The sequence below is a fragment of the Gadus macrocephalus genome, chromosome 18 (genome assembly GCF_031168955.1).
Source record: "Gadus macrocephalus chromosome 18, ASM3116895v1".
NCBI classification, from domain to species: Eukaryota; Metazoa; Chordata; class Actinopteri; order Gadiformes; family Gadidae; genus Gadus; species Gadus macrocephalus.
The window spans coordinates 8,744,097-8,876,596 of NC_082399.1; the positions used below are offsets into that span (position 1 = coordinate 8,744,097).

General features: G+C 42.8%; 9 protein-coding genes, 3 long non-coding RNA genes and 2 other non-coding genes across 17 annotated transcripts; 8 read left to right on the forward strand and 6 right to left on the reverse strand.

Moving 5' to 3' along the window:
- The first annotated feature begins 70 nt into the window (after positions 1-70).
- LOC132446287 (monocarboxylate transporter 9-like) lies at positions 71-4,908 on the forward strand. Its single transcript, XM_060036502.1, has 5 exons — positions 71-471; positions 739-818; positions 1,437-1,662; positions 2,122-2,294; positions 2,611-4,908. The coding sequence occupies exons 1-5, from the start codon at positions 86-88 to the stop codon at positions 2,847-2,849; spliced, it is 1,104 nt and encodes a 367-aa protein (XP_059892485.1). The 5' UTR covers positions 71-85; the 3' UTR covers positions 2,850-4,908.
- A 6,283-nt stretch (positions 4,909-11,191) lies between these two features.
- Positions 11,192-16,528, reverse strand: bbs1 (Bardet-Biedl syndrome 1). Its single transcript, XM_060036551.1, has 6 exons — positions 15,753-16,528; positions 15,361-15,543; positions 14,840-14,971; positions 14,014-14,120; positions 13,197-13,317; positions 11,192-12,849 (listed from the first exon to the last, which is right to left on the reverse strand). The coding sequence occupies exons 1-6, from the start codon at positions 16,131-16,133 to the stop codon at positions 12,019-12,021; spliced, it is 1,755 nt and encodes a 584-aa protein (XP_059892534.1). The 5' UTR covers positions 16,134-16,528; the 3' UTR covers positions 11,192-12,018.
- A 2,961-nt stretch (positions 16,529-19,489) lies between these two features.
- Positions 19,490-20,993, reverse strand: LOC132446428 (uncharacterized). Its single transcript, XR_009522838.1, has 2 exons — positions 20,855-20,993; positions 19,490-19,999 (listed from the first exon to the last, which is right to left on the reverse strand). It is a non-coding gene; the product is annotated as an uncharacterized LOC132446428 (long non-coding RNA).
- On the forward strand, positions 19,891-21,076 carry LOC132446427 (uncharacterized). Its single transcript, XR_009522837.1, has 2 exons — positions 19,891-20,008; positions 20,863-21,076. It is a non-coding gene; the product is annotated as an uncharacterized LOC132446427 (long non-coding RNA).
- A 6,359-nt stretch (positions 21,077-27,435) lies between these two features.
- Positions 27,436-27,541, forward strand: LOC132447115 (U6 spliceosomal RNA). The gene has a single exon (XR_009523046.1). It is a non-coding gene; the product is annotated as a U6 spliceosomal RNA (small nuclear RNA).
- Positions 27,542-29,352: 1,811 nt separating this feature from the next.
- Positions 29,353-29,458, reverse strand: LOC132447116 (U6 spliceosomal RNA). Its single transcript, XR_009523047.1, has one exon. It is a non-coding gene; the product is annotated as a U6 spliceosomal RNA (small nuclear RNA).
- A 4,748-nt stretch (positions 29,459-34,206) lies between these two features.
- Positions 34,207-34,965, forward strand: LOC132446211 (large ribosomal subunit protein uL6-like). Its single transcript, XM_060036375.1, has one exon. The coding sequence runs from the start codon at positions 34,249-34,251 to the stop codon at positions 34,825-34,827; it is 579 nt and encodes a 192-aa protein (XP_059892358.1). The 5' UTR covers positions 34,207-34,248; the 3' UTR covers positions 34,828-34,965.
- Positions 34,966-38,280: 3,315 nt separating this feature from the next.
- LOC132446212 (large ribosomal subunit protein uL6-like) lies at positions 38,281-38,650 on the reverse strand. Its single transcript, XM_060036376.1, has one exon. The coding sequence runs from the start codon at positions 38,590-38,592 to the stop codon at positions 38,296-38,298; it is 297 nt and encodes a 98-aa protein (XP_059892359.1). The 5' UTR covers positions 38,593-38,650; the 3' UTR covers positions 38,281-38,295.
- A 4,032-nt stretch (positions 38,651-42,682) lies between these two features.
- On the forward strand, positions 42,683-58,481 carry fam13c (family with sequence similarity 13 member C). The gene is made up of 11 exons (XM_060036347.1): positions 42,683-43,745; positions 47,723-48,164; positions 49,410-49,548; positions 50,120-50,201; positions 51,696-51,777; positions 52,337-52,460; positions 52,906-52,989; positions 53,348-53,446; positions 53,723-53,922; positions 54,330-54,431; positions 55,106-58,481. Exons 1-11 carry the CDS (start codon positions 43,529-43,531, stop codon positions 55,218-55,220), a joined length of 1,686 nt encoding a protein of 561 aa, XP_059892330.1. The 5' UTR covers positions 42,683-43,528; the 3' UTR covers positions 55,221-58,481.
- Positions 58,482-59,833: 1,352 nt separating this feature from the next.
- LOC132446192 (phytanoyl-CoA hydroxylase-interacting protein-like) lies at positions 59,834-76,456 on the reverse strand. Its single transcript, XM_060036348.1, has 6 exons — positions 76,163-76,456; positions 67,086-67,282; positions 64,687-64,861; positions 63,214-63,331; positions 61,035-61,197; positions 59,834-60,507 (listed from the first exon to the last, which is right to left on the reverse strand). Exons 1-6 carry the CDS (start codon positions 76,266-76,268, stop codon positions 60,133-60,135), a joined length of 1,134 nt encoding a protein of 377 aa, XP_059892331.1. The 5' UTR covers positions 76,269-76,456; the 3' UTR covers positions 59,834-60,132.
- Positions 76,457-81,783: 5,327 nt separating this feature from the next.
- Positions 81,784-94,262, forward strand: LOC132446327 (transient receptor potential cation channel subfamily V member 1-like). 3 transcript variants are annotated; one of them, XM_060036565.1, is made up of 18 exons: positions 81,784-83,090; positions 83,452-83,905; positions 84,424-84,551; positions 84,984-85,136; positions 85,450-85,590; positions 86,810-87,102; positions 87,375-87,554; positions 87,847-87,999; positions 88,427-88,522; positions 88,800-88,870; positions 89,185-89,350; positions 90,078-90,144; positions 91,148-91,319; positions 91,610-91,754; positions 92,086-92,216; positions 92,758-92,867; positions 93,042-93,093; positions 93,591-94,262. In XM_060036565.1, the coding sequence occupies exons 2-18, from the start codon at positions 83,463-83,465 to the stop codon at positions 93,658-93,660; spliced, it is 2,571 nt and encodes an 856-aa protein (XP_059892548.1). In that variant the 5' UTR covers positions 81,784-83,090; positions 83,452-83,462; the 3' UTR covers positions 93,661-94,262. The 3 variants fall into 3 exon arrangements, 2 of the variants coding, with proteins under 2 accessions (XP_059892548.1, XP_059892549.1); XR_009522810.1 differs by having other exon boundaries at positions 81,785-83,090; positions 93,008-93,093; XM_060036566.1 differs by lacking the exon at positions 93,042-93,093 and having other exon boundaries at positions 81,787-83,090.
- Positions 94,263-115,622: 21,360 nt separating this feature from the next.
- Positions 115,623-125,878, forward strand: LOC132446326 (transient receptor potential cation channel subfamily V member 1-like). 2 transcript variants are annotated; one of them, XM_060036563.1, is made up of 17 exons: positions 115,623-115,917; positions 116,291-116,735; positions 117,284-117,411; positions 117,640-117,792; positions 117,973-118,113; positions 118,585-118,877; positions 120,015-120,194; positions 120,282-120,431; positions 120,749-120,838; positions 121,119-121,189; positions 121,484-121,664; positions 122,241-122,307; positions 122,767-122,929; positions 123,225-123,369; positions 124,222-124,352; positions 125,025-125,134; positions 125,648-125,878. In XM_060036563.1, exons 2-17 carry the CDS (start codon positions 116,302-116,304, stop codon positions 125,722-125,724), a joined length of 2,514 nt encoding a protein of 837 aa, XP_059892546.1. In that variant the 5' UTR covers positions 115,623-115,917; positions 116,291-116,301; the 3' UTR covers positions 125,725-125,878. The 2 variants fall into 2 exon arrangements, with proteins under 2 accessions (XP_059892546.1, XP_059892545.1); XM_060036562.1 differs by lacking the exon at positions 115,623-115,917 and having other exon boundaries at positions 115,939-116,735.
- Positions 122,931-124,358, reverse strand: LOC132446328 (uncharacterized). The gene is made up of 3 exons (XR_009522811.1): positions 124,219-124,358; positions 123,279-123,363; positions 122,931-123,166 (listed from the first exon to the last, which is right to left on the reverse strand). It is a non-coding gene; the product is annotated as an uncharacterized LOC132446328 (long non-coding RNA).
- A 712-nt stretch (positions 125,879-126,590) lies between the features above and the next one.
- On the forward strand, positions 126,591-130,930 carry LOC132446311 (chromobox protein homolog 2-like). Its single transcript, XM_060036548.1, has 5 exons — positions 126,591-126,745; positions 126,843-126,886; positions 127,640-127,705; positions 128,134-128,203; positions 128,497-130,930. Exons 1-5 carry the CDS (start codon positions 126,680-126,682, stop codon positions 130,189-130,191), a joined length of 1,941 nt encoding a protein of 646 aa, XP_059892531.1. The 5' UTR covers positions 126,591-126,679; the 3' UTR covers positions 130,192-130,930.
- The last annotated feature ends 1,570 nt before the right edge of the window (positions 130,931-132,500 follow it).

Genomic DNA, 132,500 nt, shown 5'->3' on the forward strand with positions numbered 1-132,500 from the left:
ATTCAATAAATCCATCTCCTTTTACCGATACTCAGACCAAAGTGGATTGGCTTATTTGGCTTGTCAATCAACGGTGTGTGCGCCAATGTCTCGTGGGCTAGGTTCCAGCATGGGCGGCTTCCTCTACGCCACGCTGCAGACCAAGCTGATCGAGCTGCTGGGCGTCAGCGGCTGCCTACTCATCGTGGGCGCCGTGTCCCTCAACATCATCGCCTGCGCCGGCCCCATGCGACCCCTGACCCCGCCCAAGTACTACCTCAAGCAGCGCGCGGCCCTCCTGGAGAGGGCCGAGGCCGCGAGGCTGTCGGAGAAGCCGGGCCCGGACGAGGCCCCGGCCAATCAGAAGCCTCTGCTGACCAAGGACGCCGTGATGCTCACCGTGGAGACGAAGGAGCCGTTCCAGAGGAGGAGGGCTCGCGACTTTGCGGACCTGGTCCGGCAGATAAAGAGCAGGCTGAGGGATTATTCAAGGTATGTGTGAGGCCGACTTCCAGTTCATGTGACACACGATCCCGCCACGCGTACAAAGCTCCTTCCCCTCAGCAACCACCAGGAGCACGTTTAACCCGGTGACCTCACAATGTGGCATGGGTCACTTTTTCAGTTCACCCTCTCTGTGTTCTATGAAATGAGTTATCGTTCCCGACATTGGTTTCCTCTGGCACTTCGCTCGCCCACACTCCTCACTCTCGCTTCATATCTCTCTATTTATGTCTCTCGAATTCTCTCTCTCTCTAGATGCATGTCCTCTACATCAGCGGTGTTCCAGAACCGAGTCTTCATGGCCCTGTGTATCTCCTTCTTCCTCTTCGCCCTTGGTAAGTCTTATTCTACATTTTCTATGTTTTCCAGCAATGACAAAACGTTTACCAATCAAATATATTTCACATATTTTTGTGCATAAATGTTTCTGTTTGGCTGTTGTCATTGGTGGTGAATTATATTGAGGTCACAGACACTCACAGGCGTTGTAGTGCGTAACCGAGAGCAAGGTGGCAGCTGGTCGTCTTCACACTTGCATGCTTAAGCTGCCACCCGATGAACCAGTAAACCACAACCACACCCCCACCCCCACACATGTGAACAGACACAGGGACAGGAACAAATCCTTGATCATGTGACCTTTTTCGTTACGTTCTGTATTTTGTAAGGTACCTTGACAGGCTGTGAAGGTAATTCAGCCTAAATACAAATAAGGAGGGGCCCATCCCGGTCCAAGAACAATACTGTGTCTATACACACTTCCTTAAACCTACCAGGTCATGGAACGGTTATCCAGATACTGCCCGGTGTGTCAATAGAAGCCACTAAATAACCGACAACAGAAAACAAACAAAAACAAATTCTAACCGCTTTCCTCCCCCCCACCCCCCACAGCTGCCAGGCGCTGTCAGTCATCGGTGGCCCGCTAAACTGCTCACCCCCCCACTCCATAGGTGCCTTCCCCACCCTGCTCTTCATGGAGGACGTAGCCCGGAGCCAGGGGCTCACAGAGGAGGGCACCGCCACCTTCCCGCTGGTGTCGCTGGTCGCCATCGCCAGCGGCTTTGGCAAGCTGGGCCTGGGAGCGATGGTGGACCTGCCCTTCGTCCACAGCATCCCCCTCTTCATCTTCACCATGGTGGGCAGCGGGCTGGGCCTGCTGCTCATACCGTTCACCAAGTAAGCACACAGACTGGTCTGGAAGCTTGGTTGTTTTTTGACGTTTGTTTGTTTCCTACTTACATATTGACCTTCTTTTCCTTTTTCCTTTAGTAACCTCAACTTGATAATAATCTGGGGGAAAAAATCTGCTTTTATTTTACATGAATGCTTATTGTTAGTAAATGTGGAATTGTTTTTAATGTGATTGATTTGTCGCTGCCATGCTAATGAACGGTAGGTGCTCCAAAGCCACCATCCACACGATTGTCCACTCGTAAACGATGACATCAATCTTTATACCTTCGGGATACTTCCTGTCCACACATTAGTGGCACAGCGTTGACATGCCAATAATGGCGACGCAACCCAGCATTTTCAGAGGAGCTCTGTTCTGAGAATACCTCGGGGGCATACATTCTCAGCATGCAAAGAATGCATGCTCAGAATGCTGAGTGACCTCTTGACCTCTGCGTGCAGGTTCTACCTGGGGCTGCAGATCCTGGCTGTGTGGATGGGCTTCCTGGGCGGCAACTGGTCGCTGACCCCGTACATCACCAACGAGATAGTGGGCAAGGAGAAGCTCTCTGAAGCCCACGGCGTCCTCATGTTCTTCGGAGGCCTGGGAATCACCCTGGGGCCTCCAGTCGTAGGTAGGCCATGGACCAATTAGCTCACTCATTTGTTGACAACAACGGCGGTCATTCCCCAGAGGGAAATAGATGGTATAGTTTGAATGGGTTCTTTTCCTAAAGCGCAGCTAGTTACCAGCTGGTTGCGGGTAATGATTGTTACGTGTTAGGATTTTATATGTTACTTTGTATGTATTATTGATGACAGTAAAACACAATAATGTTGTGTTATCAAGCTCCGTTAAATGATTTAATATTAACCCGGGATAATATTGACCTTAGCTATCTGTGTGATTTTGTCTCTCTGACGCTCATGCTTTCTCTCTCTCTTTTCTAGGTTGCTTCTACGACCTGACCCTCTCCTTTGACATTGCATTCTACTTCAGCGGGGGGTGCGTGCTCCTGGGTGGCATGATCCTGTTTACCTGTACCCTGCCATGCCTGGGTCGTACCACTTTTGAAACCCCCCTCCCAACCCTAGAAGCCGTGCAGACGGAACACATTGAGTGTGTTATTCCCGACGCAACTGATGGGTCGTGCACGCCGGCGACCCTCATGGTAACGTTCGCGGCCTGACAGATATATATCATTAAATAGTGTGCATTCTTGTTCAGTTTTGACAATTGAACCACAAACCATATCCCAAATTCCTGAATCAGCTGTTTAGTTTATCAGATATTCCTCATTCAGGATTCTGAGGGAGATAGAAATGTAAAAAAAGGGTTGAGAGGTGCCATTTGTGCAACCTCAACATTGAAGCTATTTCCTTGTTTTATAGTTTCTGGTTATGCGGTCGCCTAGAAACGACATACAAATAAACAACACCCCCCACATTTCAGACAGCTTACACCACCTTTTACTTACAGAGGTGTAGCTCTCCCAAAGAACCAGTTCTAGCAATAATTAGTCATATTTTTTTACGTGGAATTTGTATTTTACAATTGAATTGTTTTGTTCAAACATACTGCCGTCAAAAGTTACTAGTAATTATATATTATATATTATTATCATAACTTTATATCTATACATATATATATATATATATATATATAAATATCTTCGGCAAACCGTAACTGTACGGGGTTCACACACAGATATTACTGACGGACACATTAGTAAAGCAGTTGAAACCGAGAAATAAATCAAGCATTTATTTATAGGCTATTGTCTATGTCTAAAGTGAAGTCGAATATGTAGTTTGGTTCTATGGAGTCTGGTTACGATTTTTTGTTATGCAAAGTTTAGCCGTCCAAATAATTATTTCTTATTTCGTTCCTTATGACTTGTTTGTAACTGTTTATTATTGTCAATGATTTGATTTGTAATAATTTTTTATCCAAGTATATCCCTTTATAGTGGAAGGCTTTATATCTGTCCTATCATTTAGCTGCTATGCTGTTTTACCACTATGCTTTTTTATTTATATTCCTTTTCTTGATAGGGGTTTTTGATGTAAGATCCGCACTTAAGCCAGAGGCAACATTGATCCATATTCTTTTTCTTTTCTTTTTTTATAAATGTTACAAAAGTAAATAATAATAATTGAAAATACCTTTTTAAAATTAAATTGATTTAACTTTTTAAGTGCAAACCTGCCAAATTCGAACTGCCATACAACACTTTTACTTTAAAATCCTACACATAACACAAAATGCTTTTTTTGTGTATTCTCAAGTTAAGTTTTAGGGAGTAATGGTAATAGAGGGATATTCAACGTCAAGACTTTTATACTAGTCAATTTTTTGTAAGTGTGATTTTGTTTGAGACTGTACTGTGACAATTCTTCATTTTTTTCCACTGTGTGGGTTTACAAGGAAAACAATATGGCTGTCTTAAACAAATCTCTGTCTGTGTATTTGGAATTGAACCCAAGTTCCCGGCGTCATACACTACTGTTTTATAAAGCGCATTTCCTAAAGGTTGTATAGACCTTACTGGGGAACAAAATGAAAATCATTAACAATCGAAATAAAAATATAAAGGCTGGTCCTACAGTTAAAACGTTTTTTCATAAATTTTTCATTTATATATATATATATATATATATATATATATGTATGTATATGTGCATGTTTTTGTACCATATCTACCCCACCGTGGTAATTGTGACAGGGTTGGATATGAGGCATCATGTCTTGGAGTAGAAATTAGTCTTTATAGCTTCTGAAAAAGGTCTCTCAGACGTAGTTTGGAAGAAAGGAAAAAAGGGTGATTATGTACAATATATTCTGTTTAATTGTTCAACTCACAAATCTCCTCAGAGTGTTCAAAAAGTGGTCAAGACTGAACTTTATGATGGATTGAAATCAAACAACTCAACAGATGAGGAGAACCTCTTTGTCTGTGTGTGCCTGTGTTTTATTCTGCTCTGTTCTTTGGGGGTCCTAAAGTTCATTGAGTTGGTTGTGAGTTTGACAGTGTGTCAACGAGGGCACGTTTACCATCTCACACAGACAAAGAGCAATAGGGGCCACTAGTTATCTGTTGGTTGTTTGATAAAGGAATCCCAAGGTGTTACTTGAAATAAAAACTGAACTATACCTACTATGATGCTATGACACACATTGGCAATATATTTGTTTGTTTTTTGTTTAGGGGTTTCAGCATTCTTTTTTAAATAAAAAGTTGTACTACATTATGAAGTAAATCTCTCTTTCCCGGGGATAATGGACACTGTTTTTGTGTGTGATTAGTGATGATCATCTGGAGAAGCAGAACTGAACACCTTTTGAACGGATGTTAATCCCAACCTCCCCAAACAGACGTAAACAAAGAGTCAGTCGGTTTTAATTTGGGGTCCTTGGATGTTCCATGCGTACAGGAAGTGGGCTGATGTAATCCTCACCACACTCCTAAAATCTAGAGCCAATGGCACCGCAGAGTTGAGAGGGACCGGTGAGTTCATGTCGTCAGTTCTTTGAAGCACGTGTGTGGGATTCAGAGGGGGCTTTCATGTCGTTGTTTATGTATTTTTTATGACTGGTTTAAAGTTTCAGAATTTCCGTTTGAAGAATACTATATTTAGATAATATGGGTAACACACCCAGCTCAAGGGAAGCCCTTTTTATCCAGGCTTCATTGCTTGTATACTACAACTATGAAAAGATCACTTGAATAGGAGAATAGATTATTAATATTCCAACAGCATTACTGGACTAATAATATTGAACTTAATACTGAAACATGACATGGGTAAGTTATGAATGAAGTAAAACCAAAGTTGGGCTAAACTTTTTGTCTTTGGCAGTCTTGGGGCGCACTAGTCGCCATAGGCAAAGTTGCCCTGTACCGTACTCAAGTATGATTTCCCCCCCCCCAACTGGGCCTGATGCTGCCTTCAAAACAGCTCGGAGGTTCGGAAGCTTTTATGTGTCTTTACGCAAACCTTCCCCTCTTCCGAAATAAGAGTGTTCAGGAAACGCCCCTCAGAAGTTCGTAGGCTATGACATAAAACCGGAAAACAGATCGGTCTGGAGACTAGACTTCATAACAACTTCAAGTATGGATGCCCGCAGGGACCTCTTTGTGCTTCTTTGCTTAATCAGATGAATCAGTTATTAGAACTGCAGCCGTATATAAAAGGAGAGCACAAAGGCGCGGCAGCAGCAGTTCAGGCCCTCGTGGGGCGGGTCCAGGCCCTCGGGGGGGGGGGGGGGGGGGGGGGGTCCAGCGGGGTGCGGCGCTGCTGGGCCGTGGGGATGGACCCCGGTGGGGGCGCAGCCGGCTGGGGGGACTCCTGCGCTTTATGGCACAGCAGGTTGGACAGGGAGCGGAAGGCATGCCCACACCTGTCACACTTGTAAGGGGAATTCCCCCGTGTGCAGGTGAACGTGCGCCATCAGCCCAGCCTTCTGAGAGAAGGCTGGGCTGCAGTAGGAGCACGTGTACGGCTTCTCCCCCATGTGGAGCCGCTGGTGGGTCTTGAGGTGCGAGGCCCGGCCAAAGCTCTTCCCACACACCGGGCTCTTAAAGGGCCGATCCCCGCTGATGATCATTTTGTGAGCAACCAGGTGGGAGGACTGATGGAAGGACTTGCCACAGGTCCCACATCTGAACTTCCTCACCTTGCTGTGAGAAGCGAGGTGAACAGTCAAGTGGGTCAGGGAAATGAAGGTCTTGTCACAGTCAGGGCAGCTGTGAGGGTGGGCGGCGTCCCGGTGGTATAATATGTCCCCATTAAGCTGCCAGTTGAAACAGGAGTAACCTGTAGACCGCTGTCAACGACCCCATCCCTATTGACAACGAGATCCAAGAGGAACCACGAACAGCAGAGATCTGACACCCGGGACACAGAGAAGAACGACCACAGCCCCGTCTGGTGGAACGAGCTCCCTCCAATATCAGGACCGCAGAGTCGCTCACAAGCTTCCGCAAAAGACTCAATACTCACTTCTTGTTCAGAGTTCACGTAGACCAGGGGTCGGCAACCCGCAGCCCACAGGCCGCCCTTTGGCGCCGCCCTTATGGCGCTTTGGCCATAACCCGAAATTAACATTCATGGGATTAATTTTCCTATGATTGTTGTAGGCCTAAAGTCAACCATACATTTTCAATGTGTAAAATATATATTGCTTGTATAGGGCATGAACATTTTTATTTCAGCATGAAATGTGCATCGCAATACTATCCTGGTGCCTATTTTCTGAGCGGGTAGCTTGCTAAAATCTTCTAGCTATGGATCCAAAGAAGGGAAAACATATATAAGATGAAAACAACACCATACAGCCCTTATATTCAGAAGCTCTGCAATTTAATTTCAGAAACAAAAATCCCATGAAACTGGATGAGAAAGGTAGAGGGTGTTTGATTATCTCATTCATTATAGCAAGTTGTAACCCTGTGTTAATATAGATTTTTGCTCATGCATGCCCCAAGTGTTGCTGGGAATCAATGCAAAAGACTACTTAGCACTGAACTGGACAGTCATAATTCAATTGTATGAAATGTTTAACAGTGTTGTTATTTTCTATGATGCAATGATATTCATTTCATTTGCACAAACATGGACTGAAAAGAGCTAGGCCTACTCAATTTCAACTTTAAAACCTGAGTTGATTTTTCCTGCATTTCTCCCTAATTTATTGTTAGATGTAACATCCACTCAAAGGCTTGTTTTGTAGCCTATGTTTTATTGCAATTGCATGTATTCATTGCATAAATCCTATTGTTGTACATGCCTATACCGGCTATTTAATTGCTAAAGTAGCTAAATAGCCTATCACCACAAAAATGCAGCCCCATACAGCTATCCACACCCCATTTCTAACCAAAAATGGCCCTTACTGTACCGACAGCGTATATTGTTTTTCTTTCTTCTGACAAATGTACTCATTGTGAGTGTCTTTGGATAGCATTTAGCGTCTGCTAAATGCCCTAATGTGAATGTAGTGTTTTCTCTTCTCTTCCATTTACCCCCGATAAAAACACTAGACGAGTCTCTGAAGACAGACCAAGTTCCCTGGGCAGTGTGGAGATGGTTTGAAATGTGGCTGTTCCTATGGGCCTCATCATGGGGGATTAGGAGGACAAGGAGGACTAGAGGGACAAGGAGGACTAGGGGGACTTTAGGAGGACTAGGGGGACTAGGAGGACTAGAGGGACTAGGAGGACATGGGGGACTAGGAGGTAAGTAAGTACAATATATTTATAAGCACAACAGTTTTCACTGGCCAAAGTGCCGTACATTGTACAAAAAAGGCATATAAAAGAACACATACCACATACATAGACAGTACATTAAAACATAAAAATAACAACATACCACAAAAGGGGAGGAAAGGTCAGGGAGAAGAAGTAAGTTTTGAGCCTAGATTTAAAACTGGTGACGGAAGGAGCGTCTCTAATTGAAGGCGGCAGTTCGTTCTAAAGGCGGGGGCCACAGCAAAAGCCCTGTCACCCCTCTGTTTTAATCTAGTGCGTGGAACGTGCAGGAGACCCATGCTACATGATCTAAGGGACCTGGGAGCTGAGTGGTGATGGATGAGCTCTGTAATGTAGGGCGGGGCCAGGCCATTTAGGGCTTTAAAAACCATAAGTAGGGTTTTAAAATTAATTCTGTGCTGGATGGGCAACCAGGGGATGCTGCCCCCGGCAGGTGTGGGAGGGCGTCAGGGCAATAACGGACTACAAGGGAAGAACTCTCCCCTATGATGGCTCCACCCTAGTCCTGAGCACTCATGAGGTCAGACTCAGCCTACGCAACATCAACATCAGGAAGGCAGCAGGCCCAGATGGAGTCCAGGGATGGGTGCTCAAGGACTGTGCGGCTGAACTAGCTCCAGTTCTTACCACCATCTTTAACCTGTCTCTGGCCTCATCCTGGGTTCCACGATGTCTCAAAGCAGCAACAATATTCCCGGTTCCCAAGAAACCGAATGTTTGAGGTCTGAACAACTACAGGCCTGTAGTAGCACTCACTCCTACCATCGCAAAATGCTTTGAGAAACTGGTCATGAAACACATTCAAGCCTCCATACCGCCATCATTAAATCATAATCAGTTTGCTTACCGGAAGAACAGGTCTACAGAGGATGCCATTGCCATTGTGTTACACACTCTACTAGAACATCTTGAGCACAGGAACACATATGGGACACGCCTTTTTGTTGACTTTAGTTCAGCCTTCAACACTATCCTGCCAAACAAGCTACACAGCAAATTACTTTATGGTCGTATTTTGATTAACTTTAGCCTGGTTAACCTTGACCTATGCTTCTTAAAATTAAATACACCTAGTTTGGTGGGGATTGACTCAAGTTAACCCGGCATTTTGTTACAGGTTCTGGGTTTCTCAAAAATTAGGAAAGAAAATTCTCAACACGAGGAGATACAAATGGCTACAGGATTTCATGACTGTAGAAGAAGGGGTCAGAAAATATGTCCGTCCAAATTCTGCATTTTCTGTTAATTGTTATAGCTCCCCCTATGGCCCAATCTGGGTACAAATTGGAAAGGTTTCATTTTCAGTTAATTGTTTAACCACTCCCTATAACCCGATATGGATACAATTTGGCGGGGTTCATCTTGACCCATGTGCCTTTGACTACATCAAGTTTGATGAGGATTGGTTTAAGTTAACCTTGCCTTTTGGCATTAACTTAATTTTGGACGATTTTAAGCCTCTGGCAGCCATGTTGTTCTGTCAATCAACTTAATTTTACTTGAGCAGTTGCAACTTTGGTCCCGTGCCTGGTCATTGTCCTCCAGCTGGGACAGGTCTCTCACCTCGCAGGCCTGGGCGATCCTCTTCACAGCAACCAGGTTTCCCACTACCATGGACGCAGGACCGACCTCTGTGCCCTGCCCTGAGACCGGCCTCAGCAGTCAGCGTCACGTTATCCTCATCACACTCATCATCACTGTTCATTATTATCATCTGCAGGGTCAGCGTCACGGCCCTCATGACCGACCACCTACCGGCTTGTTTCTGCCGGGGCTTGGGCAGGTGGGTGACGCAGGTGTGGGGGCACATGAGCACGTTGCAGGGGTGCAGGAAGCCCTCCAGGAAGCGCTGCTTGGTCTCCGAGATCTGGATGCCCCCCAGCGGGGCCTTGGGTAGCGTGTTGGCGGGGACCAGCGCCAGACAGTGCACCCCCACCTGGTGGATGCTGTCAATGGCCTGCAGGGACATCACACAACTACGTCGCACAATCAGGACTAACAGGTTTTTGTATGCATGTATAGACATTTCCGTTCAAAAGTTTGGGCTCACCCAGACAATTTAATGTTTTCCATGAAAACTCACACTTTTTTTAACAGTTTTTAGCTGTGCTTGTGTAATTGCACAAGGGTTTTCTAATCATCAATTAGCCTTTTAACACGATGAGCTCAACAATGTACCAGTAGAATCAAAGGAGTGATGGTTGTGGAAATGGGCCTCTATGTCGATATTCCATAAAAAATCTGCCGTTTCCAGCAAGATAGTCATTTACCACCTTAACAATGTCTAGTTTTTATTTTTGATTAATTTAATGTTCTCTTCATTGAAAAAAACTAATGAAATTTCTAAATGACCCCAAACTTTTGAACGGTAGTTAATCATTTATCTATCGCATTTTAAATTATGTAAAATGTATGTTGTATACAGCATTTAAGACAATATATAGTGTAAAAATATACCATGTTGAATAGTGCATGAATATGACGTGCCATATGTCATCTTGAGACTGACATTTATGAAGCAGAGTTGTGTGGGGTGAAGCTGTGAACAGATTGTGTGTATTATAGATCAGTATGCTGCGATGAACATGATGTGTGTATTAATGTTTATCAAAGAGCATGTGTGTATTAAAGAGCATGTGTTTATTAAAGTGTATTGAGGACCATGTTGTGTGCATTAAAGAGCGTGTTGTGCGTATAAAGGACCATGTTGTGTTTATTAAAGCATTAAGGACCATGTTGTGTGTATTTAATTGTATTAAGGGCCATGTGTGTATTAAAGTGTATTGTGGACCATGCTGTGTGTACCAAAGTGTATTAAAGACCATGTTGTGCGTGGTATAGATAAAGACGGGCGGGGCCGTCTGGAGCACGTGGCTCATCCAATCTCATCCTCTCATTCTGTCGTCACTGGGGATTTGTCCTAATATATGTAGAGGTTCCACTGCTTGTTGACAGGCACCAGAAAGCAGATGGAAGAGCAGCTCTGCTATTGGCTAACCAGCTTACAGCTTGCGGTAGGGTTAGGAATCATGGTACTCGCATGACTAAAACACTTTATTTTGTATGTAATGAAAAACAATAGTTTATAATTCATCACCAAATAGCTCATGTTAAGCTTTACCAACCAGGCTACTCGCTGTGATTCTCGCCCATGTGTTATTGCCACGTGTTGAGATTGCCTAGTGTGAGGGCGTCCTTAGAAAAGGAGAAAGTTGCAAAAACAGGTCTGAATAGCATTTTCAAATAGACTCTCGGAATGTGTTTAAATAGATTTATTTTATTTAACTTTTCAATAGCAGTATTTATTCCCTGAGTTTTTGGTCGCAAAACAAACTATTATACTTTGGTTGTGCGCTTCTACACAACAAATGGAATGAATAATTTTCGTTAACCTAATATACCGTATATTGACACATAGAATAACAATACATCACCTATTTATGGATTTTTCAAAAATAGTAGATCCATCACATACAAATGTTGATTCTAAAACAAAAAACATAACTTCTTTCATATTGATAAAACCTTCCTATACTCAAAGTTATGATATTATTAAAATGTAATGAGATTACGATAATTATATTTTCTGCTTCTATATAGTAACTTCACATACGGTTTCACAGTGATTTTGGAAGAGTAGGGGTTCATCAGGGAGAATTACATTCAACCGTAAGCTCTCAATGGTGCAAATAAGGACCTTTCCAAAGTCTGGCTTGTCAATTTTTAGAATAGAGAAAAGCAACTGAATCAAATAAATAAGAAATAATGAATGTAGTGTATTCAACACAACTGAAATGTTATGTTTTGTCCAAATGTGTATAGTGTGAATCGTGTTTGACAATTATTAACAAAATGTATTGATTTGACACTTCAAAGCCATCATGAGGACATCAAATCAGTGGCGTCAAGTCACTGCAATTTGAGTATCAGACGGCCCTGATCCTTGGAGGTGCTGGAATACCTAATACCCATAAGCATCGGCCAGGTGGGCTGGCTGGCAGGTGTGTGTGTGCGTGTGTGTGTGTGCGTGTGTGTGTGCGCGTGTGTGTGTGCGCGTGAGTGTGTGCGCGTACGTGGTTCCGTCTCACTCCAGCGCCAGCCCCTCGCTGACGGGCATGTTGATGTGCGCGGTCAGCAGCGGCGCCGTCTTCCCGTCATGCAGGACAAACACCTTGATGACGTCCGAGATGCCCTTGTCGCTGGTGCACTCCACCAGCGTCTCGAAGGGGTACACCAGGCCCGGCACCAGCAGCGGGATCCGGAAGTAGGGCGTCCGCATGCTGTACAGCCCGCCGTCGTACAGGAAGCTCACCGTCAGGTTCAGGATGGGCCGGCTGGCGGCCGTGTTCTGCACGTTGAGCGTGAGCTTGAACGCCGGGCCCAGCCCCTGCACCACGGCGTTGAGCTTGAGCGGCGCCGCCGGGTTGGCCGACATGGGCGTCAGGCTGGCCTCCAGGGCCCTGACGTAGGCCTGGGCCGCCGCCAGACGCACGCGGCTCAGGTCCATCTGGAAGGCGCGGTGCATGGCGGTGCCGTGCTCGCGCTCCCGCAGCGTCTGGTCCACGTACAGCTTGGTCTTCTTGGGCACGTTGAGCCGCACGCTCTGGGCCGGCGGCGGGCCCGGGGCTGCGTCGCGCTCGTCGAACGCCGCCGTGCGCTTCAGGATCTTCACCGCCAGGCCGCCGCCCTTGGTGGTCATGACCAGCGCCCCGTCCTCGCGGCCGTAGCGGCCGAAGCGCAGGCCGGTGACCACGTCGGGGCTCTTGATGGTGCTGACCAGGTTCTTGTCCCGGTAAAGGTGCACCTCGCAGTTGGCCAGGCCCACCAGCACGGCCTGGAAGCCCCGGGTGGGGAGGTCCATGGTGGCCATGGTGGTGATGGGGGCCGGGAGCTGGGCCGTCCACAGCTTCTTACCCTGGAGAGAGGAGGAGGAGGAGGAGGAGGAGGAGGAGGAGGAGGAGGAGGAGGAGGAGGTGGAGACGTCTCTGGTTACAACCATCAGCCGCCGGGTGACACACGCTTACGCTGTCTCTCTGCGTGTGTCTGTGTGGTCTACATGCTCAGCTTGTGATTAGAGAAACCAAATGTTTGTCAAATGTTGACGTGACGCTTGGCTGGTCGCTCCACACTCCACAACAAACTCTGGATAACACTAACATGTTGATTAAACAGAGCTTTGCATTAATGCTAAAAATAAGTACAGAAGCCTTGCTAAGGTTTCCATGCAGTTTTTCTGTTCAGTGCCGTCCAAAGTGACGTTACCTTCTGTGTGAAGCCGTATAGTCGTTCTTCGGCACAGCCCACCACCACGTTCTTGCCGACCCTCACCAGCCCCACGGGGTGGGAGGACAGCTCGATGCAGTACTTGGGTTTGGATGACTCCCTGCAGAGGGGGGGGAACCTCATAATGGGCACAGGAGGTAGAGCTATCGTCTGGAATGCTGCTGGTGCGCTGCCCAGCTACTCTTAGCTACAGGTCAGGGGGGCTGCAGAGGAACTCGTTGATCCCATCCTTTGACTTTCTGGCAGAGAGCCCTGAGGGCAGACTTTGCTGCATTCTGTAGTTTGCATATTTTTATTGTGCGAACTAGCGACCTGCATAATACCCACGTGCACACAGTGCTTTTAAAATTGTAATAGTGATGCGAGTGGCCTCACTGGTAAGATAAGCGCTGTATAAATGCAGGTCATATACCATCAAAAGCCTTTGATGGTAGTTACAAAGCGCCTGTCAAACTGGATTTACGTACCCGATAAACGATAAAACAGCAATAATACTGTACTCAAGTTTTGTATGTACTGTACGTTATGAAGGTCATTATGAAAGAGCAAACATAATCACATACGGGATCATGTTCTGCTGAAGAACACTTAACAAGCAGCGTGGTAAAATATAAAAGTGAATACAGTACTGAACTCACAGCATAATGTCATCATCTTACCAATGACACAGGGTGAATCGGGCTACTAAACGTCTGCCTTCCAGTACCTATGTATTTATTTGTCTCTCTCCTCTGCCATGATAAATCTTTACATGCGCCTACACAGGGGTTCGTGAGTGATAAAGTGACGGGTTTACCTGCGGAGGATGTAGATGTTTCCATTGCGGCAGGCCACCGTGATGCGGAACTCCACGTCAAACTGGCCCGTCACGTCCATCATGGTGGGAGCGCTGGGCAGCGACAGCTGGAGAGCAACACACAAGCAAGAGAATACGACTACTTCTACAAAGGCTCTTTAGCAACCAATATGCGACTGAAAGGGGAATGGGAAAATATACCCAGACCCCAGACAGACCCAGACCCCAGACAGACCCAGACCCCAGACAGACCCAGACCCCAGACAGACCCAGACCCCAGACAGACCCAGACCCCAGACAGACCCAGACCCCAGACAGACCCAGACCCCAGACAGACCCAGACCCCAGACAGACCCAGACCCCAGACAGACCCAGACCCCAGACAGACCCAGACCCCAGACAGACCCAGACCTCAGATAGACCCAGACCCCAGACAGACCCAGACCCCAGACAGACCCAGACCCCAGACAGACCCAGACCCCAGACAGACCCAGACCCCAGACAGACCCAGACCTCAGATAGACCCAGACCCCAGACAGACCCAGACCCCAGACAGACCCAGACCCCAGACAGACCCAGACCCCAGACAGACCCAGACCCCCGATAGACCCAGACCCAGACCTCAGAGAGACCCAGACCCCAGACAGACCCAGACCTCAGATAGACCCAGACCCCAGACAGACCCAGACCCCAGAGAGACCCAGACCCCAGACAGACCCAGACCTCAGACAGACCCCCAACAGACCCAGGCCCCCAACAGACACAGACCCCCAACAGACACAGACCCTAGGCAGACCCATACCCCCCACAGACCCAGAGCGCCTACCTTAGAGAGGATGGTGAAGGCCTCGGGGTCCAGGATGTACACGTCGTTGCTCTCCGTTCCGATCACCAGACAGCTGACCCCGTCCTCGTCCGCCGAGCTCTTCTTCAGCGTCCCGATGCACGTGATCACAGTCTGCACACACACACACACACACACACACACACACACACACACACACACACACACACACACACACACACACACACACACACACACACACACAGAAACACACACACACACACACACACACACACACACACACACACAGAAACACACACAGGAGGTACTTTCAATTGTACTTCTTCCCATGGTTCCAGTTCCTGCAATGCATTGAAAGTTTAAACCCCCAATTTACTGACACCCAGAAAACAGTATGACTGGTTGCAGTCTTTTGGCTAAAATGTGAAGAGGATAAGTTACAATTAAGTCCATAAAAACAGCTTGTTGTATCTAAAGGGATCGGGCTTCGAACGCTGATCGGTTCACTCAATAGAGCGAATAGATAATGCTATTGTCATTACCTGTCTTCGTATGGGTTGCTGCTTGTGCAGGCTCACAAACTCCTCCATGTCCTGTGTCTCCAGACCCAGGTACCGCAGGGAGCGCACCGAGAGCGGGACGTCGGCCGTGTCGCGTATGCCCTCCAGCAGCTCCTTCAACGCCAGCGGATCGATCTGCCCCTCCCTCGCCTGCTGCCACACGTCCTGCAGGCGGCGGAGGTCGGAGGTGAAAGGAACGCGGTTTGTTGACATGCAATGAGAGACAGTTAAAGAGTAAAATGTTATTCAGGTCGTTTTCTCTGTAAAACAGCAATATAACGGGTTAAACCAGGGAACCAGACACAAGTACAAGAAATGATTGAACACAAACCAGATTAGAGGTTACTCAATAGGTGTAGTGTGTAGTCACGCACCTGTTCCAGAGCATTGATCTCAAGGCTTGGTAGTGTGAATTTGAAGTAGGGTCTGAGGTTCTTGTACACATAGATAAAAGGACCAGAGGCAACAGCAATAGCAGGGATACGAGGTTCGTGCAGGTCCATGAGAAATGACACCAAGCCAGTGGGCAGATCCAGTAGCGTGCTCTCATTCATCAGCGCTGTTCCGCGGTACACCTTCAGTTTCATGTTGGAGGAGCCCGTGCCCAGATCTCCAATAACAAGTCTGTTCTCTCCGTCCCCGTTTAGGTCCGCAAGGTCTATACATGATGAGAATGTGTAGAGATTCGCCACCGGATCGTAATGAGCGTCCAGCCACTTACTCGATTCGGCGTTCATCTCGGTCCCTGAAGACATTTTTGAGTCTGACCGTAATGTGTGTTTATCCTTTTATAAACTCGAAAACTTGTGTCTCAAAGAATGCCAATTAATAAATGTATTGTAACGTTATCTCTATATTGGAATTGTAGAGCTTCCGCGCCGTTGTCAAGGGAACCAGGGTTGTTGTGTCGTCGTCGTTGTTGTCAAGTGCTAGCGATCCGCCTAATTACATGATTGTTCAGTTATATTAGCCAATTACATTTTCTCGAATTTCTTTAGACATATTTCGTGGATGTTATATTTAAACAGATTCGGTATTTTAAAGCCCCAAGCAATGTGCTTTTAGCTGTAATCCTACTGTTTAATCCTGAAATCGGCTTTCCCTCCGCCTTTCTCCCAAGGTCGCATACTGATGACGTTGTACTCGTCGCTGTTTACACCACCATTGGCTCCAAGATAAATCGCTCATCTCAAGACATTTGCTACAGTTACAGTACGACGAAGCTGCTTGAATTCAAATTCAAAGTACATTTTATATATAAGGTTGATATTATTTACGCTGGGGCTTTCTTGCCGTCACTTGATTTGTGCTTGGTCAAGTTGCCAAAATGGCTAAAATAAGGAAATACGTTTCCTAAAATGGGGTTACAGGGAAATAAATGTGGTCGACCCCTGAATTAGAAATTAGTCGTATATTGGTGATAAGGCACCCTATAGAATGATGGGCCCCGAAATTGTGATTTTTCTTATTTTCATAAATGATGGGATGTATATCGAATTGACATAATTTAACATAAATTTGATTCACATTTAAAGCTTTCGCACTTGTATTTAATTATAATGCAAACAACGTATGTTTATGTGACTTTTGTTAGCCACATGGCCAGGCCAACAAATGTGCCCAGTGGGCTTTACAAACACACAAACCTAGCCAATCCCTTATAGTTCTGCACAATATAGATTGGTTCTCATCCTTTTTTGAGCAAACGCCCCCCTGACATTATCCTGATCCTCTGGCGCCCCCCCCAATAAAAAAGGAATACATTTACTAACAACCCCACTCACACTCGTGTTATACTGCTTAAAGGCGTCAATGCATCGTTTTTCATTGATTTTGCGGTGGTCACTAATTAATGAATGCCCTCTGAGTCATGACAGGCAAATGTCTCACCTCTGATTGGACAGCACTGTCCATCAATGTGATAAACCCAATTAAACTTCCAGAGCGACACAGGAGAGAGCGCACCGCAAAAACAGATCGCGGTGCCTATATATTTTGTACGTTTTTTCACTATTTTTTTTGAAAACCATGAAAGTTTCACATCCTAAAAAATTTAGAAAAAAAAGAACGTTCCCAGCACCCCCCGAGGTTGTGCGAACGCCCTCCAGGGGGCGGTACCGTCCTAGTTGAGAAACCAGGATAGAACATGTACTGGAACAGTAGAGAAAAGTATGTGGTGCCGTTTGTGAAAACTCTGTTACAATTTTTTAGCTGATACATTTACAACATTTAGCTCACTTTCCTCACATTTAGCGCATTTTCCTGACATCTGAGAGAAAAATTCATGTAAAACAACACGTTATATGTAATTGTCAACAATATGTTCAAATGTACAAAATCCATGTTAGAAATGATATATACATTTTATGTCTAAATGTAAATGTTATATCTAAATATAAAGCGTCTTAGAGTACCATATTAAGCGCTATATAAATTTCATTTATTATTATTATAAATGTTAAATATAAATGTTACATTTATATCTAAATGTTACATTTTAAATGTAAATGTTAAATCTATATCTAAATGTTAAATCTAAATCTAAATGATAAATCTAAATGTTAAATGTAAATGTTAAATCTATATCTAAATGTTAAATCTAAATCTAAATGTTAAATCTAAATCTAAATGTTAAATCTAAATCTAAATGTGACATATAAATCTAAATGTTAAATGTGAATCTAAATGTTAAATGTTAAATGTGTCGCCAAGTGTAAAGCTTTTTAGAAAATATTCAAATCCCCAGGTAAACCACGCCCACTGCAGACTGCAATAGCTTCAAATCGCGCGGCAAAGATCGCAGGCCAGGCATGGCCGGTTCTCTGGGAGTCCTAGACATCGAACGGGCGAGCAGCTGTACGGGCTGCACTCCAGGGTGTAGCTCCCCCGGTCCAGTCCACAACAGCAACGGTAAGTTAAGTTGTTTTAATTTGAGTTCTTTATGCATACTGGACGAGGGCGTAAGCCGCTGTTAGCTAACCCAGCCAGTTAGCTGTGTGACATATGCTAGCTGAAGTTTTGTTATCCACTCCACTGTAAGGACTTTCTGTAGCATAGTGGTTGCCAACTTACCAGTGACAAAACCACGTCACAAATACACGAGTGTATTACTCGGTGTGAAAATGTCCACACCGCGGCATACGTTGGGCCGAATTGAAAAAGGAAACCGCTTTAACGAAATACCGGTAATATTTCCACATTGATTGATATAATAACGGGATGGGAAGGGGGAATGGTTGTTTCAGGAGGGGGATGATTTTGATCATTTTAATTCCACAGGGGGGTGCCATGATCCCCCCCCCCCCTCATTCCCCCGCCTCAACTCGAGTGGTGTTGTATACAACAGTTAGTTCCGACCAATTTTGATCATTTTAATTCCACAGGGGGGTGCCATGATCCCCCCCTCATTCCCTCTCAACTCGAGTGGTGTTGTATACAACAGTTACTTCCGACCAAGTTATTTGATTGGACAAGAGGCTTTCCATGATGTGGTCGATAGGGTTTACATGTGGTCCATAGTGTTTAAATGTGGGCGATAGTGTTTAAATGTGGGCGATAGTGTTTAAATGTGGTCGATAGGGTTTACCTGTGGTCCATAGTGTTTAAATGTGGGTGATAGTGTTTACATGTGGTCGATAGGGTTTACATGTGGTCGATAGGGTTTACATGTGGTCCATAGTGTTTAAATATGGTCCATAGTGTTTAAATATGGTCGATAGTGTTTAAATGTGGTCGATAGTGTTTACATGTGGTCGATATTGTTTAAATGTGATTGATAGTGTTTTTTATATATGGTCGATAGTGTTTAAATGTTCTTTTCCCTCACTCTCCACCTCATCCCTAACTCTCCACCTCAAGCTGGTGTGTAGTGAGCGTTCTGGCACCGATTGGCTGTCGTGAATCACCCAAGTGGGTGCTACATATTGGTGGTGGTTAGTGAGGTCCCCCCTTCACTTTAGGCGTCTTTGAGTGTTATTAATTATTATTATTCTTCATGTTTAACCTCTGTTTTCCTTTTATTCCTAGTCTGTTTTACATAATTTTGAATGATGACTATATGCTCTGTAAGGTGACCTTGGGTGTATAAATGTATTATTATTATTATGAGTGCTGGCTCCGCTGTTTATGTTCTAGCTAGCTAGTGTGTGTTTGTGTTGCTTGGCAACAGTTCAGTCCCAGTCCAGTTGCGGATCTATTTGTGTTGGCGGAGCCAAATAAATCATTAAATAAACAAACAAATGTTAACTAATTAATGGTGCTTGTAGAACTGTGCTATATTTTCCTTTAATTTTCTTTAAGTTAAAAGGTGTTAATAAATGTTTAATGGTTTTGAGTGCATTATGCCGAATGTTTATTTTCCTATGGCCTGTATTTTATTTTCATTTGAGTATGTACGTTTTGGTTGTTTTCTTAATGTGACCTTTGAACCGGAGGGTTAAAAGGTCGGCAGCTCGGCAGCTGGGTGGGAAGGAGGTGTGAACCAGGAAGAGTACGGACGGCTAGTGCGAGCTCGTGAACCATTTATACCGGCTTAGATCTATACATGCGATAATACTCTGTCTAGGATATAGACTAGAGGTATACTGTTTAGGTTGTCGGATAGATAACCACCAGATCAGGCCTAAAAAATGTTTTTGTTTGGTTCCGGTTTCCGACCGACCCTGTCAATTTATGTGCGACCCAAATTATTTTATGAGCCATATATTTTTTTTTTATGCAAACTATAATCACGTTTCGAGTGAATTTTCTCGTTTTGAAATGAAAACAACATACCTATCATTCGCTGCCGCTGGAAAAAATAAAATAAAAAAATAAAATAAATTCCCTACCTACCCATGACCTCAACTGACAACCAACAGGAACCAAACTTTTTTTTTTTTTTAGGCCTCAGTGATCGTGTATGTATGTATATTGATGTTCTTCTCATCACGAAGATCACAGGCTGCCCACTGCCCTCCCTGGAAGAGCTTGCCAGCTCCCGCTGCCGAAACAGGACCAGATCCATTCTAAAAGACGCTGCGCACCCTGCTCACCACCTGTTCGATCTGCTTCCCTCTGGCAGGCGATACAGTTCAATGAAATCACACACCACCAGACTAACCAACAGCTTCTTCCCCTGGGCCATACGTACGCTAAACAAAAAATAACCCCTGTGCAATACATAGACAACCACATGAACGATCACCACTACCTTTGGACATTCCTCATTATGCTTACCTTCCTGGACCTGCTGCTATATAGATATATGTGGGCAGAAGGGGTTGTTGTCTGGGAGGGAGGGGAGGGTGTAGGACACTTAAATGTGCTTTAAGTGGAAGGCAGGGGGAGGGGTTATTGGGGTTATTGTTATTGTTATATATTTATTAATATTTCGTACTGTATTCTATTCATTCTTTTTATTTTATTTTTAAAAAGCACTGAACAAGGTCTGCACCTTAATTTCGTTGTGTAAATACACTGTATTTAACCCAATGACAAATAAAGATTCTATTCTATTCTGAGGTTTACAGGAGATGCTGAACCTGCATCCAGACGTGGACGCGGCGAAGCCTGAGTGCGGTTAAGTGGGATATGTGCCCAAATAAGGATCTTGCCGGTCGTTTGGATAAGACGCCAGCATGAGGATCTTGCCGGTCGTTTTGGATAAAACGCCAGCGTGGACCAGTCGACACGAGGACCGCGACTGTCCGCTCGCTTCCACACACACACACACGCACTCCTCCAAGTGAGGTGAAAGGTACATTTGTTGTTTGTTTGCTCCTGTGAGTGAAGCGGCCGTTCTGTTTTTGGCCTCCACGTACCCAAGCGACGACACAGGCCTGCAACGTGGGGATAAATAGTTTGTGCCGGCATAGGACTTTATATTGCACATATATTGTACATTATCTTTCCAAAATGCATTTGATTCCTTGTGTGAATTGGTTTACTTGTGGGTCGATGCACAGAATGATTCATGTTGATGTTTAACGTGTTAATACAATGAAACCTATCTTTCATAGTAAATTATGTGTGTTTTTATTGTAATTACCAGGCCAGTGATTCCTGTTTATTAGGGGTTTAGTTCTACAATACTCTACGAGACACTACAATACAACTAAACATAAAATCGGGTAGATTACCACATATAGGGTGTGGTCAGTTTAGGCCCCGTCCACACGAAGCCGAAACAGGCGAAACCGTTACGGTTTCGATCTATCCGGTTTCGCAGTATCTCCGTAAAGACGAAGCCAAGCGAAACCGGGTAGATCTGTAGAAACGCTGTAGTACACATTCCAGGCCCATAAGGGGCGCTGCTTCTGCTACAGAAATCCTTGTTGTTGTGAGTTCTGAGACTCCGCGGGCTTAACAGTCATTGGCTAGAGGGTCGAGGGGTGGGGCGATGACGTCATGGTTTACGGTTTCAGGCGGTTTCAGGCGTCCACACGAATCCAAAACGAAACCGGGTAGATTTGAGATTTCAGAAGTTTGCGGTTTCGGTCAGCGGATTCGCCGGCTTCGTGTGGACGGAAGGCCGAACCGTACAAGACCTTTGCGGTTTCGCCATGAAATCGGCTTCGTGTGGACGGGGCATGTGAACTTGGGAGCGTCCCAGTTAACGTTTGGGTTAATTAGAAGATCATGTCCATAGCCATGGCATAGGGGCGCTACATATATATAAGCAATATCACACTCGAGGTCGTGCTGTTGTAGTGCTGATATTAGTGATTTTACTGATATATTGGGCAGGCGGAGTCAGACGAGACGTTTAGAAGTTGAGCCTCTGCGTGCTGCAGCCCGGACTCGTAAAAACCGCCCAATCTGGCAGCGCCGCCTGCACGTCCTCCATGTTCTGACCTCAGCTAATCACTGAGACCAACTGAAACGAAGCCGATACGGAACGTAAACTGATTCTGAAAAAAGTATAAAGGTAATCGAAATTAGGTCTTCCGATAATTTAAGATACAAGTGTGTTATTTGTTAAATAGTTTGAACGAAGGTTAACGTTACGATGTCAGAGAAGGCGACGGCGTCCGCCCATTGACTCAGCCGACATTGTAAAAAAAAAAAAAAAAATGCCGAAAAAGCGTAATAGTTTAAAAAGTTTAAAGAGTTGAAAAACGCCGAGAGGTAGCCATCATGCGGTCAAATAGCTGGACGTTTTCATAGTTGAATAGTTTCTGTAGCTGAAAGCATAAGAAGTATGCTTAAAAAGAACGGTAGCCTAGATGTGTTTGCAGTAGCAAACACACTTATAAGTTGGACCAATACAATATGTTGAACATTGTTGCAGGCGACCAACGCAGTAACCCAGAACGAGGCAAGACGACAGAGGGGAAGATTTTCATCAGTAGCCTATTCGGTGAGTAGGCTACTACGGTTCACTTGTGTGTTCCTTGTATGCACTCAGTGGCGTCACTAGGCTGTTTTATTCGGGGCTAAAGCCCCGGATCTAATTTGATTAGCCCCGAATCTTTTTTGTTAAAATAAGAAAAAAAATCTACATAATATTTTTTTTTTTTGCTGCATGCAGAGCCTGTGCTATATCCACACGTCGCACATGCCCCCATTTGTTAGGACTCTTGCATAGCTTACTGCTAGGAATTTCTGTTCTACTGCTCAAGATTTTAAGTCATGAATTTATGAACTTGCATTGAAGAAAATATATCCGTTTTTTGTGGTCTGTAAATAGGCCAATCTATGAGGCTAAATAGTAGGGATGGGCAAAATGATTCTTTTCCGGGAACTAGTTCTTTCAGTTCAGTTCACTACAACGATTCGTTTATTTGATTCGGTCGTTTTGATTCGTTCGTGACGTCAGATTACATCTTAAAAAAAAAAAATAATAAAAAAAAAAAAAAATTTTGATTGGTCATGGTTAAGACCGCAGTCCGCCGTTTGGAGATGGCTGCTATTTAGTATATCGAACGTCCCACCAATATTTATACCACTTGCTTACTCTCTATATTTCATTCATGGTTTTACATTTTTAAATTTATTTTACTTTACATTTAATTCTTCATTGTTCAGGCATTACAGAACTTGCATGGTCATAAATAAAAAATACGAACTGCAGTTTAATTTCTTTGTTTGTTCTTAAATTGACGTAGAATGGAGCAAAGACTCCTGGGATTGGGAAATGCGTTTATCCAATAAACAGATGGAGGTCAAGTCTATTGTCGAATGGTATGACCCAAGATACGTCAGACAGAGAAAGCGCGCATATTCGACGGTACCGCCTTGTCATTGGTTTACCCAGGTGCCATTCCAACACCATTGCTACCTCTCATTGGCTGAATCTTTGAGCACGTTGTAGACTCAATCAATATAAGTCGCGGGGAGACGGAGCTCTGTTCGTTTGTATATTTTATTTTCGTGACCATATGTTTGGTTTATGTTAAAAAAAAATAATCAAAGAACCAGTTCTTCTTGTTTTGGGGAACCAGTTCTTGTCGTTCACGTTCGGGATTCGTTCGTTGTAACGAATCAGTCGCGACCGACACATCCCTACTAAATAGCATGCCAATATTGATGACTGATTGTGTCAAGTGTCTAAGGATGAATGCTAACATGATTTGTTTCCAAATTTTGCCTTAAGTTACAATTTAGCTAACTAGCTAGCTGCTGCCCTTTTCGATTCCAATGCCGACTGTCATTTCATTACCAATGTTAAGTGTCATAAATAGTTAACACTGGTGCTGAGTCATGATTCCTAAAAAAGAAATACCCAAAACATGTGATATGTTTTCAATTTGCAGAAGATTTTGAAAAATCCAGGATGCCTGAGAGCCTTACTGCATTATATTCCATAATAGTTGTTTCTTTAGGAACCTGAATGTTGTCTTTTCCTTCACAGAAAAAAAAATATTTCCACCATAAAATGATGCAGAAAAGGCACAGATAGATTAATAAAAATCCACCAGAATGCAGGAAATTAAGTGTTTGACGCTCAAACATTTCTGGGGGAGCACCCCCATACCCCCCACCTATAATTTGTCTCCCAAAATGTTGAAATGAAACCTAGCCTATATGACCCTGTACGCAGGTTGCATACAATAATCCATAGATATGTTGTTTTTACTTTTTGGATTAAAAAGAAGGCATGTCAGCAAACTCAATGTCAGCCCTTAGTATGATTATCATTTCATCATAGATTGGCCCTTTGTGAAAATGAGTTTGACACACCTGATATAGGTAATGTAAGGTCTGTCTCACTTGTAGTCATTTTACTCTGCAATAACTTGAATGGAACTTTAGATGTCTGGGGATAAGCAGCAGTCGGGTAGCTATTCAAAGCTATAATTACCTGCCTATTTTGTTTATTTAGGTAAAGCATTATGAAAAAAAATGCAAGCGCAATGAAGTATACAACAAAATTTGCCGCACGCGCACTGTCCTATTCCCTCTTGGGCTAAGCCTCGGATGTTTCAGAAACCTAGAAACGCCCCTTATGCACCCCCTTGATAAGCCAAGGGGTTATATAGATGTAAAATATATATCTCTTTTAAGTGGCGCATTAGAAAATGTCTTGAGTGTTATAAAAGAAACAGTTAATATTATGGTAGGCCTACTCTATATAATTTTTCTGGATGATGGGATTTCAGTTGTATGGGTTTTGTCCGATGATACAACTGAAATCTCAACATCCAAACTTTAGAGACATTCTTCAAATCCGCTTATTTCAGTAGCAGTCACATTAAATGGCATAGATTACTATGTTGACGATCATATAAGACAAATGACCAAGTTTAAAATGGATCGTAAAATAAAAGTAGGCCTATGCATCTTGTCTTCACGAGGTTCAGTTGATACGGGATCAGTCCATCGCTCAGAGCCGGAAGCGGGTTCGATGTTCGGTTTTCATTTAGCCCGCAATCGGATTGATCAACAGAATTTAACTTCATCACGGGTGTCTGTACGTATGTTGAGGACAGTATAGGACACCGTATCGACCAAACTTCACGGCTGCTATCTGTTTTAGGGACCGTCTACAAAGTACACCCCACAGACTGATGGCATACACGTTACCATGGAATTGTCTCAGGAAAGAAATCACCACAAATCAACAAATATACATGTTCCGATTCCCGTAGTAGTTGCCAATGGTGCGCTTATACTTTCTACATTTTGCTGATATGTTGACTAATAGTAAAACTGAATGCAATTAATAGCTTGAAATATTCACCAAAAATCATTACAAAGACATTTTGTCATTCTGATTGCTGTAGTATTCGCAAATTGTGGGCTTTTACTGCAGGTCATTATTTGCTGATATTTAGCATTATAGCGAATAAGGATGCAATTAAGTTTGTAATATTCACCAAAAATCTATCCAATTCGAGGAGAAAGATGGTCATAGCTAAGGCAAGACCTTCTATTGGATACTGTCATAGCAGTACCTTTGTTAATCTTTGAATGAGACTATTGTATCTGTGTGTAATATTGGAACTCATTGAGAAGACGCTTGGTCAGTGTTTATACAGAAATTCTAAAGTTGAATTTAATACCTTTTTTACGGAAGCTCATAGCATTCACAGGAGTAAAAATAGCTCTGTCTCTTAATGACGAGATAATTATCTCCATAATTACGAAATACTATCATTATTACGAGATAGTATGTCATTATTATCTCTTCGAATTGGATTTGCTGTTTAAGTCTTGATACAGCTCTAATTGCAGGTTTGTGGTGTAGGTTTCCAACGTTTTTAATGAACCTATCCCTAGTATTCTTCAGAATTCCATTTTAAAGAGGCCAGAAACACGCACAAAAAAAATCATTTCTATCATTATCTGTTCCAAAGATGAATTTATTTTTATATTTGCATTTTAATTCCCATCACTAATTGTTTTTGATTTATTTTATTTGAATATTTTTAACTATTTGTTTTGCCATCATGCAAGATATAAGCAAAATGTTACTTGCAGCAAGTAGCCGCCCACAGTTGGCAAGTAGCCTACTACAGCAACAGAATGAGAACAATTGTAGACGCTCCCTAAAACAGAACGTAGATAAAATCAGCCGGAACGTAGATACAAGTGCTGCTTTCGCACAGGTGTCGATAGCAAAAACTAAATGTCAGATTTTTGGTCAATACAGTGTCCTACACTGTACTCAACAAACTACACCCGTAACGAATTGCAATTGTGTTGATCAATCCGATTGCAAAACCGAATATCCGGCGAATATCAAACCTGCTGCTAACCAGCTCAGAGCCATAATAGGTCGCATGCTGACACCTAGCGGTAGCTTTTTGAATATCACTCTTAAAATGTAAAAACATTTCAATCAAAAAGCTAATGTTAGGGGTCAGCATGGGACCTCTCTTCTGGCCAATACTGCTCAGTAATCAAATTGATCCAATTATGTATTTTATGTTTTTATATATTTGATTTTTATCATGTGTAGAATTAGATCACAGTATTAGTCAATCTATAACTATGTGTTCTTGTTTGGCGACAGTGTTCTGACTTGTATTCAGGGCTAGACTCACTGTATCCCTAAACAGGTTGTGATCTATGGAGTTTGAATCGTTCCTTCTTAACCCTAGACCAGCGCCACCTCTTCCACCAACACCAGGTTGGAGCTGTGGGCTGCGCTGCCTGTTGAGAGGAACAGTCCTCCAGGGGACGGCAGCCGCGGCACCAGGAAGCAGCAAGCAGGAGGGGGAGGGGGGGTTGATCCCCAGACGGCCCCACACATTAGCGTTAAACCAACACTGTTCTCTTCTGGGTCTATAGCAGCCAGAGGGAGGGGGGAGGAATGCAGAGGGGGGGGGGCTGGCGAGGGGGTCATGTGACGCAGCCATAGGCTTGTCTTTTGTCTGCCTCTACCAATCCCACAGCCCAGAGTCCCGTCATGTCCTACCCAGAGTGCCTCGCGCGGTGGCTTTCCAGAATAGTCTCAACAACCATACCCATAACGTCCACTCTCCTCACACCACGTAGTGGAGCGGTGCGTGGGTCGGCTACGGCCGAGTAATGCAGCGTTAGTCTGTCTGGGTCTTTTGTTGCTCCACACCAACACAGACCCTTCGGTGTCTGAGCGGACGTATATCACTAACCCAGGATCAGGCAGTATTTGTGTTACTTCGGTATCACATATACTAAAATTGGAACGATACAGAGAAGATTAGCATGGCCCCTGCGCAAGGATGACACGCAAATTCGTGAAGCGTTCTATCTTTTAAGTTTTATTTCATATCGTAACTTATTATTTAATATTTAGTTTTGGGCGAAACAGCGACCCCTAGTGGCGGAGTGTGCCGCTACAGCGGTGAAACGCCGCCCCCTGGTGGCGGAGTAGACCGCTAAAGCGCTCCTCCGCTGTCCTGGACCACCGTTTACCAGGAGGATTTACGCCAGGAGGAGTTTAACTGCTCTTTCGGAATTACTCAAATGGCCCATTTTATCATTAACTTTATCCAGTCTGTAAAAACCAAAGATAAAACAATAAATGCAATGAATAAATGCAATCAGGATCAAAAGACTAAAAGATGAGATAAAAATGAGGTAAAAAGGTTATACTGAATTAAAGGCAAAAGAGTAGAGATGGGTCTTAAGATTATTATTGATTTCTTCCTTGCTCATTTCAAGGGAGTTTTTCTTGCCCTGGTGGGGGCTTGGGTAAAGGGGGGTAAACCATTCCAGGGGACTACCTCATGAAACTGATCGAAAGGATGCCAAGAGTGTGCAAATCTGTCATCAAAGCATAAGGTGGCTACTTTGAAGAATGTAAAATATAAAACATTCTGGTCTGTTGAGCATTTTCTTGTTTCCCACATAATTCCATGTGTTTCTTAGTTTGGATGACTTCAACATTAATCTGAAATGTTAAAAAAAAACAATTAAAAAAAAAACCATTGAATGAGAAGGTGTCCAAACTTTTGACTGGTACTGTATATCTTAAAAGTCACTTTAATGGAGTAACCTGTAATGCTTGTTTAATGCAGTGCTCGTTTAATGCTGTCGTGTCATTTGTTGTCATTGTAGATAGAGATATCTTTCGCCAAGATAAGGATTACGCCGTCGCAGCAGTCGTTCCTGCGGGCCTCCGATGCGGCGTCAGCCTTCACCGCCGCCATGGGGCCACGCGGGATCCAGGCTACCGCCAGGGCCAAGAAGCCGGGAGAGGTGGAGAAGGAGGCCCGAGCCCGCGTCGTCTCCGAGGGTCCTCCTTCTCCCCCATGCTGGTGCTGGGCTGCCACAGCATCCAGCTGGGCAAGTACCAGGGTCAGACCCTCAGATGGCCCCTGGAGAACGACGTGGGCTACGCCTGCCATGTGGTCGCCTGTCACCAGCGGGATTGGGAGACGAGTGCCTCGGACAACCCGCTGATGGCCAACAAGGACAGCCTCGCCCGGTATTCCTGCGCCCAACCCGCTTTTGCTGAGCATCTCTATTTCCGCCGGGAGCAGGAGGAGGCCCGGCCTCGTGCCACTCTGCCCGGGCGGGGGGGGGGCGAGGCGCTTGTTGGCTTCGGGCTGTTCAAGGAGGACACCCTGAAGGACCAGCGCCCTTCGGTTCCGCCGCCCCCCACAGAGGTGACGGACGAGGAGCTGGTCCGGATGCTCACTGACGTTGAAATGGGTAACTGGCACCACACCGGACGTGTCGCACTGTAACATTTGCCTTCGATATCTATTCTTTAAGTATTTTTTCATTTATTCATTGCATTGTGGCAACTTCTAGCCTACATTATCATTGTTATTACTGTTATGATTATCACACATTTTATTGTTTTATCTTTGGTTTTTACAGACTGGATAAAGTTAATGATAAAATGGGCCATTTGAGTAATTCCGAAAGAGCAGTTAAACTCCTCCTGGCGTAAATCCTCCTGGTAAACGGTGGTCCAGGACAGCGGAGGAGCGCTTTAGCGGTCTACTCCGCCACCAGGGGGCGGCGTTTCACCGCTGTAGCGGCACACTCCGCCACTAGGGGTCGCTGTTTCGCCCAAAACTAAATATTAAATAATAAGTTACGATATGAAATAAAACTTAAAAGATAGAACGCTTCACGAATTTGCGTGTCATCCTTGCGCAGGGGCCATGCTAATCTTCTCTGTATCGTTCCAATTTTAGTATATGTGATACCGAAGTAACACAAATACTGCCTGATCCTGGGTTAGTGATATACGTCCGCTCAGACACCGAAGGGTCTGTGTTGGTGTGGAGCAACAAAAGACCCAGACAGACTAACGCTGCATTACTCGGCCGTAGCCGACCCACGCACCGCTCCACTACGTGGTGTGAGGAGAGTGGACGTTATGGGTATGGTTGTTGAGACTATTCTGGAAAGCCACCGCGCGAGGCACTCTGGGTAGGACATGACGGGACTCTGGGCTGTGGGATTGGTAGAGGCAGACAAAAGACAAGCCTATGGCTGCGTCACATGACCCCCTCGCCAGCCCCCCCCCCCTCTGCATTCCTCCCCCCTCCCTCTGGCTGCTATAGACCCAGAAGAGAACAGTGTTGGTTTAACGCTAATGTGTGGGGCCGTCTGGGGATCAACCCCCCCTCCCCCTCCTGCTTGCTGCTTCCTGGTGCCGCGGCTGCCGTCCCCTGGAGGACTGTTCCTCTCAACAGGCAGCGCAGCCCACAGCTCCAACCTGGTGTTGGTGGAAGAGGTGGCGCTGGTCTAGGGTTAAGAAGGAACGATTCAAACTCCATAGATCACAACCTGTTTAGGGATACAGTGAGTCTAGCCCTGAATACAAGTCAGAACACTCGCCAAACAAGAACACATAGTTATAGATTGACTAATACTGTGATCTAATTCTACACATGATAAAAATCAAATGTATAAAAACATAAAATACATAATTGGATCAATTTGATTACTGAGCAGTATTGGCCAGAAGAGAGGTCCCATGCTGACCCCTAACATTAGCTTTTTGATTGAAATGTTTTTACATTTTAAGAGTGATATTCAAAAAGCTACCGCTAGGTGTCAGCATGCGACCTATTATGGCTCTGAGCTGGTTAGCAGCAGGTTTGATATTCGCCGGATATTCGGTTTTGCAATCGGATTGATCAACACAATTGCAATTCGTTACGGGTGTAGTTTGTTGAGTACAGTGTAGGACACTGTATTGACTAAAATATCTGACATTTAGTTTTTGCTATCGACACCTGTGCGAAAGCAGCACTTGTATCTACGTTCCGGCTGATTTTATCTACGTTCTGTTTTAGGGAGCGTCTACAATTGTTCTCATTCTGTTGCTGTAGTAGGCTACTTGCCAACGGTGGGCGGCTACTTGCTGCAGGTAACATTTTGCTTATATCTTGCATGATGGCAAAACAAATAGTTAAAAATATTCAAATAAAATAAATCAAAACAATTAGTGATGGGAATTAAAATGCAAATATAAAAATAAATTCATCTTTGGAACAGATAATGATAGAAATGATTTTTTTTGTGCGTGTTTCTGGCCTCTTTAAAATGGAATTCTGAAGAATACTAGGGATAGGTTCATTAAAAACGTTGGAAACCTACACCACAAACCTGCAATTAGAGCTGTATCAAGACTTAAACAGCAAATCCAATTCGAAGAGATAATAATGACATACTATCTCGTAATAATGATAGTATTTCGTAATTATGGAGATAATTAACTCGTCATTAAGAGACAGAGCTATTTTTACTCCTGTGAATGCTATGAGCTTCCGTAAAAAAGGTATTAAATTCAACTTTAGAATTTCTGTATAAACACTGACCAAGCGTCTTCTCAATGAGTTCCAATATTACACACAGATACAATAGTCTCATTCAAAGATTAACAAAGGTACTGCTATGACAGTATCCAATAGAAGGTCTTGCCTTAGCTATGACCATCTTTCTCCTCGAATTGGATAGATTTTTGGTGAATATTACAAACTTAATTGCATCCTTATTCGCTATAATGCTAAATATCAGCAAATAATGACCTGCAGTAAAAGCCCACAATTTGCGAATACTACAGCAATCAGAATGACAAAATGTCTTTGTAATGATTTTTGGTGAATATTTCAAGCTATTAATTGCATTCAGTTTTACTATTAGTCAACATATCAGCAAAATGTAGAAAGTATAAGCGCACCATTGGCAACTACTACGGGAATCGGAACATGTATATTTGTTGATTTGTGGTGATTTCTTTCCTGAGACAATTCCATGGTAACGTGTATGCCATCAGTCTGTGGGGTGTACTTTGTAGACGGTCCCTAAAACAGATAGCAGCCGTGAAGTTTGGTCGATACGGTGTCCTATACTGTCCTCAACATACGTACAGACACCCGTGATGAAGTTAAATTCTGTTGATCAATCCGATTGCGGGCTAAATGAAAACCGAACGTCGTTGTGCTCTACACTTGTGTTTCACTTGTTTCACTTGCTCCCCCGCCCTGGCAGAAAAACCACTCCTGTCTGATTGGTCTGTTTCATTTACTGGGCCAAAACCACGCATGGTTTGATTGGACTGTTTCATTTGCGTCCTGAGACGTGATTGGCTGCCGGCGGGGAGCGCAAGTTATCATAAGCTCCTCCAGCCGAAAAATGTCCACTACTTTGAAAGTTTTCAACCGTCACTAGTGTTCTACCAAACACCATTAAAATGCGATCAGACGACTCGGTTATATGCTATAGACCATAGAGTGTGTGTGGTTTAAAGGCTGGGGCGAATTTCGAATTATAAATAGTGTAAAACTTGTTGTTGAAAGTACGGAGTACACGCTTCCCATTGAAACGTATTGCGCGGCGGTTAGCATTCACAACGAGTGCTGTTAAATCCTGAAAAATGCATTAAAATGTGAGAGGACGGCTCGGTTATATGCTATAGACCCTAGTGTGTATGTGGTATAAATGCTGGGACGAATTTCGAATTATAAATATGTTAAACTTAATGTTGAAATTACGGAGAGTGGCGATTCCCATTGAAACTGGTGGCGCGGCGGTTAGCATTCACAACGAGTGCTCTTAAATCGTGAAAAATGCATTAAAATGTGAGAGGACGACTCGGTTATATGCTATAGATCCTAGTGTGTATGTGCTATAAATGCTGGGACGAATTTCGAATTATAAATATGTTAAACTTAATGTTGAAATTACGGAGAGTGGCGATTCCCATTGAAACTGGTGGCGCGGCGGTTAGCATTCACAACGAGTGCTCTTAAATGTTGAAAAATGCATTAAAATGTGAGAGGACGGCTCGGTTATATGCTATAGACCCTAGTGTGTATGTGGTATAAATGCTATTGCAATAACGGACACGGGTTGAATCAGACGAACGCTTGTTTATAAAGGCACCGGTCCCTCGACATGGGCGTTTCCACCCGTGTCCCGACCTGACCCTGTGCGTTCCGTTGCGTTCCGATCGTTCCGATTTCGGCCTCTGCTCAAAGCCTACGGTGCGTTCCAATTTCGACCCCGAACCGTCGGTTCGACCGGTTGGACCGGACGAATTCTCGGTCCGAGTTGCCCGCGGGGCCCGGGACCGGCCCGAGGAGCGGCGGCCGAAAGGGGGCGCCAAAGCGGTCCGTCCCGCGGCTGTGCCGCGGGCCGAACCCCGACAGTGAAGAACGGTTACCTTCCTCCTACACCACAAACCTGCAATTAGAGCTGTATCAAGGCTTAAACAGCAATTCGAAGAGATAATAATGACATACTCTCGTAATAATGAGATAGTATTTCGTAATTATGAGATAATTATCTCGTCATTATTAAATAGAGCTATTTTTACTCCTGTGAATGCTATGAGCTTCCATAAAAAGGTATTAAATTCAACTTTAGAATTTCTGTATAAACCCTGACCAAGCGTCTTCTCAATGAGTTCCAATATTACACACAGATACAATAGTCTCATTCAAAGATTAACAAAGGTACTGCTATGACAGTATCCAATAGAAGGTCTTGCCTTAGCTATGACCATCTTTCTCCTCGAATTGGATAGATTTTTGGTGAATATTACAAACTTAATTGCATCCTTATTCGCTATAATGCTAAATATCAGCAAATAATGACCTGCAGTAAAAGCCCACAATTTGCGACTACTACAGCAATCAGAATGACAAAATGTCTTTGTAATGATTTTTGGTGAATATTTCAAGCTATTAATTGCATTGTTTTACTATTATTCAACATATCAGCAAAATGTAGAAAGTATAAGCGCACCATTGGCAACTACTACGGGAATCGGAACATGTTGATTTGTGGTGATTTCTTTCCTGTGACAATTCCATGGTAATAATAATAATAATAATACATTTAATTTAGAGGCGCCTTTCAAAACACCCAAGGTCACCTAATGTGTATGCCATCAGTCTGTGGGGTGTACTTTGTAGACGGTCCCTAAAACAGATAGCAGCCGTGAAGTTTGGTTGATACGGTGTCCTATACTGTCAACATACGTACACAGACACCCGTGATGAAGTTCAATTCTGTTGATCAATCCGATTGCGGGCTAAATGAAAACCGAACATCGAACCCGCTTCTGGCTCTGAGCGATGGACTGATCCCGTATCAACTGAACCTTGTGAAGACAAGATGCATACTGTGGCGAGCAGCGCGGGAAGGACGAGACGGGAGCCCAGGTTTAAATGGCGGCGCAACTCTCGTGCCTCAGTACACCGCACGACCCCGAGAGCTGCCTTTATTCAAACACACACATAACAGAGAACACGGCACACCTGACCGACGGTCATACGACTCCGGGTAACGGTTGCCGACAACACTACACACAATAAACACACAAACAATAAAGACCCCAAACCCGTTAACCCCACTTAACCTAATAACATAAACAAGTTATCTAAAGACAATAAAACCCCTTTTCCCCAAACATTATGATTACCCTATTACCCAGACGATTACCCAGAGGGGGTAGGAGTCGCCACACACTTTCCTCCACCACCGGCGAGAATGAAGACCATTCTCAGTAACCAGACTGTCGACATTCCCGACAATGTCGAGATTAAGCTGAAGGGCCGGACGGTCATCGTCAAAGGACCCCGGGGCACACTCCGCAGGGAGTTCAACCACATCAACCTGGAGCTCAGCCTCCTAGGAAAGAAGAACAAGAAGCTTCGTGCGGATAAATGGTGGGGAAACGGAAAGGAGTTGGCCACGGTCCGCAACATCTGCAGTCACGTCCAGAACATGGTCAAGGGTGTCACAATGGGCTTCAGGTACAAGATGCGCTCTGTGTACGCCCATTTCCCCATCAACGTGGTCATCCAGGAGGGAGGCGTGTTGGTCGAGATCAGGAACTTCCTGGGAGAGAAGTACATCCGCCGTGTTCGCATGAGAGCTGGTGTGGGATGTGCTCTGTCGACGGCCCAGAAGGACGAGTTGGTGCTGGAGGGCAATGATGTGGAGCTTGTGTCCAACTCAGCGGCTCTGATTCAACAGGCCACCACAGTCAAACATAAGGATATCAGAAAGTTCTTGGATGGTATTTATGTTTCTGAGAAAGGAACAGTATTGGAACGTCAGGATTGAAGGCAGAAACAACTAGAGCTGCCTTGATCCAGCAGGCCACCACCGTCAAGAAGGAGGACATCAGGAAGTTTCTGGACGGAATCTACGTCAGCGAAAAGACAACGGTGGTCGCACAAGAGAATAATTAAATCTGTTCCTTGACAAATAAAACCCCTTTTCCCCAAACATTATGATTACCCTATTACCCAGACTCCCCGGGGGTAGGAGTCTCCACAATACTTTTATTTTACGATCCATTTTAAACTTGGTCATTTGTCTTATATGATCGTCAACATAGTAATCTATGCAATTTATGTGACTGCTACTGAAATAAGCTGATTTAAAGAATTTCTCTAAAGTTTGGATGTTGAGATTTCAGTTGTATCATCAGACTAAAGAGTAGGCCTACCATAATATTACCTGTTTCTTTTATAACACTCAAGACATTTTCTAATGCGCCACTTAAAAGAGATAGATATTTTATATCTATATACCCCCTTGGCTTATCAAGGGGGTGCATATAAGGAACACACAAGTGAACCGTAGTAACCTACTCACCGAATACTGATGAAAATCTTCCCCTCTGTCGTCTTGCCTCGTTCTGGGTTACTGCGTTGGTCGCCTGCAACAATGTTCAACATATTTTATCGGTCCAATAAGTGTGTTTGCTACTGCAAACACATCTAGGCTACCGTTCTTTTTAAGCATACTTATACTTTCAGCTACAGAAACTATTCAACTATGAAAACGTCCAGCTCTTTGACCGCATGATGGCTACCTCTCTGCGTATTTCAATTTTTTTTTTTTTTTACAATGTCGGCTGAGTCAATGGGCGGACGCCGTCGACTTCTCTGACATCGTAACGTTAACCTTCGTTCAAACTATTTAACAAATAACACACTTGTATCCTAAATAATCGGAAAACCTAATTTCGATTACCTTTATACTTTTTTCAGAATCACAGTTTACGTTCCGTATCGGCTTCGTTTCAGTTGGTCTCAGTGATTAGCTGAGGTCAGAACATGGAGGACGTGCAGGCGGCGCTGCCAGATTGGGCGGTTTTTACGAGTCCTGGCTGCAGCACGCAGAGGCTGAACTTCTAAACGTCTCGTCTGACTCCGCCTGCCCAATATATCAGTAAAATCACTAATATCAGCACTACAACAGCACGACCTCGAGTGCGATCTTTGCCGCGCGATTTGAAGCCACTGCAGTCTGCCATTGCAATATATCAGTAAAATCACTAATATCAGCACTACAACAGCACGACCTCGAGTGCGATCTTTGCCGCGCGATTTGAAGCCATTGCATTGGGCGTGGTTTCCTTGGGGATTTGAATATTTTCTAAATATTTAGCTTTACACTTGGCGACACATTTAGAGTTAACATTTAGATTTAATATTTAGATTTATAGATAGCATTTAGATTTATAGATGGCATTTAGATTTAGATTTAACATTTAGAGATAAATTTAACATTTATATTTATATTTAACATTTAGATTTAGATATAACATTTATATTTAGATACAAAATTTATATATAATTTCTAACATGGATTTTGTACATTTCAGCATATTGTTGACAATTGCATGTAACGTTTTGTTTTACCTGAATTTTCCTCTCAAATGTGAGGAAAATGCGCTAAATGTGAGGAAAGTGAGCTAAATGTATCAGCTAAAAGTTTTAGCTGATGGCACCCCATAGAAAGAAAGGGAATTCAATTAACATAACACACACAAGAACATACACACACCACACGCATATGCAACAAACATTAATAGACACCCACACAGCCACACACACACACACACACACACACACACACACACCTGGCAGAAGTCAGCATTTTTCTCTCAGTGAGGGTTAATACTCTCTTCTAGTCCCTCTCTTCAAATCCCCATCATTTACAGCAGACATATGTGAGTCACGGTAGAACTGGGTCAGGGGAGAAGTCAATAAAAAATCCATTAGGCTACATTGTATACATTCATGGCATCTTGCACCGCGCCTGCCGGGTTTTAGTTTTCAATCCAGAGTGACCGTCTGAAGCCATTTTAATCAAAAGTGGCAAATCCGAATTAGATCAGGGATTGGGAAACGTAAATCCTCGATACATTTATTGCGCATATGTTCTTTTAACAGTGATTATATTCAGCTGTGACGGCGCAGAATAGGATATTACCTTACATGCCAATAGATCCCTTTTATTACTTTTAACTTGTGTTTAGTCTCTTAGTGCCATTGTAACCTGACAATATCTCAAAAATATTCACGTACATTCCTTTGCAATTGCCCCTGCACATTTTGTTTGAGACATTGGTTTGTTCACAGCATTATTACTTATTCTGTAAACAAAGTATTGTTTTAAAGTATTGATTTGTGGTGATTTCTTTCCTGTGACAATTCCATGGTAATGTGTATGCCATCAGTCTGTGGGGTGTACTTTGTAGACGGTCCCTAAAACAGATAGCAGCCGTGAAGTTTGGTTGATACGGTGTCCTATACTGTCAACATACGTACACAGACACCCGTGATGAAGTTCAATTCTGTTGATCAATCCGATTGCGGGCTAAATGAAAACCGAACATCGAACCCGCTTCTGGCTCTGAGCGATGGACTGATCCCGTATCAACTGAACCTTGTGAAGACAAGATGCATACTGTGGCGAGCAGCGCGGGAAGGACGAGACGGGAGCCCAGGTTTAAATGGCGGCGCAACTCTCGTGCCTCAGTACACCGCACGACCCCGAGAGCTGCCTTTATTCAAACACACACATAACAGAGAACACGGCACACCTGACCGACGGTCATACGACTCCGGGTAACGGTTGCCGACAACACTACACACAATAAACACACAAACAATAAAGACCCCAAACCCGTTAACCCCACTTAACCTAATAACATAAACAAGTTATCTAAAGACAATAAAACCCCTTTTCCCCAAACATTATGATTACCCTATTACCCAGACGATTACCCAGAGGGGGTAGGAGTCGCCACACACTTTCCTCCACCACCGGCGAGAATGAAGACCATTCTCAGTAACCAGACTGTCGACATTCCCGACAATGTCGAGATTAAGCTGAAGGGCCGGACGGTCATCGTCAAAGGACCCCGGGGCAGCTACTTTGTAGCTGAAAGTATAAGTATGCTTAAAAAGAACGGTAGCCTAGATGTGTTTGCAGTAGCAAACACACTTATTGGACCGATAAAATATGTTGAACATTGTTGCAGGCGACCAACGCAGTAACCCAGAACGAGGCAAGACGACAGAGGGGAAGATTTTCATCAGTATTCGGTGAGTAGGTTACTACGGTTCACTTGTGTGTTCCTTATATGCACCCCCTTGATAAGCCAAGGGGGTATATAGATATAAAATATCTATCTCTTTTAAGTGGCGCATTAGAAAATGTCTTGAGTGTTATAAAAGAAACAGGTAATATTATGGTAGGCCTACTCTTTAGTCTGATGATACAACTGAAATCTCAACATCCAAACTTTCTGATATCCTTATTTTTGACTGTGGTGGCCTGTTGAATCAGAGCCGCTGAGTTGGACACAAGCTCCACATCATTGCCCTCCAGCACCAACTCGTCCTTCTGGGCCGTCGACAGAGCACATCCCACACCAGCTCTCATGCGAACACGGCGGATGTACTTCTCTCCCAGGAAGTTCCTGATCTCGACCAACGCGCCTCCCTCCTGGATGTCCACGTTGATGGGGAAATGGGCGTACACAGAGCGCATCTTGTACCTGAAGCCCATTGTGACACCCTTGACCATGTTCTGGACGTGACTGCAGATGTTGCGGACCGTGGCCAACTCCTTTCCGTTCAGAAAGTTCTTGGATGGTATTTATGTTTCTGAGAAAGGAACAGTATTGGAACGTCAGGATTGAAGGCAGAAACAACTAGAGCTGCCTTGATCCAGCAGGCCACCACCGTCAAGAAGAAGGACATCAGGAAGTTTCTGGACGGAATCTACGTCAGCGAAAAAGACAACGGTGGTCGCACAAGAGAATAATTAAATCTGTTCCTTGACAAATAAAACCCCTTTTCCCCACACATTATGATTACCCTATTACCCAGACTCCCCGGGGGTAGGAGTCGCCACAATACTTTTATTTTACGATCCATTTTAAACTTGGTCATTTGTCTTACATGATCGTCAACATAGTAATCTATGCAATTTATGTGACTGCTACTGAAATAAGCTGATTTAAAGAATTTCTCTAAAGTTTGGATGTTGAGATTTCAGTTGTATCATCAGACTAAAGAGTAGGCCTACCATAATATTACCTGTTTCTTTTATAACACTCAAGACATTTTCTAATGCGCCACTTAAAAGAGATAGATATTTTATATCTATATACCCCCTTGGCTTATCAAGGGGGTGCATATAAGGAACACACAAGTGAACCGTAGTAACCTACTCACCGAATACTGATAAATCTTCCCCTCTGTCGTCTTGCCTCGTTCTGGGTTACTGCGTTGGTCGCCTGCAACAATGTTCAACATATTTTATCGGTCCAATAAGTGTGTTTGCTACTGCAAACACATCTAGGCTACCGTTCTTTTTAAGCATACTTATACTTTCAGCTACAGAAACTATTCAACTATGAAAACGTCCAGCTCTTTGACCGCATGATGGCTACCTCTCTGCGTATTTCAACTCTTTCAACTTTTTAAACTATTAGGCTTTTTCGGCCTTTTTTTTTTTTTACAATGTCGGCTGAGTCAATGGAGGGACGCCGTCGACTTCTCTGACATCGTAACGTTAACCGTCGTTCAAACTATTTAACAAATAACACACTTGTATCCTAAATAATCGGAAAACCTAATTTCGATTACCTTTATACTTTTTTCAGAATCACAGTTTACGTTCCGTATCGGCTTCGTTTCAGTTGGTCTCAGTGATTAGCTGAGGTCAGAACATGGAGGACGTGCAGGCGGCGCTGCCAGATTGGGCGGTTTTTACGAGTCCTGGCTGCAGCACGCAGAGGCTCAACTTCTAAACGTCTCGTCTGACTCAGCCTGCCCAATATATCAGTAAAATCACTAATATCAGCACGACCTCGAGTGCGATCTTTGCCGCGCGATTTGAAGCCATTGCAGTGGGCGTGGTTTCCTTGGGGATTTGAATATTTTCTAAATATTTAGCTTTACACTTGGCGACACATTTAGAGTTAATATTTAGATTTATAGATAGCATTTAGATTTATAGATAGCATTTAGATTTAGATTTAACATTTAGAGATAAATTTAACATTTATATTTATATTTAACATTTAGATTTAGATATAACATTTATATTTAGATACAAAATGTATATATAATTTCTAACATGGATTTTGTACATTTCAGCATATTGTTGACAATTGCATGCAACGTTTTGTTTTACCTGAATTTTCCTCTCAAATGTGAGGAAAATGCGCTAAATGTGAGGAAAGTGAGCTAAATGTATCAGCTAAAAGTTTTAGCTGATGGCACCCCATAGAAAGAAAGGGAATTCAATTAACATAACACACACAAGAACATACACACACCACACGCATATGCAACAAACATTAATAGACACCCACACAGCCACAAACACACACACACACACACACACACACACACACACACCTGGCAGAAGTCAGCATTTTTCTCTCAGTGAGGGTTAATACTCTCTTCTAGTCCCTCTCTTCAAATCCCCATCATTTACAGCAGACATATGTGAGTCACGGTAGAACTGGGTCAGGGGAGAAGTCAATAAAAAATCCATTAGGCTACATTGTATACATTTATGGCATCTTGCACCGCGCCTGCCGGGTTTTAGTTTTCAATCCAGAGTGACCGTCTGAAGCCATTTTAATCAAAAGTGGCAAATCCGAATTAGATCAGGGATTGGGAAACGCAAATCCTCGATACATTTATTGCGTATATGTTCTTTTAACAGTGATTATATTCAGCTGTGACGGCGCAGAATAGGATACCTTACATGCCAATAGATCCCTTTTTATTACTTTTAACTTGTGTTTAGTCTCTTAGTGCCATTGTAACCTGACAATATCTCAAAAATATTCACGTACATTCCTTTGCAATTGCCCCTGCACATTTTGTTTGAGACATTGGTTTGTTCACAGCATTATTACTTATTCTGTAAACAAAGTATTGTTTTAAAGTATGTTATATTTCATCACATATATTGCATCCCTTCTGAATAATATCAGCAAACAATGCTATATTATGTGTAGACAGAGGAACGGTTCTTTCTCCTTTGCATCTGCATGCGGGCGTCTCTGCCTTGCTCTCTCCCTCATTCTGAAAGATAGGATAACATGATGGGGGGAAAGAAGGATGACGAGGATGAGGTTCTCTGTTCTAATTTAGTCGTCTCGTATCCAGTTCCCACTATCACCTCCACCGCAGGGCAGCGTGTATCACCACACACAAGCGTGTGTGTGAGTGTGTGTGTGTGTGTGTGTGTGTGTGTGTGCTTGCGTGTGCTTGCGTGCATGGACAGTAGCTCTGTTTTATCCTGTGGATTTGATTTAGTGCACGTGCATGCAAGTGTGTAGCTATGTATTGGCATGTGTGCTAGGCGGATATCTGTGTACTCCAGGATGTGCTTTAGTGTGTGTGTGAATGTGCAGTGTGGGTGTCTGTGGGTGAGTGTGTGTGCTCTCGTGTGTGTTCTGCGCGGCAGCAGCTTGCGTCGACCTGCGTCAGCCAGGAGGAGGAGGAGGAGGAGGAGGAGGAGGAGGAGGAGGGAGGCAGATCGCCCAGAGGAAAGCAGTGTGCTGGGCGATGACTCATCCCGACATATGTGGGATACGGGAGGATGTTTTCTCCATCACACAGCGACTCCACTCTGCACCACATCAATATTCATGTCCCTGATACGGCCAGTCTGCTGGGGTGTTCCCCCTGATACCCCTGTTAAATAGGTAATAGAACCCCATTTAACCACATGAATTAAGATCGTATAGCTCTTTGAAAAGAATAAATACAATTAAAAGGAACACAGGCATACACGCATGCATTAGAAGGGTGCCTCCTGGAACAGATGCTAATGAAAGATGATTGTCTTATGAAAGGAGGATGTCATGTCCATTGTAGGCTTTGAGCTCAGCAATATAAGTCCCATATCGCACCTCCATTGATCCATCGACACGGCCATGAAGAATGGCCCTTGAGCAGGGAATTCAATAACTCCCCTGATTATTTGCTTGTGTCACATGACATATGGGAATCGTCACACACACACACACACAGGCACAGGAAACACGCATAAACGATATAGAATGTGTAGGCGTCGGTCATATACCGTCTTCTGCTTTCGATCTCCTATCGACCCTGTGTGTGGGTGTGTGAGCGTGACTGTGTGTGTAGTGTAGTAAAGGGTGTGGGCTAGGGTTGCAGCTTCATTCATAAAAAAAAAAAGCGAGCTCAAATGGGGGGAGTAAGCGAGAGAGACGATGAGCGAAGGAGCCAGGGCGGGGCATTACTCATCTAACACGCACACACACATATACACACACGTCGAGAAGCACCCAGCTCCCACTGATGTTGGGTAACATTCACACCAAAATAAAATCAGAGAATCCCTCAATCTTTCCCACGCATCTTTTTATGGAATAGCTCTTCCGTATCTCAATTTATTCCTTCGTCATGTTAGTAATTTCATAATTTCCACATTCCTTCACACTCTAGAACGATTCAATCCTATTTTGCACTCACTCACTACCTATACATTACGCACATCCCATTACCTTACAGCCCCCCTCCTCACACACTGCAACTTTACCCACTCCCAGCCCTTCGCCTATCAGAGGAGTCAGACCTACGTAGATCCTCGGTGGACAGTGCGTGACGCCAAACTTGCCTCCGCCCCCTCCTCTCGCCTCTGCAAACCGGTGTATAAATAATCAAGGACCGAGGGGGGAGAGAGAGGGACACGATGGTAGAGATAGGTAGGGAGAGGCTGGATACAAAGAGAGAGAGGGTGGTAGGGAGAAGAGCGATGCAGCATTAGCATCATCAGTAGCCCCATACGCGCAGTCACACGAAGGCAACCAGAGAAGACGCAAGCATTCATTTGGCGAGCGTGCGTCAGGAAAACGGATATCTTTAATGTGCATTCCAGATTCCACCCGATGGTTTTCAGAATAGAATTGAAGACTGCAATTCGTTCATGAAGGACAGAGGGGATGCAATGCGCGATATTTAGATTTGTGTAATTGGAGCGAGAGGATCTGGCAACGGCGTCTTTGACGCAAATGCGATGGAGCTGCATTGGAACTGGTTGGTGGCTTGAGTGATTTATTGGAAGCGCGCTTGCTGGATTTTTACTGCGAATGAATTTCCATTTGGGGGATTATTCTTGGCTCGACTAAAAGGATTTTTTACTTCGCTTCGCGTAGGATTTAGTAATAATAAAAAATAAGTAGCCTAATGACCAGCGGAGACGAACCCGTCGTGATCAGCAAATGAAAAAAATCCACATGCTCGTTTTTTTCCCGCGTGTTCTGTCAAGCCAAGGCATAAGCATCGGAAGCTTCAACAATTGAAATATTAACCCACAAAAAAATCCGAGAGTGCTGCAGCCACTTTGCCTTACTGCCCTAGTTTCCGTGACAATGTGGGAACAAAACTGATTCCAAGACCGAGACCCCCACACCCCCTCCAGCAGTTCACTGGCTAGCTTATTGGCGTCGTGTGGACTCTCTAAAAGCATGTTCTGCTTTTGCCTACAAAGTTCCCTGTTGAAGCTCCAGGCGCTGGAGGTAGAAGGCGGCCCGTCGTTAGGGTCGTCTCCAGAGAATAGCCCCCCTCCCCTAGGAAGCAAAGAGCAGGGACGCTCTTCGTGTGCCATGGGCGTTCGCGGAGAGAAGGAAGGAAATACTCTGGCTCTGTGTCATAGCTGTCCTGCAGACGAAAACAGCCCTCCAGGTAGGCTACTACAGCGTGTCATGACACGGTGTCTTTTGATGTGTGGTGTTCCTCGCTGTAGGCCTAACGTACTTCTGTTTCTCCATCACATCGCTCCTTAGCCTCTGCTCGTCACGACTGCTCTGCTTTTGCCAGAAAACATCCAATCAGTTATTCAGTGCGTTTACGTTTCGGCTATTCGCTCATTCCTCCTTGCACTGCTACATCTATGACCACCCACACCACCGCCACCAACACCACGCAAACCACCAGCACCTCCTCCCCCTGGCTCTTATTCACGTCCCTAGTTTCATTGAATCATCTCTTTTTATAAATACAGATCCATGTGGATGTGGATTCTTTTTATTCAAGCCACTGGGTGTAGAAAGAAAATCTGTTGGTGTTAGCTCTTGTAACATTTGGGCTGTAGTGATGGTTTGATCTTATTGAACTTTGACCTTCCATTAGTTTATTTAGTCTTGAATCACATTTTGGTTAAAGCAATTACGTCATCCAGCCATTGACTTGTATATTGAATTGACTTGGTGTATGACTCACACCCACACAGACACACACAGACACACGCACACACACCTACGCACACAACCACATGCACACACACACACACACACACCTACACTTATACCCACATACACACACAACCCTACACACACAAACACACACCTTCACACAGACCTTTCCCCACACACACAAATACACACGTACACACACACCCACACAAACACAAAGAACACACACGTACACAAACACGCACACATATGCACACATCTAAACACACACACACACACACAAACACAAAAAGCAAACACACGCAGACACACACAGACACACACACAATAACGCAGACACACACGCATACATCTACACACACAAACGGCCCACATCTATACGCGTCTACACACACACACACAAACAGGCACACATCTACACACACGCACGCACGTGCACACACACAGACACACAGACCCACCTACAGACATGCACTGGAGATTTGAAATGCAGCCTATAGAGTAGACATTGGGCTTCATCCCAAAACATTTCAAACAGCCTAACCAGAGGTCACCTATCTTTTCCTATCCACTCATTCTATTTCAGCCCACAGTTGACATGTTGCCAGTTCATCCGTTCATTTCTATGTTATTTACAACATATATGCAGCCATCTGCATCACACATATCACCATGCTCCTCCTAAAGACCCCACAACGCTCCATAGCACTGGTTATCCTGTTGCCCTGGGTGACCGAAGTTGGGCAAACTGCCATTCATCCATGTGGTTTTGGTTCAGCTCCTTGCTCGGGCCAGACCATTCAATCCCCTCTGAGATCAGAGAGGACATCGTTTCACCGCGCCGAACACTGTTTGTTAGCTGCTTTTGAATTATTTAAATATGGTTTATGATGATTACTTGAGAGCAGTATCACTATTATAGGAGACAGTTCAATATGACGGGCGTTTGTGTTAATCCACTTAACCAGCCATATCGTCTTTATTGGTAGTTTGTCTCTTTCAATCCTTCAGTTCACTAACTTCCTGTGACCATTAATTGTATCCCTGTACCCATAGGGTTCTGCTGCTGGTCTTTCCTTCTCTCTCTCGCTCTCTCCCACTCCGCTTTCACTCACTCTTTCTCTTCTGTTAGCATGGTGTGCCACTTATTTCTTCAGCGTTTTAAAATCAACAGCTTCACCCAGACGAAACAGCTGTTTCTGCTTCTGCATGGCTCTCACTAGTGTGTCATCATTACTGAGTGTCATTATATCGTGGCTAGCTGCGTTACATAGCGCTTGTTAGCAAGGCCGCGTAGCACATAAAGGCACCGACACACTTGAGTATACGGTAGCCTACATTCTGAAGGTCTGCGTGCAATACGTACAATACCACAACCTCCTTTCTTTGATAAACTCTGGTTGGCAGCGTCTGTGGTTGACCTTAATACATAATATATCACCTATGCCATTTTTTTTTTATGGAACAAACAGAGATTTGCTTCATCTGAATTTTATAATAAGAAAGGGTTATCGAACGCATTTTAACTCCCTATTATTCACTTGACTACCCGGAAAAATAAAACCTCTGCTAGCTTTGTATGCTTATTCCTATACCCACTCTGCATGTAGCTTTGGTAGCTGCTCTAATGTTGATTATATGCTTTGATTGTACTTCTCTCCATCGCTTTGGATGAAAGCAAATTGACTAAATGCAAATGTGGTTTGTTTTAAAGTTAAGCAAAACCTTGAAGGAGAAAATTTGCAAATGCATTAAAAACCAAACGCTATATAAATATTTTCACATCTAGTTCAATCATTATCATTACACTCTGTAAATTAAGTGACGTTATCACACCCTCTTGGGTATGACTGAGAATTTAATTATAAAAGAATGTAAAGAATGCACGGAATGTGCAGTAAAAAAAAGTTGAATCACATCACAGCCGTACCTGGGGGACATACAAGTAGTCAAGTGTGCGGACACGATTTCGGGCACTTATTTATCGCAGCCGTGAAAGCAGAGACTAAATGTCATCATTATTTCAGGTTTCAGGAAGCATGGCGCGTGCGCCGCTCTGCCCCTCTCTCACGCAAGACACACCACCTGCCTGTGCCCACCGCAGTCTGCAGTCTGCTGAGCCATGCCTACTCTGCTATTTATAGAACACACACACACACACACACACACACACACACACACACACACACACACACACACACACACACACACACAGTAGACAGTCACAAAGACAGACACACACACAGACACACACACACACACACACAGACAGAGACACACACATACATAGAGAGACACACACGCACACACTCTGACTCGAAGGCTGGCACGTGAGGGCTGGCTGCTGATTGCACAGCACCGGCGCTAACAGTAGATCCTCTGAGGAGCCTTTCTGTACAAGGCTCAACACTGCTTCTTTATAGCCACTGCAAGGCTCACCGCTTGATGTCGGAGCCTTTCCAATGTGCCCAACAGCTCAGTCTCCCCTCTATACCTTCCTCCTGTCTTCCTTATTCTGTCACTGTGTTATGAACGTCATCTTGTAAAGCACCATGTGCCAAACAGTTCAGTGGTCTTTCGGTTTTCTATGTATATATATATATTTATTTTTTTATGATGATATATATTTATATTATATCTTATCTTACATGCAATATATTTGGCTCATATCTGATTATTTTTTTCAACGCTTTTCTAAGGTTGCTTTCTATGTACGGCTTTTCCATAATCATCATTATGAATACATGTGTAATTTATGTCTATATTTTCCCTTGGCATAAAGCGGCTATTGTTATGGGACCGTCAGCCATGCAGGTTAACTCTATATGTGACAGATTACACAGAATATTGTTTTCATAGCAAATTCCAAGTGAGGCTGAGAGCAGCTAATATCGGAGCAACTGCCAGATTTGCTGCTGCATGATCTTGTTTCCATAGAAAACAAGCAAATACATGCCACGGATGTCTGTAGGAGTTCTATGCCCATTTTTTTTTATAAAAAGTACTGCCTTAATCCACTCAATTAGACTGCCGTCCGTTAGACCTCACCAACCTGCTCCCTGTTTACTTTTGATTCGGTAACTCTGAAGGGCGTCTCAGGGGGTTCATCCCATGCTGACGGCAGTCTGCTCACATCAGTGGCTGCTGCTAATATGCGCCATTGGAATCGATGCTTCCTTCCAAAGCATCTTGCATTATTGTTAGTGCATACATGTCGTAGCATGGCGTGATGAGATGTGCTACATACCGGGGTAACAATAGGGTAGCCCGCGACATGGATGTCCTACTCCTGGCTCCCACCCGAGAGGTTCTCGGTTCGATCCCCTGTATCTGCAGCCTCCCTAGCCTAACCTCTATGACCTGTATCTGAATTATGCAGATGCTTACGACAGAAGCATCCTCTGAAGACTAATGGGGATTAACAGCAACACTGTCTCTGTGTGTTGTGCCGTGTCTCCTCCACCTCAGAGTCGCTGAGGGTCTACACCAGACCCCCACAGTCCACCAAGCACCAGCCCTTGGCGCCTCTGCATGCCCACCACCACCAGCAGCACCAGCAGCAGCAGCACCAGCCGGACCTCAACCACCACCACCACCACCCGTCCCTCCAGCCTCTGCACCCCCTCACCCCCCCGCCCAGCCCCCACCCCTCGCCCTACTCCCCCCAGCGTGGCGGCGGCGGCGTCCCCGGGGCGAGCGGCGACTTCGGGGGAGCGCTGGCGCTCTACGGAGGGGAGGACGGGCGGGAAGGGGGAGGAGGGGAGGTGGACGGAGGGGCGGGGGCCCTCCTCCACCTGATAGGTGGGGGCCACAGCCCACTGCCGTCGCCGCGCTGCTCTGGCCACAGCCTGAGGTTCAACTCGGACCCCGAGGCCGCGCCATCGCCGCCCTGCGCCCAGCAGTACATGCTGTGAGTGTCCGGCCGCCTGTCTGTCTGCCGGTCCAACCTGTCTTTCTTTCTGTCCGTCCTTGTATCTTGTCTGAATATCTGTCTACTGTCTAGCTATCTTTCGGTCTCTCCTTCACTCTCGCTGTCTCTCTTTCGATTCCCTCTGTCTGTTTGTCTGCCTGTCTGTCTCATTGCCTGACTTTCTGGTGGTTTGTCTGTCTGTCTGTCTGGTGTCTGTATGTAAATCTGTGCGGCTGTCTCTCGCTCTCTCTCTCTGTCTCTGTCTCTGTCTCTGTCTCTGTCTCTGTCTCTCTCTCTGTCTCTCTTTCTCTCTGTCTCTCTCTCTCTTTCTCTTTCTCTTTCTCTCTCTGTCTCTCTCTCTCTTTCTCTTTCTCTTTCTCTCTCTGTCTCTCTCTCTCTGTCTCTCTTTCTCTCTCTTTCTCTCTCTCTCACTTTCTCTCTGCTCTTTGTCTGTCTGTCCGTCTGTGTATTTCCGGTACTGCCAGAGGCCATGTCTGGTGGATAACAGGTTCATCACAATGAGTGTTCAGAACAGCCCCTCAGGTCATCGGATGACTTTCCGCTCCAACGCAGCAACCAAAGAAATTCAGTTTCATTGCGATTGCCCCCATGGCGTGATATTTCATGTTCTATTTTCATCTTTGGTACCTCTTGTCTTTGTGAATTTTAATTCACTGCGTTACAGCTCATTTGTTTCGACCAGTTATGACAGGATTTTACTTTGTACATCTGAGTGTGTGGTTGTGTCCGTCCCTGTGTTTGTGTGTCTCTGTGTCTGTCCGCCTTTTCTGTGTGTCTGTGTGTGTGTGTGTGTGTGTGTGTCTCTCGCTAATTTTTGCACACATGCCCTATAGTCCGGAGTCATCTGTGCATGAAATGCAGTGACACTAATTAAGGCTAACTGACTTCATGATAAAGAGTATGAATAGCTTTCATCTCTTCCATTGCAGCCATGTATATACTCAGATTCTTCTTAATAAAAGTCTGAATAGAAGAGTATAATAAAAAGTAGAATAAAAAAAACCAGACTTTTATTATGCTCCCTAACCCAATTCATATTAGTTTATATAAATTACATCTTATATTTCACTGATTGTATTTATACTTTTCTGGTATATATTTAACTCTAGCTGCAGCCCAAGCCTATCTTCATAACAGTGGTGAGATGAAGAGGAAGAGAAGAGAGGAAGAGCAGGAGTGGTAGAACTATGACGACCTCTGACCTCCGACCTCCTTTCTCTTCAGGGCAAGAGGTCGCGAGCGGACCGAGGGACCAGCGGTGGTGTCTCCTTCCTCCGTTCCTCTCCTCACTCGACACATCGGCACCCTGAAGAAGAAAGTCCGCCGTTTCGAGGAACGCTTCGAACAGGAAATGAACTACAAGGTGTGCAGTCTTTGAACACAGAGCTGTGGAGTCAACAGGTTCATGCTTGAGGGAATCCCCAACAAACGCTGTGTTTATTTCTGAATACATGTATTTTAAACGTTGTTTTAGCACCCTCTACTGGGAATATGATGGTAGTGCTAGAAGACTGCGTTCAGAATGGAAATACATATAAATAATATATGTATACTGTACAAATAACAATGATAGTATTGGATGACACAAATGATCAGGGTAATTACAAACATAATTAGTAATTGAGAAATATATTGTGTATTCAGTTATTATACAGCAAGAAGCACACTACTACCACACAGATGCATAGGGTTCCTTTAAGAAAAGGGTGAGTTGCCTGGTGATAGTACTTTCAAGTGTGCTATTTCAAATGTGTCAAATACTGTTTTATATGTGGAGAGTTCGCTGTCCTTGTTTATTTTATAAATAAATTCAATATGTTTCAGTATTGTATTTAAATCTTAATATAAATAGTAGCAGAGTAGTCTTGAGTTCAGTCTCCCGCTTTGTTTTTCTGTTTCATTCATTTGCTTATGCTGTTGTTTTTATGTTTCAGCCGTCTTACAACGACAAGAACGCCAACCCTGAGATGGTAAAGGTGATGTTGGACCTGGCCAAGTCACGCAAACAGCTCAAAGGTTAGAATGAGTCATTACTCATCAACACAGTCAAAGTCACTAGTCACGTTTCCTGCTAAAGGTGAAGCGAATCTTTAGAAAGTTCGCAAAAAAGAAATTCGAATTAGGTGCGTTTCCATCAATTAGTTGGAGCGGAAAACTACACACATTCCAGGGCTTGTTGTATCCTTTTGATAACATGCTCTCTCTTAGGTCCTGATATACAGCGGAATTGCGTTGTTGTTTTCCATCTAAAATAGCTGTAATGTTTTTTTCTTCGATGTGAGCAAGGAAAAGTTTTACCTCTTCAGCGGTCCACATACATATCTATTATTCTCATTGGCCATCTGTTCCATGGATGTATTTAAAGGATACATTGTAGCTACATATTTATAATTCCAAATTCGTCCCAGCCTTTATACCACAGATACTATATGGTCTATGGCATATAACCGCGTTTTCTGATTACAGTTGAATTCATTTTTCACAATTTACCAGCTCTCGTTTTTAAGGCTGAACAGACAATTTGACTGGAACTTCTTAGTAGGAGTCTATATATCACGGATTAATTGACACTGTATAATTAAAGGATATACAAACATAGACATCCTATATCATATGTATGTATATATATATATATATATATATATATATATATAGATATAGATATAGATATAGATATAGATATAGATATATATAGATAGATATAGGATGTCTATGTATATGCTTAAAAAAATATATATATTGGTGCTACAAGTTGATGTCGGCAGGGTTGCTATGGCCGGTGTGGGTGTCGGATTGACTCGGCTGCCAGATCGACTCGGGGTCCTAGATGCGGAATAATGACGCACTTCCTGTAAACGCTGTCTTTTAAATGCGTATGCGCGTTTCATTCATTCTCATGTTATTCCCAAGTATTCAAGAACTCCTTTTGTTTTCTAATCTATTGTCGTTATGCGGAAATCGAAAAGACGTTGTCAGTCCTGTGTGTTCAATGTTCGCTACGTCACAGCTGTTTCGAAAGGTGTGTTTCCATCTCGCATTTTGCGCATTTACTCTCTTTCGCATGAGTCAAAAACCACCTCAAGCGAGCAGGTATACTTTTCTGCGAATTAGAGGATTTTTATGCAAATTTTGGTGTTTCAATTACAGTTTACTGATTCAATGCTTCAAAATTCGCATAAAAGCAGGGGGATGGAAACATAGCTATTAAAAACAAGCATTAAAAACTGTATTTTATGAAAAATAATTTTTAAAAAGGATATTATGGCATTTTTTACTCTAATTTAATAACAAAGTAATGACCATGAATTATTGTGGTTTGGTAGAATTCTTGTTAAATTGCTATGTGAAGCATTTATTATCCATATTTGAGATATTTATATGAAAGCAGAGTATGATATGATTATTTGACTTGCTTGACTGCTGTATTTATTTGAATCAATTGTAATAATGCAACATGAATAACACAATGTTATCTTCCATCTGTCCTCTTGGGGTGCTATATCTTCCTAGAGATGAAGCTGAGACACTCTGTGTTTGATTCAAACGACCTGGGCCCGGAGGGAACAACTGGGGACTCCAATCAGCTGTCCAGGTACCCCTCGTGTTATTAAAGGGCTTGCAAATCGCACCTCGTAATGACCACCTCCAATTTGGAAGCTTAAAAGCTTTGGAAGGATACTTAATTTGACTTATGTTGTTGTGTTTGAAACTGCCAATGCGTTTCTTAGGTGAAACCAATTTTAATTAGCCTGGGTTATGTTATGTATGGTAAAATAGGTTAGGTTGTGTTTAGGTTGATCTAGGATTTTAAAGTACTCCAACTCTCTTGAGGCCTCTAAAAATGAGGGTGTATCACGAACATGAAATCTCATGATGCATTTTGCTGTCCAACAATTGCTTCTTACATAGATGATTCAAATCTTCTACTATTTATCATGTTCTATTTTAATAGATAATTTAAAAAATATATTTATTTAAATGTTTTACCTGCTCTAAGTGCAGCAGACAATTTATCATTAAACTGTAGTTTTATCCGTTTCGTAATTTTAACTTTGATCAATACACCACTGGCAAACTTTAATTGAATGTGACTCCCGAATTTAACGTTAAACTTTATTCATTGTTGATTCACTTTCGATCTTGTGTTGCAGGGGCGGTTCTAGCCAGCAGGGGGAGCCAGAGCAACACGAACCCACATTAGAGGAAACGGTTGAGTCACTATTCGGGAGGCTACGAGAAAAGAGACAAACATTAGGCTTGCCTGACAATATGAAGGTAAAGAACCAAACAAAATATGCATGTGTGTTTTTTGTGTGTGACACAGCTTGAGTTTGTATGTAGTCTGTAGTAAACGCTTGCGTACATTTCTATGTGTGTGTTTGTGTGTGTGTGTGTCTTTGTGTCTCTGTGTATGTTCTGTGCGAGTGCTGTGTGTCTTTTGTGTGCCTCTATCTGTGTGTATGTGTGCTTGTGCGTGTGTGATTGTCTATGTGCTTGTGTGTGCGTTATATTTGTTTCTGTCTACATGTTCCATGTGCGTGCTGTGTGTGTGTGTCCCATGTGTATGCCCCGAGTACCATGTGTGCTCCAAATGCGTGCTATGTGTGTGTCCCATGTGTATGCTTTCAGTACTGTATGTGCTCCTACTGCGTGGTGTGTGTGTATACCTGCTCATAGTGTCCCTGTCTCCGGGCTGACCCTGTGTGTGCTGGGTCCCTAGGAGATGACTCAGGGCCAGATGGTGCTGGAGAAGATCACGCTGCAGAAATGTCTGCTGTACTTCGAGAGTCTCCACGGACGGCCGGTGAGGGAGACCTGCAGTCCTCGCATCACAATAACATTGAGTCATTTAGTCAGACAATCAAAACAACAACACAGATGCATTCAAACCCAAAACTGAAGACAAATGTCTGCGTATCTAATTTCTTTACTTAATATTATCATTTTGTTACGTTTATGTCATTTCTTCCCATCCTTTTTACTTTCGCTGTTTCCCTCTTCGCTTTCTTCTCAAATGGATATCGTTTTTTCCTGCTATATACCTCATATATTGACATCCTTTCTCTGTTCTCTCTCTCTCTCTCTCTCTCTCTCTCTCTCTCTCTCTCTCTCTCTCTCTCTCTCTCTCTCTCTCTCTCTCTCTCTCTCTTCCTCCCCTCCAGGGTTCTAAGCAGGGGAGGAACCTGGTGAAGCCTCTCTATGACAGGTACCAGATGATCAAGCGTCTCCTGTGTGCCAGCCCCACCACCATCACAACCATAGTAAGAGGCTCATTGGACCCTTATAGCTCTTATGGGACTTGGAAATTATTATTATGTGTAATAAATGTTTTCTAAGTGTCGTCTGCGAGTTCTGTCACTTCATGCAACTAAATGTCACTTCCTTTCAACCATGTAACATCCTTTGTGACAATAAAAACAATGGGTCAATGGGTCTGTCAATGGGTAAAAACATTGGATTGAGAATCCTATACATGTGAATGTAAATGCATTTTAACTATAAAACGAATAATGTGTCATCTTTTCCGTCATGGTAAGGAGGAAGAAGAGGGCTCAGATGAAGATTACACCAACCACCATCAACCGGCCCCGCCCCCTTGCAGAGTGACGTGGCAAGCAGCCAATGAGGAGGACAGTGACCGGGACAGTGACCCGGCCTTAGTGTCTCCCATAGTGGAGGTGAAGGACGTCCGCGAGAAGTCTCCCATCACGGTCATAAATCTCCATGAAGCGTCCAGGTACACATCATGTCACCATGGAGACACCTTACTGGAAAAAGCCAAAAGCCAAAATCTATTGGTTTTCCCTAACGAGGAAACCAATCAGAATTGATCTACCATCTATAACAGCTCTTACCATGACACAGACACATACATAATATGCATGTAGTAACACGTTAGCAGAGATATCCTTGGGTTTACATACATTTGTCTTATTGTACTGAAACAAGTGAAACAATGTTTTGTTTCGCATGAATAATATTGGAATATAACCTGAAAAATAAATGACAAAACCCACTATGATAATTTATTATCGATACATTGAAAGGACCCACATAAAATTTGGATTTACTGGATAGTAGATTGTATCTACATCGGATTACTTCATTTCAGGAGTTTTTCTAAAACAATTTCTGACCGCGCAGGTCGGAGCTGGTGCTGAGCTTGCGTGAGACGCGGGTGGAGAAGAAGAGGATCCGTAAAGGCCTGAGGGAGTTTGAGGACGAGTTCTACAGACAGACCGGAAGGTGAGTGACCGCTTAATGCTGGACTGCTCCCAGAAGCACTGACCTCAAAGCAGAGTGCTCTGAAGCATGATTTGTCAGATTAGTTTGCCATACCATGGTTCTTAGCTTAAAGCCCATATCTTACTGAGACCAAACCACGGTTTGTAGTGCGTTTTCTTGTTTTGAAAAATTCATATATTTCGAGCCATCTGATTGGTTAAAAAAAAATTAACCCATTTTATTGGTTAGAAAAAAAAAAGTTAGTTCAAGCGATCTGATTGGTCAAAAAAAGTATTAATTTATAATATAAAAATATATATTTATTTCAAGCAATAAAATCATATTTTTTTTTTTAGGTTATTAAAGAAATTGCTTAAGTTGCAGAAAGTCTTGTAGAAAGATAAACATTAATTTAGCGCTATCGTTACAGTTAACTTATTCATAAAAACAAGTACCAAGCACAATTACTAGGTTAACCCGTTCCCTGTTTTCAACAAAGATAGCTAGGATAAGGTACTACACAATGCTTAGTCCTATGTTGTGTGCTCTCTGAGATCAACATCTTCTGTTCATCCCTTTTTAATGCAAACAACATTGATATGTTGTTTGCGACATCGACAACGGATCTACTATTCCTTTGTGGCTGAGAACCGTTGGTTCTGAGCGACCTGTGTCTGTGTGTTTATTGCTCACAGAACGTGCCAGAAGGAGGACCGCACGCCCATGTCGGAGGAGTACCAGGAGTACAAACAGCTCAAGGCTAAGCTCCGCCTCCTGGAGATCCTCATCAGCAAACAGGAAGTGAACTAGCCAGCGACAGCAACGCTACTCCCTGGTCTTCTTTTGTAATTAAAGTACCGTGTATATACAAATAGTTCATTTTTGTGCCACTAAAGTGTGCACCCTGAAAAGTGTGAACGGCATAAATGTACACTAAGTCGACTCAATAAGTGTACACTAAATAGACTCAAGTGTACTCACTTGCTGTGAATACGCAGGAAGCGTAAACGTAAAGCGACTTTATCCTCATGTCCTGTCCTCCAAGTCTTCTCCCAAGTGTACTCACTGAGATGCATACCTGCATACGTGTGAGGGGCTAAGTCAACAATTTTAATGATAGAAGTGATTTAAGGTGTATATTGATTCTCTTTAGGTGGACTCAGCAACAATGATACCTATCAACTGATCAACTCAAAAATGCCTTTGACCTTTCAACAGATTCTATTTCAGACACCAAAACCTTGGCCTAGACTTTTCTATCTATTGTGATGACCTTGAGTGTCTATGTGTGCACATGCTCAACTTCAACGTTCGATTTGTATACTCGTTATTTTCTAACATGACATTTGTTCCCGCTCCTATATACAGTATGTAGTTCATGGGCAAGTAGGGATCCATCGCTATGATTAATTTGAGCAAATCAAACCTTTTTCTGTGGTGTAAATAACATTGTGATTTATAACCCCCCTAAAAAAATGAATCCAGAGGGTGGGATTAGGTGAGGGGTGCGTTCAACACTGACACTAGAATGCACTTTAATACCGAGGAGCAGGCATGAGAAGAACAAAGGGCCGCAGAGGGCTGCTCAACACATAGAAGCACTTTGTCGAGTGGAAACTTAATGTGTGATAAGTGTCGACCATTTATTGTTGTTGCTGTTGAACCTGTTGGCGCTGGTTATAGTGGGGTTCAAAGAGCAAACAAGTTTCAGTTGGACTAGTTTATTCAGAAAATTTGATCATATTGCATCAATATCACCTATTTTTTTATCAACCGTCATCTAAACTACGCGGTAGATTCGCCCCCTTGATCGATTGATTGAAGGCGTTCAGTAGAAGTGTGCCTACAGAATCGGAATGATCCTGAATGAAATGGATCTGTATTCACATCACTTTGGAGAAAAGCTTCTGCTCAATGACAAGATAGAAAAGAGTTTATCCTTGTTTCACTTTAGAATGGCTCAGATTATGTTTAAATGGAAATTAGTCAACGGATATCTTGCTAGAATGATGGGCAAAGGTGCAATGACATGTTGATAACTTATATATGAATCTTCAAATGATTCACTTTATTGTGGAAACTACTCTTTGTGATAGTTCCAGACAAAAAAAGGAAAAATAACCGTTCCTTATGCCATACGTGGCACATTAAAGGAGATGATATTATATTTTGCCAAAGCCTAAGAGTATTATGCATTATAATCCATATTTTTCCTTTGGATTCATATGCAATATGTGTATTCATACATACTCCTCTATACATGTTAATCTGTTTACATTTGCACACAATGTATGCAAACCATACAAATAGCAGCTAATAAATGTCTACTGTTAAATATAATTGATATAATTTAAAACTGTTAAGTAAACAGATCACATGTGACAATGCGGAAGTTTGTAAAAGTGTTTTGTTTTAACTTTTATCTTCAGGACCTAATTGACACATAGGTGTCACAAACGAGGAAGAACCTGGTCTCAAACAGGCCCTTAGTTAGTGAGGCGTTTAGTGAGGAGCCTTCCTTTATCTCCAATGTATTGCAGGGTTGGTAAAAATCTTGTGTTGCATGTGATTCTTCAGGATGGTACAGTTCCCTGAAAAGTCCAACTGTTTCAACACATTGGACTGCTGTTTGTTTTATTTTATTTTTTTGTATTGTATTGTATTCTTTTATATCCATAAATGAATGTGAATGATTTATGATCACAAATCCATCCCATTTTTCTTTCTGCATGTGTGTTTTTCAGTGAAATCAGTGAAGCGTCATCACTGTGTATTATTATTATTATTAAGTATATATATATATAGAATCACAATTACTGCATACTTGTCTGTGAGCATAAAGCTGGTCGCAGGGAACCATGTTTAAAAACCCAACGTTTAAAAAAATAAAAGCATTTTAAGGAGTGTATAAGTGAAATGTGTAAATGTACCTTTGATAACTCTTGACTTCTGGTGTGAGGTATCAGTTAAGGACTAACCATACACATTATACAAGACAGAGGTCTCAATAACCCTTAAGATCCCATCCAAAATAGACCACAACCTGACCTGAAGGGAGATAGGGGATCCCTGGCAATGGCTAGACGGCTCTAGCTTGACCCATCATGTAGGAGGTGGACACACTGTGCTATATATGTCAACACATATTAGTTTGGTTGGTTTAGGTCACTGTGAGGGCCCTTTATACATGTGTAGAATCTACATTCCCTGGACCACTCGGAGTGGGGCTTCTTATTGGCTGGCTCAGAGACCAAAATGGCAAAAAAAACAATTCAAAATGTTCATTACACCTCTATTTATGAAGAGTATTGGGGTCATTTGTAGAAAACAAGTCTTTACATTAATGACGGTCCATACTTACTTTTTTCAGTGTAAATGCAGTATATCTCAGAGGGTCTGAGGGAGAACTGAAAGTATGATTACACTGTGTGTAATTGAACATATCTGGGATTGTACAAACTACTAACAGACTTAAAAATTCCAGCAAGATTGTGTTGTAGTTTCGTAGTGGTTGGTTGTTAACTTTTTCTGTGCATGTCTGTATGTGTTGGTGTTGGTATGTTATGTTTATTTAAATAGAAAATCCGCTCTCGTAAATGACAAATGGTTGATATGACAACAAAAAATGACTTCCAGTTCATTGTGCAACAACTTTTTTTATGACTTGAAATTAAATATTTTGCAAAAAAAACCCTTTTATTTTACCTGTTTATTTTGTTAGATAAGCACACCATATTTGATATGTTCAAAAATAATTAACACTGCACAAAGCAGACAAACAGAAAAACTGAAAAATATGCTGCACTAATGCCACAACCCTACTGCAGTTATTCCAGATTGTACCGCATTCAAGTTTTAACCAAGAAAGATTCTCAATAAAACTTGGTTCTGAAGGCCTATTCCGGGTTCCGAAGATGAAGTGCTCATGTAGGTGTAAGAATTTCTATGTGTAACCATGTTAGCGAAGAAGACACTTTATACTGAGGAAGGTCAGCAGTCACTCATCTCATATCTGCCTGCAGCCATTGGTCAAAAACTCAATAAAACGACAGGACCCATGGTCATTTTAATTGTAGATTCAAATTAGATTCAAATCATTGAGGCAACCGATAAATGATGGTTCGGTGTTAAGCATGTGACAAATTCTTTACGTTGTTAAGGGACTGAGCATCAGAAAAATATGACATCTGATATAGGCTACACGGTGCCATGCCGTAATTCCGACGCCTCATTGTTCCGACGTCTCAATGGTCCGAAATATTTCCCATTAGATCGACAGGCCACTATGCCGACGGTTCAATGTTCCGAAAACGGAACCCATTGGTCCGTTTGTCCGACTTTTCAAAAAGGAGGCGCATTAGGCCGACGGTTCAATATGCCGAATAGGCCAAGGCACAATTCCACATGTGTGATTATGAAACCAAAAATAAAAGACGATAGGCTAAGTTCCAGCAGTGCACTTCACCAAGCCAGACGGTTGCTGTGGGCTAGGCTTGAACGGTCACAAGAGGTGAGTTTATGAAGCGCACGTTAAACAAGGACTAATACTTTTCCCGTAAAGAAGTCAAACGGTGAGTGAAAAACAAATACATTTTTTATTTTTAGTAGCTGTGTGTTGTTTACTGTGTTTACAGTGGGCTTTTATCCTAAATAATTTCGCTGGTATTGATTTAGTCAAACTTATATCTCATACCGTGTGCCTACTTAGTCAAGTGTGTGTGTGTGTGTGTGTGTGTGTGTGTGTGTGTGTGTGTGTGTGTGTGCGTGTGTGCGTGTGCGTGTGCGTGTGCGTGTGCCCGTGTTGAGAATTAGACCTACGCTCTCTGTCCATGGGGCTGAAACACCCTGTCGAAATGAATCCGTTGTCACTTTGCGCTCCAATATTCATCGTGAACGTCATATGTAGGCCTATGTTGTATTTGTGAGAGAGAGAGCGAGAGAGAGCGAGCGAGGTATAAAACTCTTTATGTAGGCCTATTCGGCATATTGAACCGTCGGCCTAATGCGCCTCCTTTTTGAAAAGTCGGACAAACGGATCTTCGGACCAATGGGTTCCGTTTTCGGAACATTGAACCGTCGGCATAGTGGCATGTCGATCTAATGGGAAATATTTCAGACCATTGAGACGTCGGAACAATGAGGCGTCGGAATTACGGGCAGGCCCCGGCTACACACACTGGCTAACTAGAGAAAAGCTATTTCTACACAGTGCCAAAATTGTGATAACACTTAAATCAACACATCATGCACCTTTGAAAAGGACTTACTGACTTATCTTCCTAAAATCCTAATTTTGCTTTGCTAGTAAGAAGCAGTCATCGTTCAGTCACAGTGCAGTAAAGAGTAACATGGTCGCTGCAAGATAATCCAGAAAGTCACTATGGTATGCTACATTTGGCATCAAAATGGGTAAAATACACAAATGAATGTGCAAGGACATTTATTTAGATCTCAATTTTTACATACAGCAGTTGAATATCTGGACTGCAAATTGACCCACTGAAAATAAAGTTTATGGTTAGCAAATTAAGTTAAAACACTGGTGAACATGATAACTTTTGGGAGGGTTCAGTTAGATTGCTTGCTAAGCAATATTAGCAAAGGAGTTTTTGGTTAGCTTTCGAGATAACCGATGTTAGCTTGGGATTGTTTGAGTTAGCTTGATATAGCTGACCGATGTTACCTTGGGAGTGTTCGGGTTAGCTTGATAAGCTCATCAAAATTAGCGTCCAACGCTAATATTACAGATCTTGCAGCTGGGATCCTTCTTAGCGTTGACAGTGGACGAGCTACGAAGTTGGTGGCCGCTTATTGCCGCTACCGTTCCGAGCGACAAGTCCACTGGTTCCGTGTAGACCAACTCCAGAGTGACGTCTTGTGCATGTTGGAAACTCAGAGTGCCGTCTTCCCCTTCCACACAGGTCAGGAACCTGTTGTTGGATCTGTCCAGAGCAGGCAACCGTCCTTTACAGAACAAGTCTCCTTTGGAGCCCTCAGGGGCCAAGACCAGGATGACGTAGTGATATGCCGTGTACATGCAGTAGAAATCCCCAAAGTAGAGGTTGGTGTTTTGGTTGAACAGCACCTCTGCCTGCACCTGTAGCGGACATTCTGCGGTTAATAACTTTACGTTGCCGTTTCCTGCCACCTATTGTCTTGCGCAGTTACAGTGATGCAACAGATATTTTCGACAACTAAGAAAAGGGATGGATGGATGGATGGATGGATGGATGGATGGATGGATGGATGGATGGATGGATGGATGGATGGATGGATGGATGGATGGATGGATGTGGATGATGACTTCAGTTACATTTCTCTATAAATCAGTCTTGAGATTATCCCACATCAGAGATATTGATCGTAAACTATTGGAAGTACTCCGTGCTAATTCTGCATGAGTGTGTGTGCGCGCGTGCGTGCGTGCGTGCGTGCGTGCGTGCGTGCGTGCGTGCGTGCGTGCGTGCGTGCGTGCGTGCGTGCGTGCGTGCGTGCGTGCGTGCGTGCGTGCGTGCGTGCGTGCGTGCGTGCGTGCGTGCGTGCGTGCGTGTGTGTGTGTGTGTGTGCGTGCGTGCGTGCGTGCGTGCGTGCGTGTGTGTGTGTGTGTGTCCATGTGTGGGATACCTGGAAGCGGTAGGGTCCGTAGGGGGAGTCCTGGGGGGGCTTGCCCGTGTTGAACTCGGTGTTGCAGCTGAAGAAGACGCCCTCCAGCTTGCCGCTGATGGGCGAGCCGTGGCTGCCGCTGTTGTCCTTGACGGCCGGCAGCATGCGGTGACACTGGGAGTCCCTGGAACGATAGGAGGGGCTGTCACAACAACCCCGGGTTACTGCACAGAGGGCATGCCGGCGGACAGAGAGACAGGCATGCACACAGGTAGACAGACAGAGAGACAGGCATGCACACAGGTAGAGACATGGAGACAGACAGAGACAGGCAGACATGGAGACATGCATGGAACAGAAAGGCAGATAGAGACATGCAGACAGATATTGGCAGGGAGACAGACAAGGGCCTGCAGCCAGGTGTGCAGTCATGCTGATACAGACACGCAGACAGACACACATGGACAGGCATGACTGAAAGGCTTTTCATCATTGAAACAGACAGACATGCAGACAGACGGGTATGCAGACAGACATGCATGCAGAGAAGACATGAAGGCAGAAATCAAACTGACAGATCATCAGATGGATATTACATGGTTAAAGAGAAGTACAGATAGGAGGGAAGGCAGGAAGTGAGTGACAGACAGACAGACAGACAGACAGACAGACAGACAGACAGACAGACAGACAGACAGACAGACAGACAGACAGACAGACAGACAGACAGACAGACAGACAGACAGATAGATGGAAGCACTTTTTAATTTATTTATGCTGATGGTTCAGAGCTACTATTAAATGATAAAACATTAACAGAAACACTTACAGAATACAGAATGAAGCTGACACTATAGGTTAATTGCAGCTTTTGCTTTTTGACTTGTTGAAAATATATTACTCCCTTGGTGATACTGAAAAGCACTTTAAACAATTTCCACTGCTAAAAGCTAATGAGCTTCCAGCCAATTAATCCATTCCATAGAAATGATGGATAGCTTGGTTAAACTTTCCTGTGTTTCTGGGAAACTAGCCGAACACCAGCCTAGGAACCAGACAAATCCACAAGCGCACATAAGCCTCTGGCCTATGTGTCTGGCCCTCTCCCGTTCTGATAGGTTTCCAGCTGTCCTGGCCCGGGTCGGGCCAGTAACCACCGTTCATCTAATAGGGGGTCTAATACGATGTCTGAACCGAGGAGTGCCTTATGGGAGCGTTAACAACTAAGATGGCTGACACTGTTGTGACAAACTCGTTCTGTTGCTGTGAATCGTTGTAGGTCTATCCAATTTGATCCAGAGGCAATGAACTGAGATCGAAAATAAACTGGGCGGTTCCAGACTGATACAATTTGAGTACCTGAGCACTTTGGAGCAAATTAGTTCAGCCTCTCTTAAATGCCCTGATGGATAAAAATTGAAAGCCTATCATCAAATAAATAAACTGCATGGTTGACCAATTAACCAATCAAACAACGGTGATTTGGATGAATCAAAAAAAACAAAGACGTTATCGACCAGTTTACCAATGAATTGAACCCAAGATCAAACAAGGAGCAGGCACACTATCAACATTTGTCTGAGCTTAGTTGCCGACCACTTGGGATTCTTCTAATTTTTTTTCTGTGTAATGTAATGTTGGGTAGAGTCCTGTTCACACTAAGGTATTTATGTACCTTAGTTTGAACAGGACCCTGTCTGTAGGTGAAAGCGTGGTCCAAGTCGGAATTTAGCCAACATTTGCATTACACATTATTTCCCCAATCAAATATTTGGAAAAAAGGGAAATGGGTTAATGGAGCCAAAGTCAACGTGTTGAACAAGGAAAGTAAGACGTAGAAAGAATTCAATCATCCACAAAGAGCAGTAATAATAGAAGTAACCCAAGGTCATCATTAAGTCTCTCCAGACTTTGAACAATGTGTGAGCCTTGCCTGTACACTGCTCATAAATTCTGTAAGTGTCCTTGCACAAGTGGTTTGTAATCTCAGAGACAGTGGGCCTCATGCATCATTGTCCACAGCAAGGTACTCGGACTCCTGATTTAATACCAGAAATAACTCATCAATAATACATGGATCATGTTGCCGCCAAAAAACTGCACGCACGAACGCACACACGCACACACGCACACACACGTACACACACACACACACGCGCACCTATACTGTAAATTACATCGACACACCTACATCTTTTACCTAGCCTGGTTGAAGTATTCCTCCTCCTGGTTTCTGTAGAGGACTGTTAAGGGGAGCATCCTACCAGCGATGACCTCTGCCTTCTGCAGCAGCTGATTCAGATGCACCGAGGAGTAGTCTGGTGAGAGAGAGAGAGAGAGAGAGAGAGAGAGAGAGAGAGAGAGAGAGAGAGAGAGAGAGAGAGAGAGAGAGAGAGAGAGAATAATTTGTTAAAAATGAGGAAGACAAGAGTCAGAGAAATCAACTGAAGGAAGAAAGAAGTAATAAAAGAAACATCTGGGAGACAACGTTCATAAGAAACTAGCACTTTTACTTTGTGTTTGGTATTTTCTTCAGCTTGAGGTTGGACGTCACATCTAACTTGACCTTCCTGCTTCCTGTTGCTCGTTAGAAGCTGAGTGGTGGCTGGCAGGCACTGTCTGACGTTCCAATTTACTCTCCATCACAAACACTACCTCAGTCTGACACCCGATGCCGTCTCTGTCTCTTTCAGTGTCTCGTCAATCTATAAGTCTGTCACTCTCTCTCTCTCTCTGTCAAAACAATATTATTTGAGTTCTTGTTCGAACAAATAAGATGCAAAATTCTCGCTCCTTGTTCTACTTGGTCTTCACCCTCTTTCACCTTTTCCAATCTGACATTATCTCCTAGGTGCACTCTATCACTCAGTCTCACCCTCGACTCATGACTCATCTCTCCATCAGGGCCAGTCTCGTGACGGAGAGAGTCCCAGGTGGACACAGCCATCAAGCACCATCCGTCTCCCCAAAATGGCTGCCCGAAAAACCGCTCATCATTCTGAGCTTATCTTTTCCCCTTCACACCCTGGTCTGTTGCCTGCATAATGCAGCAAATCCCAAACTGAACTCGGAAAACCAGGGAGGAGATACCCTCCCACACGGCATCCTATCTGCATATGTTTCAGCAGTTGATTGTCTTTCTTCCATTTGCTTTCTGTGAATGTCTGTATACTGTCTCCATTGTCTGTACTCTTTGAGTTGTCTGTATCATTTGTATTGTCTTTATGCTTTGTATTTTCTGTAGTGTCTGTATCTTCTATATTGTCTGTATAGTCAGTAATGTTTGTACCCTTTCTTATTGTCTGTATCGACTGTATCGTCTGTACTCTTGTATCATCAGTACTGTTTGAATTTTCTGTACCGTCTGTACTGTCTGGACCATCTATAATGACTGTAACGTCTGTGATGTCTGTACTGTCTGGACCATCTATAATGACTGTACCGTCTGTAACGTCTGTGATGTCTGTACTGTCTGGACCATCTATAATGACTGTACCGTCTGTAACGTCTGTGATGTCTGTACTGTCTGTACTGTCTGTACTGTGTTGTAAGCGTGTGAGGCTGCCAACCAGGTGGCCCTCGTCGTGAGAGGAGTCTGGCCTCAACCACTCCAACCTGTGTGGATGGGGGTCCCCCATCACCCAGACCCTGACCCCGTTCATGTGGTCCCCACCTGCCGTGCAGAACTCGATGACCTGGCTCCACTCGGACACGGCGTAGTCCCCGTCCGCCTGCTTGGTGGCTGTCTGCACAGCCACCGTGTAGTCGGTGCGCGGGCTCAGGAACCAATGGCCTCGCACCGTCATGGGCAGGGGGACGGCCCTCGCCACCAGCTTGGTGGGGACGTCCTTGAGGCATAAGAAGCACACACGCACATCACACTTCACATTTGGTGGCAGTGGTGGGATATTCCTCTAGCCGAGTGGAGGGGACCCACATTTCGAAAAACATTGTTCGAGGAGCTTCGTGGTGGACCGCAGTGAAGAAGAGCAGGTAGACGAAGAGTCCTGCTAGGAGAGGAGATCACTGGGGAAGTTGAACTGCTGTCCTGTGGGGTTGCCCAAAGCCTGAAGGAGGAATAGCTCGGGAACTCCTTGTTGCTGACGTGAGCCATGTGGGGAGCTATTGCCAAACCTTGGCAGAACAGCAGTGGCGGAGGACATACTGCGAAGAGTGCAGTGTTTGGCCAAGAAGGAGGGATCGTTGAATGAAGATTGGCGGTCACCAGAGACTTTTTGAACAGTTTATTTAGCACAAATGAGTGTCTTGCACAATATTTTACCTTTTTATCTAATGCGCTTGTAACTGTGTTTACAAGCTTAAAAGAGGGGGAAGGTAATGTGAAGATGTGAATGGCATCTTCACTGTTTTTAAACATGTTTTAAAAGATTCACGTGCTCCTGTCTGGCTAGTTAGCCGTGATAGTCCGCAGCTGTGGCTCATAGGCTAATTGAGCCACACCCATTCTGGTGCTCTTTAAGAGGGCCAGAGTTTTAGACTGGAGGGGCTGGAGTTGTGCAAGTGACTCGACAGTTGTGCTGTGTTTTAGGTAAAGAGATGCTTTTTAACAATAACAATGTGCGTGAAGAAAGCTATTTTTCACACATAGACACATGGAAACACACACAAGGGAATACTCACTCATACACACACGGAACAAAACCACACACGCATGCACACACACACACGGACACAACCATTAATTACTTGATTAGAAGTCACTTTCCTGCTCCCACTCATACAACTCTCAAATCATGACTTCAATTATCTTCATTTCCATTGTAATTCCAAAAGTTTGGACATAGACACTTTAGGGTGCAAGTAGCACTGTCTACGCACACGCACACATACACAGGGTGTTGTGATGAGATGGACCTACTGTAGATTTGGAAGTCTTGGCAGAAATTATACATAATAGACCAAATATACACCCTAATCAATTTCAGAAGCATTCAAGAATTGACAGTGGATTCAGATGTCCTTAAGGAGTAGGTAAGCGTTTAGGGCATCTTGGATGCATACAGGTTAGGCTGCAGACATTGGGGATCAGAACCTTACAAAAATGTTTGTTTGTTGAATTTAGCCTTAAAAAGACTAGAAAATGAGAAGCAAAGAGTAGGCTAGGACTACTGCTGGGACTGTTTGTTTGGTCCACAGCAGTGATTAAGTCGGCTGATTGCTTTTAGGGCAGACAAATTGTTTCATAAAGGGAAGCGGGGAGAGTGCTGAATTTATTAAATCATTGAGTCATCAAATCCCTGCTGTGGTAAAAACATCAGCATTAAAGCGAGAAATAAAAGTGTTATGAAAGAGCTTCTGAATTATAAAGAGAGATTACTGTTGGTTGTGTTTTGCCTTTAGTCTGGCTTTTGTCGTTAAAGTTAGCACTAGTACAAAAGTAATAAAAGGTTTTAGGAATTGTGTATTCCTGTAGTTGTAGTAAAAGTAGTAGTAGTAATAGTAGTTCATGATTATGGTCATGGGTAAGATTTAAGAGCTGTGCCCTCTTGTGCACTTTTCTGCTCCCTCTCATACAACTCTCAAATCATACCTATAGTAGCCTTAAAGGCACCCAGTGCAACTTTCGAGGCTTAAAAATAAACATTCAATTTCTAGTCTTTTTTACACGTAGTAAGTTTCAATAACTCCATACCATTACATACCGACATTCAAGCAGCAAAGATGAGACGTCGTTGTGTGGTGAGAACTGATAGAAAATCGATAACAACAATGTCGCCATTTTCTTTATTTTTTGTAACCTACAATAAATAAAGCAGGCTTCCAGTCAATGGAAAAATGGCTTCTCCCCGCCGGCGATTGTTGTTGTTTACGATTTTCTATCAGTTCTCACCACACAACGACGTCTCATCTTTGCTCCTTGAATGTCGATATGTAATGGTATGGAGTTATTGAAACTTTCTACGTGTAAAAAAGACTAGAAATTGAATGTTTATTTTTCATTGAATGTTTACATAAAGTTGCACTGGGTGCCTTTAACTTAGGCCTACTCAAAGTGTAATTAGTGGGAGCGAACATAAAACAATGTAGTCGTCACAATGTGTCTGGGTCTACCTTGTGTTTGAACTTGTTCTCCTTCTTGTTCTCCTTCTTGTTCAGGTCTATGAAGTAGTGCGTGATCCTCTCCTTCCCGCGTGCGTCTGAGTCCCAGCTGATCTTGAAGGAGTCGCAGGTGATGTTGCTGATGCTGATCTGGTGGGGGACCGGCAGGTCGTCCAGTTCCCCGACCCCGCTGTCTGCCGCCTGGGTTCCTGGGAGAGGGAGCAGGGGTAAGGGTCATTCATTGATACCATGCCATGTCCTTGGTATTATCTTCTTTGTTAATCTGTTGAAGGCCATTACGATGCATTAAGCTCATGGGTTTGCATTCACTTTTAATGTAATACATTGTTAAAAATGTTTTTAACTTAAGGAACAATATAAATATTTGCACACCTTCTTTCCCTGAAAGACAGAATGAAGGATTTAGTTCTCCATTTTTTTTTGTCATTAACCCACAAGTTCTTGTTGCCACATTTTGACCCACTATGATTAGAAAAAAGATGAAATGTTTTAGACATTTGCTTCACTTTGTTTAGGACCATTTAACCACATAGGCAGCATTTCTTTTTTTTAAATGTATACAGAAAAGAGATGGCTATGGTTTATGTGGTGCCCTCAATGTGTGAACATTTTGTTTTCATCATTACATATTTTCGCATTAAGTCTTTTAGGACATTGCCAATATCACACACACGCCAGTAAAACACACACATGCCAGTAAAGCACAATAAAATAGGCTTTCCTTTCCTTTAGTATTTGGGTCACAAAATGTGCAACTGGATGGAAGGATTGCCCGCAAACTGTTTGTGTGTGTGTGTGATTGTGTGTGTGTGTTCAGGAGTTAAAGGGTTCCTCTATCTAACTGTTTATAATTTTAAAACATCTTAAAGCAATGAATGTTTAATCTATAGTAAAACAATGTGGGTCAATGAATCATCTGTAGGGCCATATAATGTCCTGAAGTAATCCTCCTTCCCTGAAAAAAGTTAAATTTTAGTGGATATTTCTTTCAAACCACTCTCTACTTTATGATTGGTCTTTCAGAGAGATTGTACAACGATTTCTACTCTTTTGGGGTGGAAATGGCTTCAACCCCGACATCTTGGAATTGCCTTTACGCAGAAAGTACTGATGCTAGTTATCTGGATCATTTTATAGGCCTAGAGCATGAAAAGCTTGGCTCAGGAGAACCATTAACTATGTCACTTATGTGACAAATAAAATTGGCCACATTTTCTTGGGAGCAATTTTACGGCAGCACTTCAGAGGTTTAAAAGTCTCACCATTCTGTAACTTTCTCGAATTACCTACTCATGTGTGCAAGGGCAGGGAATAAGGATTCATACTAAAGGACCCCTTTAAAATGATTAGATAGGTATAAGCAGTTGAGTAGTCAGACTTATTGACTCACTGAAGCAAGGAGGGCTCTTACAAGCAGTATCTGACCTTACAATGCAACACTGGTCGCTTAAATATGTGAAAAGGTTTTGGAGGAACCAAGAATGTCAATACAATCCATGGAACTCACATTGAAACCACAGCGCACAGCGACTATACAGACTGGAGTGATGCGTGTTACTTACATTGTTCACAATGCATGATATCATTAGCTCTGCAAATAACATTCTCATATACTCCGTAATCACTCTGATGGGATATTTGTTCTTTTGCATGAGCCCCATTGTGGCGGTTAGAAAGTAGCGGTTGGCCCGACCCAAACCTATTTGCATAGAAAACTGCTGGAGAACCACAGGCTAGCCAGTGTCGGGCTTACTATTAGCATAGGACTGAGTGGTGTGTTCACAACACGCACTATAGAAGCCTCTAATTGGTTCATCACAGGAAACAGAAGACAACAAAAAATTTGCTCTGAGCTATTATTGGAGCTCCAGCTTTGGTTAGTGGTTATGTGTATTTTCTCTGTGGCATCTGTGTGTGTTTGTGTGTGTGTGTGTGTGTGTGTGTGTGTGTGTGTGTGTGTGTGTGTGTGTGTGTGTGTGTGTGTGTGTGTGTGTGTGTGTGTGTGTGTGTGTGTGTGTGTGTACGGGTGTGTGTGTGTGTGTACGGGTGTGGTTTGTGAAAAAAAAACACCTCAATCTCTTGTTCTATATGGTAAGCATGTGCTTTGCTTATGTTTTTTATGTACTCAAATGGTTCTTGCACTTTTTGGGTTATATCATCGTTGTTCAATTCGCTTACTCTAAGTCACTTCCGACAAAAAAAACACTGCTAAATAAAAGGATGGTAATGTGAATCTTGTGTGTGTGTGTGGTTGTGTCTAACCATGTCACAGATAATACACACTTTATCTCCTGTCAGGTGGATTCTATTCATTTGACAGAGACACAATGCCCTCGCTGTGACTTAACCAGGCTACCATAATCTATCGCTTACACAAGTCACATGTCTACTGGAGTGTTAGCCTTTACCTCAGTGAGATAGGTTACGAGGAAATGTGTCTCTGTCTGGGTTTATCCTGGCCTTTCCAACACACTCAGATTATTGAATATATCCTGGGGAAAGTAGTTTTTGTTTGACATATAATCTGTTCAAAATAATAGAAAAGAGAATACATTAAAGTCACAACACAAACACAAGTAGAGTATAGGACAATAGAAATAAAGAAAATATAGACTTACAAGAAGTATGCAAATAAAGAATGTGCAGATCTATACAAAAAACCCTCCATATGCATACACATAAAATAGAAAGAACTATCAGGGGGGTCAGGTTAATGCTGAGTCAAGTGCTCTTTAGCATAGGATCATTTGTTCCTCTGTATTCTACGACATCTTAACGCCCCTGTTTACTTATTGATCTAAGGAAGAAGGTGAGGCAGCAGGGAGGGCCATAAACCTGCTGTTAAGTGGCCATAAGGAACGATATCAGCTGAATGTTGCTACTATACTCTGCATTATAAGGTCCAAAGTCTGTGCTGTTAAATGTTGTGATCGAGCACAAATGTAGTTCTGGAAAACGCCTTTGTCACTGCCTCAGGACACAACTCTTATGCCAAATGTGACAGTGGTAACAATAATTTTTTTATGTTAGCTTTGTATTTCTTGTATTCATATTTTATATTGTTTTTTGATTATATCTGTTGTTAGTTTGAGACGAATACAAAATGGTTTGATTTTACTCCATAACAACCATAACATCCTGACCAAGAAAAAATTATTTATTCATAGCTCTGATTTTCTATAAACCTGAAATACAACCATGCTACAAAGTCATTATCAAACAAACTACATTCTGAAAAGAGGACACTAACTATGCAGTCGTCTAATCTTTAAATTCAGCAAAGAGGATGACAGAAAAACAGTCTGCTGCACCAAACAACACAACATACAGGATAAACTCACATGCCCGGTAGGTAATCTGATGGCGGAATACGGTAGCGTGTATCATAATCTCATTGAAACCCTGTCACCAGAATATAATCTGTAGATTAATGTTTTACCATTTTTTCCTGATTGATAGTTTATCCTTTGATACTTGATAGTATAAACATTATACTTGAACTCATATCCAACCGTCGATCCATCTATGTGTGTCTATTTATATGTCTATATATATTCATCCATCCATGAAATTATTTATCATTCACCTTTCTATTCATCTCTCCATATTCCATCCATCAATCCGTCTATTTATCTATCCATTCATCCATCCATCAATGCGTCCTTTTATCTATCCGTATGTCTTTCCATCAATCCATCTATCTATTCATCCCTCCATCCATCTATCTATCTATTTATCTATCCATCCCTCCATCCATCTATCTATTTATACATCCATCACTCTGTCTATTTATCTATTCATCCCTCCATCCATCCATTCATCCCTCCATCCATCTATCAATCTATCCATTCATCCTCCATCCATCTATCTGTTTATCCATCTGTCAGTCCATCTACACGTCCCTCCATCCATCCATCTATCTATTTATCCCTCCGTCCAGGAGGAAGGAGCAGAGTGCAGATGATGTAAGAGGATCACAACCTGCTAAAGATTAACTCTAAAAGTGTTCTGTGTTTACAGTTGAGAGGTCCGTATCCGCCTCCTTAATCCCTATGCACAATAGTATATTTATTCTAGATACCATTACCGATATAGAATATACTATATCAATATATATATACACTAGTATATTTATGCTAGCATACACTAGTATCATTTACTTTATATACCAGTATTATTAACTTTAAATACTAGTATATTCAATGAATGCATATTGTTGTATATGATTAAAATGCCAGTGAAAGTGAAATTTGCCAGTATGTCCGTTTGTGTGTGTGTGTGTGTGTGTGTGTGTGTGTGTGTGTGTGTGTGTGTGTGTGTGTGTGTGTGTGTGTGTGTGTGTGTGTGTGTGTGTGTGTGTGTGTGTGTGTTCACTGTATAGTGTATCAATTTAGTTAAGTCAAGTCTGTGTGTATAAGCCTTAATCAGTTACAGTCTCACAGGATTTCACAGGCCACGTTAAACTGCTACAGACTACAACAAACCACACAATTGGATTGATGCTGATTTTATGTGTTAAAAATTGTATCTTCCAATTCCCCGCTCTCTCAAGTCATTGATCATTTCCACCCTCCCTCACTCTCTCTTTACTCATCCCCATTTCTCCCCCTCTGAATATTGCGCTATCTATCTCTTTATGTCTCTCTCTCTCTCTCTCTCTCTCTCTCTCTCTCTCTCTCTCTCTCTCTCTCTCTCTCTCTCTCTCTCTCTCTCTCTCTCTCTCTCTCTCTCTCTATGTATACATCTTTCTCTCTCTCTCTATGTATACATCTTTCTCTCTCTCTCACACACACACACACACACACACACACACACACACACACACACACACACACACACACACACACTCACACAGCGGGGTCCACCACGCAGGCCCTGCCCCCCATTATGCATGCTGTACACCCAGCAGCCCATCAGAGGGGGGCCTTCTGGGCCAGAGGACAGAGTGCGTCTTCACTACACACACAGGGGCCACTCACACAAGGGCCGTACAAGGGGCCCATTGAGACGACAGAGAGGGGAGACAAAGAGGGGGATGGAGATAGAAGGAGGAAATAGAGGACAAGGGGGAGAGGGCAGGGGTGAAGAGAGGAGCAGAAGAGAGGGATGGATAGTCAGACAGACGGATAAAGAGAGAGAGAGCGAAAGAGAGAAAGACTTAGAAATACACACACAAACAAACACACACACACACACTCACCATATCCACACATCCCAAATGTTGCTTTTATTGTTGCTTTTTATTTCTTGAAAAACACATTTATTGTATTATTAATTATTTAGATAACACTTTGACAGGTTTGTGAACCACAGAAAATAAAGATTAATGGCCAAGGCCATGCAATCACCAGAAGCAGCGTGTTGTGACATTATAAAACGAAAGAAGTACCTTTCCGAAACCACTTTGTGTCGCCGGCGTTATTTTAAGCACTAGGATTAGCATCTATTGATTGAAAGTAATTTGGGAGCCATCTTTTTGCTATTGCGCTGTATTTTCGTGATATTATAGGGCAGGTATGAGGGCTGCATTTCTGCGTTTATTTTCCGAGTCAAGAATATGCTAACGAGTTGCTGAGTTCACTTTATGCTAATCGTCTGTTGGTGATTGGAGGTCTAACGACCTGCAGTTTTGGCCCTCAATTAATCTGCAGATGGAAATACGCCCACACACACACACACACACACACACACACACACACACACACACACACACACACACACACACACACACACACACACACACACACACACACACACACACACACACACAAACTACTCACAGATGGAATTAAATTAAGATTGTATTTTATGCCAATTTTGATCATTTAATGTTTGGTTTTAACGCTTTTATTACACAGACTCTCAAATTCCTTACAAATAACTGGTCAGGCCTTTCTTTTTCACGAGATCGGACTCCAGGCGATGATACATCACCTGGATTGCCCTCAAACACAGGATGAAATTGGGTTTTTGGTAATATGCTAATTTGGCATACACACAGTTCCACACACACACACACAAAAAACAAAAATGCATACACGACTAGGAGGCAGTACTCAGAGTCAAGAATGTGCACCCGCAGTGCAGGGCCAAGGCCAAAAGGACACTTGCACGTACGTACACAGGCACACACACACACATGCACAAATACACACACATAAGCACACAAATACACAAGCAATCCGTCAATGAATACGCTTCTGCTTGAAGCATGACATTAAACTTTAATGAGTCTGGACCGGAGGGGCCAGAAATAGTCTCATTTTCACAGCCCAACACAACGTGATGAAGCATTCAAGAAAGCAAGTGTGTGAGAGAGAGAGAGAGAGAGAGAGAGAGAGAGAGAGAGAGAGAGAGAGAGACAGAGAGAGAGAGAGAGAGAGAGAGAGAGAGAGAGAGAGAGAGAGAGAGAGAGAGAGAGAGAGAGAGAGAGAGAGACAGACAGACAGACAGACAGACAGACAGACAGACAGACAGACAGACAGACAGACAGACAGGGAGGGAGGGAGGGAGGGAGGGAGGGAGGGAGGGAGGGAGGGACGGACGGACGGACGGACGGACGTGGGGTGTCTGTGTGATGTTGTTTCAGCTGCACTTTTATCTCCAAGAGAGTTAAAGCTAACATTAAATAGTCTTCGTTGCCCCATGTTGTCCTTCATGCTTATCATATTCCGTTTTAAATATATATATTGTTTTCAAAGCACATTCGGTCTACTGGATCTTGTTTCAGACTAATGTCTGTCCTGGGATGGCTGTGTAGCTGGCCGGACTTTACATAACCTTTCCCATTCAAATGCTCAAGACACCTCTCTCATAATCACACAGACACACACACACACACACACACACACACAACCTTGCCAGTGAAAATAACTTAAATACTTATATGTTAGTAGTAATACTCACAGAGCAAATTATGAGGCAATGGCATTCAGACTATGACCTTCATTTCAACTTTTTGGATACATATCAAATATCAGGTCACAAACAAAGGGACATGATAAACAAGGCAGAATTCTCCTCCATCTGCTGCACCATGACGTAACCACATTTATTTCCGTGTTTTTTTTCCATTGCATGGGTAAAATGCAACAAAAACCAACAACTAAGCACTCCGCTTTTCCGCCTTCTTACCCCCTTTCCTTGTTCCCTTCATCATTTCACTTCCACTCATTAACAATGACTATATCCTCTTTTTCCTATTAGCTCAGACATTTAACAAGCAGAGTCCCGAAAAGCCAATGTGGTCAACCAGCTGATCCCCTAAACAAAGGACCTCCACCCCCCAGGGGAGCGCTCCATCCCTGGGCTCCCCCCTGGGGTCCCTTCCATCACCGGGCCTCATCATTGTGGATCTGTTTGTGGTGGAAAACAGGCAGCAGCCCGAGCCCTAAACAGAGTCAAACAGCCTTGGGACGACTACATTAAGCGTACCCCTTCTGTGTGTGTGTGTGTGTTGTGTGTGTGTGTGTGTGTGTGTGTGTGTGTGTGTGTGTGTGTGTGGTGTGCGTGCGTGTGCGTGCTGTGTGCGTGCGTGTGTGTGCTATAGCGTAGCCTCCACAACCAGCTTCTCAGCATCATCCCCTTAAGGCTGTGGTGACCAGGCAGTAAGAAACACCCGTAAATACACCAGAGGCCATCCATAGCAGAGATGAGAGAGAGAGAGAGAGAGAAGAGAGAGAGAGAGAGAGAGAGAGAGAGAGAGAGAGAAGAGAGAGAGAGAGAGAGAGAGAGAGAGAGAGAGAGAGAGAGACGAGAGAGAGAGAGAGAAATCGAAAGCAACCTACCAACCTTGATGTGGTGTGTCACTTCTTGGGTCCCCCCCCCCCCCCCCGAAGCTAAACAACCATCCACAGGATGGAGGCCCAGGTCAGGGCAGCACTGAGACACTAAAGCCTGAAGACAGAGCTCTGTATCTGGGTTAACTTTAATTAACCTCCACCGGCCTGGAGAGGATGGTCGAGGGGGGGACTGCTGCCTCTCCAGCCCCAAGGCTTGTGCCTCGTCCCTGGGGTGTCTTTCAAAGTTCTTCCACCGTCGTCGACTTTTCATATCATGAATGAATATTACATAGCTGTATTTATTGTGCACTGTATCTGAAGTTGAGTCGGTAATTACTTTTATTTTGCAGACAATAATCACATCTGGGTGTGCTACATGATTCCTGATTTAAAGGAAGTTATGATTGGTTATCACTTCTGATTCCTTGCATAGAGGGGGGTCTACACATTTTGTGTCTGTATCAAATACAACGAATTAATGAAACAAACAACAATGATGTTCCAACAATATGTCATCAATGATTGCATCGAAGATCCAGAATAGGCTCCCTGAAAATAAAATCAGCTCAGTTGTGTCAGTATTAATGGGGATTCAAGTTGATAACAAGTTTCAAAACACCATAGGATAGCAAACGACATAAAACAAAGTTGCCACCACAGAGAACATGGACACAGAACAAAAGCGCTTCATGACTAGGCAAAATCCCGCTAGCCTGCTTTCACTTTCTCTCTTCTCAACCCCCTGTTTCTTTCTTTTTTTCTTTCATTCTTGCTCCACTATACTGGTCACTATCCTGGCTACAATATAAACGAGACAGACACCCTGTGATGGGAATTGGATGCAGAGAGAGAGACAGACAGACAGACAGACAGACAGACAGACAGACAGACAGACAGACAGACAGACAGACAGACAGACAGACAGACAGATATATATATATATATATATATATATATATATATATATAGGCCTATTCATATCGCCAACATGTTTTTATTATAGGGGCTGGTTGAGACAAGAGAAACACAAGGACATCACTTCTGAAAAAGGCTATGACATGACTTCCATTGTTTAATTGAGTCAGCATTTAAATAGTCTTAAAACAGCCCCATTGTTCACTCAACAGGAAAACATACAGCAGACTTACAAGCATTCATTAATATGGTCCCAGGAATAAATGAATATCACGTCCATGATGTTGCCTTGCCAAACCGATATAGCGCCCTGCACATGCACGCGCAGACACAAACACGCACGCACAGACCAACGCACTCGCAGCCACTTGCCTTCTCTGTCGCACAGATGTAGGTTTTCCAAGGGTTTCAGGTCCACGCACGGACTCGTGGGACTTCTGAGATTGTGTTCCACGTGTGGCACATCCATTTTCTCCATAAACTGTTAAAACCCTCTGTCTAATGTTCGGTTCCGACCCCCTGTGCTTCCTTCTGTAGCAAAATGGTTTTCGATAAAAATCGTCCGACGCTGTTGTCCCTTCTACGGCGAAACAGCGGTCTGGTGCTGCGCTCACTACTCCCTCTAGCTCTGCCCAACCTCACGCCACTCATCTCTCTCTCTCTCTCTCTCTCTCTCTCTCTCTCTCTCTCTCTCTCTCTCTCTCTCTCTCTCTCTCTCTCTCTCTCTCTCTCTCTCTCTCTCTCTCTCTCTCTCTCTCTCTCCAACGTGAAAGCCATGCAGGACTAGGATCATGCATCTGTGACCGTGTGTGTGTGTGTGTGTGTGTGTGTGTGTGTGTGTGTGTGTGTGTGTGTGTGTATATGTTGGGGGGGGGGGAGAGAGGGGGGTGTTTGCATGTATTTCACATGGAGGGCAAACAAAAATAATGGAAATAATAATCAACAATAATAATGTTACGCTACAACTTAATTAAAATTGCGACTGTTAAATAAAGTAATAGAGTAGCAGAAGCAACAAGTGTCAATTATTCTTCCTCTGGTGATGAAAGGAGAGTGGGACAGACAGAGAGCAGGAGAGAGAGAGAGAGAGAGAGAGAGAGAGAGAGAGAGAGAGAGAGAGAGAGAGAGAGAGAGAGAGAGAGAGAGAGAGAGAGAGAGAGAGAGAGAGAGAGAGAGAGAGAGAGAGAGAGGATGAGAGCAGGAGGAAGGAAGGATTAGGACGGGAGTGAAAAGTGAATTAAATGAATGCTTATATAAGGAGATTATCTGGAGAGGAGAAAAACAGCATGTCCAGCGAAGCATGCACATGCACACGCACCCACACACTTATACACACATGCGCATGCACACACGCACACACCCACACGCACACGCACACACACACACACACACACACACACACACACACACACATACACACACACACACACACACACACACACACACACACACACACACACACACACACACACACACACACACACACCTCCAGTAATCCCTTCAAACATTTTAATTAGATGACCTATTGGAAACGACTCCCTGATGCACACACACAGACACACACACTAACACCTATACACACACACACTAATATGTGTAATTGGAGTGGAGCGATGCAGGTATAGTATATTAAACTCCCGGTCACTACAAACCCAGTTAGCTCTCTGAGAGACTCTTTCTGTATCGGTGCAATAGCACTGCAACTTGCAGGAGATGTGAGCTGTTGGTAGGATAACTCACAGCGGGAGCTATTCATCTGTGAGCTGTCACAGTTGGAGACTGCTATGTGTGTGTTTGTATGTCATTTGGTAATCTTACATAACAAATGTTCATTTAGCACAGTGATTCTGATGTAGTTCCGTTGCTGAACTAAGAACCGACCAGACAGTCAACGAGACTACACACGATTCTAGGAGCCGCAACCCGACTAAGCCTAAGAAACACTTGTAACCGGTCGACAAGACAGTGTGCATGATTTTATGAGCGGCCAATTCATAAGCCTCGGGAACACGGATTGTGGAGCCTAACATGCATCAATATTTTTTTATTTGTCCCATTTTACAATGCTTTGCCTCTACTGGAAACAACCTGCACCATGATCTAGAGATTCGATTTTGGAGTGGAAGTGTTGCTAGGCGACAAATTAAATACAGTGAAAATCACGTTTTGTTCCCAGTGGTTAAACTTTGAATTCCCTAGGGTTAAATCGGACAGACCATATTCCTGAACCTTTTCAAGTAGGCTACTTAAGATTTCATACGGACTGAATTCTTTTTTTTTTTATGAAATTGTTGAGATATAATGAAGATCTTTTTGTGATTAGAGGACCTTGAGTTTATTTAAACTGTTGGAAATGTGTAAATATAATGAATGTTCCATTTTGATCACAGTTAAAGGACAGAAACCAAAGAGAACCTGATTGGAAAAGTATTGATTGCTTGACTCACTGATTTGCTTACTGACTCTGCGACGCTTGTGATCCAGGGTGAACAGTACTTCAGAAGCAAGGACCACGACAATGATGATGTCATCAGACTCAAATAGCTGAGTAAATAAGTATTATTTGAACCAAGCATTACAAGTGAGTGTGTGTGTGTGTGTGTGTGTGTGTGTGTGTGTGTGTGTGTGTGTGTGTGTGTCCGTGTGTCCGTGTGTCCATCTGTCCATGTCTGCGTTGTTCGGCTTTCTAACCTTGTGATTGTGTATGTGCATGTAAATGCACACTGTAGGCCTACCCTTGGAGCGTGAAGTATTTTATTGTGCGTCTTTGGTAAGGCCATGAGATCAGGGTATATATCCTTCTAGGTTTATGTGTTTGCAATATTGAACCAGTTCTTATATTTAATGATTACAGCATTCATATATGAGGCAAAAACAGATAAGTTCATTGTAAAGAAAAAAGATGACAGAGAAAGTACATCCGGCAAGGCTCGATAGGTGAGTTTATGCGTGAGTTCAAACATGTGAATGAAACCCAGGGGAGCCAGAACCAGACCACAAAGACAGTTTGAATGGTTGACTGGTGATGTTAGAAGCCTAGAAAAGTGAGGGACCTGTGTGTGTGTGTGTGTGTGTGTGTGTGTGTGTGTGTGTGTGTGTGTGTGTGTGTGTGTGTGTGTGTGTGTGTGTGTGTGTGTGTGTGTGTGTGTGCGTGTGTGTGAATTTGTGACAGTGGTTTACAGAGCTGAGCAGCCTCACTGCGTCTTCATAATGACGTGAGAGCCTAACACATAAAGACCAAGGAAAAGAGGCTCAGAAGGGACTGAATCCAGTCACCCGTCTACCCATTAGGCCTGATCAGTCTTCCTATTCATAAAACACACCACAATGACACTACTTCTTGCCAAACTGCTCTATTTATTAAAGAACAATTGTACACAATCTTGAAATCTAGAAAGAAGATACTTTGGACCCATGAACGCCACTAACGTAGTTAGACTGTTTGATGATCTGGCGATGAATGGTTGAGAAGCCAGAGTAGATAAACAGGAAGTGTTGATTATGTTGTTGATCCTCAGGTGTGTCTGGTTGAGTCGGAGAAAGGAGGACTCTGGAGAAGCTGGAGTCCGCTGGCTCGGCCCATAACATGAAACAAAGACAGACAAAATCCATACAGAGTGATCCTATAGCTCCTGCTAGGATCCACGGCAGACGCTGTAACAAAAAGTCTAAATGGAGTAAACAATGTAAACATGCACACCAAAAAAATATGTTGAAAAAATGTAAAATGCTTTCAAACATATTTAGCGAACAGTTAAACAAATAGCTTAAGTGATTATACAATTAAGGTAAAATATAGAATAGCTGAGCTTCTCCAATAAGGTTTGAAATGATTGAATCAATAAATGTTAGTCAAGTGTGTGTGTGTGTGTGTGTGTGTGTGTGTGTGTGTGTGTGTGTGTGTGTGTGTGTGTGTGTGTGTGTGTGTGTGTGTGTGTGTGTGTGTGTGTGTGTGTGTGGGTGTTACAGTAACCAGCAAAAGTATTACTGATGTTATTCTTTCACATCTAGTTAATCGAGATAAGCTCACAAAAATATCACGCTTGTACTGTTGGACTCCTTGGAATCTCAGTTTTCGTATGACATATCATTTGTGGAGATAGCATGTCTTGAAAAACATATTTTTCAAGAACTTGGGAATTAAAGTTCTGCCGGAAGAGGCATATTGGCGATCTGGGGCCGTATTCACAAAGGATCTTAGGGCTAAAAGTAGGTCCTAACTGGCGAATTTAGGAGTAACTCCTAAAAATAATGGGCGTGTCACTCTTAAATTTAGGACTCCTAACTTTTTTCACTAAGAGCAATTCACAAAGTATTTTAGGACTAAAAGTAGCACCTAAGTCTAGGAGAGCTTAAAAGTCCTCAAGAGGACTCCTAACTCAGTAAGACCTATTCACAAAGAATCGTAAAATGCCTGCGAGATGAAATGTTAGGGTATTCAATTTATTGTGGAGTTAATGCGCGATGCAATAACATCCCCGACTAACAGGAATAATCCGATTAGTCCCGAAATAAAATGTTTGGCCACACTACGTTATTTAGCAACAGGGGAAATGCAACTTTGCAATGCCGACGATTTAAAATTATAGCAACCATCAGTCAGCCGGCCGTGCCATAAACTTTCCTTTGGACATTCAACAATTACACAGGATCAAAGCCAACTTCATGGCAATTGCAGGTATGCCCGGTGTGGTCGGTGCTATTGACGGGACGCACATAAAAATAATTGCGCCATCAAAAGACGAGGACGTGTTCGTCAATAGGAAGAAAGTGCATTCCATCAACACGCAGGTTGTTTTTGATGCAAATTTTAACATAGCCTACTGGATGTTGTTGCACAGTGGCCTGGATCTTCAGCTACCCATGATTCGCGCATTTTAATGGTGAGCGGTCTGAGGCAGCTTTTTGAGATGTACCAGTTGGGTGGTACTTGCTGGGTGACAGTAACTATCCATGCAAGACGTGGCTCTAGACACCCTACCTCAATCCACAACCGGGAGCACAGTTAAAGTGTAACATGTAAGTGATTACGCAGATTACGCTTAGTCCTATGCGTAAAACACATCGTATTGGCTCTTTGACGCCTTTTATTTGTTGAATCCATATTTATTATTGTTTACTGATTTCTTCCATGTATGCTAGAGCACACAAACATACACGAAATGTTGTGGAGAGAGGAATTGGGCAGATGAAACGTCGGTTTCATGTCCTCCACGGCGAAATACGCCTCACCCCAGAGAGGGCAAGCACAGTAATCACTGTATGTGCCATTCTACACAACCTCTGCAAGCGGAGGAACATTCCACAGCCAGACGATGGTGATGGTGATGATGATGATGATGATGATGGCGATCAACATGACAAGGAATTTGGCCGTGTGGTACCGAGTGGACAGGCATTTAGGGATCACTTTGAAAACACATTTTAGGTAAACACCTTGGCACAAATCAGTCAACACTTAGGTAGTTCATAATATTTATTTTCTTTTAAATTTTACGTATTTTTATTGTTTGCTTTCTCTCTCTCTTGAACGTGCAGGCTACAACGTCATTATCGTGGTCTGCACAAAATTGTCATCATGCGTGTATTCTGCTAACTGCACTATAACTACTTAATAGGAATTCATTTCTAGCCTAGGCTATTTCCTTGTTTTTCGGTGATTCAGTGGGCTCGTCTGAACAACCAATCACCGAACTGACCGCTTCTAAACTCGTGCACGAGAATTGAAGTAATCCATAGCAACGGCGCGTCACTCTTAGTTCACTCTTTGTGATTTATCCTTAGTAAGAGTAGGTCTCAGCGGCTTTGTGAATAACTTTTAAGAAAAAACTCCTACGTAAAATGTTTTAGCGCGAGTTAGGAGCACTCCTAGCGGTAAGATAAAATCCTTTGTGAATACGGCCCCTGATTGGCTAAAAAATATATATTTTTAAGAGCGATCTTATTCCAACAGAACAAATAGGCCTACAATACCACTTCACCAGAAGCCAAGTCCTTAAAATAACACCATGAACACGACGCACAACACAACATCATAACGGCATGTGTGCCTTGTCGTAGTATGGTCCTGACATTTTTAGAGAATAAGAAAGAATAAAGAAAGAAAGCCTAAGAATAACAATAGTTGATAGCTACTTGCACCAGTCACCTAATAACTTCAGCACAGCAGGGAAGTGCAGAGACCTTCAGTACAGCATTTATTTTAGCATTGAGCTACTGCTCTCTAGTGGACAAACGGCTGCATCTGAACGTGTAATGGAACCACTTGATGAATATAAAGGGTTGATCGGAGTGACGTTGTTGTTGCCAAATTTCGAAGGCCTTATGAATTAGGAAAATGATAACTAACAAGCTATTCAAGTCAGTACAAAAAACATCTAGAAAAGGTGCAAACATGGCCGCTTTAAGAATCACACAAACACACACATATAGTTGCGTGGACACGCATGTTTGAATCAGAAATTGTTGGCTGATTACATACTAACAAACGTCACTTTTTGCAAAAGCAAAATGATGAAACAGCACTCTATAGTAACAGTACACACACACACACACACACACACACACACACACACACACACACACACACACACACACACACACACACACACACACACACACACACACACACACACACTCTCACACTTACATAACACTAAACTAAATCATCAAACACACTATGGCCAAGCACTCAATAAGGAAATAAATAAATAAGTGAGGATTTTCCAAGACATTGGGTGTGTGTCTGTGTTTGTTCTTGTGTGTGTTTCCGGGTGCGGTTAGATGTGGAGCCCCAGTATCTTAGTGTGCTGTCCATTAGAGCGCCTTAATGGTCTGTGCATTACCCTAATGACTTGACGAGTTAGACTCCCACCAGCACCACACACACACTTGGCACACACAAACAGACACATACACACAGACACAAACACACACTGGGCGCAGGGACTCACACAGACACATGCATACACACTGGCCACACACACACACACACACACACATTGGACAAACAACACACACACTGGCAGAACAAACACTCACAAACACACACATGCCATGCTGGCTTTCCTCTTCCTCCTATTCCTCTCCTTCTTACCGGCAGCATAAGATACTCTTTAATGGACCAACGATTGATGAGCGCACTCCTTAACGCACACCGTCACAACGCAAATAAATAAATAAACTAACAGAGGATGATAGGGCACAATGCTGTTCACACGGTCACACCAGAGGAAGAATGAATGAGTGGATGGATATGTAGCCCAGCGTTGAAGTTCTGAGAAGATAAAAACAAAAAAAGGTAAGAACATTTAATATGCTATCATACATTATGAGTAATGTTCTGTTACTGTACTGCATATCTATGCTTTTTTTGTCGTTCTCAAAACTCCAAATATCTTCTGATCATGCTCTCTTTGATTATTAATAAAGCATTATTGTTATTAACGTTATAATTATTAGCAGTATTCATTCATTTATAAGATTCATCCCATATATTTACAAAAGGCTAACTTGTTCCTTATGTTTGTCTGCTGTATCCTGGATACAGGCGGTATCACAACGACCTTTTAGACTTCATCAATCCAGTGGGAACGACCACAAAAGACGATGTGTGGCATGTGAGACAACATCTTCTTGTCTTCTGTGTGGTTTCCCCCCAGTATTACACAAAATGAACCAATCAGGTACCAGAGACAACCTTCTGGGGTCTGAGGAGGGTGCTCCTCCGGAGGTCCGTCTCCCAGACTCAGACCCAGGGGGGGCTGCCCCCCCGGAGAGGGCCGCTGCGGGCTCCAGGTGGGGGTTCGTGGGGCCCGCTGCGGAGGAGGAGATCACGGGGGACCCGTGTAGCTCTCCGGAGAGCTGCAGTGAGGAAGACGGTCTCCCGGTCCCAGGGGAGAAGGAGAAGTTCCCGCAGCTGATGGAGGTGGACGACCGGCCGCCCGAGGAGAGGGCACGGCTGAGGGAGCAGTGGCAGAAGCAGAGGACGTCCTCGATCTTGTCTGTCCTGACCATGGGCTGCCTGCGGACCGAGAAGCCCCCCATGGACTCTAACAACCAGGAGGAGCTGGCGCCCGACAGCCCCGTGTGCCGCTTCAAGCTGGAGCCAATCCCGTAAGTACCACAGAACCAAATGCACTCGCTCAGTTGTTAACGAGGATTAGACACAGGTTACATACATGTAGACGGATAATAGCAGAAATACAGAAGGTTGATTAATTGATTGATTGGATGGTGAATTGAATAATGGATGGGTCGATTGATTTTAGAAGAAGAATTAATTAATTACTTACCGTAATTGATACCGCTTGGCTGATCGATTATAGATGGAATCATCTATTGATTAATTGTGTCATTGTCTGAGAGGGTTGATTGAAAACTTGATTGATACATTGAGTGGTTGATAATTTTTACATGGATTCATTCTGATTTTATTTGAAACAGAATATTCATTCCTAGAAGGGGAAGTAGAAGCCACAATAAACAATTGATGACCTATTTGTCAACAAACATGACGGAGAAACAGTCAAAAACATTTCAAGGCAGAAACAAGAACACAATGCACAAGCCTACACAACCACAACAATCCGATAATAATCGTTTGATGGATAATTGGTTTGTATTTTCCATAGTGCCAAGGACGAAGAAAGGTTTGACGCCGACAAACTGTTTGAAATTGTAGCGAGCGGGGATGTTGAGAGGCTGCATGGACTGAAGGACTACTTGCATAAGACCATGAAACCACTCTCTCACTCACTGTGTAAGTAGACCAAAGATAACCCTTTTTTGATCAACATTTCGTTCACTAGATTGAAAACTCCAGTGGATGGTGTTTCAATGTTTGATTCTATACATTGATTCGTTTATTTAGGTTATGTAATATAAAAATAAATAAACAGTCAAACGGTTTCAAGATTCAATGTTCATTATTCAAGGTAAATTAATTGGTAATTCTAGTTGCCAGGCTTGATTTTATTATCTTATCTAACAAGTAATGGAGGAAATGTTCCCTAAATTATCAGTTTGGTAAGTAACTATTCATTCCAAGGGCCTGATATGGCACACCATGATAGCAGACAATTTATGATTACATTTTTTATGACCCTGGCAAACAAACTGTAATGGATGTGACATCTCAGTTATAATGTGTAGAAAGTTTAAGTACCGTGAAATACTTCCCTTGAATCCTCAGATCAGTCCCATGGGAAGACAGCCCTGATGAAGGCTCTGCTGAACGTGAGCAGCGGTGAGAATGAGATAGTGGACTGCCTGTTGAACATTGCAGAGGACATGGGAGACATCAAGAAGCTGATAAATTTGTCCTACACAAGCTCCTACTATAAAGGTAGTCATAACTCTAAAATCTGTTTGCCTTTGAGCCCTGAATTAGTTAATGCGAATAAAGTGGTCAGTAAGTGAAGCGATTCAAATCAAATAAAAAATTTCCATCTGGGATAAATAAATGACCTCTTCTCCAAATGTATTAAGCAAATGCACAATTGAACAATTATTAATGAAGCAGGTCAGTGATTCAGTGATTAAAATGTTTATTATAATAATTATAATAAATGTGCTGAAAAGTCCAAAAAAAATATGTCCTTATACTGTACAGTTGTACTTCAAAAACGGTTTGAACTCCATTAAAACCTCACCCGTAGGTCAAACGGCTCTCCACATTGCCATCGAGAGAAGGAACACGTATTATGTGAAGAAGCTGGTGGAGAAGGGAGCAGACCTCTACGCCAAAGCCTGCGGGAAACTGTTCCAGCCTGACAGCTCTGAGCCCAGCTTCTACTTTGGTAAGAGCATGATTCGATTGTCATTACTACTTTTGTGAATTCTCACGCTTTTGCTTTAGAGTCAACGAAACCAACTGAAAATATACAAAGCGGTTTGAAATTAAACTGTTGATTGCCAAAAAAAGTATGATATCGGTTTAGTTATATTGGAAGATCAAAGTGTTTTGATTTTTTAAATGTTTGAACAAAGTTCAACGGTTAAAAATATAAGTTGCGAAGTCGGAAGTAGTTGAAGTGTCAGAGAATTGGCGGATGGCTTCGATGTCCTACCATGATTCCCATTATACAATTTACGGTTTTAAACTTGGTAAAACCGTGTGAAAAAAGCATGCGATTCCAAGCTAATCTGAACATTCTAAAAGTAATGTAGTAATGGAGACTCCTGGTGAAAAATTTTGGAAGGAGTAGTGCCCAAAGTTTGTAGAGAATAAGAAAGAAAGAAAGAATAAAGCCTAACAATAGTTGAGCGCCACTTGCAGCATTCACCTAAAGATGTTAACTATTGTTATTATTGTTGTGTAATGCTAAAGGGAGATCTCTGCATGACCAAAGTGAGGGAAGTAATTGGGCTTTTGTTGTGTATTTATTGTGGATAAAAAGCGCAACACAATGAGAGGCAGGACATTTCACAAACCCTTGTTTGTTCATGAAGCCGACTAGCAGATGCTTTTACCCGAGAGGCTGAGAAGCATATAATCAATATTGGAGTGACAATGCAGAAAGATCAAGTTTCTAATTGGGACAGAGTGCCAAATAACTAAAATGAATTCATCATTTTGTATGGGAAGTAACATATCATGATATGTAGTCCCTAAAGCCCCCAGAATGATGAGAATGATGATGACCAATCTTCAATACGTTAAGCCTTAGTTCATTTTTAGTCCTTTGTTACTCTTAAAGGTTTTTCAGTAGATTCCACTTCTGTTTGGGTCTCACAAAGTGTTTTTGCAAAGTGCATTTTATGTCGTTTTTAGCTACAATTTTAAAAGTGGTCCAAAGTGGTCCAAAGTGGTGAAGTGAAGCAAACCACAATGGGGGCTGCTGCTCCCACCTAACACACTTTTCCAGGTAGTTTTAATCAGGTCTCTATTAGCTTTTTAAATCTACTGGATCTCCAGTTATCCTACTTAAACGGGGGTCTCCTCAGCCTTTTAAAGACACAAGAAGAGGCTGCATCAAAACAACAACAGCACGTTGCCAGCGACTGCCTCCCCTATAGGGGAGCTGCCTCTGTCCCTGGCTGCCTGCACCAACCAGCCTGAGCTGGTGGACTTCCTTCTGGGCGCGTCGGCCAGTGTCGTGGAGCAGGACTCCCATGGCAACACGGTGCTGCACGCCCTGGTGATGGTGGCGGATGACGACAGCCATCACAACACCAGGTTCATCAAAGCCATGTATGACCACATCCTGCTCGCCACCGCCAAGGTCAACACGGACTGGAGGTTGGAGTCCATACAGAACAAGGAGGGGCTGACCCCCCTGAAGCTGGCCGCCAAGACGGGCAAGGTGGAGGTAAAGCTTGCTAGCTTACCTTGCTCTCTTTTGATGCAGGGGGGGGGGGATTGTGACAAGGTGACACAGGATCAGCAACGCCTTGACAGCTGAATGACACTGAAAGTGTTCCTTGTTTAGGAACAAATAAGAGGGATCCCTCGTTTGCGATGGTTAAAACATGTGCCGGCGAACGTGGCAGAGATAGAACAACGGCAAAAAATCAAAGAGGGAGCGTCGTCTGCTCTGGTTCCCTTGCACACCCTCACAACCTCCCTCTCTGTCCAACACAGCTGTTCAAGCACCTCCTCCAAAGGGAGTTCAAGAACAAGGACACAAAGCACCTGTCCCGCAAGTTCACCGAGTGGGCGTATGGACCCATCAGCTGCTCCCTGTACGATCTGGAGGCCCTGGACACCTACGATGACGACAGGTCCATCCTGGAACTGGTGGTCTATGGCAGCGACAACCCTGTGAGTTGAAAGGTCTCTCTTGATGAGCTGCTTGACAATATGACTACTTCTACTACTGCTAGATCAAATGTCTAGGTGGACATTTATCAAAGGGCTTCACAGGTCCACAGGTGCAGATCCTAGAGATTATTTCTTCAAAAGGTCCATATTGTTGGATCATGTTAACGATTGGTGCAGTTGAGCAGGTGGATGAATAAAATGTGTGTGCGCATGTGTTTGCGCGTGCATGGGTTTCTGTTCTGTGCATGTATGTCTGTGTGTGTGTGCCTGCGTCCGTGTGTGTGTTCTGCAGAGGCGTCTGGACCTGCTGCAGGTGGAGCCTCTGTGTGGCCTGCTGAACGAGAAGTGGAACCAATTCGCAGGCCGTCTCTTCCTGCTGCACTTCCTGGTCTACCTGCTCTACCTCGGGGCCTTCACCACCATCGCCTACAACAAGAAAGACATGGTGAGGATCGGAACTATGTTCCTAGGGTCCTTATAATCTGGCAGCCATATTAGTCTCAGAAATTGGAGTCCATTGGTGAATTGTTTGTAGTTCCATGGTGGCTAAATCGAGTGCTGTGTAAAGGTCATATCACCTTCAATCTTTTTTCAGATAACGATGGGTTGCTTTACAATAATACAAAAATACATTATTTATTCACAGCGTTAAATAACTATTCTGAATAACAATCCTATTTGTTGCTGTTATGATTGTGAATATATTATCAATTTCAATATATTTTTAAAAATTGCATTAAAAGTAAAAAGTTTGCATATAAATGGAAACACATTTACAAGATTAAAGAAGAGGAACAGGAAAATTGAAAGGGAATGATTCATGAATAGTTGAATACCTGTTAAAGCCTTTGTGGATACTCTCTGGCCTACAGCATCCATTCCAATCAGTGAAGACCGCCAGAGGATACATGCACATTGTCTTTCGTCTGATTACAGTCATAGCATCAATTTACTTCTTCCTCCGAGGGGTAAGTAAAGGAATGATTTGATTCTGATTTCGAACGAATATTCAGGCGAAGGGTTAGGAAAGTCAATTGTAGTGGCTAGTTTGACTCCCAGACAAAAGGAACTGGGGCCGATGTCTGCATGATACCTGTAGGCACCAATACGCTGCATCAACTCTACCTGCTCCATAGTGAACTGTATATGAATTATCTTTGGATGAGTGCATCTGCTAAGCATCTGTTTCTTTTAAGCTTAAAAATCTTATAAAATGTGAACAGGTTTTTGGTTTTCTATTCATAGATCGTGGACTTGATGAGAAAGCGCCCAAAACTAAGCACATTCATGGTAGATGGCTACTATGATGTCTTGTTGTAAGTTCATTCCTATTTGGTTTATTTGTTGACATGGCAATATAACGGTAATACAGTTAAATTATTGCAATGGTACAAAACTTTTCAAAGGACAAAACTCTAGCACTTTAGATGAACACTCAACACTCTTTGGGGACATTTAAACAAATGCTAAAATTATGAATTAATAACGAATTTATGAAGATTCCTAATGACAATAATGTACATGCATGCATGCGTGCGTGCGTGCTTGCGTGCGTGCGTGTGTATGCATGGGTGCATGTGTGTTTGTGTGTCTACATGCGTGCGTGTGTGTTCCTGTGTTTTGGCTCCAGCTCCACTCAGGGCTTGCTGTTCGTGGTGTCTGCGGCTCTGTACCTGTTCAGCCGCTCAGAGTATCTGGGCTTCATGATCCTCAGCATGGTGTTGGGCTGGGTCAACCTCCTCTACTTCACCAGGGGCCTAGAACGCATAGGCGTCTACAGCGTGATGATACAGAAGGTACTCCCTGGATAGGAGGATGACGAACATATATACGGGTGTATGTGCCATGATGCAAACACAGCCAATACCTGCCACTACTGCTACGAGAGGGGAAGCAGTTAGGCTGGTTTAGGCTCTCATAGTTCACAATACATCCCTGTGTACATGTGTTTGGGTGTTTGGGTAAATGGCACCCACATGTTCTGGTTTCTGGTATATGGTTCACAAAACATCACTGTGTACATGTGGGTGTTTGGGTGAAAGGCAAAAAGACATTGCTTGATTGTTAACAATGTTTATAATTGAGCCCCAGCTAAAAGGCATAGAGTATCTTTATGATGTACACATGATAAAAATCCCTTTTGGAATGATTATCTTTAGAACAAAATAAAACATTGCATCATATTGTAGTGTGTGTCAGATTTGGTCCCCGAGAGCTATGACTCCAACCACTGAATCATATCACAAGATTAGTTGAACGTTGGGGCATTAGTGATTCCGGGCACTTAACAATCCACTGTGAATAAATCAGGCACACAAGGAGAAGGCAAGCTTTTACTAAGAGTGTCTGCCGAACAGAGCACCACAGCTGAGTGTGTTATTAAAAACGTTAGGCAGCACATAAAAGCAAAAAATCATCTTAAATGAAAAAGGTTTCAAAGGAGAAAGCCTGGTGCAGGTCTCATTGGTTGCCATGGTTTCTGTCATGTCACACCTCATACCTTCTCTCTGTCTTCTCCACGAGGTCCTCACTGGTGACATCATCCCCTTCTTCCTCATCTACGTCGTCTTCCTCTCTGGCTTCTCCGCAGGTGCCCCTGGCTGGTTGTAACCGCCACAAAGGAAATACAATTAAGACACATAATATATCCATATGATTGTCGATGCACTGATTTACAGTATATGATTATGGTTATTTTAGTACTGCTGCTGGTATGCAAATGTTCGCCCCGGATTCTCTGCATTACCTTCAGTCTACCATTCACATATACATTTCATCTCATTTTCAGTTTCCCTTACTTCTCCAAGTATATCAAAACAAACATGGCAAAAATGTGAATCTAAATATATATATATATGGATCAATGCTGATAGTATCAGAGTGAGGAATTGGCTGCTTAATATGACAATCATCTTCTGGAAACATCTTTAATAATTCAACGTACAGGGATGCCAACTTGCATATAGTGCAGCTACGACAGTCTCTACATCAGGCCTATTCAACTAGCGGCCCGTGGGCCAAATGCGGCCCCTCTTAATTTTTTTCTGGCCCGCAAGAGGTTCCATGCAAAAAATAAATAAAATAAAGGAGAAACATAGTTGAATGCAAATCAGGTTTCTGTGTGTAGCCGGTGATACTAGCCAGTATCAGTATCACAACATTGTTTAATTCTAAATACGTGTCCAAAATATGTGAGAACAAAATATTTTATAATGATACGATTAAAAGTGAAGAAGGAAGGAATGCGTCTGACAAGTTTATTCCATGTAGTAGTACTATATATATTAAGTTAACACTACTTTAAGTACGATTTATTTGTAGCGATTCATTCACGTAGTTTTACTCTGTGTGGCCCATGAACCCACAGTGGTTTTCCTTTTCGGCCCACTTGATAAGGACGTTGAATAGCCCTGCTCTACATCAACAATGGAAAATCCAACCAGGTAGCCGATACAAACACAGAACATCTCACATTCATGAAACTAATCCCAACAAGCTAAAACCCACCAAAACACACAGGTGAGTTCAGAGCCTGTGCAGCAGCTGCCCTGATGTGATGGATGCTCCCCTCCTCTGCCCCTGTCCCTCCCCAGCCATAGTCACCATGCTCACAGACCAGTCCCAGTGGACGGGGGAGGAGTCGGAGCCTCCGTCCTGCACTGTGGAGGCGGACTGCAAGGGGCCGGACTTCAGGGACATCACCTACACCGCCCTGGAGCTCTTCAAGCTCACCATCGGGATGGGAGACCTTAGCTTCAGCAAGGGGTATTCATGTGTGCATGATTCAATACAACATGGAGTATCATGGTTTAAAGTCTTATGTTTAGTCAAGTTGATATGGATATATAATAATAATAGGAACTAGAAAATGCATTTCATGCAGGAAAAGCGGGAGGTGCTATAGTGCAAAGTGTGGTTGAACATGTTTTAATAAAACCACATAGTGCCTGAGTGGCTCCACTGCCGCTGGATCCAACTTTGGGAGAAGCAACAGCCTATAGAGAACCCCCACACAGTAACTCTTATAACCAGCCTGTTTCCAATTACTGCTCCAGCTATAAGTACGAGGAGTTGCTGTACCTGTTGCTGATTGGCTACATTGTGCTCACCTACGTCCTGCTCTTCAACATGCTCATCGCCCTGATGAGTCACACGGTGGAGGAGACCGCCAAGGAGAGCACCCGCATCTGGAAGCTACAGGTATGGGGGGAGAGACAGTGAGGGGGGAGCATCCCCCCACATACACACAGAGTCCAAAATGAACACATTCCACCAGCCAATGGCGGACAGATTTGTCCACCAAACCTGCAAACTTACTGGCTCTCAGACGCCCGAGTGCGAGTCATCCATGTAATCCTTATATACGTGTGTTCATGTTTGTTTGTGTGTGTGCACACACGTGCAAGATTGTGTGTCTGTCTGTTTGTGTGTGTGTGCATGTGTTCCGTGCATGCTTTCCCTATGTGTCTATATGTGTGTGTGTGTGTGCTGTCCTGTGTGTGTGTGTGTGTGTGTGTGTGTGGGAGACCAGAGAGCCATCACCACGCTGGACCTGGAGTGGGGCCTCCCTCGGTGTGTGAGGAGCAGGCTACGGTCCGGGGTGGAGAAGGACCTCTCTGGGGGCGGAATGGCCAACGAACAGGGCAAGCGCTGGTGCTTCAGGTGAGGTCCTGTGTCCCACACACACATCCCTGGAAGGACGGATCCCCCTTCTGTGTTCCTTCTCCGGGTTTCTTTCTTGATAATTAGGGTAGTTTCTGCCAACTTCTTAATTACGGTTACAGGCTAAGCTATAGGTGTGCATTGAAATGTTATTGGATTTGATATTCCCAACAATACTTTGAGTGGCTCCAGTGAACCACTGGATACAATACTGAACGTTTTTTGTACTATTCATGATTTGCTTTTGTTGGTTCATTATCGAAAAAGTTCGTGAGCCATTTCCATAGATACAGTAGATGCCTCCATCTGATGGCTTTTTACAGTGTGAAATTTTGCGATGATAATATATTTTGTAATAATGTGTGTAATATCTTTCCATAACCCTTCCCCACAACAAAGCAGCTTCTGCTTAGAATTTATGATTAGGATCATGGTATGACTTTAACTCAAAATAGTTTAGGAACCAGTGACCCCTGATTTGGACATACATTACCAATAGATTAGAGACCTAGTGATTATTTTTCCATTATGGTGTCTAAAGAGTGGAGGAGGTGGACTGGAGCGAATGGAGGGTCAATCTGGGGAACATTAGGGAGGAGCCCATGTCTACACCGAAAACACCAACAGCACCACCAGCTCCCATGGACAAAAGTAAGAGGACTGGGTAACATTTGCAAATTTTTATAAGCAATGTAACAACATGTAACCCTGTTTAGTTGTTATGTTATAACTGCAGAAGCAGTGAGAAGGCGACCCCCACCCCCCCCTTCTCACTGTCTCTCACTTACCAGGAAACTGATTGTTGGAATTGTACTTCCGCCACAGTAGGGAGCAGTATTTCATTCCATCTAGCCTTGGCCAGGAAATGTTCCCCCATGTAAGTGGTATGGGCTAACTGGCCTTGATTGCTTATTTAAGGGGTGTCTCATTTTGTGGTGGGAGGAGGGGTTGAGGGTAGGTGCTGGCTTGATGTGAGGCCAGTACTGGAAACGCTACGCTATGCTTAAATTATGCTATGCTATGCTAAATTACGCTATGCTATGCTAAGTTGCTAAAAGCTCTTTTTGAAACATTCATTTATATCTTGTACTCTGGATTCATTTTATTTAATTTATTTTGTGTAATTAATGAGGTTCCATAACATTATTACATATTAAGTACAGTTACAGTGCTTATTACAATGAACTTTCTTGCCTAAACTGTTAAACCGATACAGGACCCTGTAAGGTAAAGTGTAACCAATGCAAGGAGTGTATTTACTGTATAGATGGTGTACATTGCAGTTTGAACTAAAAACCTTTCAGTTCGGAGTCCAACCTCCTAACCACTACAATATTAAATAATAATCCTCTGACTCTATTTGACCCTACCTAGGCAGAAGAATCAAAAATGTCCTGTGGCTGTTCCGTCAGAGATCATCAAAAGAACAACAGCTGGAGAATGAAGCATAACATGAATGCCTGGTCGCTGGGGTTGTCATTCACTATACATTTAAATCATAATCAAAAAATCTTTTACTGCTCGGTCTATTATGAAAGTTGAATCATTGAAGTAAGACTTTTCTGGGATTTCAAATCATAGTAAAGAGAACAATGAAATTATATCTGCTTTATATGCTCAAAATGCAATGTTACCTTCTGTTAACCACAGTGGCTGTTAAATGGCATTCAAAAGCCACTTTGCAAAGAACTGTATAACTGATGTAACCTGAATGTCCCCACAAATCTCTGTGTGCTGGATGTTTGATCGGCAGTTTTTCCTCAAAAGATCTGGGTCACAGCACTAGATGTATCCTCCCCTTTCTTGCTCAAATCCCAGCAGACTGAAGAGACAGCTGGACAACTTCTCCCAGGCTTCACAGAATTTATTTCGCTGAGCTGTTAAAAAAACACATTAATTTGACTGGTGGGGATCTGTAACTATACAGCTCCTGCACAGCCTATCAGCAGCAGCCAAAGGGCAATGTACTTTTTACATTGTGCTCGAGTAGTTTTGTTTTTGTTTCAGAATTAAAAGTTAATTCATTCTATCATAGATGATAAACAACCTGTTTGGACAAATGTATTTTCTGCTTCTCCGTGTTACATAAGCTAACAAACTTAACAAGCTAAATTCACTCAGCCAAACAGAAAAAAAGGCCGCCAATTTACTGACATAACGTGTCGCGTATTAAAGATTTACCACTCTTTCAATTTTGAATGAAGTTAACTCCAAAATGTAATATTAGAAAAATATAGAATTATAATATACTATATATTAGAATATTATTATATTAGGGAGCAGCAAAATAGAGCTCATAAGTCCGCCCCTTCCGGTAGACCCCCATGGGACCTCTGAGATCATAAAATATGAATGGGTTTCAATGGAGAGGAAGTAATTATTTTCTGGTCCCAGTCTTTATATACACCGGATTACACATATTTTGTTTGTTGATTTAATTGATAATTTTTCACGGCCTCCAACCAGTCCGAGTTGACCTTGGCGGTGGCTGGATGTGGTCATATATGGCCGTGATGAACCTGGTGTTGTCCTGGCTGTCGTCATCCGCCACCATCACCAGGGCATGCACTGTGTGATAACACACACGCACACATACACACACAGACACACACACAGACACACACACACACACACACACACACACACACACACACACACACACACACACACACACACACACACACACACACACACACACACACACACAGGAAAACTACACTGGGACCATCCAAGCAGACCATTAAAATACATTGAAGGACACTTGCGGCATGTTATTGCAATAATTTGGGGGGAGTTCAGTTGAACCAAGTAATTTAATTTGACATAATGTAAGATACCCAAATCCGTTGTAGGATGCCCTCTTGTCTACTTTCAAGACTCCAGAAAGTAAGAGTTTGCTTGGATGGTCCCAGTGTAGTTTGAAAAATGCACCCCCTGCCGGCGACTTTCATTAGTTAATGCTGCAATTTTGTCCCCCCCACGGAAGCTCTGCTTCATACGGATACGAATCACTTTTGCTATACTTGTACCATATAGACTGTTGCAAAAATATCCGCAAGAAAAACAACAGCTGAGACTTGTAGCAGGAGATTCGAGCAGTTCGATGGACTTAATTGTGCTCGCTCATTAAAATGCTCATTGATTGAACATAGCGACAGGGACGCGGGAAGTCAGTCCGAGTGGGGGGTGCTGAGAGAGAGTCTATATAATGACGTCATAATAAATGCTGCGCAACATCCATTTTACAGAGACGAGATGACGGGTGACGTCACATTCAGGGCTCCGCTCTGATAAACACTCTACTGGTGTGTAAAAAGAGTTCTGCCAACTAGCCACTGTTATTCACAAACGTTAGCAAGTAAACAATGTGGAAATTATGCCTAACCCACTGGAGACCGCTGCTCAATTTCTGTGGAAAACGCAAGATCTTTAATTTTAAACGTAATGCTATCATGTCATATATAATCCCAGACATTTTTAAATTACATAGCTCAGTGGGAGGTGGAGAGAGCTGTGAGCTAACCTCCAATAGACCGGGGTTCAAGTCAGGTTGATGTCCTCTGATGGAAGACTCTTATCTCTATTTCATGCGAATTATAGAGTCAAGTATAACCTTTGTGATGACATTTTCAGGTGTCTTGATGGTGCTTTGTTAAGATCGGAGGTTAAACACTCTAAACAGCGAAGGTTCGGATCCCCGGAAAAACGTCGACAGGGGTACCACAGTCGCTATTTATTGGTCAACATGAAAAAAACATGAGGGGTAAATGTCGCTTTTTTATCGGCCGTCATGAAATAAACAAAAGGGGTAACAATGTTGATATTTATCAAATAAAACATAGGGGGTAACACTGTTATTTTTCTTTGGTTGTCATGAAAAAAAACACAAGGGGTAACACTGTCGTTTTTTATTGGTCGTCATGAAAAAAAACACAAAGGTTGAAAAAACCCATAACTGTTGTTTTTTATTGGTCGTCACGAAAAAAAACATAAGGGGTAACACTGTTGTTTTTTATTGGTCGTCATGAAAAAAACATGTTGTTTTTTTTGGTCGTCATGAAAAAAAACATAAGGGGTAGCACTGTTGTTTTTCTTTGGTCGTCATGAAAAAAAACATAAGGGGTAACACTCGTTTTTTATTGGTCGTCATGAAAAAAAACATAAGGGGTAACACTGTCGTTTTTTATTGGTCGTCATGAAAAAAAACATAAAGGGTAACACTGGCGTTTTTTACTGGTCGTCATGAAAAAAAACATGTTGTTTTTTATTGGTCGTCATGAAAAAAAACATAAGGGGTAACACTGTTGTTTTTCTTTGGTCGTCATGAAAAAAAACATAAGGGGTAACACTGTCGTTTTTTATTGGTGGTCATGAAAAAAAACATAAGGGGTAACACTGTCGTTTTTTATTGGTCGTCATGAAAAAAAACATAAGGGGTAACACTGTTGTTTTTCTTTGGTCGTCATGAAAAATAACATAAGGGGTAACACTGTCGTTTTTTATTGGTCGTCAAGAAAAATAACATGAGGGGTAACACTGTCGTTTTTTATTGGTCGTCATGAAAAAAAACATAAGGGGTAACACTGTTTTTCTTTGGTCGTCATGAAAAAAAACATAAGGGGTAACACTGTTGTTTTTTATTGGTCGTCATGAAAAAAAACACAAGGGGTAACACTGTCGTTTTTTATTGGTCGTCATGAAAAAAAACATAAGGGGTAACACTGTTGTTTTTCTTTGGTCGTCATGAAAAAAAACATAAGGGGTAACACTGTTGTTTTTCTTTGGTCGTCATGAAAAAAAACATAAGGGGTAACACTGTCGTTTTTTATTGGTCGTCAAGAAAAATAACATAAGGGGTAACACTGTCGTTTTTTATTGGTCGTCATGAAAAAAAACATAAGGGGTAACACTGTTGTTTTTCTTTGGTCGTCATGAAAAAAAACACAAGGGGTAACACTGTCGTTTTTTATTGGTCGTCATGAAAAAAAACATAAGGGGTAACACTGTTGTTTTTCTTTGGTCGTCATGAAAAGAAACATAAGGGGTAACACTGTTGTTTTTCTTTGGTCGTCATGAAAAAAAACATAAGGGGTAACACTGTTGTTTTTCTTTGGTCGTCATGAAAAAAAACATAAAGGGTAACACTGTCGGTTTTTATTGGTCGTCATGAAAAAAAACATAAGGGGTAACACTGTCGTTTTTTATTGGTCGTCAAGAAAAATAACATAAGGGGTAACACTGTCGTTTTTTATTGGTCGTCATGAAAAAAAACATAAGGGGTAACACTGTTGTTTTTCTTTGGTCGTCATGAAAAAAAACACAAGGGGTAACACTGTCGTTTTTTATTGGTCGTCATGAAAAAAAACATAAGGGGTAACACTGTTGTTTTTCTTTGGTCGTCATGAAAAGAAACATAAGGGGTAACACTGTTGTTTTTCTTTGGTCGTCATGAAAAAAAACATAAGGGGTAACACTGTTGTTTTTCTTTGGTCGTCATGAAAAAAACATAAGGGGTAACACTGTCGTTTTGAAATAAACGTAAGGGAAAACGCTGTAAATATTTATGTTAATTTGAAATGAGAAGAAAGGGTCGGCTTAGCACAGGAGGTAGAGCAGTTTTCTTGTAAGTGGTAGGTTGTGTGTTCAATCCCCAGGGGTAGCACTGCCATTGTGAAATAAACATAAGGGGTAACACTGTCGTTTTTTTCTGGCCGTTTTGAAAAAATCATGAGGGGTAACACTGTCGTTTTTTTCTGTCCGCTTCGAAAAAAACATAAGGGGTAACACTGTCGTTTTTTTCTGTCCGTTTCGAAAAAAACATAAGGGGTAACACTGTCGTTTTTTTCTGGCCGTTTTGAAAAAAACATAAGGGGTAACACTGTCGTTTTTTTCTGGCCGTTTTGAAAAAAACATAAGGGGTAACACTATCGTTTTTTTCTGTCCGTTTCGAAAAAAACATAAGGGGTAACACTGTCGTTTTTTATTGGTCGTCATGAAAAAAAACATGAGGGGTAACACTGTTGTTTTTTATGGGTCGTCAAGAAAAATAACATAAGGGGTAACACTGTCGTTTTTTATTGGTCGTCATGAAAAAAAACATAAGGGGTAACACTGTCGTTTTTTATTGGTCGTCAATTAAAATAACATAAGGGGTAACACTCGTTTTTTATTGGTCGTCATGAAAAAAAACATAAGGGGTAACACTGTTGTTTTTCTTTGGTCGTCATGAAAAAAAACATAAGGGGTAACACTGTCGTTTTTTATTGGTGGTCATGAAAAAAAACATAAGGGGTAACACTGTCGTTTTTTATTGGTCGTCAAGAAAAATAACATAAGGGGTAACACTGTTTTTCTTTGGTCGTCATGAAAAAAAACATAAGGGGTAACACTGTTGTTTTTTATTGGTCGTCATGAAAAAAAACACAAGGGGTAACACTGTCGTTTTTTATTGGTCGTCATGAAAAAAAACATAAGGGGTAACACTGTTGTTTTTCTTTGGTCGTCATGAAAAGAAACATAAGGGGTAACACTGTTGTTTTTCTTTGGTCGTCATGAAAAAAAACATAAGGGGTAACACTGTTGTTTTTCTTTGGTCGTCATGAAAAAAAACATAAGGGGTAACACTGTCGTTTTTTATTGGTCGTCATGAAAAAAAACATAAGGGGTAACACTGTCGTTTTTTATTGGTCGTCAAGAAAAATAACATAAGGGGTAACACTGTCGTTTTTTATTGGTCGTCATGAAAAAAAACATAAGGGGTAACACTGTTGTTTTTCTTTGGTCGTCATGAAAAAAAACACAAGAGGTAACACTGTTGTTTTTTATTGGTCGTCATGAAAAAAAACATAAGGGGTAACACTGTTGTTTTTCTTTGGTCGTCATGAAAAGAAACATAAGGGGTAACACTGTTGTTTTTCTTTGGTCGTCATGAAAAAAAACATAAGGGGTAACACTGTTGTTTTTTTCTTTGGTCGTCATGAAAAAAAACATAAGGGGTAACACTGTTGTTTTTCTTTGGTCGTCATGAAAAAAAACATAAGGGTTAACACTGTCGTTTTTTATTGGTCGTCATGAAAAATAACATAAGGGGTAACACTGTAGTTTTTTATTGGTCGTCATGAAAAAAACCATAAGGGGTAACACTGTTGTTTTTCTTTGGTCGTCATGAAAAAAAACAGGGGTAACACTGTTGTTTTTCTTTGGTCATCATGAAAAAAACATAAGGGGTAACACTGTCGTTTTTTCCAGGCCGTTTTGAAAAAATCATAAGGGGTAACACTGTCGTTTTTTTCTGGCCGTTTTGAAAAGAAAATAAGGGGTAACACTGTCGTTTTTTTCTGGCCGTTTTGAAAAAAACATAAGGGGTATCACTGTCGTTTTTTTCTGGCCGTTTTGAAAAAATCATAAGGGGTAACACTGTCGTTTTGAAATAAACGTAAGGGAAAACTCTGTAAATATTTATGTTAATTTGAAATGAGAAGAAAGGGTCGGCTTAGCACAGGAGGTAGAGCAGTTTTCTTGTAAGTGGTAGGTTTTGTGTTCAATCCCCAGGGGTACCACTGCCATTGTGAAAAAAACATAAGGGGTAACACTGTCGTTTTTTTCTGGCCGTTTTGAAAAAAACATAAGGGGTAACACTGTCGTTTTTTTCTGTCCGTTTCGAAAAAAACATAAGGGGTAACACTGTCGTTTTTTTCTGTCCGTTTCGAAAAAAACATAAGGGGTAACACTCGTTTTTTTCTGGCCGTTTTGAAAAAAACATAAGGGGTAACACTGTCGTTTTTTTCTGTCCGTTTCGAAAAAAACATAAGGGGTAACACTGTCGTTTTTTATTGGTCGTCATGAAAAAAAACATAAGGGGTAACACTGTTGTTTTTTATTGGTCGTCAAGAAAAATAACATAAGGGGTAACACTGTCGTTTTTTATTGGTCGTCATGAAAAAAAACATAAGGGGTAACACTGTCGTTTTTTATTGGTCGTCAATTAAAATAACATAAGGGGTAACACTCGTTTTTTATTGGTCGTCATGAAAAAAAACATAAGGGGTAACACTGTTGTTTTTCTTTGGTCGTCATGAAAAAAAAAAAAAGGGGTAACACTGTTGTTTTTCTTTGGTCGTCATGAAAAAAAACATAAGGGGTGTAGCGCCCCCATGCCATGGCTATGTATAGCACAGGGCTACAGGGGTAACACTGTTGTTTTTCTTTGGTCGTCATGAAAAAAAACATAAGGGGTAACACTGTTGTTTTTCTTTGGTCATCATGAAAAAAAACATAAGGGGTAACACTGTTGTTTTTCTTTGGTCGTCATGAAAAAAAACCTAAGGGGTAACACTGTTGTTTTTCTTTGGCCGTTTCGAAAAAAACATAAGGGGTAACACTGTCGTTTTTTTCTGGCCGTTTCGAATAAAACATAAGGGGTAACACTGTCGTTTTTTTCTGGCCGTTTCGAAAAAAACATAAGGGGTAACACTGTCGTTTTTTTCTGTCCGTTTTGAAAAAAACATGAGGGGTAACACTGTCGTTTTTTTCTGGCCGTTTCGAATAAAACATAAGGGGTAACACTGTCGTTTTTTTCTGGCCGTTTCGAAAAAAACATAAGGGGTAACACTGTCGTTTTTTTCTGTCCGTTTTGAAAAAAACATAAGGGGTAACACTGTCGTTTTTTTCTGGCCGTTTTGAAAAAAACATAAGGGGTAACACTGTAGTTTTTTATTGGTCGTCATGAAAAAAAACATAAGGGGTAACACTGTTGTTTTTTATTGGTCGTCAAGAAAAATAACATAAGGGGTAACACTGTCGTTTTTTTCTGGCCGTTTTGAAAAAAACATGAGGGGTAACACTGTCGTTTTTTTCAGGCCGTTTTGAAAAAAACATGAGGGGTAACACTGTCGTTTTTTTCTGGCCGTTTTGAAAAAAACATGAGGGGTAACACTGTCGTTTTTTTCAGGCCGTTTTGAAAGAAACATAAGGGGTAACACTGTCGTTTTTTTCTGGCCGTTTTGAAAAAAACATGAGGGGTAACACTGTCGTTTTTTATTGGTCGTCATGAAAAAAAACATAAGGGGTAACACTGTTGTTTTTCTTTGGTCGTCATGAAAAAAAACATAAGGGGTAACACTGTTGTTTTTCTTTGGTCATCATGAAAAAAAACATAAGGGGTAACACTGTTGTTTTTCTTTGGTCGTCATGAAAAAAAACATAAGGGGTAACACTGTTGTTTTTCTTTGGCCATTTCGAAAAAAACATAAGGGGTAACACTGTCGTTTTTTTCTGGCCGTTTCGAAAAAAACATAAGGGGTAACACTGTCGTTTTTTTCTGTCCGTTTCGAAAAAAACATAAGGGGTAACACTGTCGTTTTTTATTGGTCGTCATGAAAAAAAACATAAGGGGTAACACTGTTGTTTTTTATTGGTCGTCAAGAAAAATAACATAAGGGGTAACACTGTTGTTTTTCTTTGGTCGTCATGAAAAAAAACATAAGGGGTAACACTGTCGTTTTTTATTGGTCGTCATGAAAAAAAACATAAGGGGTAACACTGTTGTTTTTCTTTGGTCGTCATGAAAAAAAACATAAGGGGTAACACTGTTGTTTTTCTTTGGTCATCATGAAAAAAAACATAAGGGGTAACACTGTTGTTTTTCTTTGGTCGTCATGAAAAAAAACATAAGGGGTAACACTGTTGTTTTTCTTTTTGCCGTTTCGAAAAAAACAGAAGGGGTAACACTGTCGTTTTTTTCTGGCCGTTTTGAAAAAAACATAAGGGGTAACACTGTTGTTTTTTATTGGTCGTCAAGTAAAATAACATAAGGGGTAACACTGTTGTTTTTCTTTGGTCATCATGAAAAAAAACATAAGGGGTAACACTGTTGTTTTTCTTTGGTCGTCATGAAAAAAAACATAAGGGGTAACACTGTTGTTTTTCTTTTTGCCGTTTCGAAAAAAACAGAAGGGGTAACACTGTCGTTTTTTTCTGGCCGTTTTGAAAAAAACATAAGGGGTAACACTCTCGTTTTTCTTTGGTCGTCATGAAAAAAAACATAAGGGGTAACACTGTCTTTTTTTTCTGGCCGTTTTGAAAAAAACATAAGGGGTAACACTGTTGTTTTTTTCTGGCCGTATTGAAAAAAACATAAGGGGTAACACTGTCGTTTTTTTCTGGCCGTTTCGAAAAAAACATAAGGGGTAACACTGTCGTTTTTTTCTGGCCGTTTTGAAAAAAACATAAGGGGTAACACTGTCGTTTTTTATTGGTCGTCATGAAAAAAAACATAAGGGGTAACACTGTTGTTTTTTATTGGTCGTCAAGTAAAATAACATAAGGGGTAACACTGTCGTTTTTTTTTTTTCGTCATGAAAAAAAACATGAGGGGTAACACTGTCGTTTTTTTCGTCATGAAAAAAAACATGAGGGGTAACACTGTTGTTTTTCTTTGGTCGTCATGAAAAAAAACATAAGGGGTAACACTGTCGTTTTTTTCTGGCCGTTTTGAAAAAAACATAAGGGGTAACACTCGTTTTTTTCTGGCAGTATTGAAAAAAACATAAGGGGTAACACTGTCGTTTTTTTCTGGCCGTTTTGAAAAAAACATAAGGGGTAACACTGTCGTTTTTTTCTGGCCGTTTTGAAACAAACATAAGGGGTAACACTGTCGTTTTTTTCTGGCCGTTTTGAAAAAATCATAAGGGGTAACACTGTCGTTTTGAAATAAACGTAAGGGAAAACGTTGTAAATATTTATGTTAATTTGAAATGAGAAGTAAGGGTCGGCTTAGCACAGGAGGTAGAGCAGTTATCTTGTAAGCGGTAGGTTGTGTGTTCAATCCCCAGGGTTAGCACTGTCATTTTGAAAAAAACATTTTTATTGGTCGTTTTTTAAACGGCCATTTTTCTGGCCGTTTTGAAAAAAACATATGGAGTTAACACTGTCGTTTTTTTCTGTCCGTTTCGAAAAAAACATAAGGGGTAACACTGTCGTTTTTTTCTGGCCGTTTTGAAAAAAACATAAGGGGTAACACTGTCGTTTTTTTCTGGCCGTTTTGAAAAAAACATAAGGGGTAACACTGTCGTTTTTTATTGGTCGTCATGAAAAAAAACATAAGGGGTAACACTGTTGTTTTTTATTGGTCGTCAAGTAAAATAACATAAGGGGTAACACTGTCGTTTTTTTTTTTTCGTCATGAAAAAAAACATGAGGGGTAACACTGTCGTTTTTTATTGGTCGTCAAGTAAAATAACATAATAACACTGTCGTTTTTTTTTTTTCGTCATGAAAAAAAACATGAGGGGTAACACTGTTGTTTTTCTTTGGTCGTCATGAAAAAAAACATAAGGGGTAACACTGTCGTTTTTTTCTGGCCGTTTTGAAAAAAACATAAGGGGTAACACTCGTTTTTTTCTGGCAGTATTGAAAAAAACATAAGGGGTAACACTGTCGTTTTTTTCTGGCCGTTTTGAAAAAAACATAAGGGGTAACACTGTCGTTTTTTTCTGGCCGTTTTGAAAAAATCATAAGGGGTAACACCGTCGTTTTGAAATAAACGTAAGGGAAAACGTTGTAAATATTTATGTTAATTTGAAATGAGAAGTAAGGGTCGGCTTAGCACAGGAGGTAGAGCAGTTATTTTGTAAGCGGTAGGTTGTGTGTTCAATCCCCAGGGTTAGCACTGTCATTTTGAAAAAAACATTTTTATTGGTCGTTTTTTAAACGGCCATTTTTCTGGCCGTTTTGAAAAAAACATATGGAGTTACTGTCCGTCCACACCAGAAGCGAATTGAGCGACCAAATCGCCGGAAGTCATTCACTTTCTATGGGCAAGAGCGACCAAAGCGACCAAAGCGACCAACGCTACCAGCGGCCAAAGTTGAGCGACCAGAGCGTCAAAAAGAAGTTGAAAACTTTTTAACTTTATGCAAATGACTATTATTCGCTTCAGCGGCCAAACACTGACAGCCAATCGGAATGTAGACGCTCTTCGCTTGCTTGGATCCCAGGGAACATCGGCAGGCACTTTGGTTCCTACCTACCTTTATTCACTCACTGAACAAAATGTCGGCTGAAGTATTAATCGCGGCTGTAACTGGGCACCCGGTGTTGTACGAACCCACCCTTTTTCAGTTCAGAGATCGAAACGCCATAGTGGTTTGGATATCAAGTGATGATAAGCGGGAGTATTTATAGGCTACATCTAGAACGTTCGTATTTAAGCGGGAATCATTATAATTTGCTCTGCATGCCACCAATCTAACCAACCAATCGCGTGTAGCATGCTTTAAACAAAACCAAAATAGTATTTGAAATCGTCACATAAACAAACTAATCGACAAGACGAGGGATAAATGACAAGGGATATATCTCTTGTCTTTTATCCCTCTATTCCCCACTATTCACGGAGCCTGAGGTGAATAATTTTTAATTAAATAGTCTAGATAGATAGATAGTCAAGTCTTTATTAATACCAAACGACACAAATCGTCGGGAATCCATTTAGGTGGTTCGTCCCACACAGGACAGTAGCCTACAATACCACACAGAACAAGTCTGACTGGATAATACACACAATACATCACATTAAAACTAGACACGCGTTGATAGATAGATAGACAGAAAGGCCTAGATAGATAGATAGATATGTTCCATTATTTGCCTTGCGGAGCCAACCAGTCCTGTGCACGTATGCAAATTAGCCATGTGTCCCAACGTCTATTTGTTTTGAATGCGACGAATGAGTGCAGATCATGATTTGCAGATCCAGATCAGTGAAACATATTTTAACTACTACAGCACGCAGGGTTTTTTGTTCTCGGTTGTAATTAGCCTACATTTTAGGATTTTTTTTATATTGGGGGGAATCACTGTCCTACTTGTTGTCGAAGCACTTTATCGAACAAGCAAAACCGTCTCGGCAATATGGCCAAGGTGTATGGGAGAGTTCACTATTTGATGTGGCTGTCTGTAGGGCCTACTAAACGCATACGGTTCCTTTAAATGCGTCTGCATAATTGAATTGTACGTCATGAGCGACTTGAGCGACCAAAGCGAACAGAAAAATTCGCAGCGAAACTTTGTGAGCGACCAGAGCGTCTTTGACGCTTTGGTCGCTCCTGGTGTGGACGTACAGTAACACTGTCGTTTTTTTCTGTCCGTTTCGAAAAAAACATAAGGGGTAACACTGTCGTTTTTTTCTGGCCGTTTTGAAAAAAACATAAGGGGTAACACTGTCGTTTTTTTCTGGCCGTTTTGAAAAAAACATAAGGGGTAACACTGTCGTTTTTTATTGGTCGTCATGAAAAAAAACATAAGGGGTAACACTGTTGTTTTTTATTGGTCGTCAAGAAAAATAACATAAGGGGTTACACTGTCGTTTTTTATTGGTCGTCATGAAAAAAAACATAAGGGGTAACACTGTCGTTTTTTATTGGTCGTCAAGTAAAATAACATAAGGGGTAACACTGTCGTTTTTTTTTGGTCGTCATGAAAAAAAACATGTTGTTTTTTATTGGTCGTCATGAAAAAAAACATAAGGGGTAACACTGTTGTTTTTCTTTGGTCGTCATGAAATAAACATAGGGGGTAACATGGTTGTTTTTCTTTGGTTGTCATGAAAAAAAACATAAGGGGTAACACTGTCGTTTTTATTGGTCGTCATGAAAAAAAACATTAGGGGTAACACTGTCGTTTTTATTGGTCGTCATGAAAAAAAACATAGGGGGTAACACTGTCGTTTTTTATTGGTCGTCATGAAAAAAAACATAAGGGGTAACACTGTCGTTTTTTATTGGTCGTCATGAAAAAAAACATGTTGTTTTTTATTGGTCGTCATGAAAAAAAACATAAGGGGTAACACTGTTGTTTTTCTTTGGTCGTCATGAAAAAAAACATAAGGGGTAACACTGTTGTTTTTCATCGGTCGTCATGAAAAAAACATAAGGTGTAACACTGTCGATATTTATCAATTAAAACATGAGGGGGGACACTTTCGTTTTTTCTGTGGTCGTCATGAAAAAAACCATAAGGGGTAACACTGTTGTTTTTCTTTGATCGTCATGGAAAAACATAAGGGAAAAACTGTTGTTTTTTATTGGTAGTCATGAAAAAAACAAGGGGTAACAATTTCGTTTTTTATCGGTCGTCATGAAAAAAACATAAGGGGTAACACTGTTGTCTTTGCCAAATAAAATATAAGGGGTAACACTGTCGTATTTTATTGGTTGTCATGAAAAAAAACATAATTGAAAAAAACACAAATTTGTCCTTGTCAAATAAAATATAAGGGGTAACACTGTTGTCTTTGTCAAATAAAATCTAAGGGGTAACAATGTCGTTTTTTATTGGTCGTCATGAAAAAAAACATAAGGGGTAACACTATCGATATTTATCAAATAAAACATAGGGGGTGACACTGTTGTTTTTATCAAATGAAACATGAGGGGTGACACTGTCGTTTTTCTTTGGTCGTCATGAAAAAAAACATATGGGATAACACTGTTGTTTTTCATTGGTCGTCATGAAAAAAAACATAAGGGGTAACACTGTTGTTTTTTTATTGGTCGTCATGAAAAAAAACATAAGGGGTAACACTTTCGTTTTTATCAAATGAAACATAGGGGGTAACACTGTCGTTTTTATCAAATGAAACATAAGGGGTAACAATGTCGTTTTTTATCGGTCGTCATGAAAAAAACATAAGGTGTAACACTGTCGATATTTATCAATTAAAACAAAGGGGGTAACACTGTCGTTTTTATCAAATGAAACATGAGGGGGGACACTGTCGTTTTTTCCGTGGTCGTCATGAAAAAAACCATAAGGTGTAACAATGTTGTTTTTCTTTGATCGTCATGGAAAAACATAAGGGAAAAACTGTGTTTTTTTATTGGTCGTCATGAAAAAAAACATAAGGGGTAACAATGTCGTTTTTTATCGGTCGTCATGAAAAAAACATAGGGGGTAACACTGTTGTCTTTGCCAAATAAACTATAAGGGGTAACATTGTCGTATTTTAATGGTCGTCATGAAAAAAAACATAATTGAAAAAAACACAAATTTGTCCTTGTCAAATAAAATATAAGGGGTAACACTGTTGTCTTTGTCAAATAAAATATAAGGGGTAACACTGTCGTTTTTTATTGGTCGTCATGAAAAAAAACATAAGGGGTAACACTGTCGATATTTATCAAATAAAACATAGGGGGTGACACTGTTGTTTTTCTTTGGTCGTCATGAAATAAAATATAAGGGGTAACACTGTTGTCTTTGTCAAATAAAATATAAGGGGTAACACTCGTTTTTTATTGGTCGTCATGAAAAAAAACATAAGGGGTAACACTGTTGATATTTATCAATTAAAACATAGGGGGTAACACTGTCATTTTTATCAAATGAAATATGAGGGGTGACACTGTCGTTTTTCTTTGGTCGTCAGGAAAAAAACATAAGGGATAACACTGTTGTTTTTTATTGGTCGTCATGAAAAAAAACATAAGGGGTAACACTGTTGTTTTTTTATTGGTCGTCATGAAAAAAAACATAAGGGGTAACACTGTTCTTTTTTATTGGTCGTCATGAATAAAAACATAAGGGGTAATACTGTTGTTTTTTATTGGTCGTCATGAAAAAAAACATAAGGGGCAACGCGGTTGTCTTTGTCAAATAAAATATAAGGGGTAACACTGTCGTCATGAAAAAAAACATAATTGAAAAAAAAAAATTGTCCTTGTCAAATAAAATATAAGGGGTAACACTGTTGTTTTTGATCAGTCGTCATGGGAAAAAAACATAAGGGGTAACACTGTCGTTTTTATCAAATTAAATGTAAAGGGTAACACTGTCGTTTTTTATCTGTCGTCATGAAAAACCCATAAGGGGTAACACTGTCGAAATGTATCAAATAAAACATAGGGGGTAACACCAGGGATGCGGGAAGACAGTCATAATAAATGCTGCGCAACATCCATTGTTTGCAGAGACGAGATGACGGGTGACGTCACATTCAGGGCTCCGCTCTGACAAACACTCTACTGGTGTGTAAAAAGAGTTCTGCCAACTAGCCACTGTTATTCACAAACGTTAGCAAGTAAACATTGTGGAAATTTGAGTCAACTCGGCTGATACTGTGCTGAATTTCCCACACTAACAACATGCCGACATGCTTTTGCGGTCCTGGATTATACGCAGCGTTATAACAAGGATTCAGGAGGTTATTTCTAAAGGTTTACAAAGGAAAGTGTCAATAAAAGAAAGCCTTCATTTTCACCCAGTGTTACGAGTTGTCTGATATGAGGAAAGTGACGGTTTCTCCGTCAAGTGAATCGTCAGTCTTTGCTCTTTTTTTGCCAACCAGTTTATGTGCGGGATTCCAGAATCAAAACGATAACATTCAACGTGTCTATTAATATGACACCATAAATTTTACACCAGTTTTAGAATGTTCGCTACAACAGATGTTGAACACCAACATGCATAGTACCATATTCAGCTATGGACAGTTCTGCGTTGTGCGTCATAGCCTACGTCAGCCTACGCAGACAATGTTCTAAATAAAATTAAAGGATAATATGATAAATATCATAAAAAGGGTGGATGTCAATAATTTAATGAAAAATCATGTTGTATGATAAAATTATACAAAAAAAAAGAAGAAAGTATTGATTTGTTCAGAAAACTTTATCACTTGCAGTTACAGCAAGGGGCCGCCAGGGGGGGGGGGGGTGCTGCAGCACCCTAAGCACCCCCACTACCCGCGTCCCTGCATAGCGATCTATATGATTTCATTTGTGAGGAATTATTTCACAGATGTGCAACTTCTGATGCATTAGTTCAAATATGGGTTTACAAATGCACAACTTTCGTGCATGTTCTCAGATTATGAAACACGGGTGTGTCAATGTGCTTTGTACCAACTGCGCTGCAAAGATTGTAGCAAAAGTGTCAAGTGCATAACTCTTTGAAGTTGTGATGCACAGGATAGGATTTGTGCACCTGCAATACAGACTTGTGAACTCGTAGACCCGATTTAGTGTTAGAACAATGGTAGAAAGAATATTTACGACATCAAATTTACTGTTACACATTTGTGACTTTAGTGTACGCATACAAAATCTGCAGTTACAGGTGCTAAAGAGTTTTGCTACAATAATACCTTCATAGTGTTTCCGGGTGCAGTCAGATGTGGAGCACCAGTGTCTTCTTTTTCTGACCGTTGCAGCGACTTAATGGTCTTTGCATTATCACAATCACTTGAGTCAGGTCATAGACTCACACCACAACCTTCCTGTCTGGACAAACACACACACACACACTGGGCGCACTAACACACACTTACACACAAACAGACACACACACACACACACACACTAATGCACAACAAACACACACACTGGGTGCATGCACAAAAACACACGTATTGGACACGCAACACACACACTCACACACACACACATACACATTGGACACAGACACAGACACACACACACACACACACACACACACACACGCACACACACACACACACACACACACACACACACACACACACACACACACACACACACACACACACACACACACACACACACACACACACACACACACACATTTGGCCACATAACAGACACAAATACACACACACACTGGAAGAACACATACTCACAAACACACATGCTGGCTTTCCTCTTGCTTTCCTCTTCCTCCTATTCCTCTCCTTCTTACCGGCAGCACAAGATACTTTAATGGACCAACGATTGATGGGCACACTCCTTAACGCACACCGACACAAAGCAAATAAATAAATAAACGGACAGAGGATGATAGGGCTCAATTCTGTTTACACGGTCAGACCAGAGTTTGTCGAGAGAGGAAGAGAGAATCAGTGGATATATATGTGGAGTTTCATAGCCCAGTGTGGAAGTTCTGCGAAGATAAAGATTAAAAACAGGTAAGAAGAATATTTACCCAACAATTATACATTATGAGTAGTGTTCTGTAGACGTACTGGATATTTATACTTATTTGTATTTCTAAGAACTCCAAAAAATAACTCCTTTAAATATTTTACATGCATTATTGCTATTAACGTTACAATTATTAGTTGTATTCCCATAAGATACATCCCAGATATTTTCAAAAGGCTAACTTGTTTCTCATGTATGTCTGCCATATCCCGGATACAGTCGGTATCAGAAAGACTTTGAATGACTTTATCAATCAAGTGGGAACGACCCAGCCATACACCAAATGAACTAATCAGGCACCAGGGACAACCTTCTGGAGACTGGATGGGTGGGGGGGGATTCTCTCCCGGATTCGTACCCCACGGGATTGGGCTGATGGACTGCCAAAGTAAAATCTTTTTGCCGCCAAGCCCTGAAAAAGTGTTCAGTAAGTGAAGCAATTCAAATCAAATTAAAATGTGGTGTTTCAATTAAAATAATTGATTAATTTGATTAATAATTCAGTATTTCCAGCTCGGATTCATAAAGTTCATCTTCTCCAATTGTATTAAGCAAATGCACAATTGAACAACTGTTAATTGTAGGTCAGTGGTTGAGTAATTATTATAATTAATCTTGTGCTTAAGGGAAAGGTCCTAATAAAAGATGTCCTTATACTGTACAGTTTCTATACTTAATAAACGGTTTGAACTCCATAAAAACCTCACCTGTAGGTCAAACGGCTCTCCACATTGCCATGGAGAGAAGGAACACATATTATGTGAAGAAGCTGGTGGAGAAGGGAGCAGACCCCCATGAAACCATAGTTGTCACACTATTACAGATGTGTTATTTGTGAAAGAGAAATTAAAGAGGAGAGTCAAAAAATACATCCAGCAAGCCTCAATATGTGAGTTTGTGTGTGTGCACTGTTAACACATTTGATTGAAGCCTAGGGGAGTAAGAACCGGTCAACAAAGACAGTTTCAATGGCAGACTGGTGATGCTAGAAGCCTAGAAAAGTATGTGTGTGTGTGTCCGTGTTTGTGTGTGGGTAGCTAGTCCCCTCTTAGTGCATGTGTGTTTGTGTTCAAGAGGTTAACAGACGGCTGTGTGCGTGTTCATATGTGACAGTGGTTTACAGAGCTGAGCAGCCTCACTGCGTATCAATGAGAGCCTAACACATAAAGAATCAGAATCAGAATCAGAATCAGAATTCTTTTAATGGCCAAGTATATTCACACATACAGGAAATTTACTTGGTGTGGTTGGTACATAAGACATGAGACATAACATAACAACAAAAAAACATAAACAAGAACAAAGGACAAATGTTTTTTAAGCTAATAATAAATAATAATAAATAATTGGGCATAGAAGGGCAAGTTAGTTTGAGTACGTAAACCCAGAGTCATTGTGATGCAGGGGGCTTGTTTGTGAGCCCAACTGCCGTGGGGAAAAAACTGTTCAAGTGGCGAGAGGTTTTTGGTCTTAATAGCCCGGAACCTTCTGCCGGATGGGAGACGCAGAAATAGGTGGTGACCGGAATGAGAAGGATCAGCGATGATCTTCCCGGCTCTCTTGCTGGTCCTTAACTGAAACAGGTCTAGAAGAGATGGCAGGTCTCAGCCGATTACCTTCTCGGCTGACCGAATGATCCGCTGCAGTCGGCTTTTATCCTTTGCAGTAGAGGCAGCGAACCAGATGGTTATAGAAGAGGTGAGGATGGATTCAATGATGGCTGTGTAGAATTCCACCATCACTTTCTTCGGCATGTTGAATCTCTTTAGCTGTCGAAGGAAGAACATCCTCTGCTGGGCCTTCTTGATTTTGGAGGTGATGTTCTCCGCCCACCTTAGGTCTTGTGCCATGACTGTTCCCAGGAATCTGAAAGACTCCACCATGTTAACTGGGGAGTCACACATGATGAGGGGGATGGTTGGGGCTGGGCTCCTCCTGAAATCTGCTACCATCTCTACAGTTTTTAAAGCATTCAGCTCCAGGTGGTTCTGGCTGCACCAGAAAGCCAGACTGTCGACTTCATTTCTGTAGGCGGCCTCATCCCCATTTGAGATTAATCCAATGAGGGTGGTGTCATCCGCAAATTGTATGAGTTTGACAGAGGGGTGGCTGGAGGTGCAGTTGTTGGTGTAGAGGGAGAAAAGTAAAGGAGAGAGCACACAGCCTTGGGGGGCTCCAGTGCTGATGGTCCGAGGCTCCGAGACAAGCTTGCCCAGCCTCACTCGCTGCTTCCTGTCTGACAGGAAGTCAGTGATCCACCTGCAGGTGGGCTCAGGCACGTTCAGCTGTGTTAGCTTGTCTTGGAGGAGAGCTGGGGCGATGGTGTTAAATGCCGAGCTGAAATCAACAAACAGGATCCTGGCATAGGTGCCGGGGGAATCAAGGTGCTGGAGGATGTAGTGGAGTCCCATGTTGATTGCGTCATCAACAGACCTGTTGGCTCTGTAGGCAAACTGCAGTGGGTCAAGGAGATGGTTGGTGATGGCCTTGAGGTGGGTCAGCACGAGGCGCTCGAAGGTCTTCATTACCACAGAGGTCAGGGCGACTGGTCTGTAGTCATTAAGGCCTGAGATCCTCTGCTTTTTCGGAACGGGGATGATGGTGGATGTTTTAAAGCAGGCAGGTACCACACATTCAGCCAGTGAGGTGTTAAAGATGCTTGTGAACACTGGAGACAGCTGGTCAGCACAGTACCTTATTGTCGAGGGAGAGACAGCATCTGGTCCAGCTGCTTTGCGGGGGTTCTGTCTTTTTAACAGCCTGTTGACATCCCTCTCCTGAATGGAGAGAGGTTTGATGGGGGGGAGAGGGCTGTCTGGGACCATTTTGTTGGAGAGGGTGGTGTCTATGTCCAGGCTGGGAAGAGTAGGTGTGATAGCTGTGGTGGGGACAGGGTTAGGACCAGTCCATTGTCTGTCAAATCTGCAGTAGAAGTCGTTCAGGTCATTTGCCAGTCTAAGATCTTCCATAGAGTGGGGGGATTTGGTTTTGCAGCCTGTGATCACCTGAAGGGCCTTTCCAGACTGACGAGGAGTCATTGGCTGCAAATTGATGTTCCAGCTTCTTAGAGTACTGTCGTTTTGCCTCCTTTATCTCCTTGCCAAAAGAGTATTTCGCCAGTCTGAACCTATCCTTGTCCCCACTCTTGAAAGCCTCTTCCTTCTCCAAACGAAGCTGTTTAAGTCTTGCAGTGAACCAGGGCTTGTCGTTGTTGTAGCTCACCCTGGTGCGTGTTGGAATACATACGTCCTCGCAGAAGCTGATGTATGACATCACAGCATCTGTATATTCATCCAGACTGCTGGAAGAAGTTCTAAAAAGGTCCCAGTCTGTGTCATCCAGGCAGTCCCGCAGCTCATCCACAGCTTCTCTGTTGTTCCAGTTTTTTGTTTAAAGGAATGTGTTCCTGCAGGAAATGTATTTTCTAGTTTAGCATTGAGCTACTGCCCTCTATAGGACAAACAGCTGCCTCTAGACGTGGAATGAAACCATGGATGAATATAAAGTGACTTGCTTTTGCAAAAGGGTCGAAGAATTTACCAATTAGGAAGGTGATACCAAACAAGCTATTCAGTTCAGTACTTCACCCCATGTGACATAGAAAAGGGGCCGAATGTGCAAACTTGAGGGTAGCTTCTGCTGTTTCACAGGTCAGCCACCACGTGGTGTCGGTATGTGTGATGAAGTTGGCAAACTTCTTTACACCAGGAATGTAGCAGCTAACCCTTGTGGAACCAAGGTCGATTTGTCCCGCAGACTTGTAAACAGGGTAACCTCTGAGCGTGAACTCTCCTCCTTAAGGTCAGTGAAAATGTAGCTGAGGAGCACCTCATCAAAGGAAATGGTCATGCACACATCCAAGACACCTCGTACACTCAATTGCACATTCATCAGAGGACAACCAGTTGAACTAGTCAACGGCTTTAAATACCTAGGGCTCACCATAGATAACAAACTCAACTTCATCAAACATGTCATTACCACACACAAACGTGAACATCACAGGCTTTATGTCATACACAAACTGAAATCACTGTCTGTGGACCCCCAGCTCCTCCTACTCCTCTACAAAAGCATCATCCAACCCATCCTAATGTACTGTTCCCCCTGCTTCTTCACCCTGCTCACTGTCACCAGCAAAAACAGACTCCTCAAAATCCCACACATAGCATCCAAGATAATCAACCTCCCCAACCCAGCCTGTCAGAGGCAAATTACCTTGCTATTGCACGCCTGGCACGTGTAATAGTCAGCAGCCCTTACAGTAACACCCCCTTAACCAATTCTTTGAATTACTCCCATCTGGCCGCAGATATAGGGTACTAGACTGGAGAAAAGCCCATTTTAAACTAAGTTTTGTCCCCTCGGCTATCATAGCACTGAACAAAAACATGTAGATCTTTCATCACTGTATTTTATCCATGTCATGTTTATTTCTGTCTACATGTTTTTCTGTGGTAAATATGGGAAGAGAGTTTATCTGTTGTATATGTGGGAAAATAGTTTATTTGTTATCTGTGTGCCTCACAGTGTTGCTACACTGTGTTGTGTATTTTCAAATGTATGCTGCACTTTGTGCGAGCTGGATACTGTGGCAGGAAATGAAGCTTTGTGGGAATAGAATGCCCGGAAATGTAAAGTGGTTTAACCATGAAAAAACAAAAAAAATGTTTATTAAAGAGCTGTGGTTTCTACAATCAGATGACAAACAACACTATATATATATATATATATATATATATATATATATATATATATATATATATATATCTATACCTATATATAGATATAGATATTTAGATGACAAATATACCCTAGCATGCAGTAATATTTCTAAATTATAATAAGACAAACCATGCATAGGCCTACAAATATTAACATGGTCTAACTAAGAACAGCAAGATGATAGAAACTTGAGTAGCTAGCTACTGTACTATCAGTGTAAATAGGTGAGCTAATATATCATCCAGCTTTGAACATTTTGATTTATAAATTAATCAAGTACAGTGGTGCTCTCAGTAAGCATGATAAACATAGTTTAGGGACATCAATATTCAGAATAGAGTACTTACTTGTTGGATCACAAGAGAGATACCTTCAATGGATGCTGGTAACCCCTTTTAGTCCTTAAAGTTTATGTGCCGTTGCACCTCTAGATCACCACGCAGCAAAAATATTTTGCATGTGTTGTAACAACATGAAATGGAACACTTTGAGCAACCAGCCAGATCAATATGCTAGAAATGTGTATTTTGATGCACCCTAACAGACGGGTGTGTGTGTGTGTTCGTGTTCGTGTTCGTGTGTGTGTGTGTGTGTGTGTGTGTGTGTGTGTGTGTGTGTGTGTGTGTGTGTGTGTGTGTGTGTGTGTGTGTGTGTGTGTGTGTGTGTGTGTGTGTGTGTTGGTGTGGTCAGATGTATGCCCCAGTATCATATTTTGCTATTATCACAAAACACACACACACACACACACACACACACACACACACACACACACACACACACACACACACACACACACACACACACACACACACACACACACACACACACACACACACACACACTCCTCCTAACCAGCAGCACAAAACACTCTTTAATGGACTAACGATTGATGAGCACACCCCCCAACACAAGCAGATAAATAAATGGACTGATAGAGGATGATAGGGCACAATGCTGTTGGTTTGATATGTGGAGTCTTGTAGCCCAGCGTTGAAGTTCTGAGAAGATAAAAATATAAACAGGTAAGAAGAATATTTAATATGCTATTATAAATTATAGATAATGTTATGTAACTGTACTGCATATTTATATTTTTTTGTAGTTCTCAGAACTGCAAGGAAGAACTGCTTTGATATATTTTCTATTCATACTCACTCCTTGATTAATAATGTATGATTGTTATTAACATAATAAAAATTAGTAGTCTTCAAATAAGATTCATCCCATATATTTACAAAAGGCTAACTTGTTCCTCATGTTTGTCTGCTGTATCCTGGATACAGGCGGTATCACAACGACCTTTTAGACTTCATCAATCCAGTGGGAACAACCACAAAAGACGATATGTGACATGTGAGACAACATCTTCTTGTCTTCTGTGTTGTTTCCCCCCAGTATTACACAAAATGAACCAATCAGGTACCAGCGACAACCTTCTGGGGTCTGAGGAGGGTGCTCCTCCGGAGGTCCGTCTCCCAGACTCAGACCCGGGGGGGGCTGCCCCCCCGGAGAGGGCCGCTGCGGGCTCCAGGTGGGGGGTCGTGGGGCCCGCTGCGGAGGAGGAGATCACGGGGGACCCGAGCACCTCTCCGGAGAGCTGCAGACAGGAGGACCTGGTCCCAGACCCTGAGGCGGAGCAGAAGGAGCTGGACGACCAGCGGGCCGAGGTGAGGGCGCGGGTGCGGAGGCGGTGGCAGATGCAGTGGCAGAAGCAGAGGACGGCCTCCATCCTGTCCTCCCTGACCATGGATTGCATGCGGACCGCCAAGTCCCCCACGGACTCTGACAACCAGGAGCAGCTGGAGTCCAGATGGAGAAACTTCCACCCAGATGCTCTCTCGTAAGAACGGCAGAACCTGTTGAACCTCACTCATAGGTTATAACGATGATTAGACACAGGTAACATACATGTAGATGGAAAAGAGCAGACGGACTACTATAGAGTGCAGACTGTCGATTAATTGATTGATTGGAAGGTGAATTGAATACTGGATGCGTCCATCGATTAGAATAAGGATTAATTTATTACTTAATTTATTGCTTGCCTGTACAACTGTATTTATAGATGGATTCATCTATAGATTAATTTTTAATTGTGCCATTCTGACAGGATTGATTGAAACATGAATTGAAACATTGATTAGTTGATCAATTATATATAATAATTATTATATGTATTCATTTAGATGTGATCGTTTTGATAGAGAGATTATTAATTCTTAGAAGGGGAAGTAGAAGCCTCAATAAATATGATTTTCCTATTTGTCAACAAGCATGTCGGACAAACAGGCAAACACATCTCAAAGGAGAAACAAGCACACAATGCACAACCCTACATATACACAATGCAATAATAATTGTTTGATGGATTGACTGATTGACAAATAGTGCTGAAGTCACGGAAAGCTTTGACATCGACAAGCTGTTTGAAATTGTGGCCAGCGGCGAGGTTGAAAGGCTGCATGGACTGAAGGACTACTTGTATAAGACCATGAAACCACTCTCTCACTCCGTGTGTAAGTAGACCAAAGACAACCCTTTTCTATTAACTTTTCGTTCAGTCGATTTGAAACTGAGTGGATGGCATTCTTTAGTATTAATGTTTGAATTTATCAATTGATTTGTTTATTAAGGTTATGTAATATATAACAAAGTTAATAGTCACAAGTTTCTACACATTATAACTGGGATGTAAGAACATTGAATATTGAAAGTACCGTGAAATACTTCCCTTGAATCCTCAGATCAGTCCCATGGGAAGACAGCCCTGATGAAGGCTCTGCTGAACGTGAGCAGTGGGGAGAATGAGATAGTGGACTGCCTGCTGAACATTGCAGAGGACATGGGAGACATCGAGATGTTCATCAACTCCTCCTACACAAGCGACTTCTACAAAGGTTAATAAATCAATTTGAATCAAGTGTAATTCAATTCAGCAATTCAGATGAAATTAAAAAGTGTTTTGATGATTATTAATGATTCATGTGATACATAATCCAGTATTTCCCATCTTGGACCAATAATGTACAGTTTATACCTCCTAAACGGTTGGAACTCCGCAAAAACCTCACCTGTAGGTCAAACGGCTCTCCACATTGCCATCGAGAGAAGGAACATGTATTATGTGAAGAAGCTGGTGGAGAAGGGAGCAGACCTCTGCGCCAAAGCCTGTGGAAGAATGTTCCAGCCAGACAGCTCTGATCCCAGCTTCTACTTTGGTGAGAGCGTGAATTTGATAATAGATTATACGTACATCATAATAATGTTTCATTAACATTATTGTGTGATGATACAGAGAGATCAGTGTATGATCCATGTGTGTACAATTATTTGGGTTATTATTATTATATTATTAAAAACGATGAAAGTGCACCACTAATAGAGGCAGGAAATGTCACTTACCATTGTTTATGACGTGTTCATGTCGCTGACTAGCAGCTGCTCTTATCCGAGAGGCTGAGAGTTTCTAATAGGGACAGAGTGCATCGTAGCCAAAATAATAATATCACATTTTGTAAACTTTTTTAGGTTGATACCAGTTTGGTTCTCACAAAGTGTAGGTCTCAAGGGTAGCTACTATTTCTAAATTGGTCAAAAGGGGTGAGTTTGACGTAAAAGACGATTTACTACCACCTAAAAACCTCCTCAAAACAACAACAGCACGTTGCCAGCGACTGCCTCCCCTACAGGGGAGCTGCCTCTGTCCCTGGCTGCCTGCACCAACCAGCCTGAGCTGGTGGACTTCCTTCTGGGCGCGTCGGCCAGCGTCGTGGAGCAGGACTCCCATGGCAACACGGTGCTGCACGCCCTGGTGATGGTGGCGGATGACGACAGCCAGGACAACACCAGGTTCATCACGGCCATGTATGACCACATCCTGCTCGCCACCGCCAAGGTCAACTCGGACTGGAGGTTGGAGTCCATACAGAACAAGGAGGGGCTGACCCCCCTGAAGCTGGCCGCCAAGACGGGCAAGGTGGAGGTAAAGAGGACCAACACTTTTATTGCAAATATAGTCTGGGTACAAAAAGTATACAATGCTGGCATCGTTTGAACAGAGAAGTTTTGATGCTACTTAGTACTGTAGCAAGTCGTTGTGCATTAATATGTGACGGTAACAGTTCAGACCTATACACTTACCAGTGGTGCAAATAACGTACACCTATTATACGTATACTAAAACACTACTACTGAGTATTTGATGTTAAGTATATATATTTGAAGTGAACTAAAGTACAACTTAAAACTTACTTAGAATAAAGTACTCTTCATGTTAGTGTACTACAAAACACTTTTGGCAAAATAGATTTAAGTTAGTACACTAACACTTAACCACTGTAAGTATTTGCAATTTAGTATACCTTTTCTATGTACACTGAAATACAGCTTAAAATTAACTAACATTAAAGTTAACTTTCTGTAAGTATACTTAAAGGCACTTCTAATGAAGGGAAATTGAGATACATTTTTATAAAGCAGTGTATTACAAAGGACTTGAAAATAATTAAAGTGCACTCAATTACCACTATAAGTATTTGGAATTTAGTATACTTTTTCAAAGTACACTTACATACAATTTACAATACACTCGAAACAGTGCACTTAAAGGAGACATATTATGGCATTTTCACAGCAATTAAACATAGTATGTGAGTTCCAGAAAACATGTTTTTGAAGCTGTATGCTGGATATAGCTTTTAGGAAAAACAATCTCGCCTACCGTTACTCCCCTCTGTTTCAGTCCCTTCAGAACGCGCTGTTTCTGTTGTCTGTAGCTTTAATGCAAATGAGCTGCTGCCCATTGACCAATGAGCTGTCAGACTGAACCACAGCATGGAGGAGAAGGGATTGTAAAGGATGCAAATGGGTGAAGTGTCCCTTTAATGATATCTATTGTGCAGTACACTTTTTAAAAGTATATGTTCAACATACTTCAAATAAGCACAAAAAGTTGAACAATGCCTCACCTGGAAAAGGAAACACTCCATAAATCAAAAGGAAAGGTGTTCCATGTGAAGGAACACAGAAGAGGGATCCCTCAGTCTTGGGATGGGTAAAACATGGGCAGACGCACACTCTCTCGATTGGAGACGTCTGTCTCCCTCTCTGACCAACACAGCTGTTCAAATACCTCCTCCAAAGGGAGTTCAAGAACAAGGACACAAAGCACCTGTCCCGCAAGTTCACCGAGTGGGCGTATGGACCCATCAGCTGCTCCCTGTACGATCTGGAGGCCCTGGACACCTACGGGGACAAAGGGTCCATCCTTGAACTGGTGGTCAACGGCAGCGACAACCCTGTGAGTTGAAAGGTCTCTCTTGATGAGCTGCTTGACTACTTCTACTACTGCTAGATCTGTGTGTTTGCGTGCGTGTGTGTTCTGCAGAGGCGTCTGGACCTGCTGCAGGTGGAGCCTCTGTGTGGCCTGCTGAACGAGAAGTGGAACAAATTCGCAGGCCGTCTCTTCCTGCTGCACTTCCTGGTCTACCTGGTCTACCTCGGGGCCTTCACCACCGTCGCCTACGTGATAACCTCTGTGAGGATAAGAACTGTGTTCTTAGGGTCCTTGTAATCTGACAGCCATATTAGACTCAGAAATTGTACTCCATTGGTGAATTATTTGGAGTACAAAAGTGGCTAAATCGGAGTGTTTTGTAAAGGTCAGAAGACCTTGTAGACTTTTTCAGATAATGATGCGTTCTTTCAGAATAAATACACACAATAAAGAGATTATATATTCAAATGTATTGCAAAACATTCATAAATGATTCAATAAATACATATCATAGAAATACATCTGTAGAATTGCTTCTGAGTAGTTAAACATCTCTGTTGATACTTTCTGTCCTGCAGCCAAGTTTCCTGACGGAGAACGTGTATGACGCGTTCCCGTTCCTCGTTCTGATTACAGTCATAGCATCTCTTTACTTCTTCCTCCGAGGGGTGAGTAAAGGAATGATTTGACTCTGATTTCAATTGAGTATTTATTCAGGAAGGGAATGGGATTCTAGTAGCTAGTTTTACTCCCAGCAAAAAGGAACTGGGCCGATGTCTGCATGATACCTGTAGGCACCCATGAGATGCCTCAACTCTACCAGCTCCTTAGTGAACTGTATGTGAAATATCTTTGGATGAAAGCACATGCTTAGCCTAAGCATTTGCGTTTGTTATAAGCTTACAACGATTATAAAATGTGAACAGGTTTTTGGTTTTCTATTTGTAGATCCTTGACTTGATGAGAAAGCGTCCAAAACTAAGCACATTCCTGGTAGATGGCTACTATGATGTCTTGTTGTAAGTTCATTCCTATTTGGTTTATTTGTTGACATGGTAATGTTACATAATTGCAATAGTACTATTATTTTCAAAAGACAAAATTCTTGCACTTTGGCTCCCACATTTTGGGAACATATTTATTGAATACTAAATTGATGAATTAATATTGAAATTATGAAAATTCATAATGACAATGCATGTATTTGTGTGTGTGTGTGTGTGTGTGTGTGTGTGTGTGTGTGTGTGTGTGTGTGTGTGTGTGTGTGTGTGTGTGTGTGTGTGTGTGTGTGTGTGTCCATGTTTTTGCTTCAGCTCAATTCAGGGTGTTCTTTTCCTGTTGTCGTTGACTCTGGCCCTGCTTCAAATTCATTTTGACCGCCGCCTAGAGTACCTTAGCTTCCTGATTCTCAGCTTGGTGTTGGGCTGGGTCAACCTTCTCTACTTCGCCAGGGGCCTGAAACGCATAGGCGTCTACAGCGTGATGATACAGAAGGTACTCTCTAGATAGGAGGATGACGAACATATATATGGGTGTATGTGCCATGATGCAAACACAGCCAATACCTGCCACTACTGCTGCTACAGTGGCAGTTAGGTTGGTTTAGGCTCTCATAATTCACAATACATCACTGTTTGTGCATATGGGTGTTTGTGTAAAGGGAACAAAAACATTGCTAGATTATTAACACTTCACAGTGTTTATAATTGAACCTCAAACTTAAAGCCAGGCATAAAGTATTAATCTATGTTCACATGATGAAAATCCCTTTTGGAATGATCATATAAAACATTGCATCATATTGTAGTGTGTGTTAGATTTGGACCCAGAGAGCAATTACTCCAACCACTGAATCTCATCCCAAGATTAGTTGAACGTTGGGGCATTAGTGATTCCTGGTACTTAACGATCCACTGTGAATAAATCAGGAACACAAGGAGAAGGCAAAGTACCGAAAGTTTCAAAGTACCAAAAGAAGGGCAAAACCTAGTGCAGGACTCATAAGTGTCATTGGTTGTCATGGTTTCTGTCATGCAACACCTCATACCTTCTCTCTGTCTCCTCCACGAGGTCATCACTGGTGACATTCTCCCCTTCTTCCTCGTCTACGTCGTCTTCCTCTCTGGCTTCTCCGCAGGTTCAGTTTCCATTTTATCTCAAAGTATTTCAAAACAAATATGCCAAAAATATGATTTTATATAGATACAGTATATATATATATATATATATATATATATATATATATATATATATATTTATATGGATAAATGCTGATAGCATCAGAGTGAGGAAGTAGCGGCTCAATATGACAATCATCTTCTGGAAACATCTTTAATAATTCAACGTACAGGGATGCCAACTTGCATATAGTGCAGCTATGACAGTCTCTACATCAACAATGATTTAACCCAAGGTTAGGAAAGAAGGCACCTCAGCGCTCCAACCGGGTAGTCAATACAGACACAGAACATCTCACATTCGAGAACCAAACCCAACAAGCTAAAACCCACCAAAACACACAGGTGAGTTCAGAGCCTGTGCAGCAGCTGCCCTGATGTGATGGATGCTCCCCTCCTCTGCCCCTGTCCCTCCCCAGCCATAGTCACCATGCTCACAGACCAGCCCCAGTGGACGGGGACCGGGAACAAGGCTCTGCGCTGCAAGTCCTGCAGAGGGCTGGACATCAAGGCCATCTCCTACACCGCCCTGGAGCTCTTCAAGCTCAGCATCGGGATTGGAAAACTTGGCATAAGAAAGAAGTAGAACATTAACAACTGATGCCTTCAAAACAACTTTATTTTCACCCTATAGAATTTTCACCCTAATATCTGCAGTGATTGCTAGACACAACGGCTGATATGTATCTCTATCTATATATTGTTCTTCAATACAGTATTATCCTTTCAATCCCCCTTTATTGCGACCATCCCTCAGCCTACATGCTCCACTGCTGTTGGTGCCCACTTCTGGGTCCATGGTTTGGGAGAAGCAACAGCCTAAAGAGAACCACCACAGCAACTCTTATAACCATCCTGTTTCCTATTACTGCTCCAGCTATAAAAACAAGGAGTTGCTGTACCTGCTGCTGATTGGCTACATTGTGCTCACCTACGTCCTGCTGATGAACATGCTCATCGCCCTGATGAGTCACACGGTGGAGGCGACCGCCAAGGAGAACACCCGCATCTGGCAGCTACAGGTGGGTCCAAAATGAACACATGCCACAAGTTAATGGCGGATAGATTTGACCACCAAACTGCAACCTGATACCCCCAAACTGCATACCTGAAAATGTACTGGCCCTCACTGGTGTGTGTGTGTGTGTGTGTGTGTGTGTGTGTGTGTGTGTGTGTGTGTGTGTGTGTGTGTGTGTGTGTGTGTGTGTGTGTGTGTGTGTGTGTGTGTGTGTTTATGTGTGTATGTAAATCTGTATCAATGCATGCTTTCGTTAAATATGTGTGTGTGTGTGTGTGTGTGTGTGTGTGTGTGTGTGTGTGTGTGTGCATGTGTGCGTGTTTGTGTGATTGTGTTCCTCTATTCCGTGCATGCAATCCTTATGTGTGTGAGTGTTTGTATGTGGTTTTCATATGTGTTTGCTCTCTGTCCTGTGTGTGTGTGTGTGTGCTCTGTCCTGTGTGTGTGTGTGTGTGTGTGTGTGTGTGTGTGTGTGTGTGTGTGTGTGTGTGTGTGTGTGTGTGTGCTCTGTCCTGTGTGTGTGTGTGTGTGTGTGTGTGTGTGCTCTGTCCTGTGTGTGTGTGTGTGTGTGTGTGTGTGTGTGTGTGTGTGTGTGTGTGTGTGCTCTGTCCTGTGTGTGTGTGTGTGTGTGTGTGTGTGTGTGTGTGTGTGTGTGTGTGTGTGTGTGTGTGTGTGTGTGTGTGTGCTCTGTCCTGTGTGTGTGTGTGTGTGTGTGTGTGTGTGTGTGTGTGTGTGTGTGTGTGTGCTCTGTCCTGTGTGTGTGTGTGTGTGTGTGTGTGTGTGTGTGTGTGTGTGTGTGTGTGTGTGTGTGTGTGTGTGTGTGTGCTCTGTCCTGTGTGTGTGCGTGTGAGACCAGAGAGGCATCACCACGCTGGACCTGGAGTGGGGCCTGCCTCGGTGTGTGAGGAGCAGGCTACGGTCCGGGGTGGAGAAGGACCTGTCTGGGGGCGGCATGGCCAACGAACAGGGCAAGCGCTGGTGCTTCAGGTGAGGTCCTGTCTCTCCCACACACACAAACGCACACACACGCACACATTCCTTAACACCAGAGGTTCCCAACATGAGAGCCATGCAGTGGCATGGGGTGCCTGCTTAAGTTGGGGTGGCCCCTGAAAAAACGACCAGACCCTATCGGCCACTGCTTGGAAAGGAAGACTTCATGGTCCTCCTCCTCTCCGTCCAGCCCTCCAGGCTGTGGAGCTCCAGCCCCACCACAGAATCGACCAATAGTTCTGGTTGATACAAGAACACGTTAAACCGGATTTTTTTTAAAATATAATTAGGAGGCTTGAAAACTACAAGTAAGCTTATCAGGCATCAACAACACATGTTGAACAGACTCTTCGATTTCCAAAAATGTATGATCCCACTTTCAGTGTGCCAGATAACCCTACTAGGAACTAGAACACTGTCATGATTAACTTTTAGCGTTTTAACGTTTAACGTTTTTCAAGTTTACAATGTAATTTTTACTTTTTATGATTTGCTTTTATTGATTCATTATCAATGTAATACAAGTTCTTAAGCCATTGCTTAGCATTTTATTGTTAGCATCATGCATCCCCAAATAGGTTTGGCACCACTGATTTAGACATATATTACCAAGAGGGTTAAACCTAACCCTAACCTACTGATTATTTTCTATGATGGTGTCTAAAGAGTGGAGGAGATGGACTGGAGCGAATGGAGGGTCAATCTGGGGAACATTAGGGAGGAGCCCATGTCTACACCGAAAACACCAACAGCACAATCAGCTCCCAAGGAAACAAGTAAGAGGACTGGGTAACATTTGACATGACAGTGTCCTTGTTACTGTGCAATTGCAATATATATATATATATAATGTGGGAAACTATAAATGATGTATATGTAATAAGCAATGTAACAACCTTTAACAGTGTGTACTTCTCATGTTATAACATTATGGAACCCGCTGTAACGGCACAGTGTGGTTAGGATTAGTGTGGGACTTGCTTTAATCCCCTTTTCCTAAAGTTAACCCTAACCCCCTGAAACCTAACCACACAGTGCAGTAACATGCTGTTCCATAACGTTATTAAATATGAAGTACATGCTGTCACAGTGCTTATTACACTGTACTTACTTTCCTAATTAAACTGTTACAGGACCCTGTGATGTAAAGTTAATCAATGCGATGACTGTATTAACTGTATAGATTGTGTACATTGCGGTTTGAGCAAGATCCTTTCCAGTTGGGAGTCCAACCCCTAACGACTGCAATATTAAATAAGAATCCTCTGACTCTGTTTGACCCTACCCAGGCAGAAAAATCCAAAATGCTCTACGGACGTTCCGTCAGAGATCATCAAAAGAACAACAGCTGGAGAATGAAGCATAACATGAATGCCTGGCCGCTGGGATTGTCATTCACTCTATACAATATGCATTATAATAAAAATAACTATATTGATCTGCGGATGTTTACTGGTCTTTCTATTATGAAAGTTAAATCATTGAAGAAGGACTTTGCTGGGATTTCAAATCATAATAAAGAAAACCATGAAATTATATCTGCTTCCATTTTTTTCTATCGAAATCTTGCGACTTTTTTCATTAACAAATCGTTTTTTAGGAGGTGGAGCCAAAATCAACCGGTCTAGGTACCCAGTAAGGGTTTTAGAGCCATCAAGTGTTACTTATCAACGGTAAACCCATTGGACAACGACCATAAGAATATATAATGTAACTTTTTAAAGAAATGTTCACCCATCCCGACTTAAAACAAGGCCAAAAAAGTCAAGGAGATGATAAATAAAAGGCATAGGTCTACTATATTGCACCAAACTATTAAGTCATATTATTATTACTGTTTGAGTTATAACGATTGACGCAACCAAGTTACCAAATAGTTGATCTCATTAAAAAGACATAAGGACATCAAACCGTTGTAAAACAAGGAATAGAAAAAACCGGTGCGTTTGATGTGTATATATATATATATATATATATATATACGAACTTATATAATGCATAGTATTACCTAGGACAACTAGCATGTTAAATAAAAACCAAGTGTTTATGAGCCCAATATATATATATATATATATATATATATATATATATATATATAGCTCATAAACACTTGGTTTTTATTTAACATGCTAGTTGTCCTAGGTAATAATATATATTATATAAGTTCGTTTTTACATTCTTGGTGTAAAAATAGGGAGGGCATCAGTGGGACCAAAACAAAAAAAAGGAGAACTAAATGCAGACGGGTACGGCGGCCGTGCTGGGACACACCGTCGACAGCACCTCTTTCTACTCGTAAATAAAGAGGCGCTGCTGTAGCAATGGAGGGGGTGACTGTAGGGCAGGTATTTGACGCGGAGTGCATTCTTAGCAAACGACCAAGAAAGGTAGGAAAACCTCATAACGATGGGAACACGTCAACAATTCCGACTCTCGTGTTTGTTTGTTTTCTTGGGCTAACAAACCTTTTTCTCCTTTTCCCAGGGCAAGTTTGAATATCTGGTGAAGTGGAGAGGGTGGTCTTCCAAGTAAGGAGCTAGCCTTTCTGTATTAGCCGACATGGCTAGCGTTCGTGAGATGGAACAAAAAGGGAAACAATAACATTGCTCTCGTGTTCTTTTTGCCTTGTAATTGATAGCTCTAGGCCATTGATATCCAACCAGAGGGGCAGAGTAGCTGGTTTTAGGCTAAAGTCCTTGTGTACTATAACGATCGCGGATGAGAGCGATTTAGAGACTGTCTCGGCTCTCCTCCAAGCAGCTGATACCATCGATAGCACAACAAGGAGCACGAAATGCATTACATGGAGGGCAATTAAACTATGCATTTATATTTGATATAGCACGTCTTGTGCTGTGAATTAAACGTACTTCTATGCAGCGTTGCAGATTATGGTATTTGGCATATGATCAAGAATGCTTGTGAATGTGTTTTTTAAATCACTCTCCCGTTTTTTAAATACATTCAACAAGCTCATTCAGAAGCTATTTTTTATCCCTTTTTAATAGCGCTATAGTAAAGCATGAGTAGCCCTTTGCACTGTGGTACCATTCATTCAGACGCTTCAATACACTGTTTATGTTCATTAGCCATAAAGCTAATAATAACTTGCTTTATTTTAACTAGTCTACTACAACTAATTTGCATTCACAATTTTTCTCAGTTACAAAGCAGATGTCTTTAGTTATGTTATAACCAAGGAGTTAAGTAGCAGAGGTTGCAGGCAATTTTGAGCAATCAACCCGATTTAACATTTGTTATGTTTGTGTTTATGTTTTCAGGCACAATAGCTGGGAGCCAGAAGATAATATATTAGACCCTCGGTTACTGGCAGCTTTCCACAAAAGGTGTGTGTGTGTGTGTGTGTGTGTGTGTGTGTGTGTGTGTGTGTGTGTGTGTGTGTGTGTGTGTGTGTGTGTGTGTGTGTGTGTGTGTGTGTGTGTGTGTGTGTGTGTGTGTTTCAGCAGGGTCATTAATGTTATTTTGCCAAAGACCCTGTGTTAAAGAAGTTATTCAAGCCATCGTATAAACTTCTGTCATTACAGCTAATAACATTTGTAAATACTTTAATACACAACCTTTGATGCAAGTGTGTTCCAAATGTCCAAAACTTTCGGTAACCAATATACCTGTATGTGTTTATTTACAAAACTACAGACCTAGTGTTTAATATACACAATGCCTAAAATTGTATTTTGTTTCTTGGTCAATGCACCAAAACAAATATCTTGTTTGTTAATGTTGTCCGGATTCTGGTTGGGATGTCTGTCTTTAGGGAGCAGGAGAGAGAGCTGCTGTTCCAAAAGAAAGGCAAGAGACCCAGGGGCCGCCCACGAAAAATATTGGTGAGCCCTCACTCCTCAGAGAGTCTGTTTATACTGTATTGACATAAATGTAATAACTAGCTACTAAATAAGTTTGGCAGGATAGTGTAGAGAATGGTGTGTTAACTTTGAGCAAGATACTCAACCCCCTACTTGCTTCTTAATCACATCTGAATTCACTTTGGACAGGTAGCTTTGCTAAAAGTTAATATATAGTAACACTAGTAAATCAAAGTAACACCACTGGTCTAATGTTGTCGGCCCCCATGTACTAAGAGTACCGTGAATGAACATCCAACCTGTTGTGTTGCCAGGAAACCGCACCTTCAGCCAAAGACAGCCCCACCTCCTCGTCCCCCTCCTCCGGCCTCTCCTCGTCCGCCTCCTCGTCTTCCTCCGAGGACGACGACGATGAAGACGACCACGCCAAGAAGGCCAAGCCGGGCCCCCGGCCCCTCCACCCGGGCCCCCAGAAGCGGCCGCAGATCCTCCTGGCCAAACCTGACCCTGTCCCGAAGAAGCGCGGGAGGAAGCCCCTGCACCCTGATCTACGGGCTCTGCGGCAGGCCAAGGGCAGGCCGTCTCCCTCCCCCCCACCCCCTCCTCCTCCGCCACCTCCCCCTCCGGCCACCGCTCTTCCACCGCGCCAGCAGCCGCAGGCCCTCAGGCCCCACCGGGACGGCCCTAGGGAGGAGTCCAGGTCAGGGGTGAAGAAGCCCCTCCAGCCGGCCAGCTTCACCTACACGGGGCTGAGCCGGGGGTCCCGGGAGGTGGCCCCCCCGGGCTCCCAGGGCCCCGCCGGCTCCTTCACGCAGTCGGCCTCCTCAAAGCCGGCCTCCCTCAACTCCATGTGGGCGAACCGCTCCCTGTCCAACTCCTCCACCTTCCACAACAAAGCCGCTGCCTCCGCCCACGGCAAGAGCTCTTCGGACCTGAAGCGCTCCCTGTCGGACACGGGCAGCGGCCGGGGCGAGGGGCTCAAGACGGGCCCCCCGGCCCTGAAACATCAGGTAGGAGGCGCGGAGGTACCCGGCCTCCACGGAAGCTCCAAGCACTCGGGCGGCTTCGGGAGAACCCAGGGAGGCGTCGGGGGCTCCTCCTCTCAGCGCTCCCTCCTGGGCCAGAGGAGACAGGAGGGAGTGGCGGGCCAGCATCAGCACAGCTCCTCCCCCTCCTCCGTCACCTCCAAGCTTACGGCCGCCTCCCCCGCTCCTCCCACCTCCTCCCTCTCGGCGCGGGACAGAGTCACCCAGGCCCTCAGCCTGCGGGCGCTCAACCTGCAGAGCGTGGCCAAGCATGGCAACGGCCATCTCCACGGCAACAACAACACTAGCAGCGGCGCCGGCGCCGGAGGCCACGCCGCCTCCCGGTCGAGTCTGAGGAGCAGCTCCGGTCCCGTCGGGAAGGGCGGAGAAAGAGCCAAAGAGACGCGCACCTCCTCCTCCTCCTCCTCCTCTGCGGCGGCCTCGGGTCAGTTCTCCAGTCCGCCAGCAGGGGGAGCCGCCGCGGAGCAGGGCAGCCGTGTGAGGGGCAAAGAGGCGGGGGCGGAGATCGGAAGGGACGCCAAGGGAGCAGGCGGTCACCCGGGGAGGTCCAACAGCCGGCTGGAGAAGGGGAGCGGGGGGGGAGGCGGCGGCGCGGGTGCAGGGGGAAGCGGCGGGCGGCAGGAGGACAGGAAACACGGCGGCCAGAGCCAGACGCTGAAGGAGCTGAGCACGGGGGACTCTGACGAGAGCAGCAGCAGCAGCGGGGGCAGCGGCAGCGAGTCGGAGCGCAGCGGCGGCGGCGGCGGAGGCGACGATGGCGGCGGCGCCTTCCTGTATCCCGGCAACCGGCCCAGCCTCGGGGAGGTGGTGGCGTCGGCGGGGCTGGACGGCGAGACGGACTGGCGGCCCGCCCGGACCCTCCTGGAACACGTGTTCGTCACGGACGTCACGGCCAACTTCATCACCGTCACTGTCAAGGAGTCGCCCACCAGCGTGGGGTTCTTCAACGCCAGGAAGCACTGAGGTTCCGCCGTCGCCGTCGCCGGGGGGAAACCACTTCGGTGACCCCGCCCCGATACACCGCCCAGCATATCGTTCGGTACATCAGTGGTGCTTTGTTCCCCCCCCTCCCCCCTCCCTGCGTATACAAAGTTGTTTGGGTGCTTCGAGGTATGTGCCATCTCTGAACTCCATGGGCAGGGGCACCGATGAAGAGATTAATGCCAGATTAAAATGGCGGCAGAGCGTACGATCCGCCACTTTTCAATACGGTGACAGTGTTTTGAGTGGTCGAACAGACTAAGGAGCGTGGCTTTAGCTGGGGGTGAGCATGCAAATGAAAAAGTGAAGTTGTACACACATACAGACACACCCACCCACACTTATTCAGTTCTCATTGGACCAAAGGTGTCAAGAATGTGAATATTTTAAGTTTCAATTTTTTTACTCACAGTATTCCTTGCACTACCACGGTGTAAATCTTAAGTTATGTATTGATTTCTTTCATCTAAAAAAAACATTTTATTATGGATATTTTTACTCTTACAATTTTATACCATTGTAATACAATCGTACTCATTTTCAATTATGATACTATCCTAGGGGTGAGATGTTAAATTGTTTAATTTATATTTGTAAATATGTTCTTTTTTTGTGTGATCTCGTCTATCTGGTGCTTTTATGGCTTATTAGCTTCAGATACTCGTAGCCTGTGTGCCTCCCTGCTATTTTGAAGGTATTTGGAATAAACTATGATTACTTATTTAATGTGGTTGTTGTTGCTAAATCGCCGACTGTCTCTTTGGAGACTCAAGTCAAGAAGACCGCGGGCCATGAAGTCCATCTTACAAATCTACCAGCTGGTGTCGCTGTCACATAATAAAATAAACAGGCAAGTCCATATTCGATAATTGGACGAAGATGAGTAGAGCGAGTGTCAAATGCCGTGCTTTGATATTACGTTCTTTATATTTTATTAATGAGAGAAATATGCTAATATTTAAAGAGCGGGTGATACTGTTCAATTTTAAGCTTGGTTGCTACAGTCGAGTGGATTGGGTTTGCTCCAGGATTAAATACAGGCGGAGCAGGTGACTGCATGTATCAGGAAGATAGAAATATAAGGTAGAAGGACTACACGCTTTCTGTTTGCAGAAAGTTCTTGGCTTAGGCTCATACATTTTCCTAAATTTTTATCGTTTTATACGGTCGCTTATTTAGGCCTAGTTAAAAAATCAAATACATTGTAATGACATGTTATACTTTTGAGCAATATAGTCGGTGTGAGTCGTGTGAAAATCGAATGGCATCTGGCAAGGCGCGTCGCACGAATGCAATATTCAAAGTAAAGTAGCCTACACGTAAAAATGTACCTCCCATACAGACATTTAACGAAATATATAATAGGCCTATTGTACTGAATCTTGGCCTGTATAAAACGAACCACATGCCTCAAGACAAACCACCTGTAACAACACATAGACCTACCTACTCGTGAAATACTCATGCACAAGCAACAGTAAGCCCCCCCCCCACACACACACACGCACACGCACACGGCACACACAGCACACTAAACAAAGCAACACATTACGCAATGCCATACGGGTCGGGGGAACTCGCGGTTACGAGGTCGGCGTGGTTTAGCGACAGTGTGCGCCGCTGAGTGGTGTGCGACGTGCGTGCAGCCGTGTGTGTTTGCGTGTGACTGACAGCATCTATCATTCCACAAAGCTGCAGATTCAGTGATTTATGTTCATGGCTCGTTCGGAGAGGTGGAATTTTCCCAAAATAAGTTTGTGTAAACAGGGCCGCGACAGAGGGGGAGCTCAGAACACGCCGGTATGCATAAACAGTTTCAACAGTGTGGGCTAGTGTAATCCCCCCCCCCACCCCCCCCCCCCCCCCCACACCTCTCCCTCTCCACGTTCAGCTCGCTCTCCCGCGCACATACACGCGTCGCGGCGGACAGTACACAGTACAGTAAGACGTTGAGACAGCCTCTTGGAGGCAGACAAATATACATTGACGGAGGGAAACACTGTGCACAGACCTGGTCTCTCTCTCTCTCTCTCTCTCTCTCTCTCTCTCTCTCTCTCTCTCTAATTTGCATCCGTCTCTTGCCATTCACTCACTTTCTCTCTCTCTCGCTTACTGCTTCTGTCTGTCACTCTTTCCCCTTGTGTACACACAAACCCACGCACGCCACGCACACACACGGACAGCCTTGGGATTACCTAACAGAAGGTCTGTCTGCATCTGTCTGGGCTGCCGACACTGTCTTGGCACAGACACCATAACACACACACACACACACACACACACACACACAC

Bases quoted from the DNA above. Each gene is read 5' to 3' on its own strand.
- LOC132446287 (XM_060036502.1), top strand. From the start codon at position 86: ATGTCTCGTGGGCTAGGTTCCAGCATGGGCGGCTTCCTCTACGCCACG. The intron at 1,663-2,121 runs GTAAGCACACAG...CTCTGCGTGCAG, and splicing joins CTGCTCATACCGTTCACCAA to GTTCTACCTGGGGCTGCAGA. The intron at 2,295-2,610 runs GTAGGCCATGGA...TCTCTTTTCTAG, and splicing joins CCTGGGGCCTCCAGTCGTAG to GTTGCTTCTACGACCTGACC.
- bbs1 (XM_060036551.1), bottom strand. From the start codon at position 16,133: ATGTCTTCAGGGACCGAGATGAACGCCGAATCGAGTAAGTGGCTGGAC. The intron at 13,318-14,013 runs GTAAACCCGTCA...CCCCCTCTGCAG, and splicing joins AACATCTACATCCTCCGCAG to GGAGTCATCCAAACCCAAGT. The intron at 12,850-13,196 runs GTAACGTCACTT...TCCTCTCTCCAG, and splicing joins TATACGGCTTCACACAGAAG to GGTAAGAAGCTGTGGACGGC.
- LOC132446211 (XM_060036375.1), top strand. From the start codon at position 34,249: ATGAAGACCATTCTCAGTAACCAGACTGTCGACATTCCCGACAATGTC.
- LOC132446212 (XM_060036376.1), bottom strand. From the start codon at position 38,592: ATGGTCAAGGGTGTCACAATGGGCTTCAGGTACAAGATGCGCTCTGTG.
- fam13c (XM_060036347.1), top strand. From the start codon at position 43,529: ATGTTCTGCTTTTGCCTACAAAGTTCCCTGTTGAAGCTCCAGGCGCTG. The intron at 52,461-52,905 runs GTAAAGAACCAA...CTGGGTCCCTAG, and splicing joins GCTTGCCTGACAATATGAAG to GAGATGACTCAGGGCCAGAT. The intron at 54,432-55,105 runs GTGAGTGACCGC...TATTGCTCACAG, and splicing joins TTCTACAGACAGACCGGAAG to AACGTGCCAGAAGGAGGACC.
- LOC132446192 (XM_060036348.1), bottom strand. From the start codon at position 76,268: ATGGAGAAAATGGATGTGCCACACGTGGAACACAATCTCAGAAGTCCC. The intron at 67,283-76,162 runs GCAAGTGGCTGC...TCCCTCTCCCAG, and splicing joins ACATCTGTGCGACAGAGAAG to GAACCCAGGCGGCAGACAGC. The intron at 64,862-67,085 runs GTAGACCCAGAC...TTATGCCTCAAG, and splicing joins AGAACAAGTTCAAACACAAG to GACGTCCCCACCAAGCTGGT.
- LOC132446327 (XM_060036565.1), top strand. From the start codon at position 83,463: ATGAACCAATCAGGTACCAGAGACAACCTTCTGGGGTCTGAGGAGGGT. The intron at 85,591-86,809 runs GTAAGAGCATGA...CCTCCCCTATAG, and splicing joins TGAGCCCAGCTTCTACTTTG to GGGAGCTGCCTCTGTCCCTG. The intron at 88,000-88,426 runs GTGAGGATCGGA...TCTGGCCTACAG, and splicing joins CCTACAACAAGAAAGACATG to CATCCATTCCAATCAGTGAA.
- LOC132446326 (XM_060036562.1), top strand. From the start codon at position 116,068: ATGATTGTTATTAACATAATAAAAATTAGTAGTCTTCAAATAAGATTC. The intron at 117,793-117,972 runs GTTAATAAATCA...CCTCACCTGTAG, and splicing joins CACAAGCGACTTCTACAAAG to GTCAAACGGCTCTCCACATT. The intron at 123,370-124,221 runs GTGGGTCCAAAA...GTGTGAGACCAG, and splicing joins CCCGCATCTGGCAGCTACAG to AGAGGCATCACCACGCTGGA.
- LOC132446311 (XM_060036548.1), top strand. From the start codon at position 126,680: ATGGAGGGGGTGACTGTAGGGCAGGTATTTGACGCGGAGTGCATTCTT. The intron at 126,746-126,842 runs GTAGGAAAACCT...TCCTTTTCCCAG, and splicing joins TTAGCAAACGACCAAGAAAG to GGCAAGTTTGAATATCTGGT. The intron at 126,887-127,639 runs GTAAGGAGCTAG...TTATGTTTTCAG, and splicing joins TGGAGAGGGTGGTCTTCCAA to GCACAATAGCTGGGAGCCAG.